Genomic DNA, 119,998 nt, shown 5'->3' with positions numbered 1-119,998 from the left:
TTGCCTTTGAAGAAAACCCTTTTAAAACTGTACCTTAGGGAGCAGGGAATAAGTATAAAAGTGATTATTCTGATGGTTTGTACGTATCTTTGGCCTCTCCTAGGTTGCCATAACTCCTGAGCAGCTGACTCCAACAAAAATAGAGAATATTCTCATAACCACACCTAACAGCACTAAGCATGACCCAAGATAGTTTAACTAGAACATAAATTAGTAGACAGAATAACCTCCCCATTCATCCTCAAAAAGGTAACTATGAAAACCAGCAGATGGCTTCCACTCATTGCTGGTGACCACTTCTGTGCATAAGGAATTTAGTGAATTTATTTAGAATTATAATCTTGCTCTGAAATGATTAGTAAGGAAATTTGGCAGAACCAAAGCATCCAAACTCTCATTCTTGCTTGCATCTCTGAGTAATCCAGCTTTTCTACTGTACCAGTCATTAGTCTAGCACAGAATTGTCCTGTTACCTATGTCCCTGGAAGAATAGAGTCCTATTGTTGGAATCCCCTGTTAATATATAATCTTGAGGTTTGGAGGTCCTGTGGAGATGATCTTGTGTCAGTTACTAGTGGCTAGAGCCACTAGCAGTTCAGCATTCCATGGTGAGCAAGGGGACTAGGCTCTTAATGTCTGAGACAAAATGAGAAATAATATAGAAGAGCCTTGGAACAAGTTTCATCTTTTGTTATCTATTGGCACCATTATTTGTGTCTAAAAATATGCCCATGCCCCATCCTTATATATACCAGAGATTTATAGAAACTTAAACCTATTTACATAAAACTCTCCTCATTGAAGATTTATTACTCAAAGCTCAGTGCCTAAATAAGGAGTAAAATTGGAGTTTGGAAAAATAGAGATTAGCCTTCTGACTTTCAGTTTTGAGATAGAAAGGACATGCAGTTTCATGTATCTTCAGGGAGATGACCCTGAGAAAAGAAAAGACTGGGAAGAAGCTACATGGAGAGGACCTCATTCAGATCCCTATCTCTAGTTTACTAAACAAGGGACTTATACTTGGGTAAAATCTGGTATTCTCTCTTGGTTGAGTTTAAAAAAAAAATTGCTCCCACTAAAGAACTCATGTACTCTATGTATGGTCTGGTATGTTTTCATTTACATTTCTGTTTACTATCAACTTGGATAAGTGGACTTATTTTCCATTTTTTATATGTTGACTTTGTATGGCTGGCATTTGCTAAGAGGTGGGTCATTAGATAAATAGATTTTGAGGCTCTTTTCCTGTTATGGAAGAATAATCAGAAGTATAGCTTGAATCTAAAATTATTTCTCCCAGAATAACAATATTTAATCTAGGGGGACAAATAGATCGATAGAAATAATTTTACCTGAGAATCTCACCTTTCTGAAAAGAATAATGAACGTCCTACTGCCCTCCTGGTAGAAATCAAAGTCTTCCTTGGAGATGGGTAGAAAGGAGATTCTAGAGATATTTATTCATTCTCTTTGTGTACTACATCTAGACAGACCTATATAACATATACTTACATGCATACACACAAACATACACATTAATTTTTTTTAAATCCTCACTTGATCTGACCATCTCCACTTGTTATCATCCTGTATCTTTCTTCCCTTTCTTGGCTAAACTCCTTGACAAAGGGATCTATACTCAGGATCTCTACTTCTCTCCCCACTTCTAAATCCTCTGCAATTTGATTTCCAAGTTTTTCATTCAACTTAAATTTCTTTGTCCAAAAATACTAATAATCTATTTATTAACAAATCTAATAGTATTTTCTAAGTCATGATTCTTCTTATTCTCTCAGCAATGATTGACACTGTTTATCACTTTATTCTGGATCATTTGCTCCTCTCTGAGTTTTTGTGACATCTTCTCCTAATTCTCTTCCTGTAAGTCCAGTCACACCTCCTCTTGCAAGAAGTCTTTTTCCATATCCTTTATATTAATACTTTTCTTCTGTTTATTTTTAGTTTATCACATATATTTATACATCCCCACATTTATATACACATTCATTTAGATAGATAGATAGATAGATAGATAGATAGATAGATGATAGATAGACAGATAGATGGAAAATAGATATTTTATTTGTTCATAGTTGTTTACATGCTGTTTCTTTTTGGACTAGGTGCTGCTTCAGAATAGCAATTGGGTGTTTTGGCCTTTCTTTATATCTTCAACACTTAGCAAAGTGTCTGGCACATAGTATACACTTAATAAATACTTGTTGACTGTTGACTTAGTGATTATATCACTTCCTAAAGTTTCAATTATAATTTCTATACAGATAATATATACCTAACTATCTCTTGGATAGCTCAAACTTAATCTCTCTGTGCCTCAGTCTCTTCAACTTTAAAAGGTCAGTAATCAACAATTAACCTCTCTCACAAGTTATTGTGAAATAATGCTTTGAAAGCACTGTACAGTGATTAATTGGGGAATTGCTAAACAAGTTGAGATATATAATTGTGATGTGAAACTATTGTGCTCTAAAAATAATAGGCAAGTTGATTTTAGAAAAAAAATCAAAAGACTTGCATGAAATAATGAAGAGTGAAATGAGCAAAAAAAAGAGAACACTGCATACAGTAACTGCAATATTGTTCAAAGAATAACTTTGAACAATTAAGTTATTCCAAGTATTATAAATACTCAAATAAACTACAACTACAAAAGACTATGAAGAAAAATTATATTAATTTCCAGAGAAAGACCTAATAACTAGAAATCTACAAAGTATGGTTTCTCTCTCTCTCTCTCTCTCTCTCTCTCTCTCTCTCTCTCTCTCTCTCTCTCTCTCTCTCTCACACACACACACACACACACACACACACCATGTGCATACTGAATGGTGGTCTTCTCTAGTGTGGGGTGGGAAAAGTGGGAGATAGACCATTTGGAACTTAAAATGTAATAAAAATAAATAAATAAAATTATATATTTTTAAAAATGCTATACAAATTAAAGGATTATTATAACAAACTTTAAATTTCCTACTCTAGAAAATGGAGTTTACTTTTTATTGTTGTTTGCACATGTTTAACATATATTAGATTATTTTCCATCTAGGGGAGGGAGTGAGGGAAAACATTTGGAACACAAGATTTTGTAAGGGTGAATATTGAAAATTATCTATTCATATGTTTTGGAAATTAAAAGCTTTAATAATAAAAAAATTAAAAGAAAATGGAGTTTATAATATAGGAAATCCTATCCATTTCAAGACACATTGCAGGAAACAAATTGCCCTGTCTAAAGAGTAGTCTGCTATAGTTTAATGCTGTCTTACAGTTAGGCAAGGTGGGAGTTTGCTTATGGTACAACATGTTATAGAGGAAAGTAAAAATATTTTACAATATCGCTTTTTATAAATGCACTCATCTTAATACCAGAAAATTATTTGCTCCATAATCTTTGAGTATACTTATTATTATAAGTCAAAGAGCATGTTATAGTGAAGGATCAAAGTTCCTTGTGGACATTAAGATACAATGGGAGCCATTTTGAAACCCTGCCTAGAAGCCACAAATGCATTGTCTTAGGCTAAATCATGTCTTTGGGCACAAATTACTTTAGGGGGAAATAACACAAAGCAACATCAGTTAAATTCTGCCAACTGGTTATTAGTCCTATTGTTTTCAAAGTAGCCAGTTGTTGGATTGAATCCCAATGTGGTTTTATTTTGCAAACTGGTTTGAATGTGGGACATCAACTGCCATGGTATTTGTTTTAGTCCCTCCCTTACATGGAAGGGCTCCCACCATCTGCCCTACCTTGCCCTTCAGATTGGAAAATATGTGAAAATTATGTCAAATTTTCAGTTCTACTTGCCAAGTTTTGGGGCAAAAAAGAACACAGAATGAGGCCCAGGAACACACTCTGGGCATCTGGGTATCGTGTTTTGTCCTTTGTCCTAAAAAACAAATTTTATTTCCCTGTTGATCTTAGAAGCTGATGAAGAATAACTTTCAAAACCAAATATTTATTGGCACATCACAAGCTTCCCTTTAGTTAAAAAAATATGTTTTTTATTTGAAAATTAAATTTCCCTGGAAAGAACAGTGGCTTAAATCAAAGGGGACAAGTGTTTGGCGGAACATAAAGAATATAACCCTGCCCTCAGAAAGACTCCAGGTTCAGTAGGATCCAAGTCACTTAGAAGAGTGCCTCATGAGAGGCAAAGAGCCTTTTTTACAGCTTATCCTTACCATCACAGACCATCCTTGAATTCCTGTAGAAATTTATAGAGAAATATAGGAAGAAGAATATTCAGAAAAAGGGGTGGTGGTACAGAGCTTTCTGTCTCTTGAACTTATTCACCATAATTGTGATGATTGTTGGAACTCTATTTTTGAACAGCCATGGTGAATTTTCCTTCTCAGTGACAGTTACTTCCCTTTAGAAATCAGTGGGAGAAAGTGGGATACAGTCTCTGCCAGTGACTTTTCTCTAGACAAACTGTGAAGTATAATGGGTTGCCTTGTAAATGTCAACATCTCAGATCAGTCTGTTCCCGAGTCATTCACTTTATCTAAAGCTTGGACGAGGGAGTGGTGGTGCAGAACATTGTGGCTCTTGAGCATGTCACTGATGCTGGGGCCTAGAAAGCCACACCCATCAAATACTTTGAAGAGAAATATTGGAGGGTTATAAGCATGTCAATAGACAGTATGGTGTGGTGGATTAAGAGAGATAGCCTCAGAGTCAGGGAAACCTAGTTCTACCTCAGACTCCACTTAGCTATGTGACTCTGAGCAAGTCACTTAACTTAAGTACCTTAGGCAACCCTATAAGGCTATAACTTGCAGATATGCAATGGCAGCAGAGACTTCCTCACTGGGTGATACAATCTCCTGGGGAATGGAACCAAAGAATACAAAACAAATGTAGGAATACCAGGGGCAATAAGTGAGACTCAGAGAAAGTGTTCTAGAAATGAAACCTCTTCTGATTAAATATGTCTAAATTTGGTCTTTAAAAAAACAAAACAAATAGTCATTTCCTTCTGTTATGTTTTCTTCTATTCAACATTTGTATTAACATTTTGATCCAGTAGAAGGTTATTGAGTCTAACCATACTAGAACTTTACATTTATCCTTATTTCCCATTAAATGTCACTTCATTGATTTCAGCCTTTTGGCTGCACCATAGCAAGTGTATCCTCCATGCATATCATGTGATTTGTACATAAAAGACATGTAAGAAATGCCTATTGCATTGAATCAAATATTTAGATCAAAGCAAATATAGCATACTTATCAAGTCTGTGAACATCCCAAAGCCCAGAGAAATAGTTAATTTACTGGATGGTAAAATCAGCCAAAAAGACTTGACAAAAGAAATTTAATAAGAACAGGATAAAATCCTCAATTTATGTTTAAAAAAATCACTTACATAAGGAAAGATGAAGAAGTGATACCTCTGTAATATTTAACGTGCATCAACAATGAGCCATGACAAATAGAAAAGCTTATTCAAATTATCAAAGAGAAATGTTGTATGTAGAATAAGGGAAATGTTAGTCTTCTACTCTGTCCCAATCAGATGACTTTTGGGGCAGGGTGTATAGTTCTGTGAATTTTAAGGATATGTTGACAAAGGGAATATGTCTAGAGGAAAGTGATTAGGTAGACTACAGAACTATATGGTTTTCTGCATCATATAAAGATTGGAAAAAGAAGCTGAGAGTATTTATGATAGAAAGACGGAGAAAGGAAGAGTTAAGGTGGACATAGTAGTTGCTTCTATTCAAAAGAGAGATTAGACTTTGTCTCAGCCTCAGATAACAGAAGTCGAAATAATGGGTATATACTACAGAGATGAAGATTTGTGCTTAACGTAAGGAAAAAATTAACAAATTGAGCAGTCCAAAAGTGGAATAGCTGTCCTGGGGATTATGGGGAGTTCTGGCCCTGAAGAGGTTCAGGCAGAAACAGGAATGTTCTGGAGAGATTCCTGGGCAGGTGTAAGCTGAGCTCTGGGAGGGAAGGGAGTGAAAGGGTTCCTTCCAAATTAAAGATTAGTATTCTCTGATTGAGATTCATTTATTCTGTCCCTTCTTTCTCAGTTCTCTCTACTCCCCTCTAAAACACAAGCCTCAGGGTAAATTCCTCTGTGCCCTACTGTTTGTAGGAGGCAGCATCCCAAAAGGCAATGAAAGACAACTCTGGAGAAAAAAGCAACCTCACCCTCCACATGTGCTCCATATGGGATAGGGGCAGGTCATTCTTGGGTCTAATCAGCTATTACCCTACACTTAGAGAATCATCATCAAGTTGCTCTTAATAACATTATGAAGAGACTTGATTTTAGCATTCCAGCTTCTGGACTCCTACACCCCAATTTAACAGGAACAAGAGAAGAGACTCAACTTATGGTTAAAAAAATCACCTACATAAAGAAAGATGAGGAAGGCATATTTCTGTGATATTTAATATGTATCCACAATGAGCCATGGCAAATAGAAAAGCTCGTTCAATTTTAGTCTTCATCAAAGAAAAATATAGTATATAGAATAAGGGAAATGTTAACTCTCTTCTACTCCGTCTCTGTCTGATGACTTTTGGAGCAGAATTAAAGCAAAGAGTTAGCAGGGATAGGAAAGATATGTGTGTGTGTCTATATGTGGGGATATGTATATATTTATGTAAGCATACATAAATATATCCTTTCTTAATTGTAGTCTGCTTGAGGTGGGGGGATAAAAGAGGGACAAAAAAATAAAATAAAAAGATGCACAACAGAGAAACAAAAACAAAGTACAAGAAAGTAAAGAAAAGATGGACACTGATGAATATAATTTCTTCTACTAATATATACTTTCTTGAAAAGGTATTTGTTATTATATATTTTGAATCCTCCCTGATGTACTGCTGGGCATATGACAATGTTCTCTTTTGTTCTGTTTCATTTTGTTTTATATTCTTTTTCTGTTTTTCTTTTTTCTTATTATTATTTTCTTTGAATAAAATAAACTTGGAGGTAAAAGAAAATCAAATAAAGGAAATGGGGATGTTTATGACAGAAAGATAGAGAAGGCATTCCCCCTCCCCCTCCCCAAGTTTAGCATGTAGCTTATTTCCATAAAGCTTTGTTTCATTCTTTGTGCTTGTGTTTGTCCCTTTCTCCAGCATGTTATAAGCACTTAGTAAGCTTGCTGAGTGATTGGTGATTGATTTACAATCTTTAGATAAACTGTCCTTAGACAACTGTCAGTATTTGAAAAATAAACATAACTCAAAATAATGCTCAGACATTGAAAAAAATAAGATTTCTGCTTAACATAAGGAAAAATTCTAATCACATGGGCTTCCTGGGGATTGTGGTGAATACCATATCACTGGAGGTCTTGAGATAAAGTCAGGGATATTGCAAAGAGGACTCCTGTTCAGAAGTTGTACTAGAAGAGATTCTTTCCAACTCCAAGATTCTGATTCCATGAATTTGAATTAGTCCCTCCTGAAAATTTCTCCCACACCTTCCCCTACTTTCAAGACATTAGTCCTTAATGATTCAAAGGATGACAGTTTTCTGGGATTGCCCTATTTATTCAGTCATGTCCAGATTTTTATGATCTCTTTTTTGGGGGGGGGGTTTCTTGGTAAATATATAGGAGCAGTTTGCCATTTCATTCTTTAGCTCATTTTTACAGAGAAAGAAACTGAGGAAATAGAGTTTAGTGATTTGCCCAGAGTCATATACCTGGTAAGTGTCTGAGGTCACATTTGAACTCAGAAAGATGAATTTTCCTGGCTTCAGGTCTGGTGCTCTATCCATTGTACCACTTAGCTGCCACATTATCTCCATTAAAAAATCCAGACGAGCATCACAGTCCTTAGTTTACAAACTACCTCATCTTAACTTCTTAGAGTTTGTTTTTTTTTTAATTGAACTGACCTGTTGCTTTAGTGTAAGGAAAACAATCCCTTGAGGCTGCTTATTAATCTTGAGTGTAAGGACAACCTGTGAAAATAAATTGGCACTAAGCTATCAGAGTATTTTTCTTCATCTCCAGGATGTCATCAGCTTAGTTTCCCATACATCAACCCTTTGATCATCTCCAAGATCCCTCCTGAACAGAATTCCCTCTTTACCAGGAGATCTTAGGGACAATATGTGAGAGGTCACAATTACCCTACCAGATATCAACCTGAGAGGCAAAGGATATGGCCCACTTCTCCCTAATATTACTGAAATAGCTCGTAATAATAATAATGATTCTAATTTCTGGGGCTCTTTAAGGTTTTCCAAGGGCTTTTCTCAGGCAATAATTGTGAAGTAAACATGCAAATAATATTTGTTATATAGTAAGCACTGTAAGGCTGGCATATAGAACAGCTTGATGTGATGCAGAGAGAACCAGGGAGACCTGCATTCAAGCTGCTCTCCTCCATACCACCCCCCCTCCGCCCCACACATATTGTTTATATGACCTCAGGCAAAGAATTTAATCTGTCCAGGCCCTTGAAAACACTCTGAAATTAAGTTTCAGAACAATTGCTAATCTTCAGTGATGGAAAGAATTTCTTCACCTAGAGTGCCCTATATTGATGAAATCACTTATTTAGCACCTCCCCATCCAATCAAGAAATAAAATCTGTACCTACATTTACAATTTATATGCATTGGACATAGTTAGTTCAGGGGATACAGCACTGGCCCTGAAGTCAGGAGAACCGGAATTCAAATCTGGCCTTAGACACTTAAAATTTACTAACTGTGTGACCCTAGATAAAGCCCAGTTGCCTCACCAAAAAACAACAAAAAAACAAAACCCAATTTATATGCATCATTCGTTGAATCTTAGAATCTTAGATTTATAATGGGAATGGACTTCAGAGATCATATAATTTAATCCACTTATTTTACAAGGGAGGAAGCTGAGGGACAGAGAAGTGAGGGTATTTTCAAGGGTTCCACACTGATCCAAGTTATAAATTATGTCTCCTAACTCCAAGTTTAGTGTCCTTTTTACTATGTAATACAGACTCATGATGTCATCCAGATATTAACTGATGTCTTTTTGAAGCTAATTTCTATATCAACTACCTCTTAGAATGACCATTTCCCTAGTTCATTCCCCAATGTGTGAAGCAGGAATTTTTTTAAAGAAAACATATTCATATTTGTATATGTTCATAGAATATATATTTATGTTTATATGATTATAGAAATACATAGACAAGACTTTACAGAATCATAGAATCAAAAGATTTAAGTGGGTAAATTGATTTATATTGATGAAGGAAGCAACAGCATTGATTAGATAACTGATACACACAAATATGTGTACAAATATTATATACAAACTGTCTTTTCTTTATCCTAAAAGTACCATTGTCATATTCCAAAAACAAGTTTCAAGATTCCAGGAATAAGTGCCCAAGGCTCCGGAATCTCCATTTTCTACCAGCTTCCTGATTTTATAACTAGACTGCAAGACTGATTCATTATGGGACAGAGTGACAACACTTAGCCATTCTTACATCTGCATATGGGCACAGTATTGACCATCTCTAACTGACCCACTTCTTCACTTGGCCCTGGACTACCACTTCCTATGATTTCCAAAGCTTTGACACTTCATCTGACCTCAGCACCCTTGTCATTTGGCCTTCTCAGGATCAGCAAAAGAGACTGGAAGACTTTGAGATGAGAGTCTTCCTGACTCCAGGCCTGGTACTTTATCCACTGAACCATCTACTGACCTAGACTCTCTGAGACTCTTGCAACTCCTTTAGTATAGTTCAACATAAACAGAAATAGTCATAGATTAAGGACAGAGATAGGGATTAGATCTGTGATTTTACTGTTGTAGAAAATTCCCATGTAAGGAAAATTCCTTCACCAATTCCAGTCAGCATCTTCTTTGCAACTTAAAGTCTAAAACTGAGAAATTATATGGTCCCCCTAGTTCTTGAACTGATACTTAGTATCAGAAGTGTGGCTTCAATCTAAGTCAGCCTGACTTTGAGTTTGAAGCTTCTTATAGCATTCACTACACATAAGATGGTAAAGTCAATGCTGACTTAAGTCATTTATTAGAGAACATTAGATTATATTCTGCATTAGCTTTTATCTTCCAGAAATCCACTTCTCTTCCATGAGATAGTGTAAAAACTAACCTTCTTCTTTACTTGTCATTCTCCACCATTATATGGTTTTTGTCTCTCTTCTCATATAATCTGCATATGGAGATAGCCTCTCACTGCCAAGTATGTCCTAACACCTGATAGGAAGTTAGGTTTTATGTCCTTTTGGATAGGGTAATCTAATAATATCTTCATACAGAACCTGGAACACAATAAGCACTTAATAAATGCTTTATTTATCTATCTAGTTTATCTATGTTCATATCATACCATTTGGTGGACAAATTTTTCTAGTTTTAAGAGCAGCCTAGATTGTGGGCTAAGTAAAACTGTGAGATTGTTGGTAGGTTTTATGGATCTATTTTCAAGATCATAATAACCAAACTAAGTTTAGGAGAAAGTCACTTTTAATTTCACTGAAGCCTAGAGGCTACCAAGCAAGAAGGAGGTTCTAATAGCCAAGAGATAGTGTTGAAAATAATGTATAAGGTGTAAGAGGGAGCTAAGGAGCATACCCAATCAATATCCATGGGAAAGGAATCTTGATGGCCATTTTTAGCCAAGTCTCTTTTTCCACTGGTATTAATGGATTAGGAACCTCTGTTAAAAGTTTCTACAAATGGCATTTCACCTTTCTACATTACCTTATGCTTTATAAACTGCTTTCTTCATGACTCTATGACACAGATATGAAGTATAGCTATTTTTATAGATGAAAAGTCTGATATTCAAAGAGGTGGACTGAAATACACATACTCATATAGCTGTAAGTCTCACAGATTGAATTTGAACTCAGATCTTTTGACTTCAAGTCTAGGCCTTTTTGTATAGACCACCATATTTCTATCTTTGGACATCAGCACTCATTCATCTTTTATATTTTCAGGATACAATAGGGACCTTTTGTCAGTAAAGCAAAAACAATCTGAGTTTTGTTTCCTAGTAGAGGGAAGCAAACTATCATACCAAACTATTATACCAAACTATCCATATTCCTTCACCTATCTATTCTTATCGGACATCAAAATAAACCTATATGAGTTTCTAATTCTGATAGCATTCTTCCTACATGCTACTGATATTATAGATATTATCACTGATCCTGAAAGACAACTATAGTACAATGGATCAAGATTTTGCTTCAGAGTTAAAAAGACATGGGTTCAGGTCCTACTTTTGCCATTTATTAGTTGCATGATCTTATTAGCTGTATGTAAATTACTTAATTTCAGAGTGTTTGCAACTTTCTAAAAATATAAGTTGGAAAACAGATGACAATCTATATTTTTCTGGTGTTACAGAGATATGAAGAAAGAATCTCATTCCTTAACCAAGGCATTATGAGGAAATAGAGGCAAAACTAGACCCTAACACCAGTTCTCTTGTTTTTGGTATTCCCCTGCCATAGAAAAGTGGAGACAGTTACTGTTTTCCTCTTGTAAGAGAATCTTAAATTTTCAAATGTGGAATAAGAAGACTATCTATGAAACCTCAATCTTTGAATATATGTGATATGATTGATTTGCTGCTAATCCATATGTAGGGTTGGTGATCCTGCATATGGAAGTATATAATGGAGCCATTTCTTCCTTCTAATGAGAACATGCACAGTTTTATTCTGACTCTTTCCTGATGATTTATTTTGAAGTTAGAAAAAGTCTTTGATTTGATTGCCAAGTCAGAATTGAGTGTGTGTATAAAAAGTTCAAATCTCTTCTCTGTGACTTTTGGATAAGGGAAAAAAAGAAACTCTATGGATTTCCAGAAAAGGGATAGAGGTGGTAGCAATTGTATAACAGCAGCATTATCTTCCACTAGCCACCACATTGCCTTGGATCCATGACACTGCTATTTCTTTTGCCTATGTGTTTCTTTCCTGATCCCTGCTGGATAAGTGTCAGTGACAGAACAGACCATTGTGACACCATTATGAGTTTCAAAAGATCAGAATAGCCATCAAGAACTTCCTTAGCAACTGGAGCTGGTAGAAGGAGTAACTAAATCTGGTAAGGAGCCAACCTTGGGGATCCATTTTCTTGACCCAATACAGCATGAATATACTTGGCAGATGAAATGCTGTGTCAGAAAAACAAAGGAGAAATTTGTCCATCTTCCATGACATACCCAGAAATTGGTGAACCATCACCTGCAGCACACCCACTTTATGTCTGAGGCCATTTTTCCAAAGGACTGATTGGATGTCTAGAGGGGGAGAGTACAGCCTGGTTCTAGGTGTGTGTGTGTGTGTGTGTGTGTGTGATGTAGAAAATATATTTTTGTAAAAACTACTTGATGCTAACTGGGGACATTCTCTTGGGGAGGTTAACTGATTTAGAGAAGTGTTAATCTGACATATCAGATAGGATCTAATGAGTGAGAGTACTAGAAAACTCCTTAATGTCTCAAAGTTACCCTAGAATTCTGATGGAAGGTGTTGTTACAAGAGTCCTCGAAACCTATCTTATCAGTGAATAGAAATTGGGAAAAAGATCTCAGAGCCTGCACTACAAATGAAAGATAATATCTTTTGTACACTTAGTCCACTATCAATAAGACACATGTTTTGAGTTGCTTGTAAAATAATGACCATGGGCTGAATCAAGTCATTCACACTTACTGTCCTAGTATTTTGAATGATTTAGGGGATGAGAAATGGCTGACTGGGGTTTAGGGATGTAGTCAGTGACCAAGAAAGAAAGCAAAGTTTAGCCATCTCCAAAAGAATTAATGATGTGCTCTTGGCCTTATAAGCATGATGATCTAAATAACTAATCCTTCCTCTTATTACAAAGCCAAGGAATTATAAATTAGATTAGGGATGTTCCTTCACTCACATTTCCCTTAACTTCATTTCTCTAAAACAAACGCCTCTCACTGATACAAGGAGCCAGAGCCTGCAGCACATTCTTTTAAATGTCTTAATTTGTGCCAAGTCTTTGTCCTTAAAGAGCTGATTTAATTTTTGTAAACAGCCAAAAATCATTCATTGGCAAGTCTCACGAATAGGATGGGTGATTAAGCTGGGGAATGGTAATGGGGGTAAACAGTTAGGTATTTTGACTACAATGTGATCTGGTGGAGGCAGCTAGATGGCAGTGGATAGAGCTTCAGGTCAGGTGTCATGAAGATGTGAATTCAAATCTAGTCACACATACTTATTAGCTTTATAATCCTTAATATAACCCTGGGGAAGTCAGTTAACTAAAGTCATTTAACCTGTATGCCTCAGTTTCCTCAATTGTGAAATGTGAATAAATAATACTCACTTCCCAGGGTACACGAGCAGATAAAATAATATTTGTGAAACACTTTACACAGTGCTTGGCACGTAATAAATGCTGATTTCTTTCCTTCCTCTCTCTCTCTCCCTTTCTACCTTCTCTCCTTTTCCTTCTTTCTTTCGTTCCCTTCTCCCTCTCTCCTTCCCTTCCTTCCTTCCTTCCTTCCTTCCTTCCTTCCTTCCTTCCTTCCTTCCTTCCTTCCTTCCTTCCTTCCTTCCTTCCTTCCTTCCTTCCTTCCTTCCTTCCATCTTTCCTTCTTTCCTTCCTCCCATCCTTTCTTCTTCTCATCCTTCCTCCCACCTTTCCTTCCATCTTTCTTTCCTTCCTTCCCTCCTTATTTCCTTCCTTCCTTTCTCACTTTCTTCTTTCCATGTTTCAAATATGTGTGATTCTAAGTCATTTTAAGCAATTGTTGCAATGAATTTATAGATGCCTAAGGTGATTAATTTGAAGGGGATAACAAACCATTGGAACAAGTAGATCCTATTGTATATGTTCAAAATCAATCTTCCTCTATTATATATTTTATTTAATGTATCCTTTGTAGCATCGTATGTTTATATGTTCCATTGGACTATAAGTTCTTTGAGGCCAAAGTGTGTAACTTTGCTTTTGAGCCAATAGACCCTTGCACATAATAGGAATATAATGAATATTCATTGATTAACTGTTCATCTGTTCTTTGTTGAGCATCTTCTTAATTTAGAGGAGAAAGAGCCCTAGTTCAACTTGTTCTGCTGTATTCTTCTACTTTCCTATTGCAAGTAAGGCATTCTCCATTCTTTTGGGCCTCAGACTCCTTATCTATTAAACACGAAGTTGGACTAGAGGGCCTCTAAGATTCTTTCTGGCACTAAATCTATTATCTGGTGCTACCAAAGAATGAAGGTTAATGCTTCATCAACCATTTACCAAAAACTCTTTTCATGTTCTTCCTAGTCATAAAAGCATTTTGTATGTCAACTGAGCAAATACCATAGGGGTCTGACCCTTCTCACTCCCCACTCTGAACAGTAACCAGGCTTGTGTGGATGTATGTTTTCAGGAGAGGAAGAGAGTCTCTGTGAGAAGCTTTTCCATTCCTTGGATATATTCCAGGTATTTTCCTAAACTCAGGGAGCAGAATTTGGTTAATAAACTATCCTTGGCATAGTAAGATGATAGTTAGAGGTCACAGAGCAAGTATTTCCAGGAGTGGAGATGGGTTTGCATTGACCTATCTTCATGGTTTTACTTAGTCTACATCATTCAGCAAGTAAAAATTAGGGGTTCAGTCAGTGGTCACAGAATAGCGAGAATATAATTCCTCCCAAGGAGCAATCATAAGGCTATGGCTACATTGAATGTTATGTGAATAAATGTAGCTAACTAGCTGAACACCTTGAAAACACATTTCTAGTTGTCTAAATGTCCTGATTAATTAAATACTGATTTGGGAATTCTCTGGATTTCTTGATAAAAATCAGTACTGAGATACATCTCAATCATGAACACATAGAATATGTGCTCATATGAAAGCTAAGTTAATCTTAGAGGAAACCTAATGGGACTCTCACGCCTTCCTCATTTTATGGATAAAGGAACTATTATCTAGAAAGAGGAAGCAATAGCAATAGCCAAACAATAATATAATGGTAAAACTGGATTAGTCTCCCTTCCTTCCCAGGCAGTCATTCAATAAGAATCTGTTGTTCACTTACTATGTACCTGGTACAGACAATTCAGTGCCCAGGACTGAAAGCATTAATGAAGGCAAAAATACTATCCTTACCCTTAAGGAGCTTACATTCTAATGTGAAAGAAAACAAGTAAATAACTATGTGCTTAAATACACACACACACACACACACACACACACACACACACACACACACACACATACAGAGCATAATGGGGAGGTAATTTTAAGGGAGTCTTAAAGAAAATCAAGCAATAAGGAAGAATCAGAGGTGAGAAAGAAGATTATGCTAGGCATGAGAGACAGTCAGCAAAAAAGCACAGAGATGGGAAATGAAGTGTTATATGAGAAAAAACAGCTAGGAGGCCCCTGTAGCTGGACTATAGAGTAAATGGGGTTAGGGAGAATCTATTAATTTTAAACCATATTATTTTATGTTCTTAAGGTATTTCTTAATAAATTTTTATATTTATAGACAAAAACTTCTAAATAGGCAAAAGACTAACCCTTATTGTAGCACAGGTGAGTAACAGGGAAATGAAAAATAAGGGACGATACATCATTTCATTACATTTTGTAATAAGGAATGTGGGGTCTTAGGATATGGGTCTGGGAGAGACTTTGGTCCAACCATTTTATTTTATAAATGATCTCACCTACACAGTCCCACAGAAATTTTACCCAAAGTTGTAGAAATAACAGGGTCAGGGTGTAAAACCAAACTTTCTGATTCCACAACTAAAATTCGTGGATTTTAACATCTTCATGAGAACATCTCAGAGATTAAGAAAGATTTCTACCCCTTTTCATGTATGGCAAATAGGGAATTTTAGGCTCTGTTTACTTGAGGGTCACAATATAAATGGCCTTAGTTGAAATATTTCTTTCACCCATCTAAACATGAGCAGAAAACAAATTAAGAGGGACTAATTAAGTATTTGGGAGTTGTGAAGATTACAACAATGTGAAAAACATAATGTAGGCACATCTGGTTGGTCCCATTTCCCACCATCAGGTAAAGTCACCTGTGCAGCCTTGTCAAAAACATAAAATTCAATGTAAAAAGTATCTCATTCAACATTGTACTCAGGTTAAATGTACAAGCAATATTCAGATTGAGCTATCACCCAGTACATGCTTTAGTAACAGGCTAGGTAGAACTATAAACCTAATAACAACTACTTAGTGGGAACAGTATAGTAAAGCAAACATTAGTGAAAACTCAATGATTCAAATCCTGCTCAGCCCTACCACACACGAATGGGTACAATCGCCCACAGATTCATGTGCTAATGGGAAAGGGAAGTGTACACTTCTTCAACACCATTATTAAACAGGTCCATAATCTCCACTCAGATACTATACAAATGGAGTCATTCAGGCAGTTTCCTTACCCCATTGAAGGTCCCCAGCCTTCAATGCTAGTTGAGCTAGAACGAGTGAGCCTTTCAACAGGCTCACCGTACAGTCATCACCCCCCACTGAGTTAAGTCTGAAGCTGGGGATAAACACTCACTCCCCTTTCCCTTTGTCCTTTCAACTCCCATAAGACCTTCAGTAATTAGTGCCTGGCCATGCAAATTGTCTTGAAGCTTCAGTAAACTTCAATAAGGCACTCTAAATACTGAGGAAGAAGGGAACAAGCTTGCAGTTTGTCCCTCTTATGCATTACATTTCAGAGTTGGAAAATAGCTCAAAGATCATTTAGTCCAATCCTCTATCTAATGAATGATCCCACTTATAACCTTCCCAATCTCTACTTGGACATCCTTTTCTCTCCTCATAGAATATAAGCTTCTTGAGGGTAAGGGCTATTTCATTTTTTTTTTGTATTCCTAATGCCTGGCATATAATGGGTGCTTAATAAATGCATGTTGGTTGTTTGACCACTGTACAATTTGCTATATTATGAGATAATCTATTCTTTTTTTCATGAAGTTCTAGTTATTAGAAATTCAAAAAAAAATCTTTAATTCTTGGTTTTGTTTGTTAAAACCAAGATAGTTCGGAGGGAGGGATTTACTCATTTAAGAACCCAACTGCAAAATTAAAGGAAGCATTATCTAGGAGAGTAACTTTCTGAGTGAGTCAATCTCTTTCTTCTCATTTAAAAAGATACCTAAAATTAGATATCTGTAAAACACTTAGCACTATACCTGGCACATAACAGATTCTGAATGAATGATTATTCTCTCTCCCTCTCTTTGCACCTCCATATGAGACAATTTCAGGTAGATAGCACATAGGGATTTAAGCATAATGATATTAGGAGTAAGTTGAGATCACAGATTAACAGAGAGGACCTAAATGAAGAAACTGATATCTTTCTTCTGAATGGCAGCTACAGTGTTAAGAGTTTAGGGACAATCCAAGAATTAATAATAAAAGACAATAGCATTATACAAATAGAAAGAAAAGAAAATATCTGGAAAAGCATGAATTTTTGCAGTCAATAATAAAGTTGTTTATTGTACTTCTGAATTGGGGTTTTAAGGCTGACCTTATTATTACCTTCATTTTACATTTCAGATCTCTTTGCTCTTTTATTGTCACTAACCTACCAGTCAAACATGCTAGAACATGCTTAAGGGTCACTAGGTTAACATCATAGCCCCCTCTCAACTAGAGAGTTATAGGCCATTTTGATAGCATTATTGATATCATATAAGTATGGAAAATGAGTCTAGGAGGCAAAATGTATTGTTCATGGCTCATAACAAAACCATTGAAGGACCCAACAGGTAGAAATGGAGTAATTACTATGGATTCATACTGAATGAGATTTTATGGAAGATTCAGAAGAGGTATCATGATAGAATCAGAGGAAAATAGTCTTTTTTTTTTTTTTTCAAATAGTTTTACTTATAAAATCAAGATAATCTTAAATTCGTACACTAGTGCCATCCAGTGGGTAAAGAAAATAGCTACAAAATAACCACCTTTCTCTTTCAAAGAGTTGGGGAGGGGATGACTGGTAAATAGGAATGGCTGGGTCAGTTATTGCAGTAACTCCTGTTTAGCACACATTAAACTGCACAGTGCTCTATAATTTGGAGCATTGCAATGTGATTTTTGGCAGACTAATGGATTCCCTTAAATCTTGTAGCTGAATTGTGAAGTGCCAGATAATATGGAAAGAAGGAAATATGTAAAAGAATATACAAAATTATAAGAAGTCAATGTCATGGTGGTATTATAAATAGAGGATCATATTCCACCCTCTGAAGGAGAAATGGAGTCCCTCAAATTCTTTTCTGGGTCATGAATTGAGATTCAGTTTCTTTAAGCCATGGGGTTTGAGAAATGTAAAATCCAGGAGTATCTAGTTAGTATAGAGGACAGTACACCAGTCAGGAGGACCTGAGTTCAAATTTAACTTCAGACACTTACTAGCTTTGTGACCCTTGTTTGCCTCGAAAAAAAGAGCTAAATCCAGGAATCAATTGATGAAAGTTCTGGAGTTTGAAGAAGTGAAAATAATGGAAACTGTAAAAGTGAGGAAGTTGTAGATGGTGATAAATAACAGTGATATAAATGATAAAGAAGAAAAGTGATAAAGAAGAGAGTAATAGTAATAGAAATAACTGAAAAACTATAACTAATATATCATAACAAAAATCTGACTTCAAGCAAATCATTCTTGAATGATTAGGAAAAAACTTCAAATATGAACTAAACTTGACTTTGAAGAATGATTGCAATTTGGGTGAACGGATAGAGGAGATACAAAAAAAAAAAAAAATATGTCAAGGACAAATACTGCCAGAAAAAAAAAATCAGCCATTAGGAACAGGTCATCCAAAAACATTTATTAAGTACCTATTATATGTCAATCACCATGTCCATTTCTGGGGATGCAGAAGACATTTTTTTTATTCATTTTTCCAAATTATCCCCTCCCTCCATTCTCTCCCCCCCGATGGCAGGTAATCCCATACATTTTACATGTGTTACAATATAACCTAGATACAATATATGTGTGTAAATACCATTTTCTTGTTGCACATTAATTATTAGCTTCCGAAGGTATAAGTAACCTGGGTAGACAGACAGTAGTGCTAACAATTTACATTCGCTTCCCAGTGTTCCTTCTCTGGGTATAGTTATTTCTGCCCATCATTGATCAACTGGAAGTGAGTTGGATCTTCTTTATGTTGAAGATTTCCACTTCCATCAGAATACATCCTCATACAGTATTGTTGTTGAAGTGTATAGTGATCTTCTGGTTCTGCTCATTTCACTCAGCAACAGTTGATTTAAGTCTCTCCAAGCCTCTCTGTATTCCTCCTGCTGGTCATTTCTTACCGAGCAATAATATTCCATAACCTTCATATACCACAATTTACCCAAACATTCTCCAATTGATGGACATCCATTCAACTTCCAGTTTCTAGCTACAACAAAAAGAGCTGCCACAAACATTTTGGCACATACAGGTCCCTTTCCACTCTTTAGTATTTCTTTGGGATATAATGCAGAAGACATTATTAAGAAGCTCAGTCTAATATATGACTATATATAAAACAGCTATGTAGAAGTAAGATATAGATAGGATAAATGGAATATAATTAACAAGGAAGATACTACAATTAATGAGGAACAGAAAAGGACCATAGATTTTGAGCTAGAAGAGACTTCAGAAACCATCTAATCCAGCTCTGCCATTTTATACATGAGAGAACTAAAACCCAAGCACATTAAGTAATTTTAGTGATAAGTGACAAAGGTAAGTTCAAATCCAATCCTCTTTGCATTGTACTATCTATCTTCTTCCTGGTTTGCTTCCTTCTACTTTAGTAATGACTCTTATACCAGAGATATGTGTGTGTGTGTGTGTGTGTGTGTGTGTGTGTGTGTGTGTGTGTGTGCAAGTATATATTTGTATGAGTGTAAACTTTGGGGACAGACGGGAATGGAAGTGTGGAAATCCTAGACCTTTGCTTACTGTGATTTCATCTATATGAGGAGCTCTTCATATAGGAAGGACTTCTTCTCATTCAGTTTACAAAACTTTTGTAATTTATAGTCTTAGCAAATTAGCTGAGGGCACTGAAACATTAGTAGACCAAACTGGTATCAAACAACTAATATCTGCCAAAGATACAACTTAAGCCCAGGCTTTCTTCTCCAAGATCAGCTCTCTATTATACCATATGGGCTCAAACAATTTCTAATGTAGACTAATAGTAATTTGTAGAAGTGACTCAACAATCATATTACAGTAGAAGTCTCCCCATAAAAGCCAAGCTGAAACAGAACTTCTCATATTAAAAGACACTTTAACCATTTCTAAGCACATGGGGTAGAGGTGGGGGGAGAGAATACAATGTTTTACTATGATGAGGAATATAACATTTTCACAAAGGGAGTTGAAAAAGATAATCTCTTTGCTTTTCTCAAAGGGAAATCCAAGATTTGAAATGGTCCCAATAGACAATTAAACAATTCCTTCTAGAAGACCTAACTGTTCCAGACTCTCAAGAAGGGTCCTTGGGCCCCCATCTCTTCCAGCCTGAAATCTTCAAATGGCAGCAACAGTCTGAATTTTCAAGATCTACTTGTGAAGTTTTCAGGTTACTGTGCCCCAGAACACAACAATACATTCCAAGAAAACTGTCAAGGTAGGTATTAAAAAGTAGGTGATTTTTGTCTGCTGAATATGGAATGACTGTTTTAGGGCCAAAAACAATCAGTATATCTGTCCAAGTTATATGGTGTGTGTGAAGTATCAGGTTGATAGTTATCACAATATTATGCCATACTGACCTAGAAGGAACCTCATTTAATCTTCTAATTCTATTCACAAGATGAAGAGCAGCCAATTGGAGACAGAGTTGAGATTCAAACCCAGATTTCCACATTCTTAGGTCAGTGTGCTCCCTTATACTGTGTATTCTCCCAAGAAGCCAGGTATCCATTGTACTTTCTCCTCTATATCATTGCTTGAACAAGCCAGGAGAAAGAGACCAGTGAAGAGAAAAAGATAAGGCAGGGGTATCCTTCCTACATATGGGCTACTGGCCATACAGTACAGTTTCTTGAAAAGGCTTCTCAGTCCAATATTATCTCTTCCACACAATCATAGTGACCAAAATTAAACCATTATTGAATATTCTTCTGAATCTTACAGAATTTGGGGGATGGAGTTAGGGAGTGAAGGTTGTCTCCCAAAATTCCCCATTCAGGGCCTAATACCATAAGATCAGAGTAAGGTTTTGACACTTGATATATTCGTGTCAATTTGTTTATAGAAAAGATCAGGAGAAAATGAAATATAAGTTGGAGTGAAGGAGTTGGGGGATAGAGATGTAAAGTAAGTGTACTAGGAAAAGGGGTCAGATGTTGGAATAGTTCATTGTAATATTCTTTTTTTTTTAAGACAAAAAACCCAACAGCAGCAACATAAATATAAAATTCTGCAAATAAACCCAAAAGATCAGTTGCATGAGAACAGGGAGCAAATATAGGTTTCGAATTAAACAGTTAACTTGAAAAAAGAGTTGGAAAAATTTAATAGCACACAAGCTACTATTAGTCAGCAATGTGATAGGCAATTGAAATAACTAATCAGATTTTAGAATGTATTAATAGAAACAGAACTATTAGAACAAGAAAGATAATAGTTCTATTCATCAAATAAAAGATAAATTACTCTTCATCTCTGAGTAGAGTGTCTTTAAGAAGGATATTGATTGATAAACTAGAATACACTCAAAGGAGGGAGACCAAAGTGATTCCATGCCTAGAATTCATTTCCTCATTGTCTCCACATCTTAGAATTCTGTTTCCTTCAAAACTCAGCTCAAATACCAAATGCTACATAAAGCCTTTCCTGATTCTCATTCCTCTTTCCATATTTTCTAATGGCCTTCCCTGAAAATAATCTTGTATTTGTTTTGTATCCATATGTACATATTGTCTCCCTATATCCTTCCTCCACCAAATTACCCAGATTATAAATTCCTAGAGTAGAGTAGGGACTGTTTTTTCTTTGTATTCTCAGTGTTTGCAACAGTGTATGCATACAGTGTATGTATATATTTTATGTTTAACAAATGCTTATTGGTTGATAGAACTGGGAATATTTGACCTTAATGAGAGAATCTTGAGGGGAAGGGGATTGGGAGAAGACAATATAACTATCTCAAACTATATAAGGCTGTTGTGCAGAAAAGGGAAACAGGTTTTATGCAGTTATTTTTGACAGAACCAGAGTTAATGAGTAGAAGCTATGGATTAGTATATTTTAGCTCAAAATGAAACAGAAATTTGAAATATTAGGAATTATTAAGGAATGAAATGGTTTGTTTTAAGAGATTATCAGTTTCTGTGCCCAAAAGACTATAAAACCTTTGATCTAGCAATACTAGGTCTATATACCAAAGAGATTTTTAAAAGATGAGGAGGACCTATTTGTACAAAAAATATGTATAACAGCTCTTTTTATTGTGGCTAAAAATTAAAAATCAAGGGGATCTCCATCAATTGAGGATTGGCTAAACAAGCTGTGGTATATGATTTGTGTCAGAGTATTATTGTAGTATAAGAAATAATGAGAAGATGGATTTCAAAAAAAACCTTTAAAGACTTACATGAACATCTGATGTTAAGTGAGGTGACCAGAACCAGGAGAACATTAGCTTTCCTCAGCAATACAATGATCTAAGACAATTCCAAAAGACTCATTATGGAAGATGTTATCCACATTAAGAGAAAGAACTATGGGGTCTGAATGCAGATCAAAGAATACTATTTTTTCACTTTTTTTTGTTTTTTTTTTTTCTTTTGGGTTTTTTCTTTTGTTCTGATTCTTCTTTCACAACATGTCTAATGTAGAAATAAGTTTAACATGATTATACATGTATAACATATCAGACTGCCTGCTGTCTTGGGGAGAAGGAAGGGAGAAAAAAATTGGAAGTGAAGATCTTATAAAACTGAATGTTAAAGTCTATGTATAATTGAAAAAATAAAACACTATTAAGTGGGGGAAAATGAAGAAATGACAAGCAGGATGTTTTAAAAACAACCTGGAAAGAGTTACATGAATTAATGCAAAGTGAAGTTAGAAGAACCAGGCAGCATAAATAGTAACAGCAATATTGTGTAATGAAAATCTGTGATTGGGGACCTAGCTATTCTCAGCAATACAATGATTCAAAATAATGCCAAAAGACTCATGATTAAACATGCTCTCTGCCTCCAGAGAGAGAACTAATGTTGTCTGGATACAAACTGAAGTATATTTTTTCTTTCTTTCTCTTTCTTTTTTTTCTTACACTTTCTTTCCTTTCCTTTCATCCCCTTTTTTTTTTTTTTTTTTACTGAATCTTCTTGTATAAAACGACTAATACAGAGATGTTTTCCATGACTGCAGATGTATAATCTATATCAGATTGTGTATCATCTTAGGGAGGAAGGAAGAGAGAAAGGAAGAGAGGGAAAAATAGAATTTGGAATTCAAAGCTTTTTTAAAAATAAAAAAATATTATAATATGTAATTGGGAAAAAAATTTTAATGGCTTTTTATTTATAAGATATATGCATGGGTAATTTTTCATCATTGATAATTGCAAAACCTTTTGCTCCAACTTTTCCCCTCCTCCCTCCCGACTTCTTCCCCCAAATGGCAGGTTGACCAATACATGTTAAATATGTTAAAGTATAAGTCAAATGCAATATGGGTATACATGTCCATACAGTTATTTTGCTGTACAAAAAGAATTGGACTTTGAAAAGTGTACAATTAGCCTGTGAAGGAAATAAAAAATGCAGATGGACAAAAATAGAGGTACTGGGAATTCTATGTAATGTTTCATAGTCATCTCCCAGAGTTCTTTCCCTGGGTGTACCTGGTTCAGTTCATGACTGCTCTATTGAAACTGATTTGGTTCATCTCACTGTTGAAGATGGCCACGTCCATCAGAATTGATCATCATATACTATTGTTGTTGAAGTATATAATGATCTCCTGGTCCTGCTCATTTCACTCAGAATCAGTTCATGTGAGTCTCTCCAGGCCTTTCTGAAATCATCCTGCTGGTCATTTCTTACAGAACAATAATATTCCATAACATTCATATACCATAATTTATTCAGCTATTCTCCAGTTGATGGACATCCACTCAGTTTCCAGTTTCTGGCCACTACAAAGAGGGCTGCCACAAACATTCTTGCACATACAGGTCCCTTTCCCTTCTTTAAGTTCTCTTGGGATATAAACCCAGTAGTAACACTGCTGGGTCAAAAGATATGCACAGTTTGATAACTTTTTGAGCATAGTTCCAAATTGCTCTCCAAAATGGTGGGATCCATTCCCAGTTCCACCAACAATGTATCAGTGTCCCTGTTTTCCCACATCTCCTCCAACATTGAGCATTATCTTTCCCTGTTATTCTAGGCAATCTTATAGGTGTGTAGTGGAGTTGATCATTTTTTTTAACAAGGAAAAGACTTCCGGTAGTCTATCATAAGTATTTTTTTCTTCATAATAATAATAATAAGTTGCTGATTTTTTTAAAACTCATTTTCTTACGGTTGTTTCAACTTCAAGAAACAAAACATACCCACACTTTGGAGGAAACAGTAACCATTCCAGCCACCAACACTTTCTGGGTCTTTGCTTGTTTTATGAGGACTAATTGGACTATTGTGCTATATAACAAAATATTCTTAGCACTTTTTGTTTTTCATCACACCTTTTTCCCCACTTTTGTGAGACTGATCCTACTTCATTGTGGGTTTGAATGATCCTTGGAATTTTTGGCTTTCTCACATTATCAGTTGTGGTGTGTCTTAACAGTCATGGAAGTGTGAAAATCATGGAAGTTTACACATTTCTATGGAATAATATCTATTATTAAAAATCAGAGAAATAAAAAACATAACAAAAGAGAGTTAATAAAATACATGTATATGTTGAAAAACCCAACATTCAATTGACAGAAAACTAACAAAAGACGAGAAATCAGCTTAATCCAATTCTATGTCTTCAAGGTCATGTATTCTGAGACAACTTAATATAAATAAAACCCAATGTGCATAATAATTGCTGTGACAAAATGAAACTATCTAAACATCATTGCTAGTTCTAACCACATCATTATATTACTGGAAGTTATGCCTCAAGATGGAATTAGATTTTTTTTTTTGACTTACATATTATACTGCTGATATATTAAACTGGCTGTTCTTTAAAACCCCCAGTTCTTGTCAGAATAAGTGCTGTCTATGTTTTCCACATCTTATGCTTGTGAAGGTAATTTTCTATATGCAGGTATAATGCTACACATTTGTTAAATTTAAAATTTTAGCTTCTGCTCAATGTTATTTAGTCTGTTAAGATCTTTCTGGTTCTTGAATCTATAAACCTGTACATTAACTAAGACTCTCAGTTTTGTGTTTGTCTGGGTTTTTTAATTTGTTTCTTTTCTAGCATTTTTAGTTGTGAGCCCAATTCATTGACCCTCTCTTTCTCTATTTTAGGCAAGTAGGCCTCTAGAGATATAAAACTTCCCTTTATTACTGCTTTGGCTGTATCCCACACATTTTGGTATGATGTCTCATTATTGTCATTTTCTTAGGTGAAGTTATTAATTATGTCTATGATTTGCTGTTTTACCCAATCATTCTTTAGTATAAGATTATTTAGTTTCCAATTACTATTTTCCCCTGGCTTTTTATTGAATGTAATTTTCATTGCATTGTAGTCTGAAAAGGATGCATTTACTATTTCTGCCTTACTGCATTTGATTTTGAGGTTTTTATGTCCTATTATACGATCAATTTTTGTATAGATTCCATGAACTGCTGAGAAGAAAGTGTACTCCTTTCTGTCTCCATTTAGCTTTTGCCAAAGATCTATCATATCAAACTTTTCTAGTATTCTATTTACCTCTTTGACTTCCTTCTTATTTATTTTGTGGTTTGATTTATCTAGTTCTGAGAGTGCAAAGTTGAGATCTCCCACTATTATAGTTTTGCTGTTTATTCCTCCTTGCATCTCTCTTAATTTCTCTTTTAAGAATTCAGATGCTGTACCACTTGGTGCATATATGTTTAATATTGATACTGTTTAATTATCTATGCTACCCTTTAGCAGGATATAATGCCCTTCCTTATCTCTTTTAATTAGATCAATTTTTATTTTTTGCTTGATCTGAGATGAGGATGGCTACCCCTGCTTTTTTGGCTTCATCTGAACCATAGTAGATTCTGCTTCACCCTTTTACTTTTATTCTGAATGTATCACTCTGTTTCAGGTGTGTTTCCTGTAAACAACATATGGTAGGATTCTGGCTTTTAATCCAGTCTGCTAACTGCTTCCTCTTTATGGGGGAGTTTACCCCATTCACATTTATGGTTAGAATGACTAATTCTGTATTGCTTGCCATCTTGTTAACCCCTGCTTATGCTTTTCTCCTTTCCTTCCCTCTTACCCCCCAACCCAGTATTAAACTTGTGAGCACCACTTGCTTTTCACAGCCCTCCCTTTTTAGTATCCCTCCCCCACCTTAAAGTTCCTCCCACTATTTTACCCCTTTTCCTCACAATTTCTGTATTTCCTTCCCCTTAGCTTACTCCTTCCCACTCACTTTTCAATGAAGTGGAAGAAGTTTCACCATAAATCAAATATGTCAATTGATACACACTATGTTCATCCCCCTCCTTTCTTTCTCTCAGATATAATAGGTTACCTTTGCCTCTTTATGAAATGTAGTACAACCACTTTACCCTTTTTTATGATATAATTTCCTTTCCACCTCTGGTTTCTATGACAAATTATACATGTGTTCTTTACATATCTTTATGGCAGAAATATAGTTCTCAAGATTTCTTTTTACCTTTTTACCTTTTTCTCTTGAGTTCTGTATTTGAAGATCAAACATTTTGTGTAGCTCTCATTTTTTCATCAAGAATAGATGGAATTCATTTATTTCGTTAAATGCTGCATACCAAGTTCCTTAGCCTTTCGGAATATCATATTCTAGGCCCTTTGTTCTTTTAATGTGGACGCTGCTAGATCCTGGGTTATCCTTATTGTGGATCCTCCATATCTGAATTGCTTTTTTCTAGCAGCTTCCAATATTTTTTCCTTTGTCTGATGGTTCTTGAACTTGGCCACTATATTTCTTGGCATTTTGATTTTAGGGTCCCTTTCAGTAGGTGATCGATGAATTTTTTTCAATGTCTATTTTACCCTCTTTTTCTAAAACATCTGGGCAGTTCTCTTTGATAATTTTCTAGAAAAAAGTGTCCGGGCTTTTTTTTTCCTCACATTTTTCAAGGAATCCAATTATTCTCAAATTGTCTCTCCTGGATCTGTTTTCCAGGTCTGTTGTCTTTCTAATAAGGTACTTGACATTCTTTTCAATTGTTTCATTTTTCTGGTTTTGCTTGACTACTTCTTGGTTTCTCCTTGAGTCATTCATTTCTACTTGTTTGAGTCTAATTTTCAATGATGTATTTTCTTCACTCACTTTTTTTATATCTTTTTATAATTGTCCAATTGAGATTTTAAGTGACTTTTTTTCTTCTATGGAATTTTTTTTCCATTTTATCCATTTTATTTTTTAGAGTGCTGTTTTCTTTTTCCAACTCACTAATTTTATTTCTCAATGATTTGATCTCTTTATCCACTCTGGATGACATCTCCAGACTCTCTTGCCAAGCTTCCCTTTCCTTTTCCCATTTCTCTTCTAGCTCTCTTGTGAGAGTATTTTTTATTTCCTCTATGAGAGTCTTGTGTATTGAGGAGCAGCTCATATCCCCCTTAGGGGATTCCTCTGGAGACAATATGCTTTTAGTGCCCTCAATATTTGAAGTCTGCTCTCTCTCCATACAGAAACTGTCAATGGTTAGAGGCCTTTTAAATTTTTTGTTCATTTTGTCAGAGCAGAATCAAAGAAAACAAATTGACAAGAGAAACAATTGGTCTGTTTCAGGGGGAGGGGGGAGGGGGCTGCATGGTGTTACCGGGCTTTCTCTACAGACTGTGGGAGACAGCAGTAAGGCACTTGCAATGGCTGTACTGCCTCTGCCCTCTGAGGCTCTAAGAGCACTCGGGGTGGGGGTGGGGGTGTCTGGGTCCCAAGAGACGCTGGCTTTCCGGGGTTTTATTCTTTACCTCTGGTGTTTACACCTTCTCTGCTGCTCCTGGCTTGCTGCCAAGATGGAATATCCACATTGGGGTAAAAGTTGTTTAGCAGAAACGGAAGAGATCACACCTCTTCCCCCTCAGGTCTGAGCTGTGTGAGCTGCCTGCCTTGCTCTCTCTGCTTGCCCTCAGTCTGCCTCCAGTCTGTTTTTCCCCTCCCCCGAGCAAACACAGACTTTTTCTGGTGAATTTCAAGGATGTCTTCTGTTGGTGATTATTTGTGGGTTTCTTTTCCGGTCAAGAATTAATTCTGAGGCTTGTCACGAAGTAAGTCCTGAGAGAAAACAAGGAGCTCAAGCAGCTGTTTGCCTCCTCTCCGCCATCTTGGCCGGAAGTCCTTCATGATCTACTCTTGATATATATCTTGCTGGCTATATATAATCGATCTCTTCCTTTATGGATGTTTTCTAACCATCTCTTGAATGATATACTCTAGAACTTCCCCAGAAATCAAAGTCAAGGTCATTGTTCCATAGTTCACAGATTCTGTTATCTTACCTTTAAAAATCATGGAACATTTGCTCTCCAAATTTGTGGTCTATCTACTGTTTTCCACAATTTTTCAAAAATCTCTCTAAGTGGCAGTAATTTACTAGATCAAATGACTTGAATTCATCAAAGGTAACAAGGTGATCTTTTACTACTCTTGAATATTAATTCCATGTTGGTAATTTTTGTCCCTTCATTTCCAGTACAAAAAGTCATTCTCTTAAGCAAAGAAAACAGAAACCAAACAAAGATTGAACATTTTTGGCATTTCTCTGTTATCAGTTGTCATCAACCCATTCACTCCAAACAAAGATCCTTCCCCTATTTGGTACCTCTTTTTCTCCCAACATAGCTAAAAAATCAAAACATCTTTTTTGTTGTCCTTGACAGCCTCAGCTCATTGTAGGCTAATGTTCCTAACAGTATTTTTCTAGGATTGTGCTACTCATATTCAATTGGTTCTTATCTCTATGCATTTCTTTCCTAAATCTATGTTGGTTGGTGAGTTCGCTGTCTCTGACTTTCAATACCACACTGTCATATGGCTATCTTTATTTTCCACACCAGACCCCAAATTTTGTTGAACCCTTTTGTATATTATTTTGCCCACTTAAATATCAACTCCCTGAAATCAGGTACTATATTTCTTTTTGCTTGTATTATATCCCTGGCACTTAGCAAAGTATTTGGCACATAATAAATACTTAATAAATCTTTCCTTCCTTCCTTCCTTTTTTTCTTTTTTTTCTTTCCTCCCTCCCTCCCTCCCTTCCTTTCTTCCTGCCTTCTTCCTTTCTTTTCTTTCCTCCCTCTTTCCCTCCCTCGTCTTCCTTCCTTTCTTTTTTCTTTTTCTTTCTCTCTTTTCTTTCTTCCTTCCTTCCCTTCTTTCCTGCCTCTCTTTTTACCTCCTTTCCTTTTCCTCCTCCTTCCTGTGTATTCACAACAGTTTCTTATGAAAATCCCATTTTTTCTTTCTCACATTTTCTCACACTCTTTGTGTCTTCTGAATTTTATTGTTATGTAATTTCAGTCCCTCCTGGACTGACTTTTTCCATGAACATTTAGAAGTCTCGAGAAGATATTAAAATAATATTTGTAGAAGAGGAAAGTCAGAAGAGAAATGTATCTTGCAAGCCAAGAGTGGAGTGAATATCAAGAAAGGAAAGATGATCAACTTTGTCAAATGCTACAAAAAAATTAAGCAGAAGGAGGCATCTCCTCTCTCTCCTTTTCTTCTGGCTTGTTCTTTTCTCTCTTCTGCTCATCTCTTTTTCATGTCTTAATCTCTCCTCTAACATTGTAACTGATAATAGTAATAAATATATATTGAACACAATATTTTAGGGCACTTTATTCACCTCTTCTGGATTTCTCAACCCTTCCTTTTGCATCTGTTTCCTCCAGAGGGGAAATGGATCAATTCTTCATCAGGGAAATCTCTCATCCAAGGCAGCATCTGGTCTGAAGTGGAGTCTTCTTTCATTGATAGTTTGGCAGCAACACAAAATAATTCAGTTGTTTCAGTCATGGGTCACAGAGCGAGTCAGTAGCTTTGACTATTTTGAGAGCTCCAGAGCTTTCTGGTTCCATGCTATTGGTTCAAAACAAGAAACCAAAGACCCCTCGAAAAGGCAGCTGTCTTTTAAAGCAATCTTGCTGCTGTATAGCCTCATGAGTCAGCACTGCCTCAACAAGTCTGGCCTGTATTTTTTCAGGAACAAATAGATTTATTCCCTTGCTCTCTTTTATGATTTTATTCTCCTTAATTGATCTAACAGAATCCAAAAGAAGCCATAATCAGAGAGGAGCCTAAATTGCATACAGGTGGGATGAAAAGAATACTCAAAGCTCACCTCATATGTAGAGTAGCCCACCACTTAACTACATGGAGTGATTAAAAATTTGGAAAAATCCCTTCCAACTCAAAATGTCTTACCAACCATGTCAGTGAACAAAATCCCACCATTAGAGATTCTGCTCTTTTGAGTTTTTCTCCCTGTGGTCTTATTTGAGAATATAATACAGGGAAAAGTAAAACACTAAGCAAATGCAGTGATTTCTTAGGTCTTCTTTCTTTTTAATGAGAGATCTTGGCAGTCAAAAAAAGATTGGAGAAAGTGGAAGAAATGGGGGGAGCCAGAATACATCAGTGTCTTCAATAAAAGTCCAGAGGGCTTTTTCTTTTTATTCCATCACCCAAAAATTTCCTTTTCCTGAGGGGAATCAGAGCCTAGAGTGGCCCATGGATAGAGCATTAAATAATTTTTTCCAAAGGAGATCTGCCAAGGCTAACTTGCTCAATCTATTTTCCAAGAACTACCACAATTTGCCTCTCCCACATCAGTCAGCCTTATTTCCATAGTACTCAAAGTTTCATCCTAATCATAGATATTTGATGCTTATTTTCACCTTTGTGACTTTGTTCATGTTATTCCATAGTCCAATTTGGAGCCAGTTCCAGGTAAAACCCTTCCCTATTCCTTCTATTTCTCTATTTTTTTCCTATCTCAAGTCCTTTTTTTTTGACACTTTCTCTGATCATTCTAGGTAACAGTTGTAACTCTCTTCTCTGGACAACACCTACAACTTACTGGTTATGTTTGACAAATGAGTTCATACATGATTATAGAAGGCAGTGATCATAATTGATTGGATATATAGGGTGTTCAAGGAAGGATTAATATCTTTTGTGTGAGGGCTGATTAGCCCTTTTCAAGGCTGCTCATCTCTTTTGGTGTCCATCTATCACACAGCCCTGATGTGTGACTCCAAGAAACTGTCATATACACAATGACTACTCCCTGCTCAGCAGATGACTCAAACCAGGTTGAAAGTAACCTATGGGTCTCAAACTCTTTGGCTAGCTAGTTAGGGATATCTACTCCAAGCATGTAAATATTTTTCCTGATAGAATAAGAAGCTGTGAACATTTTTGTTTCAATGGGAAATAAAGGTAGCAGAAGCAAATGATATGAAGTGCTTTGGTCAGATACTGAAGATGTCAAGTCATTCACTGCATCCTGAGCCATCACCAGTTGTCTTGACTTTTGTCTTGCCATTGGACTTGAATGATTATGGAAGAGAAAGCAAGACTGAAGACTTCACACAACTCTGACTCATTTACCATTAATTTACTCACCAATCAAAAGGGATCACCTATTTCATCTTGCTATTCAATAATTTTAAAATTTTAATATTCAACTATTTTACTATTTATTATTTTATTATGTTGCCATTTGAAAGATGAATAACTCTTGTTTTTAGAGAACTCAGCAGTTATCACATCCAAATATCAGCCTTGACTGAAACAAGGCTGGCAAATGAAAGCCAGCTTGTTAAAGTCAGAACTGGATACATTTTTTCTAAAATGATCACAGTAGTAGAGAGTGTGTGAAGCTGATAAATGATTTCCAGTATAGTCAATAAACCTGGATGACTCTCAAAAGGAATGAACAATAAACTCATGACAATGCAAATGCTACTTGTAGGAAAGTACCACACCATTATCATCAGGGTGTATGCTCACTTAGAAACAGTAACAACAATAGTCACATACTATTGAAGACATGCATATTTCATAACTTCATCACCAACACCATCTTCCATTTACCCTTGCAGCAAACATTGGCATTTAATAAATTATGTCATTGAAAGGAGAAGAGATAGATAAGAGGTGAGAGTGACAAAGATGATATGTGGCTCAGAGTGCTGAAATATAGTGCTTAAATAAGCTAGACATTTGCATTTTAACAAAAGCAGCAACCCCAAGCCATGATGACTATCAAAAGATTCAACATCAGAGTTAGAATGCTTCTCTATATGTGAATTGACATAAGGGAAAGCTGAGTGAACATACTGTTGGTAACAATGGATCAAAACAGGAGTGGGCATCTTTCAGAGATCTGTTGTATGGTACAATATATACTCATCTGGAGTACAACACTAGCAAATACCATGATTGGTTTGATGAAAATGATGGATGGAGAAATTCAGTAGCTAATAAATGAAAAACAAGAACTCTATAGGGTCTACAGCAAGATAGTTTGTCTTCTCTAAAAAGGCAATGTTTAACGCCATCAAAAAGTAAGGTACAAACAAAGCTTAGAGAAATGTAGGATTCTTGACTCAGTAAGAAGACAGATAAAATTCAGTTTCACAATGATTGTAACTATGCAAAGTACTTTTATGATGCTCTGAAGTCTATTTAGAGCTAAAAATATTTATAGGCTATGGTGTATCTCAACTTTTTAGCACTGATTAAGCCACATTGCTCAATGATAACACATTTTTGAAGAAATGGGATGAACAGGGGGCAGCTAGGTGGCGCAGTGGATAGAGCACCAGCCCTGAATTCAGGAGGACCCAAATTCAAATCTGGTCTCAGACACTTAACACTTCCTAGCTGTGTGACACTGAGCAAGTCACTTAACCCCAGCCTCAGGGAAAAAAAAAAAAAAAAGAAATGGGCTGAACACTTCCATAGTATTCTCAACAGAATCAATCAGTGCTGAAGCCATTGACTACTTCAGGTTGAAATCGAAAACTCTCTAGCTGAATTTCCAACTGAAAAAAAAAAAGATTTTGAATGGTGTTAAGACTTCTCTCATGTGGTCAAGTACTTGGTGCTGATTCCATTCAAGCAGATTTCTATAAGTTAGAAAGTCCAATACTTTTCTTCGAAAAGCACATGAAACCAAACCTCTGAACAGAGTCTGATGGAATAAAACCATTCTCCAGATAAAGGCAGACTGAAAAAACTTCAAGAAAGGTCAGTCTCAGTGGGGTGAAATGGGTGTTCATCCCAGGTCAGATAGACTTTAGGAAAGCTGGTGAGAAGGCCTTAATCACAGCAAATCAGCAGCTAAGAAGACTCTTGGTCCTAGCTCAATAGAGAAGCAAATCAGTGGGGCAGCTTCCAGTCCAGCTCAGAAGGTAAACTGGGAAACCAGGGTTTTTCCTGAACAGAACAGACACAAGAGGCCTCTATGCTTGAAGCCAAGGCTCAGAGCTGCATAGCATGCTTAGGACAGCTCCCTTTACTCCAGGAGCAGAATTCCACCTTAAAAATAAAAAAAGAAGAAATACCAAAAGAAAAGGAAAGAAAATGAGCAAGAAACTAAAAAAGAACCTTGACCATAGAAAGCTATCATGGTGATAGGACAGACCAAAACACAAACTCAGATGAGGACAGAATGTCCACAGAGGAAATCTCAAAGAGTGAGGCAAATTGATCTCAAGTTTAAAGAGGCTTCTTGGAAATGCTCATAAAAGATTTCAAAGAAAAATGAGAAAAGAAATGACAGGTATGCATAAGAGAGCCAACAGTTTGGAAAAGGCAGGGAAAATTGTCTGAAGAAAATAACTCCTTAAAAAGTAGAACAAACCAAATGGAAAAAGAGATACAAAAGATAATTGAATAAAATCACACATTAAAAACTAGAATAGGGCAAATGGAAGCCAATGACTTTGTGAGAAAGCAAGAAGCAGCCAAACAAACTAAAAAGAATGAAAAAAATAGAAGAAAATGTTAAATATCTCATTAGGTAAACAGCTGATCTGAAAAATAAATTCAGAAGATACCATTTAAAAATTATTGACCTATTTAAAGGTCATGACAGAATAACAGCCTGTATAGCATTCTACAAGAGGTCATTAAGAAAAAAATTCCCCAATAATCTAGAAACAGAAAGAGAAATACTCATTGAAAAAAACCATCAATTACCTCTGCAAAGAGATCCCACAAAGAAAACCTCAATAAACATTGTTGTAAAACTCCAAACTATAATCTCAAAGAAAAAATACTGCAACTTGACAGACAAAAACAATTCAAATATCAAGGAGCAACAGTAGGGATTGCCCAGGATCTGGTAGCTTCTACAATAAAGGACAGTAGGGTCTGGAATATGAATATTCTGGAAAGCAAAGGACCTGGGGTTACCACCAAGAATTAACTATTCAGCAAGATTCAACATCATCTTTCAGGGGAGGAGATGGAGCTTCTATGAAGTAAGAGACTTTCAATCATTTTTATTGAAAAAAAAACAGAAGTAAACAGAAAATTTAATCTACAAACACAAGACTCAAGAAAACCATACAAAGGTAAATGAGGGAAATATATATCTATGTGTGTATACACACACACACATACACACACACACACACACACACACACACACACACACATATATATATATATATATATATATATATATATATATATATTTATAGATTAAACTGTTTACATCTCTAGATAAGAAATTTATCTGTAACTCTTGCAAATTGTATTTGTCACTAAGGCAGACAGAAGGGGGCATCAAAATGGACTGAGAGTGTGATTATGAATGGTCCCTGATGTGATGACACCAAAGGAAAAGACATTAAGGACATTAAGGGGTGGAAAAAGGACTGTATTGAGAAAAGAGAAAAATTAGTTCACATGAAGAGGTGCAAAAGACCTATTACAATCAAAGTAAAGAAAAGAGGGGGATGAACATTGTTTGAAACTTGATCTCATCAATTTTGATTTTAAAAGGGAATATTTCAATCATTCATTTGGGCATAGAAATTTATCTAACCCTATAAATAATTAGGAGGAGAAAGAGAAAAACAGAGGGACACAATAGAAGTGAGGCTGGAAACACTAGGAAAAAAGGTAAGAAAAAAGGGGAAGGTTTGGAGAAGATAAGGTAGTGGTGGAATGGATTAAAAAATACTACTAAGAGAAGGGGGAGGGATAATAGGAGAAAAGATAGTGGGTGAGGTGAATAAAAAAAACACTACTAAGAAAAGAGGGAGGGGTGAGAGGAGATAAGGTCGTGGCTGTGATGGGTAAAAAACATGACTAAGGAAAGGGTGAAAAGAGAGAACAAAAGTATATACAGGAGAGAAATTGTGATGGAGGGAAATGCAGAGCTGACAATCATAACTGTTAATGTGAATAGGATGAACTCTCCCATAAAATAGAAGCAAATAACAGAGTGGATTTAAAAAACAGAATCTTACAATATGCTGTTTACAAGAAACACACTTGACACAGAGAGATGCATATAGAATAAGATAAAAAGCTGAAAGAGAATTTATTATACTTCAGCTGAAGTTACAAAAGCAGGGGTAACCAATCTGATCTCAGATAAAGCAAAAGTAAAAATAAATCTTATTAAAAGAAATGAGGGAAAGTATATCTTTATAAAAGGTACCATAAATAATGAAATAGTAACAATACTAAATGTAAATATCATAGAGCAAGTAAATTCCTTGAGAACATTTTAAGTCAGTTATAGGAAGAAATAGACAACAAAACTATTGTAATGGGGAATTTCAACATTCAGATCTCTGAATCAGACAAATCTAACCACAAAATAAATAAGAAAAAAACTAGGGAGGGTAACATGATCCTAGAAAATCTAAATATAATAGACCTCTAGAGAAAACTAAATAGGGACATAAAGGAATACACCTTTTTATCTGCAGCGCATGGCACCTACACAAAAATTGACCATGTATTAGGCCAATAAAAACCTCATAATTAAATGCAAAAAGGCAGAAATAATAAATGCTTTCTTTTCAGACCACAATGCAATATAAATCATATTCAATAAAGGGTTAGGGAAAGATAGACTAAAAACCAATAGGAAAGTAAATAATCTAATTTTAAAGAATGAGTGGGTCAAACAATAAATCACATAAACAAGCCATAATTTCATCCAAGAAAATAACAATAATGAGCAATATACCAAAACCTATGGAATGCAGCCAAAGCAATTCTTAGAAGAAATTGTATATCTCTAAATAGCTACATAAATAAAATAAAGACATCAATGAATTAGGCATGCAACTAAAAAAGATAGAAAAAGAACAAATTTTAAATCTCTCAAATGAGAGATTAATAAAATAGAAACTAAGAAAACTTGAACCAATAAACAAAACTAAGAGTTGGTTTTATTTTTTAAAAACTAACAAAATAGATAAATCTTTGATTAATTTGATCAGAAAAAGGAAAGGAAAAACCTCAAATCACTAGCATCAAAAATGAAAGGGGGAAACTTACCACCAATGAAAAAAGAATTAAAGAAATAATTAGAAGCTATTTTGTCCACTACTATGCCAGCAAGTCTGATAATCTAACCAAAATGGATGAATATTTACAAAAATGTAAACTGCCCAGGTTAACTGAAGAGGAAATAAAATATTTAAATAGTTCCATTTTAGAAAAAGAAATTGAATAAATCATTAATGAACTCCTTAAGAAAAAAATCTCCTTGGCCAAAAGTTTTCACAAGTGAATTCTACCAAACATTTAAAAAGCATTAATTCTAATACTATGTAATTATTTTGAAAAATAGTTAAAGAAGAAGTATTGCCAAATTCCTTCTATGACACAAATATGACACTGACACCTAAACCAGAAAGGGCCAAAACAGAGAAATAAAACTACAGACTCCTTAATGAATATTGATGCAAAAATTTAAATAAAACATTAGCAAAGAGATTACAGCAATTTATCAGCATAATAACATATTATAACCAAGTGGAATTTATACTAGGAATGGTGGACTGGTTCAATATCATGAAAACTATCACCATATCCTGATTCATGAAAACTATCATCATAATCAACCATATTAATAACAAAACCAACAGAAATTATACAATAATCTCAATAAATGCAGAAAAACTTTTGACAAAATACATCACCCCTTACTATTAAAAATACTAAAGAGCATATGGATAAACGGAACTTTCCTTAAAATAATAAGCAGTATCTGTCTAAAACCTATAGCAAGCATTATTGGTAATGGAGAGAAGCTCGATGCATTTCCAATAAGATCAGGAGTGAAACAAGGATGCCCATTATCACCACTATTATTCAACCACTGTACTAGAAATGTTGGCTTTAGCAATAAGAAAAGAAAAAGAAATTAAAGGAATTAGAATAGGCAATGAGGAAACAAAATTATCATTTTTTATAGATTATATGATGATATACTTAGAGAATATTAGAAAATAATCCAAAAATCTACTGGAAACAATCCATAGCTTTTGCAAAGTTGAAGGATATAAAATAAACCCACACAAATCATCAGCATTTCTATACATTACTGACAAAGTCCATCAGCAAGAGATAGAGAAATTTCATTTAAAATTACTGTAGACAAAATGAAGTACTTGGAGGTCTACCTGCCAAGACAAGCCCAAGAACGATATGGACATAATTACAAAACACTTCTCACAGAAATAAAATCATATTTAAACAACTTGAAAATATCAATTGTTCATGGCTAGATTGAGCTACTATAATAAGAAATATATAAATTATTAAAATAATAAAAATTAAATTTTCTATGAACTTATACTGAGTGAAAAAATATAATGAAAATTAAGATAAAAAATTCTGCCTAAATTGGTCTACTTCTTCAGTGCCACACCAATCAAACTGCCAAAATATTATTTTGTTGAACTAGAAAAAATAATAACAGAATTAATGTGGAAGAACAAAAGGTCAAGAATACCAAGGAAATTGAGGATGGTGGCTTAGCAGTACCAAACCTAAAACTGTACTATAAAATAGCAGTTATCAAAACTATTTGGTAATGGCTAAGAAATAAAGTAGTGAATCTGTGGATAGATAAGATATACACAATACAATAATCAAGGCCTATAGCAATCTATTATTTAATAAACCCCCAAACTCTATCTTCTAGAATAAGAACTCACTATTTGGCAAAAATTATTAGGAAAACTGGAAAATAACAAGTCATAAACATGGCATAGATTTATATCTCATACCCCATATCAAAATAAGGTCAAAATGGACACATGATTTGAACATAAAGGATAATATCATAAACAAATTAGGAGAACAAGGAATAATTTACCTATCAAATCTTTGGGAAAGGGAGGAATTTATGACTAAAGAATAACTAGAGAAATTATGAAAGACAAAATGAACAGCTTTGATTACATCAAATTAGAAAGTTTTTGCATAAACAGAACCAATAGAAACAAGATTAAAAGGGAAGTACAAAGCTGGGGAAAAAAAATCTTTACAGTCAGTATTTCTGATAAAATCTCATTTCTAAATTGTATAAAGAACTGTCAAATTTATAAGAATATACATCATTCCCCAATTCATAAATGGTCAAAGGATTCAGATGATGAAATTAAAGCCATTTATAGATATATGAAAAATGCACTAAATCACTATTAATTAGAGAAATGCAAATTGAAACAACTCTGAAGTGCTACCACACACCTCTTAGATTAGCTAAGATGACAGGAAAAGATAATGATAAATGTTGGAGGGGATGTGGGAAAACTGGGACACTGATACATTGTTGGGGGAGTTGTGAAATGATCCAACCATTTTGGAGAGCGATCTGGAACTATGCTGAAAAGATTATAAAAGTGTGCATATCCTTTGACCCAGCAGTGCCACTACTGGGTCTGTATCCCAAAGAAATCATAAAGGACTAAAAAGAACTCACTTGTGCAAAAATGTTTTTAGCAGCTCTTTTTGTGGTAGTAAAGAATTGGAAAAGGAGTGGATGCCCATCAACTGGAGGATGGCTGAACAAGTTGTGGTACATGAAGGGAATGGAATATTATTTTTCTATTAAAATGATGAACAAGCTGATTATAGAAAAGTCTGGAAAAATTTATATGAACTTATATTGAGTGAAACAAGCACAACCAGGAATACTTTGTACACAATAACAGCAAGGATGTGTGATGATCAACTATGAAAGAATTGGTTCTTCTTAGTGGTTCAATAATACAAAGCAATCCCAATGGACTTTGGACAGAAAATGACATCTGCATCCAGAAAAAGGACTAAGGAAACTGAACGTAAATCAACACATGCTATGTTCACTTCTTTTTTTTTTGTTTGTTTTGTTATCTTTCCCATAGCTTTTCTCTTTTGTTCTGATTTTTTCTCTCCCAACATGATTCATAAAGCAATGTATATTAAAAATAAACTTACGACAATACAAAAGGTAGAAAGTCCACTGCTCATATGAAAGTTGATAGAATTTTCCAGATTATATGGCAAGAGGAATCTTATTCCTCAGGAGATCAAGGATACCTCTTTTGTTCATATCTATAAAGAAAAAGGAAATAAGTTGTCCTGTGACAATTCTTTACTTATTGCCAGTGATATTCTTGTTAGAATCCTTTTGAATAAGCTGACCTTTCATCTGGAAGACGATCATTAATATGAGAGTTACTGTGGCTTCAGAAAGGGCCAAAGAATGGTCAACATAATGTCTGCTGCCCAATAATTCCAGGAGAAGTGACAGGAGAAGAATAGAGGTCTAGTCTGTACACAATTTTTGTTGTAAACAAGACCTTCTATACTGTCAGTTTCAAGGGTCCATGTAAAAATAATGGCAAAATTTGATTGCCCAGAGAAGAAAGAGCAGTGGAAATGATTGATAGAAAGGAAAGGAAGGAGAAGAAGGGTGGAAGAGTGCTGAAGAGGTGGGAAAAAAAAGGACTAGTCCTATGTATAAGTAGAATAAATGGCTATCGGCTGAATGAAAAAAAAAAAGGCTGGATTTTTGTTATTTGTATTTAATAAGAAAGACACCAATGCATTAATATTTTACCATGGCTACTAAATGGAATCCATAAGTTCCTCATGTAAGATTCATGAAAAGAACTGATACTGCTATTGTATATTGCTCTTTGATGATAAAGAAAAGGGGTGTTAAGATTTCAGAATGATTCCAATGAGAACTGATCCTGTCCCATCCTATATTAATACCTTCATACACAGGTAGGAATTACATATTTTGAAGGGAAGGCTTGGGAGATGCAACAAGTAAACAAATAAGTAAATACAAGTTAACTTCAGGAGAGAGGAAGCATTAATGATAATAAGTCAGGAAAAGCTTCCTATAAGTAGTGACACCTAAACTAAGTGTTAGAGGAAACTAAATATTCTTCGAGAGACAGAGATAAGGAGGAATTGTATTCCAGATAGGAAGAACAGCCTGAATGTAGAAAATGGAAAGCTGATTTGGTGAAATAGCACTTAAACTAGTTTAACTGGAGGACAAAATGTGTGAAAGATGAAAATATGAAACAAAGCTGGAATAATAGGCTAGAAATAGAAGATGAAGAACTTTCAATGCCGGGCTGAGTAATTTGTATTTTATCCTGGAGGCAATGTAAAACCTCAAAACATGTTGAGCAAGGGAATGACATGATCAGATGCATGCTTTGAGAAGATTTTGGCAGTTTTATAGAAGATAGAGTAAAGAAAAAAAAATTGGAAGTAAGGCACCAAAAAGTACACTTATTAAATAGTTCAAATGAGAAATGATGCAGTGGCAACATGTTGAAAAAAAAAAGATTGTAAGGGATTGAGGAGATGTGAAGATTCCTCACAATTAATTCATCTTTCACAAGAGTTGTTAGTGTATAAATTGCAATTATCTCCATCACTTCAGTCATTGTGTTTATGCTCTTCATAAGCATTGTAAGGTGAGATGGTTAAGTTGTTCAGAAAATGATGCTTTTTGTTGCCTTCGAACCCATACATGATTGCAGTATACTTTGCCAATTCCCTAAACATCCTATAAACCATCCTTCTATTTAGAACCACCTTCTTGATGTGTCCTGGTTTCTTTTATACTGAGAATTGTTAATGTTGATTAGGTTCAAGTCCTTCACTGGTATCTCAACTCATTGGTTGCTTGACAAAGATAACAAATTTTGAGTAACCAAAGTTAAAATAATATTTATTGATATCTTTAAATAATATTCTCTGACCCTTTTCATTATAAAGCAAGGCATAATTAGGGAGACATGACCTCACAATACATATATGCCACTATCATGAAAAATGTCTAGTCAGAGTCCAAATGAAAGAATCCCCTATAGGTATGAAAATTCTATAGATTGTCCTTTCTTTCAGATGACATTGTGATGATTGCTTCATTCCTTAGAATACTAAGGCAGCTCATAAATGAAATCTAGTGTTGTTTAAAAGAAAAAGAACTATATCATCTTATACTCTATACCATTATAAATTCCAAATAGATACATGACTTAAATATAAAAAATCATTTAAAAAATTAGAGATGAATGGCATGGGGTATCTTGCAGAATTATGTGTAGGGAAACGCTATATGATATAAACCAGGGGGTCTCAAACTACCACCCACGGGCCAGATGTGGCCTGCTGAGAATGTTTATGCGGCCCACCAGGTTATGGCAAATGGGCTGAGGGGCGGAGACAGAGTATGAGTTTTTGTTTTTACTATAGTCCAGCCCTCCAACAGTCTGAGGGACAGTGAACTGGCCCCCTGTTTTGAAAATTTGAGGACCCCTGATATAAACAAAAGATGGAGATGATCATAAATGAGAAACTGAGTAATCACCCTTTTATGTATGTATGTGAATATATATATATATATATATATATATATATATATATATATATATATATATATATATAGAGAGAGAGAGAGAGAGAGAGAGAGAGAGAGAGAGAGAGAGAGAGAAGTGTTCATGAACAAAATCAATGCAGCTAGAATTGAAAGAGAATAAGGTAAATGTTTGTTTTTTTTTGCAGTAAATAGCACTGATAAAGGTCTGATATACAAGTTATATAAAGAAATGTACAAATGTAGGTTCACAGGGCAAGATAGTGAATAAAAATAGCAATCTAATCTTTGACAAACCAAAGATCCCAAATTTTGGGATAAGAATTCATTATTTGACAAAAACTGCTGGGAAGACTGGAAATTAGTATGGCAGAAACTAGGCATGGACCCACATTTAACACCACATACTAAGATTAGATCAAAATGGGTCCAAGATTTAGGCATAAAGAAAGAAATCATAAATAAATTGGAGGAACATGGGATGGTTTACCTCTCAGACTTGTGGAGGAGGAAGGAGTTTGTGTCTAAGGGAGAACTAGAGACCATTATTGATCACAAAATAGAACATTTTGATTACACCAAATTAAAAAGTTTCTGCACAAACAAAACTAATGCAAACAAGATTAGAAGGGAAGTAACAAATTGGGAAAAAATTTTTATAGTTAAAGGTTCTGATAAAGGCCTCATCTCCAAAATATACAGAGAATTGACTTTAATTTATAAGAAATCAAGCCATTCTCCAATTGATAAATGGTCAAAGGATATGAACAGACAATTTTCAGATGATGAAATTAAAACTATTTCCACTCATATGAAAGAGTGTTCCAAATCACTATTGATCAGAGAAATGCAAATTAAGACAACTCTGAGGTATCATTACACACCTGTCAGATTGGCTAAGATGACAGGAACAAATAACGATGAATGTTGGAGGGGCTGTGGGAAAACTGGGACACTGATGCATTGTTGGTGGAGTTGTGAAAGAATCCAACCATTCTGGAGAGCAATCTGGAATTATGCCCAAAAAGTTATCAAAATGTGCATACCCTTTGACCCAGCCATACTACTACTGGGCTTATACCCCAAGGAACTACTAGAGAAGGGAAAGGGTCCTGTATGTGCCAAAATGTTTGTGGCAGCCCTTTTCATAGTGGCTAGAAGCTGGAAGATGAATGGATGTCCATCAATTGGAGAATGGTTGGGTAAACTATGGTATATGAATGTTATGGAATATTATTGTTCTATAAGAAATGACCAACAGGAGAAATACAGAGAGGCTTGGAGAGACTTACATCAACTGATGCTGAGTGAAACGAGCAGAACCAGAAGATCATTATACACTTCAATAATGATACTGTACAAGGATGTATGCTGATGGAAGTGGATTTCTTCAACATAGAGAAGAGCTAATCCAATTCCAATTGATTAATGATGGTCAGAACCAGCTACAGCCAGAAAAGGAACACTGGGAAATGAATGTAAACTGTTATTTTTACCTTCTGAATCCAATTCTTCCTGTGCAACAAAAAATTCGGTTCTACACACATATATTGTATCTAGAATATACTGTAATATATTTAACATATATGACTGCTTGCCATCTGGGGGAGGGGGTTGGGGGAGGAAGGGAAAAAATCTGAATAGAAGTAAGTGCAAGGGATAATGTTGTAAAAAATTACCCATGCATATGTACTGTCAAAAATGTTATAATTATAAAATAAAATAAAAAAAAAAGAAATGTACAAATGTATAAAAACAAGAGCTATTCTTCAATAGATACATGTGCAGGGGATATGAACAGGCAGTTTCCAAAAGAATAAATGGAAGCTAGCAAGAATCACATATGGAAGATGTTTCAAACTACAAACAATAAAAGAATTTCAAGTTATAACAACTGATACTTCATCGTATGCTTCATCATATGCTTATCATATTGTCAGAGATGACAAAAGACAACAATAAATGTTGGAGGGATTGTGTGAAGACAAGTATATTAACCAATTTTTGACAGAAATTAAAAAGTTACTAAATTATACAAACCCTTCAACTCAGTGATATGTCCATTTGGCATATATACCAATTAGATCAAAGACAAAAAGAAAAGTCTCCCAAAGACTAAAATATTCATGGAAGGAATTTTTGTGATAGCAAAGAATTAGAAACAAATGCTCACTGCTTAGGGAAATACAAAACGCATTGCAGTCTGTTCCATTGGATGTGTAGCAAGAACTGTCTACTTCTTTAAAACTAATTGTCAGAGCACCATTAAGACTTCTCCTGTATTTTTATTTGAGGATAAAGGGCACCTTCACTCCCACCATGAGATAAAGGGTAAGAACTCTATGGAGACATAAAATGTAGACTTTTAGACAATGGAATCAATCCATGTTATATTTATAAAAGACTGCTCCCAACCACATGATAAGCCAGTGTAGAATATTTATACATGCACTAATGTTCCTATATCCCAAAAGCAGATCCCTTCATATCTTCCACATGAGTTACACCATCTTAAGTGGTTTAAACATGCATCAAACCTCCATTACAGAAAGAATTCAAAGAAGCATGGCAATACATATGTGTGTATGTGTGTGTGCATCTTCATACTTCTTTGAATTCTTTCTATCTATACACACATTTATCTGCACATATGCATATATACACATATGTTCATACACAGTAAATATAATTAGAAAAACTAGTGTGCACCATAACTAGAGCAATATAGACAAAAAAGAACAAACAATAAACAAAAAAAATAAACTGAATGCTAGCTTTCATGATAATAATCAAGCCCTGTCCTGAAGAAAAGATAAGAAAATATATCTCCTTCTCTTCTCTTGTTGTTGTTGTTCTTCAGGTGTGTCCCATTCTTCATGACCCTATTCTTGGCAAAACTGATGAAGTAATTTGCTATTTCCTTCTGCAGCTCATTTTACAAATAAGGTAAACAGCATGAAAGACTTGCCCAGGCACACACAGTTAATAAGGGTGTGATATGGGATCTGAACTCAAGTCTTTCTGACTCTATCACACTGTGCAACCTAGATGTCCTTCCTTTCTTTGTAAAGATGGAATACTATATTTGTGTAATATTAAAATACCATAAGATCTAGTTAATGTCTTTGTTAGTTTTGCCGAATTTATTTCTCGTTTCTTTTAAAATCATTGTTTCAAAGATAACTGAAAGGTAAAGAATAAGAGAAATTCAGAAATTAATGTGGTATAAAATGCAAAAAGCATCAATAAAAATAAAATTATTTTAAATGATCAAAAAAGGTTATCTCTAACAATCAACATAGAAAAAATTAAGGGAATAAGTAATGCATATTGTACAAATTACAATATTTAGTTGGATAGTCAGCCTGTCAAATTAGGTAGGTGATGGGGGAGAGAGAGAGAGAGAGAGAGAGAGAGAGAGAGAGAGAGAGAGAGAGAGAGAGAGAGAAATCTTGGTGAAAAAAAAAGAAAAGACACAATAATCTGGGTTCAGAACAGAATGAGATTGTTTGCTCTTTGGAAACTTCCCCATGCCTTCAAAATCCATAATCCAAACCATAACTTTTAAAAATCAATATTTTCTTGGTGATGAAATATGTCAGTGAATTATAGAATTACATTCTCTGAAAAATCTAAATTTTAATCAAGTTAAAATGCAATGAATACATATGTGGGGTTATACCTGCAGCATATTATCAACAATGATTTGTGGATCAAAGAAGTTAAGGAAGGAACTTTCTTTAAAAGGAAAAAGGAGTTTAGACCTGGGATTTTATTGGTATATAGCATACAGTATTTTAAAGATAGTTTTAGCTAATCATATTCTTTCTTTAATAATTTGAAGGTTTTGTTTTTCATTTCATTTTCTTTTTTAAAAATAAATGTTCTTATTATTCCAGAACATTGGAATTATTATTTTCTAATTTGACAATATACTCTATACCAGTAGCTATAGAAATAAATATAAATTGAATAGAATTATCACCATACTTGTGTTTCTTCAATATTTGACATTTCTTATACTACAATTTTGTACTAGAATTAAATTTCTGAATGTTCGTTTCATTGTCAATCTTAGTTAATTTTATTTTCTCTTTTATTCAAGTCTCCTTATTTCAAACCCAAGTATTCATTATGGGCATTGATATATAGGTAGACATAGTTTTAAAAAACTAAGAATAAAAGGAGATAAATATACATGCCCTTTGTGGATATAGACTAATAATTGTGTATCATACATTATTGAACTCATTAAATGATTGATTCTAGAAAAATAAATCAACTTTTGATCATGATTAGCTCCAACTTCCAAAGTTTCTGCATTTCAATTGAACATGCATCTTGTCTGTGACCATTTAGATAGTAAAGTAAATGACATTATTTTCCATTTTTCCACTATAATAGATTCCTTCCATTCCCCACTATCCCTCACCCCTCCACGCACACAATATTCAACATCATATGAAAACATTGGACTAGATAATTTTCAAATTCATGGATTATTGTAACATTACATAAATTATTTTTGAATAAGGAGATGTTAGTTATTCTTCAAACCATATCAAGACAGTCTTCATTTTCTCTCCTTCTGCAGTGCAGCGTTGGACTGTGCAATTAAGGAATAGCTGAGCAATAACACATGGTCTTCTGCTTTCTCTGGGCAATATCTTATCCAGGGTTGGGGCTCAGCAAATGTGAAGTGATCTCCTGAATGGAACTGGAACATGCCGGATTGAAAGAGTAACACTTGCCAAATCCTGAGTGAACCTCACGAGTTTAGAATTTAGAACATGAACCTTTCAATTTTTGAGTTCATTTAGACTAAGAAAAGCACAACTTCCATTATTTAAAAATAAAGGGAGAAGAGAGAACATTAAAAGAAATCTCATAAAAAGACTCAGGATCTTGTTGGACATTAAAGAGCTCTTTAAAAGCAGCATTTTGAGGAGTAGAATATAAAGGAATCAGAAGCATATGGATTAAATTCTCCATTCATTATGCATCTATCCAAGTATTGAGAAGAAAATTTAACACTACACGGCTAGTGTCAACAGATCGGAAAAATACTTTTAGTTATGGAGATGATGTCCCAAAGGACATCAGTTTGTACCTTCACTTCATCTCTTAATCCCACTACGAAAGAAAAAAAAATGTGAAAACTGGCTGTCACAATGCATATCCAACCCACCATCCCTGGTTCAGGTACAAAAATCCTCACTTTGACTATTCGCTGTCCTTCACCACTTCTATTCAATCAATTTCTGTCTGTTGCCAATCCTTTCTTTGTAATGCCTTTTGCATTTCTCATGAGTTCTTCATTCCCATTACTAATATCCTAGTGCACACGTTCATCTCCTTATACATAAATAATTGCAAATGCTTCCAAACTGCCTCTAGTTTCTAACTCCTCCAATTCATCTTATTCACCACTGACAGTTTCATCTTCCTACAGAACTTCTTTCTTTATATAACTACCTTGTTCAAAAAAGATTCAGAGGTTCCCTACTACCTAAAGAATTCAGTCCAAAGTCTTTGAATGGCATTCAGTGTTCTTCACAATCTGGTTCCAACCTACTTATTCCACCTGATCTCCCACTATAAATTTTCAAGAATACCCTGTTCTAATGAGACTCATCGTGTTGTCTTGTACCTACTATTCTCTTACCCACTGTTTTTGTTTATGCTGTGGTTCTCCTCCACATTTATGCAAATCCTCACCTTCTTTCATAACTTAACCCAAATCCTTCCTCCTTAATGATGTCTTCCTCAATGTCCCCAGTCCACTCAAGGGCAGGACACTGCTTTTGTCCTCAAACCCTAGCACAATGATAACTACTTTTCTTAATTTATGTACATAGGAAGACCTCATTTTCTGAGGCAACAGAATCACAGAATCAATCAAAAATAGGGGATTTATTAAGCTCCTCCTATGTTCTAGGCAATATACTATGTGTTTAAGTATACAGGTACAAAGAAAGAAAGAATTTCTACTTGAAAGGAACATACAATATAACTGCCATTGTTGTTCAATTATCCAATCCTGTCTAACTCTGTCACCCCATGAACCATAGTATGCCAAACCCGTCGGTTCTCCACAATCTTTGTCCAATTTCACATTCATTGTTTCTATGATGCTATTTATCCATCCTATCCTCTACTATCCCTTTTTCCTTTTTTCCAATATTGGGGTCTTTTCCAATGACTCCTTTCTTCCCATTATGTCTCCAAAGTATTTATGCTTTAGCTTCAGTATTTCACCTTCCAGTCAACAATCTGAATTTATTTCTTTAAATATTGATTTGATCTCCTTGCTGTACAAAGAATTCTCAAAAGTTTTTTTTTTTTTTATGGTGCTCAGTTCTCCTTATACTTCAACCCTCACAGCCATATCTTACTATTGGAAAAAACATAGCTCTGACTATATAGACCCTTGTCACCAAAGTGATATTTCTACTTTTAGTATGCTGTACTTATTGGCCATAGCTTTCTTCCCAAAAATCAAGCATCTTTTCATTTCATGGCAGCAGTCACTGTCTGCAGGGATATTTGAGCCCAAGAATATAAAATATGATACAGTTTCCATTTCTTCTCCCTCTATTTGCCAGGAAGTGATGAGATTAGTTGCCAAGATTTTAGGGTTTTTTTTTAATTTTATTTTAAGCTTCAAGTCAGCTGTTGTGAGATCTCTTCTTTCACCCTCATAAAACAAACAAAAAAACAAAAACAGAAAAACCCAAACTTCTTAATGCTTTTTCACTTTCTTCCATCAGAATAGTATCACCTCCATATTTGCCAGGTCCATAATGGCACACTTGCATGGATTCTGGATAATAAATGATGCTCTAGTCTAGTGTTTTCCTAATCACCATGGGAATGAATCAGGGCAGTGGGTTTGCTCCCATGCTTTTTTCAGCACGATGTTTTCAATAGTGTTGTCAGACGCCTTCAAAAAAGGATGAAAATGGCATCAGCTACAGCACTAATGATAAATTATTTAACTTGAAAAGGCCACAAGTCAAGACTAAAATGGAGAGAAAGTTTGTGCATGACCTTTTGTTCACAGATAATTGTGCACTCAATGCAGCTTCCGAGGCTGAAGTGCAACAGAATATGGATTGGACTCTCAGCCACTTGTGATAATTTTAGCCTGACAATTAACACCAAGAAAACAGATGTTCTCCAACAGCTAGTACCACAACATCCATACACAGAACCATCAGTTTCAGCAAATGGAGAAATTTTCAATGTCGTGGATAAGTTTAATTTACTTTCCAGGGATATAGATAGATAGATAGATAGGATAGATAGAGATAAATATGTAGATAGATAGATATAGATAAATATGTAGATAGATAGATAGATAGAGAGAGAGATATAGATAGATAGATAGATAGATAGATAGATAGATAGATAGATAGATAGATAGATAGATGATGAGATCAATGGCAATGTCAGAGTTAGTTCAGTGTTTGGGAGGCTCTGAAGGAAAAATGTGAAATAGAAGACTTATTGACTACCTACTACATTGAAGGTCTAGAAAGCAATTTGCTGACCTCCTTATTGTAAGCCTGTAAAACCTGGACAAAATACCAGAATCATGTCAGGAAACAGAATCACTTTTATCTGAATTGTCTTAGGAAGATTCTGGAAATGAGTTGGCAAAATAGGGTACAGATGCCGAGATCCTTTCTCAAGCTGAAATGCCAAGCATACAAACTCTACTACAGAGCATGCAACTCTGATGGGGTTGATCATGTTGTTCAAATGTCAAATGAATGTTTTCCTAAAAGACTTTTACAAAGAACTCACACAAGGCAAATAGTCACACAGAAATCAGAAGCAGCAATATACAAAGACACTCTCAAGGTCTCTCTGAAGAACTTTAGAATCAATTGTGAGACATAGGAAACAATGACACAGGATTACCTGGGTAGTTTGGGAGCCCACTGGAGGAATCAGGAAAGGTTTCATGCAGATGATAGTGATTGAAAAATCAATCAATCTATAAGAGTTTATTGAATCTTTTCTGTATATACCTGGGGATAGAGAAACAAAAGTGAAACAGCTCCTACCCTCAAAGAGTTTATAATTTATCCAGGGAAGAGAATATATATTTGTAGACATACAAAATAATTTCAAGACACTTTTAGGAAGAAGTTACTAGCATCAGGAGAAGATCGAGAAAGCGGTCCTATAGAAGGTAGCACTTAAACTTAGCCTTTAAGGAAATTAAGTATTCTAAGAGTTAGAACTGAGAAAGAAGTATATATTCCAAGCATGGTGGTAACCTAGTGTAGAGAGCATGAAGAGAAGTAATGTGTAATAAGACTAGAGTGGTAGATTGAGAGTAGGTTGTTAAGGGCTACCAAAGAAGTTTATATTTGATCTCATAAGTAATAGGGAGTTTATTGAGAAAGAGAATAATATGATGATATATATGCATTAAGATCACTTAAATAAGTGAACTGAGATAGTTTCAGAAGGTGTTCAGAGGGTTCAAACTTCTTTTCAGTTACTCCACTCTGCTTCTCAGTGACCAGATGGATATTTGCATCACATCATAGAGGGTGACTAACAATTTGTATAGTACTTATCACTTTCTTCCTGGTTTCCTGAGTTAAGGTCTATATGTGCTTTGTCTCCCTTACTAGACAATAAATTCCCTAGAAACAAAGACCATGTCATCCATGGATCATAAAATCATTGAATTTAGAGCTTAAAGGAACCTAAATGTTCACTAAGTCCAACACCTTCATTTTGCAGATGGAGGAAAATGAGGCAGGGGGTCATAAAGTGACTGATTTTGTCCATGGTGGGTGATCAAAAATTTGTTTCTGAATCAAATTGAACATAATGGTATTGGGTCTGATGTATAAAAAGTTTGAGAGTCATAAATTATAGATAATTAATAATTTCATTAATATTATAAATGTTATACAATTAAATGTCATAAATTTGTGTATTATAAAGTATGTATGTAAAATATTTAATGTGTAAATATTATAAAATATATAATGTTATAAACATTGTAAAAGAGGTCAATGGCACTCTTGAATGCCAAAGATTCCTCATGGAACCTATTTAATATTATGTGTCCTTAGAAAAGTGGGTATTCAGCAAAGGAACTATGGGAGATGATTATGAACCACTACATAGAATTTCCAATCCCTCTGATTTTTGTCCGCCTGCATTTTAGATTTCCTTCACAGGCTAAATGTACACTATTTCAAAATCCGATTCTTTTTGTACCGCAAAACAACTGTTTGGTCATGTATACATATATTGCATTTAATTTATACTTTAACATATTTAACATGTATTGGTCGACCTGCCATCTGGGGGTGGGGGAAGGAGGGGAAAAATTGTAACAAAGGGTTTGGCAATTGTCAGTGTTGTAAAATTACCCATGCATATATCTGGTAAAAAAAAAAAAAAAAAAAAAAAAAAGTGGGTGTCCCTGAAGATGGCAATCAACTCTTATTGTATAACAATTAATGAGGAGAATGAATATTACAATGAGAAGTGGGTTTATTCTAAAAAAGGACTAGGGGATTATGGCTGATCACTCAGTCTTGGGCAAAAAAAAACTTATCTCTTATCCAGACTAACTCACCTACGGCAATCTAGACAAAAGGTGGTCTACCTCTACTCAGACTTGACTAACTAAAATACAATGAACTAGACTTCACCAGACTAGAATGTCTGTAACATTTTTCTATTTGGCTGGGGTACCAATTCTATAAGATGTTCTAGGTAGGGTAAATTTGGGGCAAGATCAGAGATCTCCCCAATATTTTAATTGATAATCATTTTTCTCATGAGTGTCCTCTGCGTCATATCAATCCAAGTATCCAAGAACCTGCCTTCTTCAATTTAAAGATTTCTCATTGATTATATTTGGGATCTTCTAGTTCAGGGGATTGAAGTCTAAAAATTAACAAAGGCAAGGACATGGATTTTATTTCCATATGTATCATATAATTTTCCTTCACTTTGTTGATCACAGACCAATTCCCACGTTGTAGGTTCGAAAGTTGTCTTGCCACTTAATATTTGTGTGGCATTATGTCAATTGATTTTTCTGGCTTCAATTCCCTGATTTACAAATGAAAGAACTTGACTACTATGAAAGTAACTATGACCACTAACGTCTGAAGCAATTACATGATCCTATGATCTTGAATCTTTGTTTTGTGATTCTATGCTGGCCTCCTACAAATAACTTAAGAGATCTCATTCCCATTATTAAAGATACAAACCAACAGAATATATGTTCTATCGAGAATAGAATCAACAGTATTATCTTCCTATGTCAAATAATAGTAGATTAAATATTAGCTGAACTACATAGACACAAAATGGACCTTCACATGTAGAGTCTATTGTATGAATCAGAATGTCATATATGAAAATATATGTGGATGCATACTGGTGTTAGGATTACTAGGTGAGAACTCAGGTTGTCTGGATAGTGACAAGGTGAGAATTCAGGTTGGACAATTACAAGGTGAGAACTCAGGTTGACTTGATAGAAGGAGCAAGCTCATTGGCTGAAGTGGTTCTTCCCAGAAGCCCTTGCATTATCCCACGCCCATTCTCTGGGAGAATAAAAGAGAGGACACCCAGAGATAGAAGAAGACTCTGCATTGCATCAGGCTTGACGGGGCTCTCTGCAGGAAGGGAAGTCACTTCTCTGGACAAGAGTTAACAGCAACTGCCTGGAGACAGAAGACACAGCAGATCTCTTCCCAGAGAGTGATCCGGCAGCTTCTAGAGACGACAGCTCGCTACATTTGGCGCCCAACGTGGGGCAAGGACTTTTGCTTATCCTGACAAGAGGAGCTAGACCAGACCTTCGCAATTTGGCGCCCGAACAGGGACAGCAAAAGAGACAGCCCGAGTGGTCACTGAATTCCTTATACAAGCTTTTGCAATTATGGGTGTGCCACAAGCAATAAAAACAGACAATGGACCTGCATATACGTCCAAACATTTTACACACTTTTGTGCACAGTATAAGATTTTACATACCATGGGCATACCCTTTAATCCTCAAGGGCAAGCAATAGTAGAGAGAAGAAACAGAGATATTAAGACACTCCTCCAAAAACAAAAGAAAGGGGGAGCCACAGGTAGCCCTAGGGAATTCTAAATTTAGTTCTCTATACCATTAATTTTCTAATTTTTGACAAAGATGCACTGGCTCCGGCAGACAGGTTTTATAACCCACCAGAAGGGCAGTGTCCAGTGCGAGCATCTCCACTGTCCTTAGATAATCGCCAGGTGATGTAGAGAGATCCAGAAAGTGGTGAATGGAAGGGACCAGATAGGTTAACTGCCTGGGGGAGAGGGTTTGCTTGTATTTCTTCAGCAGGAGAAGGAATCAGATGGGTGCCAATGAGTCATATTCTCCTTGTCCATCAGAGAGAGACAGAAAAAGAGAAAGACCTCAAAATAAAGGAGAAGATCTAAGAAACATCTTACACCGAAAGAGCATGGCTAATAAAAAAACTGTTAAAGAACTTTAAAACCAGCAGGAATCATTGGACTTCCTCACACAAGATGAGACTAATGGACAATGGACTTATGGACATTTATAAATTTTCAATTTATGATTATTTGATTATGTTATTTGTTATATACTTCTAGCATGTATTATGTTACTATGTTACTATGTGCTTATGTAATTTATGTAATTATGTGTAATACCTTCCATATTGATTGATTTATGTTTCAAGGTCATGACTGTCCTATGTTCTAAATCACAAGAAAGGGGGAGATGTTAGGATTACTAGGTGAGAACTCAGGTTGTCTGGATAGTGACAAGGTGAGAATTCAGGTTGGACAATTACAAGGTGAGAACTCAGGTTGACTTGATAGAAGGAGCAAGCTCATTGGCTGAAGTGGTTCTTCCCAGAAGCCCTTGCATTATCCCACGCCCATTCTCTGGGAGAATAAAAGAGAGGACACTCAGAGATAGAAGAAGACTCTGCATTGCATCAGGCTTGATGGGGCTCTCTGCAGGAAGGGAAGTCACTTCTCTGGACAAGAGTTAACAGCAACTGCTTGGAGACAGAAGACACAGCTGATCTCTTCCCAGAGAGTGATCCGGCAGCTTCTAGAGACGACAGCTCGCTACATACTGGAGTATGGATGCACCTTGGGTGGAGTGGGGTGGAGTGTTGTGTCTATGTGGGTATATATCTTCTCTATCTGAGTGAGGGAGTCTGTGTCTGTATTACTGTGTACCAGGGGTTAGGATCCAAACACAGATTTAAAGAAACAGGAAATGTTTCTGGTACTGAGATAGGGTCTTACAGATTTTTTAACCCAACCTGCTCATTTTACAGATGTAGGAAAGTGAGTAAAGGCAAAGGAAAGTGCCTTGCTTAAAGTCACTCAAAACCACAGACTTAAAGTTAGAGAACAGCATAGCTGCAACTGGAATCCAGGACCCCTGACTCCTAATCCTGTGTTCTCTTCCTCAGTTCCACAAAATGTGCATGGATACAATTTGGTTTTAAGAAAAGAATTGAAGCCATTTACATCGATGGGGACTGAGTATGGATTACAACATAATATTTTCACCTTTTTGTTGTTTGCTTGCATTTTGTTTTCTCATTGTTTTCCTTTTTGATCTGATTTTTCTTCTGCAGCATGATGATCATGGAAATGTGTTTAGAAGAATTCCACATATTTAACATATATTGTATTACTTCCCAAGGGAGGGGGTTGGAGGAAGGGAGGGAAAAAAAATTTGGCACACTAAGTTTTGCAAGGATGAATGTTGAAAACTATGCATAGATTTTTAAAATAAAAAGCCTTATTTTAAAAAAAAGAAAAGAATTCAGAGAATCAGGAAAGAGAGTGAAAAAGAGGGAGATCTAAGTGAATGTCTATGGTTAGCCAATCTTTTGAAAAACTGTCAAGCTGGTGACCTCCCATTTGTCCCCTTTCTTCCCTCACTGAAATTCAAGGCTTCCTTTTCTTCCTCACTTTCTCCCTTTCCCACTCCTCCTCAAAATCTGCTATCAAATACTTCATTCCCATAAACATTCTCATATGCAGATTAAATAATTTGATTAAACAAATATTAAGCATGTTCAAGCGATTTGAATTTTGATACAGGTCAGAACCCTAAATTAAAAATAAGGATTACTGCCATCAGAATATTAATGTCACTTAACACACTTAGGGAGGACCTCAGTAGAGTTAGGAAGAATAATTTTCTGGGTGGATGTGGAGGCAGCTGTATGTAAGTCTCTGATCCCTTTAGTTTGTTAATAATTCTCAGTTTAAAAATCTAAGAGTCATCTTGGTGTCTACTCTCTTCTTTGTCTCTGCTCTTCCTAAAGCAACCAGCTTGGACAATTTGCTTTACCCTATTTCGTAATCCTAATCCTGACCCTGTAATATTTGGTTTTCCACTACTCCAGACAATCATAATTATTTTTTTTTGCAATCCACCTGTAAGCCAATAATTATCATCTCAGAGAAGATGGAGAATTGGTCAATAATAACCAGTGCTTGAAGTATGTGCAGATATTCCTTGCTTTATCTCAGTAAGAGATCATTTTGAAATTTGGGGCCCATACCATGATCACTCAGGCACAGCATTGTATGTTGATGTAAAAACTTGTAACTGGTTTCAGAGATGGAAAGACTGATGACTCAGGAAAGGTGAACACAGAAATGAGTATGTATACAAGATTCAGAAAGTGCACCTTTTGCTCTACTTTCTAGTAGGGCTTTTGAAGTGAATTACTTGAAGATGCTGGGAAAGTGAGGGATGGTAGGGACAGACACAAATTCTGTTTTGATGTAGGAATGCAGATGAAAAGCAATTTGATACCTACTAGAAATCAGTGGCAGGACCATGACTAGACTCTCCAGATTGTAATTGATATTTGATTTTGATAATTCTGGTGATTAATGCTGATGTCCTACAGTAGCTATACCATCCTTGTCTGTTTTTGGACTTTAAAAGGATATAACTCATATCCTACTCACCTTTCTTCTATAACACTCGAAGAAACACTCTCTGTTAGCACTCTCCCTGATCTTCTCTCTGTGCCTTTTTCCTTTATATGTTCCCCACATAGGTAACTAATACTGTCTATTCAGCTTCCCCATGTGATTCTCCTTTTCTTACATAATGCTTCAATCTCTATGAGTACCATTATACTTTCCCCTCTTCAAAGTTCTTATTCATGTTTTGGCATTATCAAATGATCACATGGGGAAAAAAAAACCTAATTAATGTAATATCCCTCTAAAGGGTTCTTTCTTTTTCAAAGATAACATCTTAAGATAATTATAGTTAACCCAAAATGATAAATCTTTAATGACCATTTCTTTTACGTATGGGCAAAATAAATATTTAATATAAAAGGTTTTGGACAAGGAGAATATCTCTCAAATCAATTCTGGAATGAACTGGGTCTGTGTACTTATTTGTTCAGTTATTTTCCAGTTGTATCTAATTCTTTGTGACGCCATTTCATATTTTCTTGGCAGAGATACTGGAATAATTTGCCATTTCCTTATCCGATTCATTTACATATGAGGAAACTGAGGCAAACAGGGCTAAATGACTTGCCCAGAGTCATATAGCTACTAAGTGTTTGATGCCAGACCTGAACTCAGGAATATGAGTCTTCCTGGTACTCAATCTACTATTATACATCTTTATATATAAATATAAATATACATCTTTATATTATTACTTTATAGGAAGAGGTGTTCATATACAGAGTATACAATTTGAAGGAATGACCCCTGGAATCCATTACTTTCTGACTTTTCAGTTGACAAAAATTTCTTCATTAGAAATTTGTCATTTTTGTGCTGCATATAATTATATCAAGATGTCATATTTGAAAAAGCAAGTGCCCTTTGTAGGAATATTATACTTAGTAAGACTAAGTAAATAGATATATAAATTGTTGTGCCACAGTTTCCTTTTGTTGTCCTGCCTCAGTTTCCTTTTATTGTTCTGCCTCAGTTTCCCTAAATTATTCTGCCTCAATCCCCCTGGTTGCAAGCCTGCTTCCTGACTATTAGGACTGATATAACCTGGGGCTGGCTACTCTAGGGTCATAAACTGTAAATGTTTAATCTCAGATAAGGGGGAGATCTTCTATTTCAGACATCCTGGCTCCTAAGTCCTCCTAAGTTATCAAGAATTTATGGTCCTCACCCTTCCCCAACCTGTCAGAACTGAATTTATGATCCCTTCCTGGAATTTCCCACCAACTAGTGTTCAGACTCTACCCCTTGCCTTTGTCTCCTCTGATCACTAGAGCCCTATAAAAATAAATCACGGGAATCTCACATTTGATGGTGAATTCTTTGAGATGAAAGTCCAATTCAGCTCTGGAGATCTTCTAGCAAAGGTTGGATGAAAACTTGTCAAAGATTTTTAGAGGATATTCTTGTTCAGATATGGGTTGTATTAGACAAAGGTTTTAATAGGAGAACAAGAAGAAAAAAATGACAAAGGGAGGAGAAGAAAGGTGAGAAGAAGAGAAGAGATAAAGAGATGAATATGACCCCAACAAAAAGACCCAGAGCTAGATGGGACATAGAAAGGAGAAATTAACTAGAGAGGGCCTGGATTTTGCTGTCCAAGCTACTTACCGAGGCAACTAGGGCAGAGAACAGATAGTATTAGTATTTAAGTAGGGCTTTTGTTTTAAGTAGATCTTTTGCAGTCTTAAATGGACCTTTGTTATGGTTGGCCAGGGTTGAATTCCTAGAAGAATTCCTCAAATCAACAAAATTATCTTGATCCCACAGTTAATGTACCTAATCAGAAGGCCAATTTATAATGTCAATTATTTTTCACCTATAAAAGAACCTACTTCTACCTCACTTCTTTGAGAGTTCCTTAGGAACTGCCCACCTTTTGGCAGCAAGTTCTCTAGGACTTTGCCTTATGTTGTCTTTTCCTTTGTTAAAGCTAGTTCATTAAGAACTTGCCACTTTCCTTGTGATATTTCCTCCTTTGTAGTGGCTAGTTCTGCTAAGGAATTTAGCCCTCTTCTTTCCCCTTGTTAATTCCTCAAAAAAATAAAAAAAATAAAACCCACATGGAAATTAGCCCACTGTCAGCAGTATAATAAAATCTTTGCCTTTTGATTTGGAGATGGTTTAAGGGTAGAAATTTTTTCAAGACACCTCACAACACCAGCTTGAAACACCAATATTCTTTTGGGGTCCAACTCCCTATCCCCCAACATTTAATCCACTGATACAAGGAGAGGCCTGAAATCCTAATATATTTTGGGAGGTCAGTGTTTCTGCACCCCTATACCCCATCAGAGAGGAGAGGAGAGAAAAAGAGGGGGAAAGGAGAGGGGAGTGGGGTAAAAACAGAAAGGTGAGAAAAGGAAAGGGGAAGTGAGAAGTAGGATGGAGGAACTGGTCATGTGGATACAATCACAGCAATACTGAAGAGACCAGTCTTACCTCTCTGTTTTTCCTTGTTCTCATATTACATAAGTATCAACAGCTTCACATTTGTTCTTTGTAACACCTGGCTAAAACTCAGGCCTTTTCTCCAGATGGGTCCACTGAGGCCTGAAGAAGTTACACAGCTTGCCAGTGGAGACAAGGAGTATAATCCCAGATGGTAGCTAAACTCAGAAAAGAACATGGAAATGGTCTTTTTTCCCTGTAGGCTGGATTAGGTTTCTCCAGGAAAAGCAGATCCTCTGCAAAAATCCACATTTCATCTGAATCAACTTGTTCTAATGGATTTCATTAGCATGACAAATAATGCCTTTGGAAAATAAACACTTCAGAAATACCAGCCTATCAATCACAATTCACAAGAATGTATAACAATTAACCTCCTGCCTTTTCAATGCCCTCTGGGGGATCTAAGAGGAAAAAGCAGGATCTCTGCCCTAATTAATCAATCAATAAGCATTTTTTAAAGGCTTATTATGTGCCTGGAACTGTGCTAAGCACTAGGAGTACAAACAGAAAAGGTAAAGGAAAGGACCACATGTACACAAACAGGTGCATACGGCATACATATGGAATATAAACAAGGTAACCTCAGGAGGGAAAGTCCTAGCAGCTGGGAAAGCTGAGGATCAGAACAGGGCTCTTGAAGAATTAGGTTTGAGGTGAGCTGTGAAGCATGCTAGGAATTCTAAGGGCCAGAGATAAAGAGAGAGAGAGAGCATTTGACTCAGAAAATAGTCAAGGAAAAGGCATGAAGGTGAGAAAAATGATATCTATTGTGAACACCGACAATCAGGCCAAGATGACTGAAAGAAGTAAAGTGTAAACAGACTGGAACAAGAAAGTGCCAGGTTAGAAAGAGTTTTAAATCATGAGCAGAGGGATTTATTTGTATTTGCTACTGAAGATAATAGAAAGCCACTGGAGTTTTTTGAGTAAGAACTTGACTTAATCAGAAAAATTTAGAAAAATCACTTTGGCAGACATGTGGAAGACGGATTGGAAATTAAGTAAGACCAATTAGGAATCCATTGCAATAGGGCAGATGAAAGGAATCTATACAAGGGAACCAATACAAGTAAACTGGTGTTTATAAGTTTGGGAATACCCATTTAAAAAGCCAGACTCCAAGCACACTGGTAACACACACAAACACATACAAACACACATGTATATATTTTTATAAGTTATTTTTATAAGTTTTTATGAGTTATTGTAGTGCTCCTTTTAGGTTAGAAGATAGAAATCTCTATCATAGAAAATCAAAACTGTAATCAGCTAATCTAGCTCACCCATTTTGCAGATAAGGAAATTGATCCTCAGAAAAATACAGGTAACTTATTTAGGAACATACAACTAGGACTGGAATTCAGATCTTCCAACACACAGGCCAGTGTTCTTTCTGCTATGTTTCACAAAAAAGCAATAAGCAAAGTAGTTTAAATTTCTTTTTTAAAAAGGACTCAAATGTACACAAATATTATCATAGTTCTTTTAATGACAAAGAATTTCCCATTATTTGAAAAATAGCCATCAAATGGAAATATGGCACATGAATATAAGGGAGCATTATTATACTGTTGAGAAATTGTAAAATGGACACTTTCAACATAAACTGGGAAGACCTCCATGAACTGACTTAAAGCAAACTGAGCAGAACTGAAAAACCAGTATATTTAATAACAACATAATTGAGAAAAATAGTTTTGAAAGACAAGAACTCTGATCAGCAAAATGATAAACTATGAATAGTTTATCACTTATCTCCCAAAAGACAGGTGATGAACTTAAAAGGAAAAAGGGCCATCCATTGACAGAAATGGCTAATGTTGGAATTTGCTTTACTTATCAAAGATCATTTTATAAGAAGATTTTTTTAATTTTTAAAAATATGTTCAGTGGTGAAGTAGTGGGAGGGACAGATTAACAAAAGAAGAAAAAAGGAAAGGGAGGGCTTCTATAGGGGGAAGAGATTTATTGGTATTGATGCCAAAAGAAGAAAAAATAAAAAAAGCATCACGGAAAAATACACAAAAGAAAATAGTTTAGACTAGAACACAAATATGCAAAGCAGTTTGTTAAAGTATCACACACAATCCTCTTTTCTTTCTTATTTGTAAATTAAAATATTCATGGTTTGCTAAGTTCATGATACAAAATAAAAATTTTCAAAGGAAAAAAAAATGTAGAGAGTAGATTGAGTAAGGACTTGACATAATCAGACCTAGCCTTTAGAAAAATCACTTTGGCAGATCCAAGAAGATTTAAATGAACTGATTCAGTATAAAGTGAAAAATTCATATAACAACATTGAAACACAAACAACTTGGAAAGACTTAAGAAAACTGATGATCAATCATAATTCCACCACCTACTTCCCAAGAGAAAGTTGATAGACTCTGGACTCAGAGAAAGTGATTTATTTTTGGATATGACCAATGGGGGAATTTATTTTTTCTGGTTGTATTTGTTACTAGAATTTTCTTTTTCTACATAGGGTGAGAGAGAAAAGGAAATTTATATTTATGTCAATTAAAAATTAAGCTTATTTTTTAAAAGTGCCAAAGTGTCTTAGTGGATAAAGGATGACTTTGGAATAGGAACAACATTCCTTTAATGTGTATTAATTATGTGACCATGAACAAGTTATTTAGTTGCTCAGTTCCCTAGGGCGATTTTCTTAAGAGGATAGTTTACAAGTAGTTGCTGATTGACATCATACTGATAAAATCATAGGTCTGAATGAAAATATGTTACTTTATTTCCATCCAAATTCCCTAAACTAAGATATTATGAGTAAAAAAAAAATTTAAGTACTCTTTTAATATCTTTTTTTATTAATCCTTTCAACAAGTATTTATTGCTGGTCTTTTATGTGCACGATCAACTCTTGGCAAAATTCTGAAGTCTACCAAGTGTGTTAACATCACTCCTAGTCAACTTCCGGCCAAGATGGCGGCGTGTAGGCAGACACTTGCTTGAGCTCCGCATTTTCTCTCAGGACTTACTTCATGACAAGCCTCAGAGTTAATGTTTGCCTGGAAAATAAACCCACAAATAATCACCAACAGAAGACATTCTTGAAATTCACTAGAGAAGATCTGTGTTTGCTCGGGGGAGGGGACAAACAGATTGGAGGCAGACTGAGGGCAGGCAGCCAGAGCAAGACAGGCAGCTTACACTGGAGACTGGTGGGGGGAGGGGTGTGATCGCTGCCGTTTTTTTGCGAAAAGACTTTTACCCCCGTGTGGATATTCCCTCTTGGCAGCAAGCCAGGAGCAGCAGAGAAGGTGTAAACTCCAGAGGTAAAGAATAAAACCCCAGAAAACTAGCATCTCTCGGACCTGGCCACCCCCACTCCCACCTGGAGTGACTAAGTGCATTCTTAGAGCCTTAGAGCCCAGATGCAGCGCAGCCATCTCTGTCCTGTAAGGGTCTCGCTGCTATCTCCCTCAGTCTGTAGAGGAAACTCCTTAACACCATCTAGCCCCATCCCCCTGCCCAAAAAGCAGACCAATTGTTTCTCTTGTCAATTTGTTTTCTTCAATTCCTGCTCTGATAAAATGAACAAAAAATTTAAAAGGGCTCTAACCACTGACAGCTTCTATATGGAGAGAGAACAGACTTCAAACCCTGAGGAGACTAAAAGCAGATTGTCTCCAGAGGAATCCCCTAAGGGCTATATGATCTGCTCCTCAATACAAAAGAATCTCATAGAGGAAATCAAAAAAGGCTCTCACAAGAGAACTAGAAGAGAAATGGGAAAAGGAAATGGAAGCTTGGCAAGAGAGCCTGGAGAAGTTATTCCACGCATTTAAAGACAGAGTGGATAAAGAAATCAATCATTGAGAAACAAGATTAGTGAGCTGGAAAAGGTAAACAACTCCAAGGAAAACAAGATTAGTGAGCTGGAAAAAAGAAAACAACTCTCTAAAAAATAAAATGGATAAGATGGAAAAAAATTCCATAGAAGATAAAAACTAAATTGGACAATTACAAAAAGATATTTAAAAAGTGAGTGAAGAAAACCCATCATTGAAAATTAGGATAGAACAAGTAGAAATGAATGACTCAAGGAGAAACCAAGTAGTCGTCAAGCAAAACCAGAAAAATGAAACAATTGAAAAGAATGTCAAGTACCTTATTGGAAAGACAACAGACCTGGAAGACAGATCCAAGAGAGACAATTTGAGAATAATCAGACTCCCTGAAAAATGTGAGAAAAAAAGAGCCTGGACACTATTTTCCAGGAAATTATCAAAGAGAACTGCCCAGATGTTTTGGAAACAGAGAGTAAAATAGACATTGAAAAAATTCATCAATCACCTACTGAAAGGGACCCTAAAATCAAAACACCAAGAAATATAGTGACCAAATTCAAGAACCATCAGACTAAGGAAAAAATACTGGAAGCTGCTAAAAAAAGCAATTCAGATATGGAGGAGCCACAATAAGGATAATCCAGGATCTAGCAGCATCCACATTAAAAGAACGAAGGTCCTGGGATATGATATTCCGAAAGGCTAAGGAACTTGGTATGCAGGCAGGAATAACTTACTAGCAAAAATGAGCATTGTTTTCCAGGGAAGAAGATGGACATTTAACGAAATAAATGATTTCCATCTATTCTTGATGAAAAAACCAGATCTACACAAAATGTTTGATCTTCAAATACAGAACTCAAGAGATTTCTAAAAAGGTAAAAAGAAATCTTGAGAACTATATTTCTGACATAAAGATATGTAAAGAACACATGTATAATTTGTCCTAGAAACTAGAGGTGGAAAGGAAATTATATCATAAAAAAGGGTAAAGTGTTATGAGTCCTAGAGCAGCCTTCTGCCGAGAACTTTAGCAGCCTGACTGACAATCTCGATTGTCCCACATCACCAGCTATCCTCCAAAATGGGAACCTCTGTCAAGGATCAGCTGATTCTGAATGTTTTAAAGGAAGAACAGGTTCCCCATAACAAGATCACTATTGTTGGGGTTGGTGCAGTTGGTATGGCATGTGCCATCAGTATCTTAATGAAGGATTTGGCTGATGAACTTGCCCTAGTTGATGTCATAGAAGACAAACTAAAGGGAGAGATGATGGATCTCCAGCATAGCAGCCTTTTCTTCAAAACACCAAAGATTGTTTCTGGCAAAGACTACAGTGTAACTGCAAACTCAAAGCTGGTTATTGTTACGGCTGGGGCAAGACAACAGGAGGGAGAAAGTCGTCTTAACTTGGTTCAGCATAATGTGAATATCTTTAAATTCATCATTCCCAATATTGTTAAATACAGCCCTGATTGCAAGCTACTTATTGTTTCCAATCCAGTGGATATTTTGACTTATGTGGCCTGGAAGCTAAGTGGCTTTCCAAAAAATCGTGTTATTGGAAGTGGTTGCAATCTGGATTCTGCCCGTTTCTGTTACCTAATGGGGGAGAGACTTGGTGTCCATTCTTCAAGTTGCCATGGCTGGGTCCTTGGGGAACATGGAGACTCCAGTGTTCCTGTGTGAAGTGGTGTGAATGTTGTGGGTGTGTCACTGAAGAATCTTTACCCTGTTTTGGGAACTGATTCTGATACAGAGAATTGGAAAGAAGTTCATAAACAAGTAGTTGATAGTGCTTATGAGGTGATCAAGCTGAAGGGCTACACTTCCTGGGCCATTGGCTTGTCTGTGGCAGATCTGTCAGAAAGCATTATGAAGAATCTTAGGAAAGTGCATCCAATTTCCACCATGATTAAAGGCTTATATGGCATTACCGAAGATGTGTTCCTTAGTGTCCCATGTATCTTGGGGCAGAATGGCATTTCAGATGTGGTGAAGGTAAACCTGAATGCAGAGGAGGAGGGCCATTTGAAGAAGAGTGCAGATACCCTTTGGGGAATCCAGAAGGAGTTGCAGTTCTAGAGACTCTTCATGTGTTGCAGCTAGACTGTCTAGAGAACGTGACAGTGGTTAAGGGATGATGTATGATGAGCTTTTCAAGTAGGTCAAATCCTTTCTCTGACGAGTGATTGAACATTGGAAATATAAACCTTAGGAACACTCTAGTCTCTTCCTGAAGTTAGAAATGGGGGATGGTACAATGTGACTGTGTTAAACCCTGTTGTTCGCATATGATGCTAGATGTGACTTGTCCAATCTTGAAATAGTTGCTGTCAAGCACCCCACACTTAGATTAACTGCCTGCCTTGTAGGGGCTATATGTTCCTGTAGGTCCAGAAGACAGCATTCGTGGACACAAAATACCATACAGTAGTAATACTTAATTGATGCATTTAGGGTTAGGGTTTGTGCTGCCCTCAATTAGGGCTCTGCAGCATGGCCCCATGTATCACCTTTCCAGAGGACCTGATTTTGTCTACCTATACATATATCAATAGTTGTAAATTTCCATATTATATAAAAAGATCTATAAATGTATAATGATGCAACTAAATTGTCAAGTGTCATACTAACCCAAATACTGAATAAATAACAACAAAAAAAAAAAAGGGTAAAGTGGTTGTACTTCATTTTCAATAGGTGAAGGCAACCTATTATATCTGAGAGAAAGAAAGGAGGGGATGAACATAGTGTATATCAATAGACATATTTGATTTATGGTGAAACTTCTTCCACTTCATTGAAAAGTGAGAGGGAAGGAGTAAGCTAAGGGGAAGGGAATACAAAAATTGTGAGGAAAAGGAGTAAAATAGTGGAAGGAACTTTAAGGTGGGGGAGGGATACTAAAAAGGGAGGGCTGTGAAAAGCAAGTGGTGCTCACAAGTTTAATACTGGGGAGGGGGATAAGAGGAAGGAAAGGAGAAAAGCATAAGCAGAGGTTAACAAGATGGCAAGTAATATAGAATTAGTCATTCTAACCATAAATGTGAATGGGGTGAACTCCCTCATAAAGAGGAAGCAGTTAGCAGACTGGATTAAAAGCCAGAATCCTACCATATGTTGTTTACAGGAAACACACCTGAAACAGGGTGATACATTCAAAATAAAAGTAAAAGGGTGGAGCAGAATCTACTATGTTCAGGTGAAGCCAAAAAAGCAGGGGGAGCTATCCTCATCTCAGATCAAACAAAAACAAAAATTGATCTAATTAAAAGAGATAAGGAAGGGCATTATATTCTGCTAAAGGATAGCATAGATAATGAAGCAGTATCAATATTAAACATATATGCACCAAGTGGTGCAGCATCTAAATTCTTAAAAGAGAAATTAAGAGAGCTGCAAAAAGAAATAAACAGTAAAACTATAATAGTGGGAGATCTTAACCTTGCACTCTGAGAACTAGATAAATCAAACCACAAAATAAATAAGAAGTCAAAGAGGTAAATAGAATACTAGAAAAGTTTGATATGATAGATCTTTGGCGAAAACTAAATGGAGACAGAAAGGAGTACACTTTCTTCTCAGCAGTTCATGGAACCTATACAAAAATTGATCATATACTAGGGCATAAAAACCTCAAAATCAAATGCAGTAAGGCAGAAATAGTAAATGCATCCTTTTCAGACCACAATGCAATTAAAATTACATTTAATAAAAAGCCAGGGGAAAATAATAATTGGAAGCTAAATAATCTTATACTAAAGAATGATTGGGTAAAACAGCAAATCATAGGCATAATTAATAACTTCACCCAAGAAAATGACAATAATGAGACATCATACCAAAATGTATGGGATACAGCCAAAGCAGTAATAAGGGGAAGTTTTATATCTCCAGAGGCCTACTTGCATAAAATAGAGAAAGAGAGGGTCAATGAATTGGGCTTACAACTAAAATTGCTAGAAAAGGAACAAATTAAAAACCCCCAGACAAACATGAAACTTGAAATTCTAAAAATCAAAGGTGATATTAATAAAATTGAAAGCAAAAAAAAACTATTGAATTAATTAATAAAACTAAGAGTTGGTTCTATGAAAAAACTAACAAAATAGACAAATCCTTAGTAAATCTGATTAAAAAAAGGAAAGAGAAAAAGCAAATTGTTAGTCTTGAAAATGAAAACAGAGAACTCACCACTAATGAAGAGGAAATTAGAACAATAGTTAGGAGCTACTTTGCTCAACTTTATGCCAATCAATTCGATAACTTAAATGAAATGGGAGAATACCTTCAAAAATATAGCTTGCCCAGATTAACAGAGGAAGAAGTAAGTAGTCTAAATAGTCCCATTTCAGAAAAAGAAATAGAACAAGCTATTAACCAACTCCCTAAGAAAAAATCCCCAGGACCAGATAGATTTATATGTGAATTCTACCAAACATTTAAAGAACAACTAACTCCAAGGCTACATAAACTATTTGAAAAAAATAGGGATTGAAGGAGTCCTACAAAATTCTTTTTAGGACACAGACATGGTACTGATACCTAAACCAGGTAGATTGAAAACTGAGAAAGAAAACTATAGACCAATCTCCTTAATGAATATTGATGCTAAAATCTTAAATAAGATATTAGCAAAAAGACTTCAGAAAATCATCCCCTGGATAATACACTATGATCAAGTAGGATTTATACCAGGAATGCAGGGCTGGTTTAATATTAGGAAAACTATTAGCATAATTGACCATATTAATAATCAAATTAATAAAAACCATATGATCATCTCAATAGATGCAGAAAAAGCATTTGATAAAATCCAACACCCATTCTTACTAAAAACACTTGAGAGTATAGGAATAAATGGACTATTCCTTAAAATACTAAGGAGCATATATTTAAAACCGTCAGTAAACATCATATGTAATGGAGATTAAACTAGAACCTTTCCCTGTAAGATCAGGAATGAAACAAGGTTGCCCACTATCACCATTACTATTCAATATTGTACTAGAATTTCTAGCCTTGGCATTAAGAGAGGAGAAAGAGATTCAAGGAATTAGAGTAGGAAATGAAGAAATCAAACTATCACTCTTTGCAAATGACATGATGGTATACTTAGAGAACCCCAAAGACTCTGCTAAAAAGCTATTAGAAATAATTCAGAACTTTAGCAAAGTTGCAGGATACAAAATAAATCCACATAAATCCTCAGCATTTTTATATAACACCAACAAAATGCATCAGCAAGAGATACAAAGAGAAATTCCATTCAAAATAACTGTTGATAGTATAAAATATTTGGGAATATATCTACCAAAGGAAAGTCAGGAATTATATGAGCAAAATTCCCAAACACTGCCACAAAAATAAAGTCAGATTTAAATAATTGGAAAGACATTCAGTGCTCTTGGATAGGCCGAGAGAATATAATTAAGATGATAATACTCCCTAAACTAATCTATTTATTTAGTGCTACACCAATCAGACTCCCAAGAAACTATTTTAATGACCTAGAAAAAATCACAACAGAATTCATATGGGACAACAAAAGGTCAAGAATTTCAAGGGAAGTAATGAAAAAAAAAATAAATTAAGGTGGACTAGCTATACCTGATCTAGAACTATATTATAAAGCAACAGTCACCAAAACCATTTGGTATTGGCTAAGAAATAGACTAGTTAATCAGTGGAATAAGTTAGGTTCACAGGGCAAGATAGTGAATAAAAATAGCAATCTAGGGTTTGACAAACCCAAAGATCCCAAATTTTGGGATAAGAATTCATTATTTGACAAAAACTCCTGGGAAAATTGGAAATTAGTATGGCAGAAACTAGACATGGACCCACATTTAACACCATATACCAAGATAAGATCAAAATGGGTCCAAGAGTTAGGCATAAAGAATGAGACATAGGATAGTTTACCTCTCAGACTTGTGGAGGAGGAAGGAATTTGTGTCCAAAGGAGAACTAGAGACCATTATTGATCACAAAATAGAAAATTTTGATTACATCAAATTAAAAAGTTTTTGCACAAATAAAACTAATGCAAACAAGATTAGAAGGGAAGTAACAAATTGGGAAAACATTTTTACAGTTAAAGGTTCTGATAAAGGCCTCATCTCCAAAATATACAGAGAATTGACTTTAATTTATAAGAAATCAAGCCATTCCCCAATTGATAAATTGTCATAAGATATGAACAGACAATTTTCAGATGATGAAATTAAAACTATTTCCACTCATATGAAAGAGTGTTCCAAATCACCATTGATCAGAGAAATGCAAATTAAGACAACTCTCAGATATCATTACACACCTAAGATGACAGGAACAAATAATGATGAATGTTGGAGGGCTGTGGGAAAACTGGGACACTGATGCATTGTTGGTGGAGTTGTGAAAGAATCCAATCATTCTGGAGAGCAATCTGGAATTATGCCCAAAAAGTTATCAAACTGTGCATACCCTTTGATCCAGCAGTGCTACTACTGGGCTTATATCCCAAGGAAATACTAAAGAAGGGAAAGGGACCTGTATGTGCCAAAATGTTTGTGGCAGCTCTTTTGGTAGTGGCTAGAAACTGGAAAATGAATGGATTTCCATCAATTGGAGAATGGCTGGGTAAATTATGGTATATGAATGCTATGGAATATTATTGTTCCATAAGAAATGACCAACAGGAGGAATACAGAGAAGCTTGGAGAAACTTACATCAACTGATGCTGAGTGAAACAAGCAGAACTAGGAGATCATTATACACTTCAATAATGATACTGTATGAGGTTGTATTCTGATGGAAGTCGATATCTTCAACATAGAGAAGAGCTAATCCAATTCCAATTGATCAATGATGGACAGAATCAGCTATGATTCTGATATGATCAGAAATCAGTGTACACTGTGAGCATTTTTGTTTGTTTGTTTGTTTTTCTCCCCAGATTATTTTTACCTTCCAAATACAATTCTTCCTTTGCAACAACAACAACAACAAAATTCGGTTAGGCACATATATATTGTATGAAACATATACTATAAGATACTTAATATGTATGGGAATGCCTGCCATCTAGGGGAGGGGGTGGAGGGAAGGGGGGTAAAATTCGGAACAGAAGGGAGTACAAGGGATAATGTTTAAAAAAAATATTATCTATGTATATGTACTGTCAAAAAATGTTAAAATTATAAAATAAATTAAAAAAGACATCAAGTTAAATAAAGAATAATGTTTTTCTACTCCTCCAAAAAAAACAAAACAAAACAAAACAAACAAACCATCACTCCTAGTCTATTTCTGTGTCCTTTCCCTGTTTCCATGGTAGTTCCTCTCCCTATCCTCATATTATCAGTTTCCTCATTCCCTAATCTGTCTCCTCTCAGAAATGACCCTGATAGGGGCAGCTAAGTTGTGCAGTGGATAGAGCAAAAGCCCTGGAGTTAGGAGGACCTGATTTTCAGACACTTGACACTTATTACTTGTGCAATTTAACCCTGATTGCCATATGAAAGAAAGAAATGATCTTGTCACCCTTCCACCTACTCCTAAGTGTGAATATAAGTTACTATCCTAGGGATGATGGATTCTCAGCAGTATGGTACAATTGAAAAAAATGCCATATTTAAAATCAGTTCAAATCTTAGTTCTCTCTGGCCCTCAGCTTTTCTCATCTATAAAATAAAGAGACAGCTAGATGATCTCTAAGATCTCTTCTAGCTCCATATCTATGATACTCTGATTTCTTGATATAAAAGAAAAAGCTTTGTTTTGTTTAGAAAAGAGATTCAGATATTGGTCAAACAGGTGAGTAAGACCTTAAAAAGAGGGAATCCTGTCATTACTGATGATTGTTTGTAACTTTGGGCCATTTGTGCTACTATAAGAAGCACTTAACATCAGTTCTTTCCAAAGGTTAAAGACTTGACCTATGAAATATGGGAAGCTCAAAGATCTTGGCCCCAAGTACTTTTTTATCTACCCAATGGCTTAAGCCAAGACATTCTTTCAAGTGTAAATAGTAAGTTTAAAACAACAGGGCTATTTGAGGGAAGGAGGTAGAAGGGACCAGGCAGGACTTAAGCAACCTGCTAATAATGTTGATTGCCAATGTTCATATTCCCTGGCCAGTCTAGAAACTCTTAGGACTTACTGGAAAGCTATGGGGACATCTTTGTTTTCCTGAAGTGGCGCAAGAACAGGTTGGACTTCTCCTTCTGTTTACATGCCTCTTACAGGTTTAATTGCCTCATTATGAGCTCATTTACCTGGCAGAGCTGGTTTCGGATAACAGTGGGCCAAATGCTTTTTATTCTCATGCTTTGTCCAGAGAATGGATGGACTATGTCAGAGAAAAGGAAGTTAACAACTGCTGTATGTGGAAAGGTGCTAGAAAAGTTCCTTTGGGAAATAGAATTTAGAGTAAACTAGATCACCAGATATGAGCCTCACATTCTGAAAAGGAAGACACTAGCCAAACTAGCTCCTAAAAATGTCCCCAGATACATTGCATTCTTCTGTCTCTGCACTTTGACCACTCCACTGAAGCCTTCCTACAATATCCATTTGGATTTCCCTTTTACCTCTAATCCTACCCAAACTTCAAGCTCCATTTCAGGGGCTATTTCTTCCATAAAACCTTCTTTCAATTAAATATGTGCAAGCATTGAGACTGATCCACCTTTCTTAAGTACTACTGAATTACTCACTCTAAATCAAATAGCTAATCATTTGCAGTTAGCTGGGCATAGTCAAAAGAGCATTAGTTTTGGCATCAGGACAGAACAGAGTTTAAATATCACTTCAATCACTTACCCAGATGTATAACTTGATTGAGCAAGTCAGTTAAACTTTCTCAGCCCCAGATTTTCTTATCTGTAAAATGGGGGATAATGATAACATCTTCACAGAATGGCTGTAAGCATCAGGTGAAATCAAACATGCAAAACTCTTTGCAAGTCTTAAAGTGAGTGTTATATTAATGTTTGCTGCTATTATTGCTGTTGTTATCATCTTGGACAAATTATTGGTCAGCTTTATCAAATATATCATTTGACAGATTGGTGGGCTGCACTGATATAACACTGATCCAACCATCTTCCCATTGCTGTTTTGTTATTTTCATTTTGCAAGCTGGGAACACTAGACCAACCAGCTAAGACCATTCATGGTCTGATCAATAACTTTTTTTATGTTTCTAAGTACAGGGTTTCTGACCTTCTTATGGTTTCAGCCAAAAATGTTTTGAGTTGGGTCAGTTCTCACAGAGCTCCAAGAGAAATGGGCATGTTTACACTGGATGGATGTCACATTAAGATCCTTGACTGTAAGGATTATTCGCTCCCTCACTAGATAGGTAATGAGCTTTGGGGAAGCTAGGTGATACAGTAGATAGAGTGCTAGCTCTAGAATCAGGAGAACCTGAGTTCAAATCCAGCCTCAGATACCTTACTATAGTTTTGTAACCCTAAGCAGTCACAACCCTGATTGCCTCATAAAAATAAATAAATGAAGGTTAGATAATTGACAAGGAAATAGAGAATGAATGCCTCATCACTGAGAGACAGAGAGAAAAAGAGAGAGAGAGAGAGAGAGAGAGAGAGAGAGAGAGAGAGAGAGAGAGAGAGAGATCTGGAGAAAGGAATTAGGACCTATCAGTTGGATGGCATGGAATAAATATTGTTTTTCATTTCTATCATCTATGTACTCATCTATATATCTATGTCTTTCTCTAAGTCTATGTATATATCAATATTAATTTCTTTCCTTAAATATCTCCTATCCTGACCTTTTCTATCTCTGACACATTTCCCTCTCTCTGTCTTCTATTTCTCATAAATACTTCTATTTATCAATACATTCTGTATTTGTCTCTCCTTGAATTTCTATACTTATGTTTTTATATCTCTTTTGCAATTGATCTCTTTAAATCATAATTTCTTTTCCAATAATTTAAAGTGACATACAAACTTCTACAGTGAGAAGTAATTAGTAGCTCATTTTTCCCTCTTCTTTTTTCATTGTAGGAAATTGTGTTAAGTGACTTGTCCAGGGTCACACCGCTAGTATGTGTCTGAGGCTGGATTTGAACTCAGATCTTTCTGACTCCAGGGTCTATGGTCTATCCAGTAAACTATTTAGCTATCCTGTAGCTCATTTTTCTTGAGAAATTTATGTGGAAGGGGAGAAACCAAAAAAAAAAAAGAGAGAAGGGGAAGAAGGAGAAAGAAAGAGCACAGTCAGAAATACAAGCAGATACAGAGAAAGAAAAGGGGATTGAGGGAAAAAGGGGAAAGGAGAGACAGATAGAGAGAGGGGGAGAAGTACAAAAACAGAGAGACAGAGAAGGATTGAAAAAGAGACAGAGACAGGTAGAGACAGACAGAGACAGGGAGAAAGAGAAGAAGAGGGAGAAGGGAGACAGATAGTGAGAGAGACAGAGAGAGAAAGAAGGAGGGAGGGAGGGTAGGCTTGGGATCAAGTCTTGGGTTCAAAACCTACTTTATAACATTAATCACTCAAAATCACTCTGAAGTTCAGTTTCTTCATCTATAAAATCAAGAGGTTGGATTCATTTATCTCTAAAATCTCTTCCAGCTCTAAATCTCTATCATGAGAGAAGACAGATGAAAATACAGAAAGACAAGTGAGAATGTTTTCCATTTCATTAGCGGGAAGGCCCCTTCTAATGATGATATGCACAGGGGTTAATATAATCTCTCTCCTATGAAAATTATCTCCATGGCCCAGTGATCAAGCATCTGTAGCCTGAAGGGTTGCTTTGGTTTTGTTTCCAACTTGGATAAAAATCCTTTCTTATTCCCAATCCCATTTCTGTCAAGCCAATCTCTCTGGGTCAGAAGATGAATTGTCTCAGTGAGAAGTAACTATTCTTAATTTATTACAGAGAACGAAAATAAGGCACAAAGACATTGTGTCACTGTCTCATGACCATACAACCAGGGTGTGCCTGTGCTGTGATTGCAGATCATCCCATCCATTCTCTACCTTTCATCTTTCTAAGGTCTTTCTAGTCTTCCATCTACAACTACTATACCCCAATAACCCCCCCCAACACAGGGTAAATACTGAGATTATTCTCTCTACTCTAGCTAAAGATTTTATAGACATTTGGCTTGACAAAATGTGTTGATTGGTTAACAAAAATTGTTTAATCACCTACTATGTGTAAGGTGTAAAAGGCATAATGGATAAACAGCTGGGATCATGGCCAGGAAGATCTACATTAGAGTCTCTGCCACATGTTAGCTGTGTGACCCTAACAAAGTCACTTGACTTAGTACATCAGACAATTCTGTAAGAATATAAATTGAAGAGAAAGTACCAAACTTCATTGGTAGAGTCAAAATTTCTTCCTAAGTTCCTACACCAATGAAATCACAGGGATGGTCCCAAATATTCAAAGGTATATGACAATCTATAGAATAAGTGGCAAGGTGAGGTCACTGCCATTAAGGTATCATACAACTTAGTTGAACACACAAGACTCACACAGACAAAATGCTACTATAATTAATCACATGAGGAAGTATGTGTTAAGTACTAAGGATGCAACAAAAATAATTAAGTACCATAAAAGATGAAAGGCGAGAGAAATAGCTGGGTGGTCTAGAGGATCTCAGAAATCTTCAAAGAAAAGGGAATATCCTAAAGGATAGGGAAGAGTTGGAAAAGAAAATCTAGTCCTTCCAAAGTGACTTTTAACCTCTGTGTCAAGGGGCTGGCAAACCCAAAGAGGGAGTAGAAAAGAAAAGTTTGGCACAAGAAAGAAGAAAAAGGATATTTTTCAAACAAATGAACTGACAGCTGTTGGGGAGGAGCCAATATTTGCCAACCTGGGGATGAACTCCTGGGGGCTTAGGGGGAGGGGAGTTTGGAAAGGGGATCTCGCCAACACAAATAAGTGTGCTTCTGGGAAATGAAATGGAGTTGCAGCCATTTGTCACTCAACTACCTGTAAGCTGGAAGCTCAATTAAATGCACTAAAGTTAGTCATGGATGACAGCACAGAGCTATACAGGAAAAATGAAGGATAGTATGCAAAACAGTAAGAAATCCAGGTTTCTGGGTTCTAGTCCTAAATCTGTCAATAAGCAACTAGCTAGTGATCAGAGTAGAGGAAGGTGGCAAGGGGAAGGAGAGCAGGGCTGAAACAGCAGGGTAAGGGAGCAGTAATCATTTCACCAATCTGTGACTCAGTTTTCTTACTCATAAAATCAGGTGATTCGAGTAGGTCCTTTGGCAGTGAAGCAATCTATGAAATCTATGTCATTGAGACATAGTGAACAGGCACTGATCTTGGAGTCAGGAAGAGTTGAGTTCAAATCCTGCTTCAGACTCACATTGGCTGAATGACCTCAGGCAACTCACTTAAACTGCCCATGCCCCTATTTCCTTATCTGTAGAATGAGGATGTTGGACTCAGCAGCTTTTAAGGTCACTTACAACTCAAAAATATGATTCCATTCTATGAGGACACGCTCATATCATTTTCAGTATAAAATATAATATCTAAACACATCTTGGGATATGTCTCTCATACCTAATCATTTACTAGAAGGCACAAAGAATGAGAAATTCTGGTTTATTTTTTAATAATTCATTAATAAAAATTTATTGAGCATCTACTATGTGCCAAGCCATGTGATAAGTGCTATGGGAAATAAAAAGTATCCATAGTTCTGTCTCAGTACTTAAGGAACTTGCGATATTGCTGAAGAGACCTTAGAAGTTATTTTATTCAGACTTATTTTGTTTTTTCCAAAATAGATTTTCCAATGAACAACAACAAAAACTTTCCCTTCTGCTTCTTGTACATTGGGAAAAAAAGAAAAACAGAACCCTTATAACAAATATGCATAAGCAAGGTAATTGTATAGATATGTATGCATATGTTGGATTTAACATATATTTTTACCATGTTTAACATACATTGGATTACTTGCCATCTAGGGGAAGGGGATAAATTGGAACACAACGTTTTGCAAGAGTAAATGTTGAAAAATTATCCATGCATATATTTTGAAAATAAAAAGGTTGAATTAAAAATATACATAGTCAAACAAAAACAAATTCCCACATTGGCCATGTCTAAAAATTATACATCACTTGACATATGTCTGAATTACATCACCTCTGTCAAGAAGTGGGGAGTCAGCATCATTGGTCCTCTTAAACTATGATTTGCTCTTTGCATTGATCATTAAATCCTTCAAAGTACTTTGTCAAAGTAGTAGGTCAAATTGTTATTATATAAATTGTTCTCCTGGTTCTTTTCACTGAACTCTGCATTAGTTCATACCCAACTTTCCAGTTTCTCTGAAAATGTCACTTTTATTATTTCTTGTGACACAATAATAGTCCATTACATTAACATATAATAATTTGTTTAACTATTCCCTATTTGATGAAGTCATCTTATAAACATAAAAATTGGACATTAGAGGTGTGAAGTGACTTGACTAATACCACCCTTCATGTTAGGGACAGAGAGGGGTAGAGAGGAATTCTTCTACCTGGGGCAAATTCAGCTGGGTTGAGTAGAGATAGGTAGAAGATAGCAGTAGTAGTCTCAAGGGCAGTCTGACCTTGAATGAAGTATTAGGAGATGCATCTTTCAGAAGGTTTTGCTTTTGTTTACAAACACTGATGAAAGGATCAAAGTGATAAGACCCTGGGGTAAGCAACCCCGGATAAAATTGTGATATTCCGTGGCAAAGGCCTGTGGACAACATGAGATAAATAAGAGGGATAGTGTCCACGTTGGGATGGAGATTTGCTCTGTTTTACATTTCTTCCACTTCCAGATGTTGGCCTCCTGAGGCAAAGTCCATGCTAGTTATAGCTGTAATTAGTATTGCTCCCAAAATGAATATGTAGCTTAGGAAAAGAAGGTTAAAAGCATGATGACTCTAAAAACCATGGAGTAGCTAGAAATTACTTATCACTTATTGTAAACAGTATGCTCTGGCATCTAGTAACAAAATCAGACTTCAAGTGTTCTATTTCTACTTCATTCTTAGCACCAGCTACAATTCAAAAAAATGATACCAGAGGGAAGTTGAAGGGAGAGGTGATAACCAAGAAAATAATGGATAAACCAAATAATTTTCTTCTAATGTTCTCCCTTTAGCATTGGTGAAATCCCATGGGATCAAATCAAGTTAAATAGTATTTTTTAAGTCTCTAAAATGTGTCAATGTGTTGTTTTAAGCATTGAGAATACAAAACAAGATAAAAGACAGTCCTTGTTTTCAATCTAACAGGGGAATTCAACAACTAAATAAATATGTGCAAAACACACACACACACATATATATACATATATATGTATATGTATATATTATATATGTATATTTATATGTACATATGATAAATTGAAGACAACCTCAGAGGAAAAGCACTATCAATAGAGGATACTGGGAAAAGGTTCTTGTAGCAGGTGTAATTATGGCAGGGACTTGAAGGAAACCCTACTCCTAGGAGATGGTAATAGAAAGGATTACATGCCTGGGGGTAGTCTGTCAAAATGCATGAAGTCAGGATATCCAGTGTCTGGTGTGAGGAGCAGCAATACGGGGTCAGAGCTTGGTATTGGAGGGGAGTAAGGTATAAAAGGACTAGAAAGGTAGGAAAAAGCTAGATTATAAAGTCTATCAGAGAATTTTATTTTTGATTCTGGAGGTCAAAGATTTTGCTCATAGGAAATTAAAACAGAGCAGATTACACTTTGTATTATATGTAAATATCTATATCATATGTAAATATATGGAAAAGGTCATAGCAAGAGAGGGTATTTTAAAGTTTTTATGTATAAACCAGAGAAAATCTGAATTTTACTTTCTGCCTTTGGAGCTGCTTGGCTTAAATAAGTCACCTCACCTTGATAAAATGTAGCCACTTATATAGAAGGTGAAGACATAATGGTCTGTGACTATAAGTACTGAAAAACTAGATCAATAACTTTGTCTTTCTTTCCTCCAATTCAAAATCAAAATTAAAAAAGAAGTACCAGAAAGGAAAATTAAATCAAATACAATGTGGACACAAGAGCAGGGATTTAAGGGATTTAAGCACACATCATGAATCCCTTTAGCAGACCAGTGAAGCTTATGGCCCTAGTCTCAGAATGACATGTTTAAATATATATAATAAAATATGTCAGAGGAAAGTAGGTGGCACAGTAGAGAGAGCACCAACCTTGAAATCAGGGGGATCTAAATTCAAATCTGATCCCCAATACTTAACATTTATTAGGTGTAGGACCCTAAACAAGTCACTTAACTCCAGTTGCCCTGAAAATATTTTTTAATGTAGAATTACAAATGAAATAATTAGATTGAAGTGGAATTATGAAAATATTTTTAAAACAATTTCATGGACCCTAAGTTAAGACTCCCTTAATATAGAGAAAAGGGATGTGAACTAGGAGTCAGAGGGCCTGAACTGTAGTTCTGGCCTGTGTTGTTGCAATTGTTATTGTTGAATCTTCTTCAGTCAGTCTGGCTCTACGTGATACCTCTATTTGGGATTTTCTTGGCAGGCCTGTCATTTTCTTGTTCAGCTTATTTTATAGATGGTATACTGAGACAAAGGTTAAGTGACTCACCTAGGATCACACAGCTAGTAAGTAGATGAGACCAGATTTGAACTCAGGAAGATGAATCTTCCTGGCACCAAGTACAGCACTCTATTCACTGCAGTACCTACCTCCTCTGAGTAAATAGCAATGTGTTTCTGGACAAGATAAAGATTCTCATGGGAGGATATCAGTGGATGATGTCTGAAAAGTCACTTTTCAGCCTTAATGTTTTATAAAATATCAATGATCATGATTCCTTGGAAGACCCTCCATGAGTTAATATTTAGACAGACAAGAGAACTTGAATGAGACTATAATTGTTCATTTAACCACCACGTATAAGTGATGATCACAAACATGATTTTTTTCAGAAAAAAATTGGATCTTGCCCTGGGGAATCCTACATTTCACCCTAGCAGTTTGTGCAGATGCAAAAGTTTCACTCTTCTTATTTCTCAGAGAGTTGTCAACCTTTTGACTCTTGATCCCTGAGATGCATAGCAGAGATGCATTTTCAGATGGCATGTGGATTTGTTGATTTACTTAATCAGAAACCAATCTTAGAGCTAACATGCACTGGGGAAGCTTCATTTGCTTCCTAAATTTGGTATATTTATCAAGCCCTTGTCACATGACTTTGGTTTGGTAGCATTGGCTCTTCTCAAAAGCAGGCAAACATGCTTGGATATTGCGTAATGATTCTTGTTTTATGGAACCAACCAACAAATAAATAGTTCATAAGAATAAGAAAATATTGAATACTAAATATCTAACCTGTCTCTCTCCTAGGTGCTAGAAGTCTCTCAAACAAGAAAAAAAGATAAAAAACAACTATTTCAAATTCAGGAATTTTAGCAAAATTCACAGTTTGAGTTTGTTTCTTCTTAATAATTGAACTTCCTGAGAGTAGGTTAAAGAATACAAATAACATAGTTTCCACAGGATATTTAACTCTTAAATATAGCAGGGCTAATCATAATATGAAAATACAGAAAGTTTGGACCCAGAACCTCAGTTCAGTTTGGGATATGATGTTAGGGATCTGGTGAATATGATGGAATTTCTAAGGACTAGCAATTTCCTTCATGTTACTGTCCAGTGCTTGGAAGAGATAATAATATAAGTAGGTTCTACAATTAATATTAGCAAACATATATACATGTATGTACACTCACATCAAGCCAATTTGGCAATCTTTTCTCCAACCTTGAACGTGGGACCTCCCTGTCAGAGGTACATCTCTCATTATTTCCTGTCTTCCCAAGGTCCAAAGTCCTAAACCTCTTTATCCATCAGAATTGGGAAGAATTAGAGCTCCAAATCAAATGGTGTTTTGCTTAATCCTTTATCGTTATTCAATCATTTTTACTCATATCCAACTCTTCATGATCCCCAACTGGGGTGTTTCTTGGCAAATACAGTGGATAATAACAAGAAAATATTTTTATAATAAATATCTACCAAATGAACCAAATGATTATTATTTCCTTCTTTAGCTCATTTTACAGGGGAGGAAACTGAGTCAAACAGGTTAAGTGACATGTCCAGGGCCACACTGCTAGTAAGTGTCTGAGATTAGATTTAAACTCAGGAAGATTAGTCTTCCTGACTCTAGTAGTAGCACTCCATCTACTACCACTAATTTACCTGCCCAATTAACCCTTAGTAACTCCCAAAATTTAATGATTTAATTTAATAGGATTGAATGTCTTATATGTGCTAAAACACACCATTCTTTAACTATTTTAAAATAGTTCTTTCAGAAAAAGCAATACATTTGTATAACAATAATAAAAGTCAAGGAGAAATTATAGAAAGAGAAATCCATTTAAATGTTTCCAAAATCTATTAAATACCTAAAAGTTGTTCCATAAAGCTATATTGAAGACCTATATAAATAAAATTAGAAGAAAATTATTTATATAAATAAAGGTAATCTTAAATAATTAGAATTAGAATAATTAGAATTTGCTCTTGATTGGTCTATGTTAATGTAATGTGGAAAGTAATAAAAATGTAAAAAAATATGTTAAAGACCTATATAAATAAAATTAGGAGAAAATGAATATATAATAAACAAATAAATAAATAATGGTAATCTTAAGTAATCAGAATATTTGCTGCTCTTGATTAGTTTATGCTAATGTAATAGAAATGATAATGTTACTGAAATTAATTTAAGCCAAACCAAATTGTAAAATAATTACTTTATTGAATAAAGGAAAATTATTTTTAAAAGTTTATTTGGTGGAAAAAAGATATAAAATTGCCAAGGAACAAATAGATATGAAAGAAGAATAGCACTTCTTGAGCAGAACCAAGAGAACATTGTATACAACAGTAACACTATGCTCTTATCAGCAATTCAATGATCCAAGACAATTCCAAGAGAATCTTGGTGGAAAATGCTGACTACATCCAGAGAAAGAATTATGGTATCAGAATGCAAGTCAAAGCACACTATTTTCGCATTTTTTCTTTCTCATGCTTTTTTACTTTTGTTCTAAGTCTTCTTTTCACAACATGACTAATATGAAAATATGTTTTAAAAGATCTATCTCAGAGAAAAGAGGAAGGGAGAAGAATCTGGAACTCAACATCTTACAAAGATGTTGTAAAACTATCTTTACATGCAATTGGAAAAAAAATACTATTTAAAAAGAGAAGGAGGAAAAGAAGGAAGAAGAAGAGGAGGAGGGGGAAGTAGAAGGAAGAAGGAATTTCTTTACCAAGAACTACCTACACTGTTGAAATTACCAGTCGGGATTTTTAAAATCCCAAACACATCAAAACTAGCTGGTTCTAATAAAAAATAGAATGAGAAATAGATGAATGGAACAGCTGAATAAGATTCAGAAACAGATACACTCCAATTCCATAATCCAGTGTCTAATAAAGCCAAGAACACACACTACTTAAGAACTCCTTATTTAACAAGAACAGTTGTGAAAATTGGAAAATCAATTTAATTTTGATTAGATAAGAACTTAATTAACATTTTACACTACAACAAGTTCCAAAGGAAAAAGTGATTTAAATATTTTATTTAGTCATGTCCAACCCTTTCTGACCTCTTTCAGGGTTTTCTTGGAAGAGATACTGAAGTTGTTTGCCATTTCTTTCTCCAGCTCACTTTATAGACAAGGAAACTGAGGCAAAGCGAGTTAAGTGCCTTGCCCAAGGTCACAGAATTAGTAAGTGTCTAAAACTAGATATGAACTAATGAAGATGTTTTTTCCTGACTTTTTCAGGGTCAGCACTCTATCTCAAGTATGTCATCTTGCTGTCTCTAAATGGATTTAAATGTAAAAAGTCATATTTTAAAAATTGGAATAGGATGAACTGAAATACACACATATACACATGTGTGTATATATATACATATATATATACATATATATATATATAGACACATATATGCACATAATTTGGGGCTTTTCTTTTATGGGCTGCTCATCTACCTTTCCTATCCACCTGGCTGGCATTCCACTCTCACTTGTGGTTCCAAGAAACTGTAGCATGCAAGGTGATCACCACCAAGTAAACCGTCTCTGCAGATGGGCTAAAGCAGGTAGAGAATAACTGTCAGGCCTCAAACACAGCAGGTGAATTAAAGCAGTCTCTACCCCCAGCAAGTGAATGTTTTCCACCATGAAATGGGTGAATGAGAACAATTTGTTCCAATGGCAATGAAGGCAGTTGAAACTAAGTGCTATAGCATGCAGGATGCTTAAATCTTGGTCAGATATTCAAGATACCAAGGTCATCCATTGCATCTCAGGCAACAGCCAGTCATCTTGAATTTTGTCTTGCCATTGGATTTTAATAATTCTGGAAGAGAGAATGAAGCTGATGACTTTTTACAATTCTGTCTCATTTCTGTTCACATACAAGTCATGACCTCTTCCTGATGTCATGCCCTGATTGGTCCTCTCCCAAAATGAGGAACAAACAGCAATGTTTTAAAAGAGTATCTAGACAGGCAATGTTAAGCCAAAATTCTTTTAAGCATTGAATTGATAGAAGAGATCTGGAAACAAGGAATTTTTCTGATCCTTCTCAAATCAAAACTCAAAGCCAAGTCAGATCTACCTGCAATTGGGGCTGACTCTATATAGTACAAACACAGGTAAATTTATGTATATACAATTCAGATGGCATTTATTAAATGCCTAGTATCTGCAAGTTATTGTGCTATATTGTTATAAGTTATTGCTGCTGAAGCAACAAAGATCAAAATAACATATCCTGCCCTTAAAGAGCTTATAGTCTAATGAGAGAGACTAATATACAAATAATGATGATGCAAGAGAGAATGTGATGAGAGTAAAGATAAGGTACAATTGTTAAAGAGACAGAAAATTCTTCCCTAGGGGTATCAGCAAAGATTTAGTAATAGAAGTGGTACTTAGACTGGACTTTGAAAGAAAGGATGAATTTCAACAGGTAGAGATTTAGAAATACATTTCAAGCCTGGAGATGGTTTATAAGATTGCACTGAGATGGACAAAACACAGGAGATAAGAAAAAAAAATCTAGTAATCCAATTGACTAAGAATAATATAGAGTAGGTAAAGGAGTGACTTGGCAAGTGCTTTATCTCTCCTGAACCAGAATGTCAAAGGTTATGAACATGTTGGCCTAGGGCCCAGTGAAACCTGTGACTATTCAATGTACACATATTGAGTGACTACTATGTGCAAAGCATTAAGTTAGGCTAGAAAAACTACAAAAATAAATAAAATAAAGTTCTGCCCCCAATGAACTTATTTTCATTTCTTCCTATCTTTAACCAACAAATGCTATTGCAAGCCATCATCTTGGACCTGTTCAATAAGAAGAATGAAACGTGTCCCAGTTTCATACTCACACTGGTGATCAGTAGTGTGGAGTCTTCCTTGCCCCTGAGAGGGAGTGCTAAGTAAGTCTCCACTATTTTTAAAAAATAAGTATCTAATTGCAATCCCAGTCTATCATATAATGGCTTTTTCTTCTCGTGAGTCCTTTCTGTAGTGTCCAACTCTTTGTGACTCCATTTGGAATTTTTTGGCAAAGATACTGAAGTGGTTTGCCATTTCCTTCTCCAGCTGATTTTTACAGATGAGCCAACTGAGACAAAAAATGTTAAATAACCTATCCAGGATCATATAGCTAGTAAGTATCTGAGGCTGGATTTGAATTCAGGAGTTCCTTACTCGAGCCCAGCATTCTATCTACGTTTCCTAGCTGCCCTAATAGTGGCGTCACTATCTCATAAATTTAAAGAGGTGAAGGTTTATATGGATTAACCAATGAGAATTAGTTCCTGAGTCCCCATCTACTTTAGACTCCTTCTAGCATTACCTTGTTTCAGGAAGCCTTAGTTACATGATTTTGGAATGTAGGAGATTGCTTCTCTAAAGTACATACAAAACATGATTAACAACACACACACACACACACACACACACACACACACACACACACACACACACACACACACACATATATATATATATATATATATATATATATATATATATATATATATATATATCTTCAATCTAAAGGATAAAACTGTATGCAGAAGCAGTTCTTTTTGTGGTGGCAAGGCATTGGAAAATGAGTAGATGCCCATCAGTTGAGGAAGGGTTGATTAAGTTATAGTATATGAATGTAGCAGAATATAATTGTTCTATAATTAATGGTGAGCAAGCTGATTTCAGACAAACCTGGACAGATTTATTTGAACTGATACTGAGTGAAGTATGCAGAATCAGGAGAACATTGTATATAGTAACAACAAGATTATGTGATGATCAACTATGATAGATATGACTCTTCTCAGAAATACATTGATTCAAGACAATTTCAATAAACTTGGGATGTAAAATGCCATCTGCATCCAGAGAGAGAACTATGGAGACTGAATGCAAATTGAAGCATACTATTTTCATCTTTTCTTGTTTGCTTTTTATTTCTTGTGATTTTTTTTTCTGTTCTGATTTTTCTTTGACAAAATGACTTAGTGTGGAACTATGTTTAAAATGATTGTACATGTATAACTTATATCAGGTTTCTTGCTGCCTTGGGGTGGAGGAATAAGGAGAAGGGGAGAAAATCTTTGGAACTCAAAATCTTACAAAAATGAATGCTGAAAATTATCTTTACATGTAATTAGAAAAATAAAATAATATTGATTTTTTAAAAAGGATGAGCAGGATGGCTTCAGAAAACAAGGCAAGACCTATGTTAACTGATGAAAAGTACAGTGAGAAGATCCAGGAGATTAAAGTTAACAATAACAATGTTGAACTATAAAAACAACAATGATGAACTATAAAAGAACTGGCTACCATGATCAATATAGTGACACAAGTAAATTCTAAAAGATTCACTTGCATGAACTGATGCTAAGTGAAATGAACACGACCAGGAGATCACTGTACATAGCAGCAATATACAACAATTAATTCTGATGAATTAAAGTGTAATTTTCTTGATTTTTCTATAATATAGCTAAACAAAACTAAATATAAATAAATAATTAATTAAATAATAGATAAACAAATGATAAATGATAAATGATAAATAAATATTAAATAATAATAAATAGATACTAAATAATAATAAAGAATAAATAAAGAATGAATAATAAATAAATAAATAATATAAATAAATAAAAATAAATATAATAAAGCTAAACAAAAGACCACACACAGAACAAATGTCTAAATGCTCTAGGATGCATGGACAGTCTGGAAGGCCTATAATACAGTAGTAGAGATGATAAGTCTGAGAGCTCAGATAATCTTAGGTCACAGGAATACATATTTAAACCTGAAAGAGGCCTTAAGGGCCATTTGTTCCAACTCCTTCAGTTTACAGATAAGGAAATTAAGGCACACAGAAACCCCAAATCATGTCCAGAGTTTTTAGGTTGTACCAGTAGTCTGACGATAGTATTTGACAATGTAAATGGGAAGGGGGTTGGAGAGTACACAGCTATGGTAAATGGAGGATACAGTACTAGGGCAAATGATCAAGCTTGGTAGTCCTCCATTTCACTGGAAGGAATAGAATTGCTAAACCCATCTCCTCCAAGTAGTGTGAACAGTCAAGGAACCCACACAAAGAATGGGCAATGTGGGGCCCGGGGAGGGGATAAAGAGAAAGCAGATCCCTCCTTTATACCGGGACAACCAGTGGTTGTTTATAACTCCTAAATCACTCTTCCTGGCAGTAGACATTAAAGCACAGACAACATAAAATAGTTCATAGCAGATTTCTGATCAGTGGTCTTAGAGTCCAGTCATTAGATGAAGGGGTTAGAGGCTCTGAATTCTGGCTCCTTTTCACAGAAGAAACATGGCCTTTGAATCTGGTAAGGATAAAAATCCCATGACCAACTGATATATTTCCATTTTATATCCCGTTGATTGAAGGACCCTGTACAGTAAATTTTACAGTAGTCAGCTCATGTTAGTGGAATGATAGAAGGAAGACAAAGACAGACCTAATGTAGATTCTGACCTTGAGAGTTCATGTTTCTCCAGGCTGACAGGTATAACACATCTCTTTTGCCCCTTTGCTCTCTTTAGTTTTTTGTTTGTTTTTATTTTATGAGTAGGGTTGATCTGAGCTACAGAGCTTACCTCACTGGATGGACATAGTTAATTTTTTATTTCATGCCTATTAGGAGTCTTTCCATTCTTCAAATTCTAGCTCAAGTACCATCCCTTCTGTGTACCTTTTCCTGACCATCTCAACTTCACAATATATTGCCTTGTCTTGTATACATTTTCTTTACTCGGCTAAATTGTAAGTCCCCTGAAGGCAAGTGTCAGGTCTTCTATCCCTTTGTGACTCTTATGGCACCTAGTATAAAGTCAGGTACAAATAAAACAATGCATGTAAAGTGGTTTGCAAACTTCAAAGCATTATGTAAGAAATGTCCTCTATTGTTACATTCAGTCAGGATAATAGTAATAGTAGTTCCTATTTAGAATAATGATCCCCAAAATAGAAGCCAGGGACTCCTGGAAGACTGTGCTCTGGCCTTAAGGTATGTGATGAACCAGTTCAAATGTGGGAAGACAAAGCCTACTCTCCCTCACTTAATAACCAAACATGAAACTTGCTCCTCTCCCCACGTTGTCCCTTCCCCTTCTCGGTGAATTATAAACTTTCATGCTTTTAATTCAGGCATAAGCCTTTTGTGAAGATCTAAGCACTCTCTGACATCCTCAGGAGCCCTATGCAGGTGCCTCTGAGAAAATAATCTCCTTCCCCAACATACTGACCCTCTGCTTTCCAGATCACTTGTACCAAAAGCAGATAGCCCTTGAAATAAGGGTAGGCTCAGATTCAGGCCATTGCAGGGCAAACTTCTTTGAGAAGTTGAATCAGCTATTCATAAAGATCCGAAAGAATTGTAATCCTCTGGGAACTGAGAGACTTTCCAGGTTGTTCATGGCTTGATAATCTGTGAACTGACTCAGGGTCCTTAATAACAACATGAGCTGGACCTTCTGCCTGAGCAACTCCATCTCCTGGCTGCTCCCTATTCTTGGGTGCTGTCCTTCCTAATCTATTACCACTTATTTCCTTAAATTAAACAGGCTGCTTATGTAGGAAGTTGTTTCAAATATGTGTGTGATTGTGGAGGTGGAAGTGTGTTCTAAAGGGGAAAAAGCAAAACACCAAAAATGAAGGAAAAAAAAAAAAGACTTGTTATTCTCAAAATCGCCTAGCAGCTTTAGCAACTTTGTTTCCTGTGTACTCAAAGGAAACTAATAAACTTTGTCCTTCCTCCTCCTCTCTCAGCCCCCCAATCCTGTCACTCTCAGTCAAAAAAAAAAAAAAAAAAAAAAAAGAAAAAAGAAAAGAAAAAGGCTTGAAAGATAACTTTACATTCTGCGGATAGTGACTGGTAGGTAAGCAAGAGCCCTGTTTGGGACCTTTTTATTTTGGGTGGGACATTGGGACTGCTCTAGTGAGCAAGCATGAATGTGCTATAACAAATTATCTCCCCCCCCAAAAAAAAACCAAACTAACAAACAAAAAACATTACAACTTCTAAACTTCCTGATTACTGTCAAAAGTACTTGTGGCTCATCTCACTGCCTCCAGCACATGCAAATTTAATTTCTGTTTCTACATCTTTACTCACATCTGTTCTCTTCTCTCCACTCACACAGCCAACTCCTCTAGTTCCAGCCCTTAATCTCTCTTGCCTGAACTTTTGCAATAATCTCCTAACTGGTCTCCTTGCTTTAAATGTTTCCTCACTCCAGGTCATCTACTACAGTTACAAAAGTGACTTTCCTAACACTCAAATCTGATTGTTACTCCTCTACTCAATAAACTTCAGTCTTGCCCTATTGAGTCTAGATTCAAATACAATTTAATCTTCACCTCATTCTTTTTTAATTTCTATTTTGGCAAAATTTTTATAATGCATGAAATTATTTGCAGAGCAATACATGTCTATAAATTATGAATAGTAAATATTTTGACATATGTTCTTAAATCTTTTTTTTTAACTAATAGAAGTGCATGATTTTTACAAATTTAGAAATTACTGCTTTGAAGTTTTAAGAAAGGCTTTCCTTCGAACATTATCTGAGAGGAAGATCATGTAAATGAAGAAACTGAGGCCGAGAGATTAAACAGTTTGTCCATTATCACTTTGCCAGTAGGTGACAAAACTTGGTCTCAAACACATTTTCTGGTACTAAATCTAATGTCCCAGTCTCTCCAATCTGTACACAATAAATCACAAAATGTTACGTGTGAAGGAGCCTTGAAGATAACCCAGTCTACTAACTTTCATTTTACAGATGAGAAAAGATAAGGTCCAGAGATTTGTCTAGGATCACAGAGCTAGTGAGGAGAAGGTATGGAGCTGGAACTCAGGTTTTTAAATCCAGAGTTTCCATTATGCCACACTGCCCCCAAGTGACCAGCACTTCTCTCCACATGGCAAACCCAAGAGGTAGAGTTTTGTATTAAATGACGGAGTTGGGATCAATGATCTCTAAGGTCCTTTCCATCTCTAAATCCTATGATTGTGCAAGCCTGACCTGGACTGGCATCTCCCTTCCAAGGCTCTGCATTGTCTTCTCTCCCCACTTTCCATTCCACATAAATCTACTCTCCAGTGTGTACCTTCCCGGAGGCAGTGAGCAGAGGGTCACTGTTCTTGTAGTCTGGGCCAGCCAATGAAAACGGGGAAAAGGCAGGGGTCATCGCAGCATAGCCTGCCAGCCAATGAGAACAGCTGCAATGCAGACGCGTCATTCCTTGGGAGAGCCGGGTGGAAGGAGCACCTTTAAATGCAAAGAGTGTCCTCTGCCTTTTTGCTAGCACTCTTTCATCTGTGTGAATAAAAAAGGGAGTCCAGCCAGCTTGGTCCTCAGTACCCCCTCCTCTCCCTCCCTTTTCCCTGGCCAAATGAAAGCATGAATAAATTAGGCTATTCTTAGTAAGGAGTGAAAAGGAGCCTTTAAAAAATTGTCAGTATCTATTTCCAAAACCCAAACAATAAAGTTAGGTTGGCATCCCCCCCCTTTTTTTTTTCTCCAAAAGCAGCAAAGGAAATGTGCAGATCATTTAGTAAATGTGAGGATTCTTCTGGGCCTCAGTTGCCCGAAGGGACACAACAGGTTGGAGCCAGGTGGTTTTTGCTCTCCACTTGGTTTGAGGGTGGGGGTGGGGAGAAGCTCCGCATCTCAAGGGCTGGAGAAAACTAGGGAGAAAAAAAAATGGGGGGTGAAAATAGAATTTCTCTCTCTCTCTCTCTCTCTCTCTCTCTCTCTCTCTCTCTCTCTCTCTCTCTCTCTCTCTCTCTCTCTCTCCCTCCCTCCCTCCCCTCCATTTCTCTTCCTTTGCCCTTCCCCCACACCTTCCCCTTCTTCACATCCCCCAGCTTCTGGCACAAGACCTATTAAACAGGCTTAGAAATGGCCCAATGCTCGGTGCGGGGAACAGCTGCTCCCGAACTCCCGATCCTAGCGAGCCTCTTAATTCCATTTGGTATCACAGTTACCGGGGCAGTTCTCCTGCAGGCAGACTTGTGATTAAGGCAAAGAAAAATCTGTTCATTAGCCTCATAAAGACTTCCAGAGACTGTTCAGCCACTAATCAGCTAACTATTAGCACCACGCTGGATGCTGGGACATTAATATACGGGCCACGGAAGGGCCGTGGCCTCCATATGGGTCAGCGCGGTTGCTCCCGTGTCTCGGAATTATCCCCCATTAGGCACCCAGCCTTTTCTCTAAGGGGAAAGCCCAGCAAGAAGCGACTCCGTTTGACAAAACACACCAAGACAGACCAAAACCCCCAAATGTTTGTTTCTTTTCTGCCCGCCTTCCCCTCCACCCCACCAGCAGCACCACCAGCACCACCCCAAAACTTTTTTTTTTTTTTTTTTTTTTTTTACTACATCTGAGTACTTTTCAATGGGAGCAGGAGCCTAGGAACGGGGTTGTTTGAGGACAAGGAAATGAGCCACTTGCTGTGATGAATGTTCTTGAAAAGCAATTTATTTTTTCACGGGTAGCTCACTGAGTTTGGGAACAAAGGAGCTTTGGCTGCCTATCAAATATTAACAGAGGCTAACTGTTTTTCTATATTTCTCTTTCCTGAACACGCAGGCTCACACCCCTCCATAAGTATGGCAGAATTGACATCTAACTTGAGGGCTGCGGTGCTGCCTTCCCCCCAGGCCCTAGCCCCCTAAGGATGAAATAGTAGCTGTTCTCCTAGAGGGTGTTTGGCCCTTGCTCTGTTTCATGCACTCATTTGCTTTCTCCCAGCGACTCCATTGCCCAAACACATTTCCCCCCTCTCCTGGTAGAAGGTCGAAAAAAGTGGGTTCCCAGACAGTCAGGGATTGAGGGTCAATATGTCAAATTCTTGTCTTCCTAATAAAAGCACCAATGATGAATTCTAACTTCAGATCCCCAAATTCACCCAGTGAAATCTTACTGACAGGGATGAGTCCTTGGAAAATTCCGAAGGAGGTAATGTCTTCGGTCTTCATCTTTCATTTCTTCAACCTTGTTCTCAATTTTAGAGCCAACTCTGACATCCTATGATCTAAATAGGTTTGGCTGCCTAACGATGAAGCATATTCTACTTCCCATATTTACTATCCCTGACCAGAAGCTAGGAGGAGAGATGTCCTGATTTTTTTTTTTTTGGGGGGGGAGGTTGTTTTTGTTATTCTTTCTTTTCTTTTTCTTTTTTTTCTTTTTCCTTTCTTTCTTTTCCTTTCTTTTCTTTTCTTTCTTTCTTTCTTGCTTGCTTGCAATTTTATTTTGAAAAGAAGGGTTTTTAGAGTTTAAGGGAAAGGATTGCTTGGACTACAGATCTCCAATTCTTTAGCCTCAATTTTCAATTATAAAATGTAAACTGAATTCCCACAAAATTTTCTAGCCATTGAATATAGAGTTCTTTATTCACAGAAATTTTAAATTCAACTTCTGCTGACCCAGTTAATTCACTTCCTGATGGCTGTCCCCCCTCCCTGGGTGGATAAAAGAGAGAGAGAGAAAGAGTCTAGATCAAAGGTAAGTAGTAAAAGCAGTCAAAGAAATCAAATCCTCCTGGCTATGGCCAGGTGAAACCTCATTCTGAATGCATCTTGAGTACAACATTGAATGGTGAGGTGGGAGAAGGGAGAAAGTTGACCAGAGCTCACCCTAAGGCAGAACAGTGTCATCTTTTCTAAATCCTTTCTCCCTCTGTCTTGTCCCATTCTCACCCCCATCTTTGCCTGCCAATCACCTTCACTTTCTGCCTTTGAACACCCAATGATCTCTTATTATTTTCCCTATCTCTATCAAAATTTGCTTTCAGGAAAAGTTATATGATTTTCAGTTATTTGCAGCTCATTAGAATTATAAGTTGCTGAAGTTTCTCTTCTAGGACAGCTGAATTCCAGTCCTAGAGTCCGAGTAGCATATGAAATGCTTTATCTCCTGGTTAATGAATTTTAGTCACCATTCAGTGATTTGGAGGAGGCAGTGGAATCTTCCCTAGTTCTCTGGGAATTAAGCAGCATAGTGAGTCACCTGCTGGGAACATTTGTTATCTTCTTATTATGTATAGTGTACTATGATAGGAACTAAATGGGAATGAAATCAGACATAATTCTGCCATCAAGGAGCCTAAACATATAGGTTCCCAATCTAAGTTAACAGAGGCAAAATAAATAAATGAATAACACCAACAGAAGGGATAAAATCAGGATAACCTGAATCTGAGGAGATTCCATGAATCATTTTTTTTGTGTCCTAAAATTACATGAAGATAGTTCATCTACTCCTTGACTTAGGTTTTGGGGATTGAAAGAGCAGCCTAGAAACTCCTAACCTACCATCAGCTGTCTTACTGATAAACTGATTTCCATCACCAGCACTACCAGAAAAGAATACTCAATCTAGATTTGAGTATAAATCCAATAGGATTCTGAAGGTATAAGATAGGTCCTATCTAGGAGCCTAACAGAACACCTTTCACAAATTGATGTATGAATGTTGTTTTGTGGTTTGTTAGCTCCACATGTTGGATCTTCTCTACAATTGATATTATGGTTTGTTAGCTTATGTGAATCTGTTCTTTCTGTTCTGATCAACGAACACTTTACCACTAATCTTGTATAGGTAGCTCATTAATACCCTGGTCACAAAAGAAAACAGCTGAGAGTGTGGATGTCTCAGAGAAAACCCATCATCATTATTTCTTGCCCACTTTAAAGGTTAGGTACCACTGATAACAGATCAGAAACATGCACTTAAAATCAAAAGACAGCTTTATTAGGAATTATTATTATCTTTAGGAAGATACATTCTTTATAAAACCTCCAAGGTGTTCTCAATAATCTTCCATAATTCCTCATTCATTGAATCCAACCACAAATTTTTTGAGGTTCTCTCACCTCAAACAGATGGAAAAGTGTGTGATTTTAAATCATTTTACAGTTAAAAATAATATCAACTTATATGTATATAGTCCTTAACAATTTCAAATTATTTCCTTATTCATTAGGAGAGAGCAACATGATACAGTAAAGAAAACTTGGAATTTGTAGTTACAGGACCAGAGTTCTTATCCTAATCCTTCTGCTTATTGTCTATGTGAACATGGGCAAGTAATTAAACTTCTATGTGTCTCAGTTTCCTCATCTATAAATGGAGAATGTTAGATTGGATCAGAGGCATGCTGGTAACTGCCTCTGGGAAAAATTATATTTATGGTACACTGGATTTGAACTCAGATCATCCTGATTCTAGGTATCATCTAGCTGCACTCAGTACCTGTGCATGGCAGTATCCCTTGATTTAACATCATCTTGCATTTTTCAGAAGGCTCACCAAAGCCTGCCTTGGATTTCTATTCGACAGCTGGGCCCCCATTTGCCAAGGCCTGTTATAATAATTTGAATTAATAACATACACAGCCATATTGTAGCTTCCTCCAGCTTCATTCAATGGTTCATGAGTAGGAGTAAAGAAAGCATATGGCAGGAGTCAGCTAGATGGCACAATGACTTTGAGTGAGGAAAATCTAAGTTCAAATGCTACCTAAAACACTTACTAGCTTTGTGACTGCAGTCAAGTCATTTAACATCAGTTTGCAGGTCAGTTTTTTCATTTAAAAAAAAAGTGGAGATAATAGCATCCATCTCCTAGGGTTTTTGTGAGGATCAAATGAGATAAGATTTGTAAAGTCCTTAGCACATCGTAGGTACTATCTAGATTTTATCTATAGTTGGCTACTATACAGGGCCAAGGTTTGGCAAGTGAATAATGTCAATATAAGGGAACTAGCAATTCTGGAGCAGCAGAGAATGTAGAATTGAAATGGATAAATATAGTTTTGATATTGAAGAGAGACAAAACCAGAGAAGAGGTCAATGCCTGAGAAAGTTCTAAAGGATGGAGAGATTGAAAGTCTTGATGAGGTCATGGGATAGGTTTAGGAGAAGTAAAGCATAAATAGAAATAGAATGATGAGAAGTAATGATTATATAGGAGAATGTCAGAGTTTTTAATTAGGGAAATTGAATAGTGGTGACTATTGTGACAGTAATTGATGAAGCTGAGACCTAAGCTTTGATCTGTCTTCTACCTCTTAAGTCAATGCTCTTTCTTCCACATTGCCCTGCTTTTGGTCTTGCTCTGATATCAGTAGTATAATTCATATTCAGAAATGCAAAAGCCAGGCTAAAATACAGGCATGAGAAATGACTGAGGGATGTACCTCTTAGAAAAGGACCCCATTTATACTGATAATTAGGACAGTCATTAGGAATAAGGGATAACCTTCCAATCACTAGGGAAATAAGGGAAGAATCCAAAAAAGTATAAACCAGAAATCTGCCCAGATCTGAAATCAAGGTTTCTCAGGGACAAAACCCAAAGGATTAAGACAAAAATGGGAAAGTAGAACCAGCAGAAGAAATTGTAAACCAGTGAAATCTGCTAAACCAGGAAGCATACTGCTAGGCAGGGCACAAACATGACTCACGCGGCTTTCCTCCCCAAGGCTTTTGTCTTTTATGTCATTAGTGACATGTGTTCTCTGCCCTGGCCCTGACCCTGATGCCCAGTTATTGTCATGGACCATTTCCACCATGCTTTTTCCTTAGCTTTGTTATTGATACTGTGGACTCAGACTGAATTACTTCATTCCCCTTCCAATAAAACAAAAGAAATCAGTTTACTTTGCTTTAAGTTTGTCCAGGGGCTATGCTTGCTGCTTGAGGGGACAAGTAACCATAGACTCCTAGAATCCCAGAGTTGGTAGAAACCTCAGGTTTTGTCTGGCCTACTCCCTACCTAAAATATATTCACTTCTGTATCATTTCTGACAAAAGATGTCAGAGCCTTCATTTAATTTTCCATGCTACCTCTCCCCATGCTTCACTGCTCTACTCTTCCCACCCCCCCCCACCAGCAATATAAAGCTTTGGGGAAAGTGGGAAAAGAACTAGACCAGAAGTCAGAAATCCTGGGTTCAAATCCCATTGCCTCTTAATTATGTTGAACAAGTCATTCAATATCACTGTTTGAGCCTCCATTCTCTTATGTGTAAAATGAAGCAGGTCAGAGCTAGAGTCAGTAAGACCTGAATTTATATCCTGTGACACTTACATATCTTCAGACACTTACTGACTGTGTGACCACTTAACCCTGCTTGCCTCAGTTTCTTCATCTGTAAAATGAACCAGAGAAGGAAATGGCAAACTACATTAGTATCTTTGCTAAGAAAACCCCAAATGGGATCACAAAGAGTCATAAATGACTTAAATAACTGAACAACAACATGAAATGAAAATAATTGGACTAGATAGCCTTTAAATTCCTTCCAACATTAGAACTATGATCCTATGAGCTGAATGCAATGCATTCTCTTAATGGACAATTCAAATGTTTAAGCAATTATTCCTCAGAGTAAGTCTGAATCTATCTCCCTATAACTTCTACTTGTTAATTCTACTTTTATCTTCTGCAACCATACAAAGTAAATCTTACTCTCCTTTCTCATAATACCCCTTCAGATATTTGAAGATAGAGATTACATTTCCTATTCCTCCATCTTCCCCCAACCTTAACACCTTTAGTTCCCTCTATAGATTTAATAGGGTTTCCAAACCACTTTACTTTCCAATTTGTATTTACTATTCCTAGGTTGAAAAGAGAGAGTATTTGTTAGGAAGCATCACCAATTCCAGAATGGCTTTCTCACTCTCAGATTCATGATTTTTAGTTTCTTATATCCACAGGACCTCATAGGGAAGCAATGTAGTCCCGGAGATAGAAAGAGAGGAGGGAGCAAGTATTTGTTAATGCTTACTATGTGCCAAGGCACTGTGGTGATCCTCACAATAATCCCGAGAAGTAGATACTATTATTATTCCCATATTATAGTTGAAGAAACTGAGGTAGATAGAAATTATGTGACTTGTCCAGAATCACACAGCTAACAAATATCTGAGATTGGATTTGTTCTCGGGTCTCCATGACACTCTCCACTACGATGCTTAATTTTAAAGTTAAAAAGACCTAAATTCAAATTCTGCCCCTGAAAAATACTGGCTATAAAACGTTGGTCAAGACATTTGACCTTTCAATAATATCCTGGGTAAATAGTAAAGACTCAAAGTTGCAAAGGTGACAATCTTCAATGATAGAAGTTTCCTAATCTTGTAGTTGTATATACCAATGAAATCATAGATCTAGTCTCTGCCTTTCCCCCCACCCCCCAGGAATTTGCTTAGGATTACATCTAGGAAGTGTTAAATGTTTGAAGCCATTTGAATTCAGGTCCTTCTGACACAAGGACTGGTACTCTATTCACTGTGCCATCTAACTGTCCCTGGGTAGTCTTTTTCAAGGATCATATAGAGGTGATTATGTTATAGATAAGGAGAAGAAAGGCAATTCTTAATCCTTAGTTCACGTGTATGACTAGAGGTAGACCACTCGCCATCATTCCTCTCCTCCCCCCTCTCTTTCTTTCTCTCTCTCTCTCTCTCTTTCTCCCTCCCTCCCTCCCTTCCCTTCTCTCTATTTATCTCTCACTTTCTCTTTCTTTGCTTTTAACTCTTCTTTTCTCAGTTTATCTCTCACTTTCTCTTTATTTTTAATTCTTTCTTTTCTGTTATCTCACTCTCATTTTCTCTCTATTTTAAGTCTATCTCTCTCTCCTTTTATCTATATTTATCTTTCTCACTTTCTTTTTATTTTTAACTCTTTTTTCTTTTTCACTTTATCTCCTTATTTTTAACTCTCTCTTTAACTCTTCTTATCTATGTTTATCTCTCACTTTTTCTTTATTTTTAGCTCTTTCCTTTTTCTCTGTTTTCTTTCCTCTCTTGCTTTCTCTTTATTTTAATTCTTATGTTTCACTCTCACTTTCTATTTTAACTCTCTTTATCTTTCTCCTTTTCTCTATGTTTATCTTTCAATTGCTCTTTATCTCTCTCTTATGTTTCTCTCTTCTCTTTATTTTTTTTTTCTCTCTCATTCTCTCTACCTACCTTCCTTTCTCCCTGCCCCTTCTTATAAATTTCATTAAGGCTTTGCTTTAATTTTAGGATGTTCTGGTAATCTTTATTAAACAAAGAGAGAAGATGGTCAGTTGTTTTGTTTTGTTTTTCCCAAGCAGGGTGGGTTTCCTTAGGTTATTTTGTCTTATTTTGTAGATTATATAGTTGGAGGAGTTTGTTCCAAACATTCTACTTTCTACTGATAGGCAGATAAAGAATAAATTTCTACCAAAGGACAGTTTATGAAATGTTGTCAGAGCCGTGAGTCCATTTTAACTTATGTCTTCCTTAAATCACACCATTATAATTTTTTTATATGATCAGAATGAGAGTCATTGGTATTAAGGATCAAAATAAATAGGAGGAAGCTAGTCACTTCCAACACATAAGCATAAACAATACAATGATTATTGAAAGACAGAATAACATATTAGATAGAATGCTGGGACTTGGAGTCAAGAGACCTCACTTCAAATTTTGCTGTAGATGCTTACTAATTGCATGATTATTTGCAAGACTCTTTATACCTGAGGATCTCTGCTCTAAAATAAGGATCATAATACTAAAATTATCTACTAACAGGATTGTTAGAAAATCACTTTGCAAAACATAAGGCATTTTAATATAACTATGGGCTAATATTTAATTGTTAAAACAGTGGTTACTTGGTTAGAGGTATTTGTGGCCCTTCCCCTAAACTTGACCCAGGGACTGTCATGTAACATTAGGTTGTGATGACAAATGAGTTTGAACAAATGTTCTCTTCTCTTATTCGGTCAATTGTCCCCAGAACAAGAGACAATGGGGTAAGTCTCCCTAATATACATATCTTTAAAAAAGAAGCCTGAATAAGACCATTCTTTATGCTAGCATTCAGGTTTCTCAGGGTGCTCATACCAGCTAACATCCATGGTATGTTGAATAGGGTTGTTGTTTGTCCTTCCTTCTTGAAGAGGACCATGACATCAGGGAGGTGATGCCATGACATGCAAGTGAATTGGATTTAAGTGAGAGAGGGCTGTGCAAGGTCACCTGCATCACTTTTCCCTCCAGAGCCATCTGGGTCTAGTGGCAAGATATAGATCAAGATGACTGGAGATGGCCCTCAATGAATAGAGTGCACTGTACTTAAGAGTCAGGAAGGCAGTTCAAATTTTGCTTCAGACACTAGCTCTAAGCTAGCTTAGATCACCTGATCTTTCAAAGTCTCAGTTTCCTTCCTTATAAATTTATTGTCTGTGATAAATATAAAAGTATGTATAGAAAAATTGCACATGTTTAACACATATTGGATTATTTGCTGTCTAAGGAAGGGGATGGGGGGGAAGGGAGGGAGAAAAATTTGGAACACAAGGTTTTACAAGGATGAATGTTGAAAACTATCCTTGCAATTATTTTGAAAACAATCAATTCCCTGTAGTTGCATGAGGGGCAAAGAATTATCAAAAGTAGAAGAAAGGAGAATGCCAGGCTATTGAATCACCTGTTTCTTATGGTTCTAGAATTGCTTCAGGTTCTATAGTAAATTTGGATAACTCTGGTTTCCAACTTTGAGAAAGATGGACAATACTAATTTCATTTCAGGTTACTGAAGAGAAAATAAGACTGGGAAGAAGAAGAGAGGACTGGTAGTCTTAAATATGTCCCTATATCCAGTTCATTTGGATAAATGGATTGCTTTTCTACTTACTATGTGGTTCATTGCGGAACTGGCATTCAGTGGGGAAAGGATCATGCCTTGAATATAAAGCTTGGGGTCCTCCTTTCTCCCCATCAATAAATGGTTTTCTGAAGAATAGCTTTGAATATGTAAAACACATCTGCTATACTAATATTACTTAAGGGAACAAATAGATATAATAGCTCAATAACCCCTCTCTCTGAAGAGAGTAGACTGGTCAAGCTTGTGGCCATAGCCTCTTATAGCCTCTTACTTCTGTCTTGGAGAAGAAAGGGAAGTGGGAAGATAAAAGATTGAGAATGTGTACTCTATCTTGGAGCTACACAATGATACCTTATGCTACATGTGGAGAATATCCATCACTGAATCTATAAATAAATTTGTTAAATTAAAACACTATATATAAATATGAGTCATTAACAGACTATTTAGAAAACCATCAAACTCATTGAAGATATTTTGGAAAGTAATTTGCAGATTAGGAGGTAGGAGATATACTTTTCTTTCATGCTCCCATAGTAGCTGCCATATAAACACATGTGTATATACATGCATATAGATATATATGTTTATGTGTATACAGATATATGTGTATACACATGTGCACATACATATACATCTGTTGTTCCAAAAGGCTTAGTGAATTTTTGTTTTTAATATCAGAAGTATAAATACCACAAACTTACCAAAATTATTTAAAAGTTTAGTTATTTAGATTTTATAATTAGTTTTATTAATTTTAATATTTTATTTTCCCCCATTACACGTGAAATTAACATTTGATTTTTTAAAAATTTTGAGTTCCAAATTCTTTTCCTTCTTTTCTCTCTCTTATTCCCTTCCACGAGACAGTAATTTATCTGATATAAGTTGCATATGTGCAATCATTCAAAACATATTTCTATGTTAGTCATTTTGTGGGAGAAAATATAGACTAAGAAATACATACACATACACACATACACACACACATACACACACATTGAAAAATAGTGTGCTTTGATTTTCATTCAGATTCCATTAGTTCTCTCTCTGGAGACAGATAGCATTTATCATCATGAGTTTTTTGGGATTATTTTGGATCATTGTGTTGCTGAGAATAGCTAAGTCATTCACAGTTGATCACTATGCAATATTGCTTTTACCATGTATAATGTTTTTCTGGTACTGTTAACTTCACCTTTTATCAGTTCATATACATTTTTCTAGAATTTTCTGCTCATCATTTCTTATAGCACAATAGTGCTATATTTCATTAAAGTCATATGACATATGTTATAACTTGTTCTTTCATTTCCCAGTTGATGGACATCCCCTCAATTTTTAATTCTTTGCCTCATTAAAAAAGAGTTGCTATAAATATTTTTGTACAAATAAGTTCTTCCCTCTCCCTTCTTATTTTTCTCTCTTTGAAATATAGAACTGGTAGTGGTATTGCTGGATCAAAGGGTACACAGGGTTCACAATTCACAACTCTACTAACAACTCATTAGTGTCCCAGTTTTCCCCACATCCCCTCCAAAATTTATTATTTTCCTTTTCTGTCATTTTTGCCTATTTGATAAGTGTGGGGTCATAACTCAGAGTTGTTTTAATTTACATTTCTCTAATCACCAGTGGTTTAGAGCATTTTTTCATATAATTATAAATATCTTTGATTTCTTCATCTGAAAACTGCCTATTCACATTTGTCAGTTGGACAATAACTTCTATTTTTACAAATTTGACTCAGTTCTCTATATTTGAGAAATGAGGCTTTTTAAGAGACATTTACTGTAAAAAAGTTTTCCCCAACTTTCTCCTCTTTTTCTAATTTCTAATGGTGGCATTGGTTTTGTTTCTGCAAACACTTTTTAATTTAATGTAATCAAAATCATCCATCTTACATTTCATACTGCTCTCAATTTTTTAGAATCTAAATTCATCTTTTATACATAATTCTGACAGGTAAATTATTTCATGCTCTCCTAATTTGTTTATGCTATCACCCTTTATGCCTAAATTATGTACCCATTTTGACCTTATCTTGGTATATGGTGTAAGATGTTGGTTTATACCTAGTTTCTTCTAGGTATAGCTGTTTTCCAGTTTTTTCTACCAGTTTTGTCAAATAGTTTATGTCTCAAAAGCTTGGTTCTTTAGGTTTATCAAACACTAGTTAACTATAGTTATTGACCACAATATCTTGTGAAGCTAATCTATTTCTGATCCACTACTCTATTTCTTAGCCAATATCAGATGGCTTTGATGAATACAACTTTATAATACAAGTTAAGATCTGGTACAGCTAGGCTACCTTCCTTCACATTAAAAAAAAATAAATTCCCTTATATTTTTTATCTTTGGTTCTTCTAGATGATTTTTTTATTAAATTTTTCTGCCTCTATAAAACATTTTTTTCATGGTTTGATTAATAAGGCATAGAATAAGTAACTTAGGTAGAATTTGTTTTATTATGTTGGCAAGGCCCTCCCATAAGCAAATCATATTTTCCCAAATGTTTTTGCTTTGTAATTGTGTTCTAATTCCAGGGCTTGTTTTGGCAGGCTGATTCTCAAGTATTTTAATATGGTTAACATATTAGAATTTCTCTTTGAATATCTTGTTCTTGGGCTTTGTTGGTAATATCAGAAATACTGATAATTTATATGTGTATAGCTTTTGTTCTTCAACTTTGCTAAATTTGTTAATTATTTCAATGAGTTTTTTTAGTTGATTCTCTAAATATATTATTATATTATCTGTAAAGATTGGTGGGTTTGTTTTCTTATTACCTATTCTAATTCTTTTAATTTCTTTTTATTACTTATTATTATTACTATAGCTATATAGTATAATATTGGATAATAGTGCTAATAATGGGCATCCTTACTTCACCTCCAAGCTTATTGGGAAGACTTCTAGCTTATCCCCACTACAGATAATGTTTGCTGATGATTGTAGGTAGATACTACTTATTTTAAGGAAAGCTCCATTTATTCCTATTCTCTCTAGTGATTTTAGTAGGAATGGTGTTGTATTTTTCCAAAGACCTTTTCTGCATCTAGTGTGATATGATATCTGTTGATTTTGTTATCAAAAATAATCAGTTATGGCTGATAGTTGTCCTAATATTGAACCAGCTATAAATTCCTGGTATAAATCCCATCTGGTATATAGTCCTTGTGATGTTTGCTGTGATCTTCTTCCTAATATTTTATTTAAAATTTTTGCATCAATATTTAGGGTAATTGGTCTATACTTTTCTTTTTCTGTTTTCACTCTTCCTGATTTAGGTATAAGCATCATATTTTTGTTGTAAAAGGAATTTGGTAAGATTCCTTCTTTGCCTATTTTCCTAAATAGTTTATATAGCATTGGGATTAATTATTCTTTAAATGTTTCATAGAATTCACTTGTGAATTCATCTGGCCCTGGGGATTTTTTCTTAGTGAGTTCAGTAATGGCTTGTTCAAGTTTTTTCTAAGATATTAGGTTTCTTATTCTAATTCCTTCTGTTAATCCAGTCAATTTATTTTTATGAATATTGATCCATTTTGTTTAGATTGTCAGATTTGTTGGCGCATAATTGGGCAAAATAGATCCTAATAATTGCTTTTATTTCCTCTTCTTGTGGGAGTGGGAATTCATTCTTTCATTTTTGATCCTGGTAATTTGATTTTCTTCTTTCTTTTTTAAATCAAGTTAACCAATGGTTTATCTATTTTTCCTGATAAAATCAGCTCCTACTCTTATTTATTAGTTTTTTACCTTCAATTTTATTATTCTCTCCTTTGTTTGTTAGGATTTCCAATTTAGTATTCAATTGCTTGTTTTTATTTTGTATTTTTAATCACATGCCTAGTTCATTGATCTGCTCTTTTTCTATTTTATTAATATAAGTGTTTAGAAATATAAAATTTCCCTTAAGTACTGCTTTATCTGCATTCCATAAATTCTGGTATATTGTCTCATTGTAATTTTGTTAATTTGAGTAGCATTTTTTAAAAAATTAACAAAACAGGGCACCCTTTCATTACATATTTCATGTGCTATAGTTTCTATGATGACAATTTCTCAAATCAATAGATCAGTAGAGGAAGTCCTTAAGAAAAAAGCCAAATGTTCTATCTCTATCTGGCTTTGCTCTTGTGGGTCATATCAAAGTTATTGTATAAGCATCAAAACTTCATTCCTTGGATGATCCTACAACTAGGATTATAACTGCAGTTCTTTTAGTCATTGAGCAGCAGCCGATGAAAATCTTTACAAAGGTCAAAATCAGCTAGAGTGATGGATAGCTCAAGACATAAGAATTTTACCATGTTGAATTTTAATAAGAAAGATATCAATATTTTAAAATTTTAAATAATTAACCTTTCAAATGTTGATTTATGGACGTTTGGAGCATTTATTCTGAAATTATTAAAGTTTAAAATTTCACTAAGACTTTTGGGATATTCTCTATATATGTGTGTGACTCATATGTATAATTTTATATATGGTATATTCATACATATTCACATATATGTGTGTACATATATATGTATATATACATATATATATATATACACATTCATGTAGGTATTAAGGTTTATTAAACTTGACCAAGTTAAAAAAAGATGAAATCATAAAAGACAACTAGGCATGGAATAAAAAGACTTGACTTTGAATCCAGTCTATGAAACTTTGGATACAAGTCATATAATATTTCTGGGATACAGTTTCTCCAAGTGTGATAAGAGAAGGTTAGACTATATGATCTTTAAATCCTGTGATCTTAAAAGAGTAACATTTTTTTCAGAGAGCCAAGCTGAAAACTCTAAAAGCAACATAGGCTTAATCTGCTAGCTAATATCTTGGAGCAAATAGTATACTTGTTATGAGTCATGGAGGATAAATTCCTTCATGAAAGGAAATGTAATGAGTATCAGAAGAAGAAAGCTCTGAGGATCAGAGACTCATCTCCAAGTTACAGAGACTTGTTGCCTTCTGCAGGAAGCATTTCTTGAGCTCACTCCTCCCTGTTGCACCCACCAATCATCACTGCCAGGATCTTCTCTCTAAGCTTACATTCTAACAACTCTGTATATTTTCATATTATTTCCTCATACCAGAACAGAAGCTCCTTGAGGCTAAAACACTGTAAAGAATTTTTTTTCTTTTTACCTTCTGTTCATGGCACAGTGCCTGGAACATTGGTTGGGAAGACATATCAGAATGCAGACTAAATTTCAGAAAAGTATAAAATAGTTAAATAACTATCACCTCTCAGTTCCAGATTATTTCTTGTTATTATAAGCACATTTTCACACCCATAATGAAAGTAGCATGTCATAGTCATAGGTATCTCTCGCAGTAACTGTTCTCACTGAAATGCTACTTATTTCCAGATGCTGCAATGTATTTAAACCATGTTGGTCCATTTCCTTCTGTATACTTTTATATTAATTGTCTTATACATCTAGGATACTTTTCTTCCTTACCTCCACCTCTTTTCAGCTAAGAGGCAGCTTAAGATACAATAACTTGGTGTTTGATGAACTCAAAGACCCCATATTTTAGGGCAAGAACTCACAATCAAAAAGAAAATCTTTCAGAAAAATTGGAAAGCAGTTTGGCAGAAACTAAGTATTGGCCAATGTCTCACATCAAACACCAAGATAAATTCCAAGTGGCATATGACTTATACATAAAAAAGTTAAATCACAAACAAATTAGAAGAATAAGAAATTACCTGTCATATCTATAGATGGGGACGAGTTTATGACCTCACAAGAGATACAGAGAGTGACAGGAGGTAAAATGGACAATTCTGATTATATAAATGAAAAGATTTGCCCAAACAAAGCCCAATACAGCTAAAACCATGAGATAAAGGTAGATGGGGGTAAAGTATCTCTGATAAAGGTCTAATTTCTAAGCTATATATGGAACTGATTTAAATTAATAAAAAATAAAAGTTATTCTCTAGTTTTTAAATGGTCAGAATATATGAATAGGCAGTCTTCAGAAGAAGAAATTCAGCAACCATACGGAAAGACTTTTTAAAATCAACAATAAAGAAATGTGATTTAAACAACTCTGCAGTTCCCTCTCACACCCATCAAATAGGCAAAGTTGATAAAAATAGAAAATGTCAAATTCAGGAGAAGTTGTGGAAATGTAGCTATATTAATGTAATGTATAATGGAGCTATGATATTATCCAAACATTTTAGAAAATAGTTTGAAATTATATTCCCAAAGCTATTCAACTGTGTACATTCTTGACTCATTGTTACCATTACTATGTCTATACCCCCAAAGACATCAAAGAAAGAGGTAAAGGATCCATATGTACAAACATGTTGATAATAATGCATTTTTGTGGTGGCAAAGAGTTGGAAACTGAGGAACTGTCCATTATAGAATGGCTGAGCAAATTATAGCATTTTAATTAATATGAGAGACAACTATACTATTAAAAATGGTCTAGGGGATGGTTTCCTAGAATACAAGAAAGATTTTTATGAACTCACACAAAATAAAGTAAGCTGATTCAGGAGAACAATTTGCACAATAACAATATTTCAAAGATAATCCAATTTGAAGGTCTTAAGAATTCTGATCACTATCAAGGACCAAATACAATTATACAGTGCTCATTATGAAACATGTAACCTACTTCCAGAGAGGTGATGGATTCATAGTATAGAATTTGAAACATGGACAATGTTGCAATTTGTTTTTCTTGACTATGTGTGTTTGTAATGGGATTTTGGTTTTCTTGCTTTCTTGGAGGGAAAAGGAGGGGAAGAGAGAGAAGAAAGATTTTTATTTGAATTTTTTTAATTTTAATAGAGTTGCAGCTCAAGCACCAATTTCTGAATGAACCCTTTACTACACACACACACACACACACACACACACACACACACACACACACAGACACACACACACACACACGAAGACACTAACATTTTGGAAAATCAGTAAAATTTAGTTTGGAAAATGAGGTTTGGGCTGTAACTCTTAAAATTTTTTAAAATTCAAATAAAAATCTGTCTTCTTACCCTCCCTCCTCTTTTCCCCCCCAAGAAAACATATATGCATGAACATATATGCATGTGTATATATATATGCATATGTGTGTGTTTGTGTGTATGTATATATGTATATATTCATATATATATATATATTTAATTTATCTTATATAATATTATCCCTCCCATTCAAATATAAATTCATTGTGCTTAGGGATTCTAACATTCTTTGTATTTATGTTCCTATTGTCTAGCACAATAGTGTCTGTGGGAAGTCAATTTTGGAGGTGTTTTCAAAAATAGAAGTACACAATTGTATTGTTGGTAAAGCTATGAATTATTACAACCAATCTGGAAAGAAATTTGAAATTATTCAAATAAAGTAGCCATACCCTTTTATCCAGTTATTGTATTTTTATACATCTATACACACACACACACACACACACACATATGTGTGTATATATGAATCAAGGAAGTCTTTGACAAGAAAGACTCCATGATCAGTTAAATATTTGTAGCAGCCCCTTTTGTGGTAGCAAAGAATAGGATTCAAAATATTCCTTGAGTAGGAATGACTAAGCAAATTTTGGTATGTGAGTATTATGGAATAATAATGTTCTGTGGAAATAAATATGATAAACACACTGAAGCATGAACTACTGCAAAGTAAAGCAAGCAGAAGCAGAAAATCAATACACAATAATTCCAACAATGTTAATGGAAAAAACCACAAAACAAACAAAATTAGTTATCAAATTACCAGGAACAAACTTCATACTAAAAAAGAGACATGAGAAGACATCTCCCCACCACTCTTTTGTAGAAATCAAGGCTCACAAGGGTGTTACATTGTATATAATATTAACTTTTTTCCTTCCCATGTATTTACTAGTTTTGTGGAATTTTTTTCTATTTTTTTTTTAGTTTTATCATCATTATTATTATCTAGCATTTAAATATCATTTAAAGTTTGCAAAGAGATTTTACATATATTAACTCATTTGATCCACATGATAACCCTAGAAGAAAGGGCTGTGGGTTCCATTTTACAGATGAAGAAACTGAAGCAGGCAGAGATTAAGTGACTTACTGATGGTCACCCAGCTAGTGAGTACTCGAAGAAGGATTTGAACTCAGGTCTTTCTGATTCCAAGTTCTGTGCTCTATCTAGTATGACATCTTAATTACATATTATTTTTAGGGCTTTCTGGAAGGGGAAAGCAGAGGAATACAGGGAGGAAATTATATAGAGAATGTAAAAATAAAAGATGTAATTAAAATTTACTTTCTAAAATGTACCTTTCTAAATAAATATATCTTTCCTGTTATCTTTTCCTCTTCTAGTATTGACATAGGCATAACTTCCCATGTTTTTTCCTAAATTATCAGTTTCTAGCTCCAACTTCCCTCATAGTAACCACCAAGTAGCAGAATCCCATTGGCTCATATTTCTATTTTTTTGGATTGGATTTGTGATTTCATGAGTATAGGAAAATTCCTAGTGAAAAAAACTCTTTTTATGGATGCAAATCTGCAATTGTTTTGCAGTTTTAGGGGATTGCCTTGGTCCCTTCAAGGTTAAATTATCATGATACTAGACCCAGAAAGGACCTTGTAGGTCATCTAGTCCAACTTCCTCAAGTCAAGTGACTTGCCTATGTTCACACAGGTCATAAGTATCAATATTTGAACTTTGACTAGGAGCCTGTGCTCTTTCTACTGTATCACACTGCCTCTGGGTAGATTTTCATGAACTGAACCCCAGCTCCATCTCCCTGACCTAGCCTGGAATCATATCTCTGAAACCCCATAAAAGGTTATCCCAGGTGATGAAGTCCTTGCAGCAGATTTCCTCCCTGTAAGGGCATGTGCTTGCACAATAAATACTGCCCTTCGCATAAAGACGGTATGTACTGGAAAGATCTTGTTCTCTTTTTATCCTTATCTCCAAATTCCCTTATACTGTGTGTGTTTTGCTTGTATTCCTGATTTTCTCTGAGGGAGATCTCAGACTTGCATAAGCATTTGACTCACCTCCAAACCCAAGGTTTGTTCCAATGGGCTTGACTTTTCAACCTCTCTACGTCTCCCAGCAAAGATGGACCGTGTTTTTGTACTGTGGAACATGCCAGGAATAGCTTACATACAGTACTTGCGGGAGAGTTCATAAAGAAGAGACCCTCAGATCTAGCCAGACATCTACAAAGGTACCATTAAGATGATGCACGTCTTTTTCCATGGCGCCTTGGGCAAGCCATTGGGCTTCATTATTCATTTTTTTCTGAGGGAGTGTCAGGATGTGTGAGGGAGAGTCACATGTTCCTTTGACCAGTAAACAAAGACTAGGGCATCATTCAAATCTACACGACTCAGGAATACTGAAATACAATCCCCATGTTCTTTTAAAACAAGACAGATCAATGGTGGGGTAGTTGCAGCCCTGTCTAGAGTCATATCCTTTAGGCATCCCTTTGAAGCTGGTGATTCTCTTACATTTTGCTCTTCCGACCCCCTTACATTAAGAAACTGTCAGATTCCCTCCAACTACAAGATCCCCTTCCAATGAACAACAAAATACAAAGCAGGATAAATGACCGATTCAGAGCAGCACCAAATGTGAGACATTACAGAGTTCACTGTAGCAGAAACAAACAAGATTCATAGTCTACAGCTCAGAATTAAGTAGAGTCTTGGGCATAAATAGATCAGAGGATAGAATCCTTCTGAGCTTTCTGCCTCTTTCTCAGCTCCCCTCTCCCCAATTCAAAGAACTCAGGGATGGGGTCCTGGAAGAAGGACAGGGAGACCAAGGCGGGAACAATATCTTCCCCTGGTCCAGGTTTGGAGTCTCAAGACAGCAATCTGGGTTTGAGGACAGGCAGTCCTCAACGGAGAGGAAAAATCTGAAGTATTTTCAAAGCCATGTGTGAAGACTCCTTGGGACATAACTTGAGTTTATATGAATGTGGGTGACTTCACTCCTCTGAGAACTTGATACCTTCTCTCTCTTGAGAAGATCTTTGGAGGCATTAGGTCTATCAGAATTCCAGGTTTTTCTTGGATGGATATTAAAAAAAATACAAAATTGGGACAGTGAGCCCACAATTCTACCACAACTATTAGACCTTGAAGAATTTCATTCTTTCCCTTTTGATAATTTTATCCCTTAACATTAAAGGCACTATCACCAAAACAATGAAACACTTGCAAAAGAAGCCCTGCTAGTTTCTCCTCCATTTTGATCCTTCCCAATTCTCCTTTCCCATTATTTGATAACTCTGAGGCAGCTGCCCTCAGCCTCATCATGTCAGAATGTGCCCAAGAGTAGCAAACTTGAATACATGAATGAGTGTAATCCCATAAGTATGGGATAAAATAATGTTTTCTTAGAGAAGAGGCTTAGATGAAAACTGAATGTAGTCATATTTAAGAGGCAGTAACATAAGGCAAAGGATCCTGGACTTGAAGTCCAGAAGAAATGTACAAATCCTGCATTAGGCATTTACAAGTTGTATAATCCTGAGCAACACCTTGTGCCTCAGTTTCCTCATCTGTTAAATAAGGATGTTGAACTCATTGGCCTCTAAGGTCACTTAAAAACAAAAACAAAAACAAAAACAAACAAACAACAACAACAACAACAACAACAACAACAACAAAACAAGTCAGGTTCCCTGAGACAAAATTGTTTGTCAGAGTTATTATTACTGATCTGGGCTAACTGGAAGGAGTAATCTAAATTAATGAGAAGTCTTAGTTACTGAGTGATTTTTAAAAAAGATCATGTGTTACTCTGAAAGGCATACATTAAAATGGCTTAGCAAAGTGTGAAAGTAGGCAGCTAGCTGGCACAGTTGATAGAGTTCAGTGTCTAGAGTTAGGAATATCTGAGTTCAAATCTAGCTATAGATACTTAGTAGCAGTGTGATCTGGAAAAGTCACTTAATCCTCATTTGTTTCCTCAGTTTCTTCATTTGTAAAATGAATTAGTGAGGGAAATGGCAAACCAATCTAGTATCTTTGCCAAGAAAATCCCAAATAACAATGAAATCAGACACATGACTGCACAGCATCCTTGTATTGCTTCCTTTTATTTTGATATTGCTTACATTTCTCCCCTTATCCTTTCTTTCTCTTCTCCTAGAGAGTCATTAAATATAACCATGACTATTTTTAAATGACAAAAAGAAGAAAAAATCAACAAAAACAATCAATATACTGAAAACATGCATAGTTTTCCACATTGTGGACCTCCCATCTCTATAAAAATAATAGTAGGGGAAGAATGTCTTCTCATATCTTTTCTTTGGAGACAATGCTTGTGCTTTATAATTCTTCAAAATGCATTTTCAATTAATTTGTGATTAATCTATTCGTTTATATTGTTGTAATTATTGTTTATGTTTTTTCTTGATTCTGCTTCCATCACTCCACATCAATCCATATGAGTCTTTCCATTCTTCTATATTTTCAATTACATTTGGCTATTAATAATTATTATTGTTGCTTATTATAATCATTTGTTTAGCAAGGCTATTCTTCATAACAACAGTGCAAAAGTGAACTTCAATCATTCCAAATCCTATACTGGCAATATTGAAATGAGATATTATTGTTTCAGTTTATTTAGTCCAAAATTCTGTTACAATTGAATGTTTAAAGATGCAATTTATCTTCAAGTTATCATGGTGGTCTCTGGGGAAAAACTTTTCAGGGTGTATTTTTATAAATTTTCATTTCTACATATACCATTAAGCACTCAATCTATGACACTCTCTGAAGAATGGAATGAGGAAAGTGTTTTGAAATATATCAGAAACAAGCCTCATATCAAACTTCTATCTGGACATATCTTAATTGAAGGTTAAGGCTGAAATCTAGTGCCTTTCCCTTGTGAGCACTATCATGATGAAACATCTCTTCACTCACTTTTCCTACATGCAATGCTTTCTCTCACCTCTACACCTTCACTCTTGTTGTTCCTGTTACATTTTAAGTTCTCTGAAACATATCCTGAGGATGAGGCAATCTCCCACAATCATCACAGCAATATTTGAATAGTCTTCATCATCATAGACTCAGCCCACCTCAAATAGAAATACTGAGCATAGCTACATTGCATAAGAAACCTGGTCCACAGCTGCCTCTCCACCAGTCAGCACATCAATGAGAACATTTAGTGATATGCCATGTCAAGAGAACTTCCTAGGAAACCCAGATAACATAGCCATGCCTTTCCTAAGCCCTAGAGGTTTATCTGAGTCTGATCCTCACTCACAATGAAATTCACTTAGAAGTATAGACAGAAATCACCGACTGTTTCATGTTATAGAAGAGGAACTTGAGACCCAGAAAAGTTAAATTGTACAAGTTAGCTTGTACATATTGTAACATAATTAGCTAAATGGCAAAGCTAGGATCTGAATGCAAGTCTTCTGATTCCTTTTCACTATATTACAATGCTACTATTCAGTCTCGGGTTTAGGATCTCATTAATGGTAACTAATTCCTATATCGAAGGCTTTTCTAAGCACTTCCTTTTGGACATTTCTACCTTCTTTCTAGTGATGTTTGCTTGATTCACATGCTTTCAGGAGGCAGTTTTGAAATAGTGTTCTCCACTATTTTACCCTGAGTAGCATTCAAAAATAGGATTCCTGTTGATTCTGAATTGCCACAGAATTTAAATTGCACATGGCCTCAGGAAGTGACTTCTCACATCAAGAACATATGCCCAGCACACGGGGAAATTATACAGCAACCAGAGGAAGTCCCTTTCTGCAATCAATCACTCCAATTTCCTCTTCCTATCGGGTCATCTTTATTTTTGCTCAAATCCAATCCTCTTCATCATATCTTCTCCTTTCACCCTTCTGTCCCAATCTAAACTGATTAAGGTTTTTCTTTTCTCCCTTAGGAAATTCATGGAAGAGATGAAGAAATGTCTTGTGGCTTAATTATCTCCTTGCTATCAGTTTCTATCTTTCTTAAATGGCCAGCTAATTATCCTCTCTTGTGGCAGCAGTTATCCACAATATAATTCATCTGATTCTCCAGTTTCCATGGATCTTCTCTAAGTAAAACTCCACAAAAGGATACATCACCTCTCCTTTCAATATTTAAAACATGTAAGTGTATGTAGATATAGACCTAAATATATGTATATATGATCCATATATATATATGTGTGTGTGTGTGTATATATATATATGTGAATATATGTGGATAGGTATAGATATAAATATGCATATTTATATCTATATGTATATAGGATATGCAGATATATACCTATAAGAATATGCATATATGTATATCTGTGTACATATAGTTGCATGCATGCATATGTGTAAATATAGATATATATTACCAGTAAAAAGTAACAAGTAGTGTGTAACCAATCAGTCCAGTTAGTGACAAGACCCATAGTAGCCACAGGCCAAAAAGCATAGTTTGGGTTTATCAAACTCTGGAAGAACAGTACTCCTAGGCATTAAATACTGGAAAAATATCGAATTAGATGTATCTGTGTGACTTTGGGCAATAAACTAGACCTCAGAATAAACTAAATCTGTTTCCTCACCTATAGAATAGAGATTATAATAATATATTCCCTCATTAATTGTGAGAATCGAGCATCATAATAATGGATATTATACACCTCTGAAAAGTCTAAAATGCTATATAAAATTCAGTCCAATTAAAAATATTTTTACATCATCTATTATATGCAACACACTATGTACTAGGAAATCAAGATAAAAAGACAAAAACAAAATAGTCACTGCCTTCAAGAAGCTTGCACTCCACCATTATAAGGAAAAAATTCTATCCTTACTGGCAGCTTATAGTTGGACTCAGAAGAATGACCTACGAAAACTCTAAATTGTATGATTTCTTTCGTCTTTTGCCATCCCAAGGTCAAATCCTCCATTTTGGTTTTTTATTATTTTATTACAACTTTCTTACCATCAGAAGATGTGATGTATTTTTTTCAGTCAAAAATTCTAAAGAATATATATTAAAATTTTTAAGGACTGCAATCCATATGGTGGAGGACATTCGTCCCCTACACACACACACACACACACACACACACACCACACACTATCAGAAGCCTTCATCTTTGAAATGTTTGAGTAAATATTAAATCTCCAGTTTTCCAAATTCCTTCACAACAGCAATCATGTGGAAAAGAGATTGAACTTGGTCAGGTTCGTCTCAGAGGGAAGAACTTCCACCCACTGGTGGAAGCTTCACAGAGACAGATTTAGAATTCATGGAAGAAAACATTTCATAATGATTAGTGCTATCCAAAAGTGAATGGACAGCCCCAAGGTTCTTGCTACCATCAGAACAGTGCATAAGGGGAAACATTGATTACTTTCTGCAGGAATGTTAGGGGTCCCAGAAGTCAGAAAGTTGTTCACATGTGGCATGTGTTGGATATTATAACTAGATCTTAGAATAGAGAGAGGAAAGCAGTGATGGTGCAATCAAAGAGAAACCAGTGAATGCTATTTTGAGAGTAAAGAGTTTTCATTAAGAATCAGAAGAACTTAATATAGATTATATTCTTTGCATTGTATCTCCTTCTCCTCATTAAAAAATGGCATGAAAGGAAAGAAGTATGTGTGTGTGTTCCCATATAGGTTATATCTATTTCCACCCAGACTTACATCTATGCTCCCTAAAGGAAGACAACATCCAGAGATTCCAGAGATCTCTGGAATCTCATCTGCCTCTTTTCAAGAGAAACGTTAATTCCTGTTGGAATGTGGTTGAAGAAAGGGGGACAAGCCTGGCTATTGTGCTCTCTTCAGAGAGTGGAAATAGGACTAGAATTATATCCATTTATCTCCATAAATATCACTAGTGTGTGGGAAATTATTTTTTTAAGATCATGTTACTTTTTTAGTCACTATCCCTTAAAGGAGAAAGTAGCACTGCTTGTACTTAAAAGTTTGGTCCTTTTTGTTCCTTCCCATTCCTGCCCCTCTGCCCCCTAATTGCCACTTAAGCAAAATCATCACAAATAATGAGTAAACTCATTATCCAAACAGATGACAAATAGAAATCAGTGGTTCAACGTATGTTCTCTCTTAAAGAAAGGAGGAAGATGGACTTCCAGAGCCAAGATGGTGGAGTGAAACAGAAACTCACCTGTATTCTCCAAAATTCTCTTCCAAATAACCTCAGAATAATGTCTCAAAATAAGTTTTGGAATATTGAAGATTTTTCCCAGACCAGGAGAGCTTGGAGAGCAAGCAGTTAGATATCCACAGCAGATAGGATACAGAGCCTGAAGTCAGGAAGACTAATCTTTATGAGTTCAGGTATTTACTACCTATGTGACCCTAACAACTCACTTAACCCTGTTTGTCTTGGTTCCTGGTCTGTAAAATGAGATGGAAAAGGAAAGGGGAAACCACTCCAGAAATGACCATGACAATTCCAAATGGTATCATGGAGAGTCAGACATCACTGAAAAATAGTATGGCCAAGGAGGGGAGAGATTTTAAATCCCAAATGAGATATACATATTTCAACATGACTAATGTAGAAATTTTTTTGCTAGATCATCAGTACTTATTGTGAAAACTTTATTTTATTCTTCTTTTTCTTTTTTCTTTTCTTTCCTTTCTTTCCTTTTTCTTTTTTTTCTTTCTCTTTCTTTTTTCTTCCTTCCTTCCTTTCTCTTTTCTTTATTTTTCTTTCTTTCCTTCCTTCCTTCCTTCTTCCTTCCTTCCTTTTTTCCCTTCCTTTCTTCCCTTCCTTCCTTCCTTCCTTCCTTCCTTCCTTCCTTCCTCCTTCCCTTCCTCCATCCCTCCCTTCCTCTCCCTTTCTCTGTCTGTATATCTGTCTCTTGTTCAAATTTTCTTTGACAAAATGACTAATAGGAAAATATGGTTTACATGATTACACATTGTATAACCTATATCCGATTGCTTATTATATTGGGGAGGGGAGAGAAGAAGGAGAAAGGAAGAAAACTAGAAACTCAAAAATGCTTTTTTAAATGTTAAAAATTATTTTTACATTTAATTTCACAAGAATATTATTAGGGAAAAAAAGGAAGAAGTATTTCTCCTCTCCCAAGTTCCCCTGCCAACTCCATTGCTGAGGTTTTAGACATATTGGATAAATCTCTTCTTCTCAACTATAAAATTGGGATGTAAGACTAGAATAGAGCTTCTTGTTCTTGTTCTTCCTTTAAAAGCTTTTTAAAAAACTAAACTTACTTGTACAATCATTTATTTCTCCCTCTCACTAAGCTCCCCTCTTATAAAATAAAATCTCTCACAATAAGTACTGATGATCTAGCAAAACAAATTTCCCCATTAGTCATGTCCAAATAAATATATCTCATTTGAGATTTTAAGTCCTTGTCTTCCTGACAGGAGTAGATGTCATTATTTGTCTTCTATCCTCTGGACTCATGGTTTTGTCATTGTATTTATCAGAGCTCTAAAATATTTCCAAGTTATTTTTTTCTATAATGTTGTAATATATATTGTTCTCCTAGTTCCACTCACTTTACTCTCCCAAGAACTTATTTTCCCAATTTCTTCAAAAACTATCTGTTTTATAATTTCTTATAGAATAATACTATTTCATTCTATTTGTATATGGCAATTTGTTTAGCCATTTCCTAATGAATGCTTACTCTTTTACTTCCCCCTTTTGTGCTACTACAAAAAGAAGCACTATGAATATTTTTGTTCATATGGTTGCTCTTCCTTTATGTTTTATCTCTTTGGATATATAGACCTATGAATGATATCACTGGGTCAAAGGGTAAGTGCAGCTTACAAACTTTTTGGATAGAGTTTGAAATTGTTTTCCAGAATGCCTGGAGCAATTCACATCAATCAATCAATAAACATTTATCCAGCCCAAACTCTGAAAACAAACAAAAAAAAAAAGACAAAAGACAATCCCAATCCTCAAAGAGCTTATGATCTAATGGGAGATAGTACATAAACAAAGAAAGCTATATATAGGATAAGTGGGAAATAATTAAAAGAGGAAAAGTACTGGAATTAATCAGGGTTAAAGAATGCTTCCAGTAGGAGATGGGATTTAATTTGGGATTTAAAAGAAAGCTAGAGAATCAGTAATTGGAACAGAGGTGAAGAGAACTCCAGGTTTGGAGGACAAGTAGAGATAATACCCAGAGTTAAGAGACTTGAGTGTAACTGTATTGAAGAGTATGCAATGAGGAATAAAATGATAGAAGACAGGGAAGTTAGGAGGGGATTATATTATAAAATTGAATGCATTTTTATGTTCCTGGAGTGGTTGTGGGAATAGGGAAAATTTTGAAATGATTAGACCTATGTTTTGGGGGAAAAAACTGTAGTGGTTGAGTGGATTGGAGAAGAAATGGATTGGGGCATATTAATGCCCCAATAATGTATAAGTATGCCTGGTTTTCTCTTTTCATATTTATCATTTCCTTCTGTCATTTTTACCAATATTATAGGTCTGAGGTAGAATTGCTTAAATACCCATTTATTTATTCAATTATTCAGAGTTGTTTAAATATTCATTTATTTAAATATTAAGGATTTGGAACATATTGTTCATATAGCTTGGGTCTCTTCCTTTGAATAGATCAGGACTTCTTAACCTACGATCTGCAAACTTAAATACACACACACATATTTGTTTCAATATAAGTAGTTGTCTTGATAACCCAAAGTATTCATTTTATGCATTTAAAAAAAAATTATTGGAACTGCTAAGTGGTGCAATGGATAGAATATCAGACCTGAAGTCAGGAGGACTTGAGTTCAAATCTAGCCTCAAATATTTGTCCCTACCAGCTGTGTGATCCTGGGCAAGTCATTTAATCTCAATTGCCTTGTCAAAAAAATATTGTTATTATTATTATTATTATTATAGTTAAATAGAAGAATGGTTCATAGGTTTTCTTTGGAGAGAAAGAAATAGCAATTCATTTCTGTGATTTTCTCAAGAAAACTCCAAATGTAATCACCAAGGGTTCCTCCAACACAGGTTATTTTCATTTTTTTTTTGGCATATTTGCCCAACTGAGAGATGTGAGGTGGAACCTTTTCTCTAATTATTAGTTATTTGGAGCATTTTTTCAAATAGTGGCTGATTTTTATTTTTTCCCTTGAAAACAGATATTCATAACCTTTATCTATTGGGGAATAGCTCTTAGTTTTGTGAATTTGAATTAATCTATTGAGGAATAATCCTTAGTTATAAATATGAATCAATTTTAATTTTGTTTTATGAAACCTTTTAAAATTTTACATAATAAAAATTTTCATTTTTAGATAGAAGCTTTTAGGTTTGAAGGTATCAGCACTGTATTTTCATTTAATAGTATATATTTTTTCCTAATTACATTTAAAGATAGTTTCCAACATTCATTTTTGTCATATTTTGAATTTCAAATTTTTCTCATTTCCTTCCTTTCTTTCCCCCTCTCCAATTCAGCAAGCCATCTGATACAAGTTATACATGTACAACTATGTTAAACATTGTTTCATATTAGTCAGAACATTCAGAAAACTCAGAACAAAAGAGAAAAACCACAAGAAAGTTCTTTATTTTCAATAATCTCCACAAGGCATAGTTTTAGCAGTCAGATCATTGGGTCAAAAAGTAGCTACAGTTTTGTTCCTCTTATGGATTGTCTTTCAGGAAGATGATACCAAATCACAATTCTTTGCAAACTAAATTATTAGACTATTCAATCAATCTAGCAAAAATTGTTCTATTTTGGACTGATGCTAGGACAGGGAAGAAGTGCTTTCCTGAATTGGATACTTTCTCTGGATGAGTGAAATGCTCCTTCAGATGATACATCAGAAGTCTTGATTGTCTTGGGTAAACATATCACAAATTGTACATAATTACCATGCTAGGAATCTTTGATGTAAGAACAGCAGGTGGTTATGTTCACCTAGCCTGAATAGGCCCATTGACACTGAACACAAGAAGGAAGATCAGAGCTCAGTCTTTTAGAATATGGCCTGGGTTCACCAGGACAAGTATTTCTAGTATAGGGACCTCAGTCCCTTGACCCAGAGGCCCCACCATCCAAGAAATAGTAAGGCAGTATTGGTACTAATCCTGTTCAAAGGAGTGCTTTCCTGGGTCCAGGAGCTAGATCAGACCATTGAGACAAAAACCTAGATGAAGTCTAAGATCTCTAGGAATTTAATTGTTTGAAGTAGGACCATGCCTTTTGAAGGAACATTTTCCTAGAACAAGTTATTATAGCTGAAGGGGGTGAGAATTCTGAGGGCTGGGATAATAAGAAAAATTTCCCCTGCAGTAGCAACAGGCAGGAAGTAAATATGGATTGGCAAGGTGGACTTTTGGCTACCATTACTCAGGAAGCCTAACTTCTGTCCCATTTGGAAGGGTCTTTGAGCTGTCATCTGTTGTCAGTGGTCCTAATAATGGCCTCAGCCTCTCTCTACCTCTAAGGTTATCTAAGCTACCTATTTAAGTAACCTAGGGAAATCCCAAGCTTCTGTGTCAGGATTTAGGTTGTTTTGTGCAAAGGTGTCAAGACCTTTGAGGTTCGATGATTCTGGCCTTCCTGTTCTACAGATATTTACTGTAAGCTTTCTCCACAGGTTTTGTGGAGTAGTGGAGAGAGATATGGCTTTGGAATCAGGAAGACTTAAGTTTAAAACCCAAGTCTGCCACACATATGGCATATGACACTGGGTAAGTCATTTAATTATTCAGTGCACTAGTCAACCCTCTAAGATATTAATTTGCCAAGGAAGTGACAATTTACATTGGGAAAGGTAATTTCCTCCCCCAGGAGTTTCCTACACCAGTGAAATGGGTCCAAGGTCATTGACTCCTTCTTCTAAGGAGAGGAGAAAGTGAGTAAGCTCCCAATGATCTATGAATGCCCAAAGAGCTTGTAAAGGATAACAATCACAATTAATTGCTCATTAGTCAAATGAGAAAGCAACCCATTAGTACCAAATTGAAAATCTGTCAAATGTCACCTTGGTTGTGGAAGGTCTGACAACCTATCCTTGTAAATATTATTATATATTGAGGAAGGAGAGATTTGATCTATAAACTTCATAGCTGCATCAGATACATGTTCCCTTGATACTAAATGGACTAAGGAAGCAGTGGGGAAACAGAAAGAAAAAAAGTGGGGGATATGGGGAGGAAGTATTAATCAGGAACTTTGTTATTTGTTTCCTTCTAAATCTGGATAGATAACTTTTATTTTGAGCTTCTTAAAAGATGGAGCAATGCTTTGTTAAGGCCTTATTCTTGGTTGATGTTTATATATATATTTTTCATAAGTAAGCCTTCCTGATAAAGATCATTTTAATTTTTGCTAAGTATTTTACATCCCTTACAACCTGGTGAGATAGGCACTACAAATAGTATTCCCATTTTATAGATGAGCAAATTAAGGTTCAGAGAGTTTAAATGACTTGCTTAGGGACACACTGCTAGTATCAGAGGTGGGACTAAAATAGCTTCCTGAAGCTAAATATAGTATACTACTCACGACCAGGAAAAAAAGATAAATCAGGAAAATATATTTTAGTCTTTTTTCATTTGTCCTGACCATCCTATTATGTATTGAGATGAATTCTGTCATATCTTTCCCAAATGCTTTTTACATAGTAAATACTTGATAAATATCTGTTGATATGGCATGAAAATCAGAAGGAAAAAAGTGAATTTGCAAAGGAATTTAGCTTTATAAAGCATGGGACTTATAATGTCTCAAGTTTGAAAGAAAATGAAAAAAAAATGGCCTTTCCATACTTTTGGGGCTCATGGTGCCCCCCAGCTAACCTCCTGAAATACCTATCCTTCCTTACTCTTTCTTAAATCCCTTGTTTTTACTTCCTCTTCTTGTCCTCCACCCACAACCTGGAATGCCCTCCTTCTGTCTCTCTGCCTATTCAAATCCTACCCATTCTCTAAGGCTTAGATGAAGCCTTCTCTGTGAATCCTTCCTGACTGAGTATTCAAGACCCATGATTTTTCCTTCCTGAACCTTTCATGGGACTTCACTTTATAAATTGTATAAATTTATAAATTCCCTTTATTCATTTAGAACTTAAATGCTTTTTTGTTTTTCTTCTCAGATTATTTTTATCTTCTTTCTAAATCCTATTTTTCTTGTGCATCAAGATAGCTGTATAAATATGTATACATATATTGGATTTAACATATTTTAACATATTTAACATGTATTGGACTACTTGCCATCTAGGGGAGGGAGTGGGTAGAAGGAGGGGAAAAGTTGAAACAGAAAATTTTGCAAGGGTCAATGTTGAAAAATTACCCATGCATATGTTCTGTAAATAAAAAGCTATCATAATAATAATATTTTAAAAATAAACTAAATAAAAAAAATTTAAAGAACTTAAATGCTAAATTAGGCAATATCCTATTTAGCTAGAGTTTAGAACAACAATGTTCATATATATAGTAAGATATAAATATTTATTGCGTGACCATAATAAGTACTAAGAATATATGTGAATTAGCACATCAGCTTGTTTCAAGTATACTTCTCTAGAGCTCCAGCCCTCTACAATATTTAGTAACATTTTTGATGGGTCTTTAATCATTGGTGAATCACTGTTATGTCTTGCATTGTTATATAACTTTATACATCCATTTCTCATCCTCCCAACTACAAAAGCCATCTCTTCTCTTGAATGCTCTATGCTGCTCATCTTATTTCTGAGCACAAATAATCAAAATTATTAACTGATTCCCTCCCTACCTAAGTTTCTAGGGATGGCAATCTACTATTATTCACTTTTCCACCCCAACTAATTTTCCTTTACATCTATCTTTGTTATAATAATGATGTAGGATGTCATTGGTTCCAGTGGCTCCCTATTGTATATAAAGTCCAGACCCCTTAATCATCTATTCATGGTTCTCCACAATCTGATGCTTCCTTATTTTTCTAGATTTATCTGTCACTACTGCCTTGATGTACATTTTGCTCAAGCTAAACTAGACTACTTGGTCTCTTGGATGAATCCGGTACTTTCCAAACTCTGCACCAGCTCAGCTCACACTTTTCCCTGTGCCTGCAACTCAACTACATACGTGCTAATATCTTAGCCATCATTCTAAACACAGCTTAAAGGAATTTTCTTTTAAGCCTCTCCTCATCCTCCACTAGTGGAAAATTATTCCTTCTTAAAATTCACACAGAGCTTGTCCCACCTCTGACATCCTGTGTTCTAAGGACCCTTCCAGCTCTGACATCCTGGGTTCTAAGGGTCCTTCT

At 35.5% G+C, this 119,998-nt stretch overlaps 1 long non-coding RNA gene and 1 pseudogene across 1 annotated transcript; both read left to right on the top strand.

Annotated features, from left to right (window-relative positions):
• Positions 1–12,066: 12,066 nt before the first annotated feature.
• LOC141559562 (uncharacterized) lies at positions 12,067–110,808 on the top strand. The gene is made up of 3 exons (XR_012487490.1): positions 12,067–12,099; positions 20,455–20,673; positions 110,630–110,808. It is a non-coding gene; the product is annotated as an uncharacterized LOC141559562 (long non-coding RNA).
• On the top strand, positions 63,395–65,055 carry LOC141561778 (L-lactate dehydrogenase A chain pseudogene; annotated as a pseudogene).
• Positions 110,809–119,998: the final 9,190 nt, after the last annotated feature.

This window comes from Sminthopsis crassicaudata, chromosome 3 (genome assembly GCF_048593235.1).
Source record: "Sminthopsis crassicaudata isolate SCR6 chromosome 3, ASM4859323v1, whole genome shotgun sequence".
Taxonomy (NCBI): domain Eukaryota; kingdom Metazoa; phylum Chordata; class Mammalia; order Dasyuromorphia; family Dasyuridae; genus Sminthopsis; species Sminthopsis crassicaudata.
This window is presented reverse-complemented; position numbering and strand designations above follow the sequence as displayed.